Here is a 144,179-nt window from a genome sequence, read left to right on the forward strand (position 1 = left end):
ACTATTCCAATTGTTCTTAGTAACTATCACAACTCGTAATAATTTGGAAAAGTAACTAGCATATAACATAAGTACTAGTAACTTTAAAAAAATGACTAGTTCTTCCTGTGGATTAAATGTCAAAATGGCTCGCCATAGACATGTTAAGATAAAAGCTATTACAGGATCTTAGACAGGGAGAATATCATAACAGAAATTGTGTGGGTTTTTTTTATCAATATACATGTTGGGGCCCATATTAGGTGTGTTAGGTATTGGTAAAAAAATTATAGTTGTGATGGTTACCACCTTCCTCTTTTCCTTCTGCTGCTCCCGTGAGGGGTCGCCACAGCAGATCATCTGCCTCCAACCTGCCCCTCCAATACCTTCGAAACCTACCATCACAACTATAATATACTGTAATTAGGCATTAAAGGAAGGGATTCCCATTTTTCAACCCAGGCCTTAATTATTAAAATGTTGGTTCCCATACTGTAACTGTCCATAGCACAACCTCGCTGAGTGCTTTACTATTGAGAAACTTACCACTCTGCTGCAGCTTCTCACTGTGCTTAAAAATAAAATAGAATTCAAATAAAAACATGTTAAATCACATGGGAAGCTCACAATATGGCCAGACGGACAGGTCTTTATATGTTTTACATGCTTAAGACAAATTAATAATGGCTGGATTGAAAAAAGCAAACCTATCCTTTAATATAGTACAAGTCAAAGCCAATTATCCTTTTGTCTTAGCTAATTGCACTCCAATTAAAATGTAATTGAAATTAATCTGTGCACCTGGTTTGGTGTGTTTGGAAGCACAAAAGTTGGGAAGTTTGAATTTCCTTGAGCTTCGCTCAATGCAGCATTAACCAGGAGATTAAACATTTAGGGGAGAAAAGGAATTCAAACAATCATTTCGACAACAGTTCATTCAAACGACGTGCAAACTTTGCTGTGCCTAGTTGAGACGTCAGTATGTTCCTTTTTTTTTTTTATTCTTAGTCTATTCGTTCACATCCTTACAATTTCAAACAAAGAATTTTGTGCCTTTTTCCCTTGACACATGTACACACTTTCCCCCCGTTTGAGTGTCATGTGCACAGCGACACGCACACACGTGCACGCACGCACACGCACGCTCTTACACATGGGAGCACATATAGGGCATCGGTTGAAAGAAATGTACAGATACGATTTACATAATAGAGGTCGTGCCAGGGCCTTTCATTCCTCAAGAGCCCTGAGGAAGAAAGCGCTTGTTCCAGAGTCCAGGATTTTCCTCGTCCATCCCAAGGAAAGCATACTGTAGTGTCCCATATACCTTTGGGCGGGGGAGAAGAGGTTTTATTGTGGTGTGAGAAAGCCAATGCCTTCTTTCTCTATCCATCTAAGTCCATCCATCCTGAAAGACACCATTTTTATTGACTTTTCCCAATGTTTTTGTATAGGTGCTTTTTTTTTTTCTTCAGTTTTCTAGTTTGACAGCCTCAGACAGGTCCTATAGGCATCATCTGCTGAATCGTTTCCTATACGTTTGATTTCTCCCTCCACCAAAAACAAACCAAAACAGCACAAACTTCTCTGTATTTTTCGATTCTACTCGTGAGATAGTTAAACCCTGTGAAAATATTTAAGATTCTCGTTTTTTTTTTCAAAGGCACAATAATTTAGCCATGAGGAGAGGACGCACTGCTACTATTGTGTCTTGTCAAAGTCTATAACTAGACCTTTTTTAATGTTATTCAGTTTTGTTAAGCCCTGTTAACACACGCACGTTGATCTTTAATAGTGATCTACTTGGCCTGCACTGTTACTATGGTCAAATAATTTTTCTGGAACATTGTGGACAGTCTAGACACGTTACAAATTCTAGAATCCCACTTACTGCTCGTGATGTAGGTACTACTAGCTTGTGTGGCCATTTTTGTAGCAGAAAGACAGTTATACTGATTGAAATTTCTGTTTAGAGCTGACCCATGGAAGGATTGAAGGTGTCAATGGGGTTTTTCTGTGACCGCTATCCCTTCTATTTATTACACATTTTGTGTGACACAAACGGATGGGCAGCATCGTAGAGCAATTTGTGGGTGAATTTGGCCATCCGCAGTTAAACGGGGGCAAAGGATTTTGCCTTCTCCAAATCCATGATAAATGGATGATAAACACAGTGATGATAAATAGTTGTGGCAATGATCGAGGAATTAAAAAATAAAAGTTTTACACATAGTTTAGACAAAATACATAGATCCTAAAACCCCAAGACCCACTCCCAGTCGGTATAATTGGTTGGTATAAATATTAATTGATGGAGGTTTTTATTACCCGGTGTATGTATGTGACAAATAATCTCTTGAACTTGAACTTGAACTTGAAGAACTATAACTGTAATGCAATGATAAGAGAGCTAAGAAATTCAAGATGTGAACGGAAAATCGTACATTATTGGCCGGATGTAGCTAGCTAGCTAGGTCAGCTAGCAAATTGGCTGCTCATTATCTCGGATGAAAGCTAATAATCAATTCAACACATATACACTTAGTTAGCAGAAATAAGAAATGGTTAATGAGTAGCTATATACAATTCAAATGTATAATGTCAGCAGCAAATTTCAGTGTATGCAGGGTGGAAGGAATTGTAAGAACAAACAAATCACTAACCGGTTAACATCATTTTAACATTATGTTTTCATGTTTTCAGCTGTTTGATAAGCTACAGTGATTACCTTTTGGAATATTTCCGACTGTGCTGGGAGCTCTTTCTGTTTTGTGAAAGGACATTTATCACAGTTTTTATCTACAGATCCCCGAAAATATTGCCTGTCGGACCCTATTCCGTGGAGAAAAAAAACATTATTTGAATGGAGTATTTGTTTCCAAAAACCAAACCTGTCCTTTAAATTGTCATAAAGAGCTGACATTATACATTGATGCAATATGTACCTAAATATACTGCATATACGGTCAAATGTTCAATACTTCTACAGTGGGCCCTACCTCTGCCAGCCCAGTCCCATGAGATAGTTGTCGAAACATGACGCCTATGCAAAAAATATCATTCGTCCAGATGTTGACTTATTCATTGATTAATTTATTATTATTTTGTCTATATAATGACGGTTGCAATTGAGGAAATCCATGGCGATGTCACAGACAATCATCAAAAGTCGACGTCCCGGGAAGTAACAGATTTGCTCCAGATGGAAGCAATATTTCTCAATATATCAATATCTCATATTTTCTCAATATGTGGACGAAAATACATGATATGTTTCGACTGTTTAAATCCATTTATATAGAAATGTAATACAATGTTTGTTGGTCTCATCAAAATGTGACATTGATTATGGGACTGTGTCGACTTTGCACTCATAAATTGACAATTCGCCATTGGCAATTAGTTCGTAATAGTTGATTTCCAAAAGTGAGCAAAGTGTTAAATGCTATGCTCTTAAATACTGTGGATTGTCGTGAAGAGTCAAAGTTTATGACAGCGTGCAGCCAGAGTGCTTGCTTTCTGTCACATTCAGTTAAGGGACATGACAGCTAAATGATGGCTGAATGCACAATGTGTATAGCGTGGGATTTCCTGCGTGTACACATCAGTGTACATCAGGAAGGAATCTGTCTGGAGTAGGAATGCTCCAGACAGATGCATTCTTAGTGCAGAGTCCCAGTTTTAAAGCTGAAAGTATGGCACAACACCAAGTACTGACTGGATCTATAACAAATCTTGGGACACTTAGTTTGCCGTTATTTAAAAAAAAAAAAAAAAAAAAGGTTGACATGAAACTGTATATTTTTCCTCCTTTAGTGTAATTTAACATGCTTCCATTCCTGAATCCCAAATCACCCCCTTTTGCCCTAGCCCTCATTTTGGAGTGATACTGAGTGGAAGTGAAATACCAGCAAGGACCACTAGGTGGTCCATCTTTCTGAAATAGCATACTAGCATCCTATTTATTATGCCAAATTAGTGTGTTTAGTATGTCCAAACCCAAAGTATTCTCAGATGTAAGAGAAAAGTACCAGGATGACATACTCGTAAATATCGTAGTATGCACAATAAATTGTGAGGGTAAGATAACGGTGAAGGTTTTTACGCAGTGTTGTCATCGACCTGCGGCAGGCTCAAAGTGAGGGAAAAACCATCATTCTTACAGACCAAGTATGCTTGATGATAGTACGAACAGGTCGTATGTTGTATGCCATTTCGGATGCATTGTTGTTTTAACTTTTGTTTTAGAGACAACATTAAAATACCTAATTGATAAAAATACTAGGACTTTTACAAACCCAACTCCATCGACATCTCAAGTTTGTTCCAAATGTGCACGTTAAATTAGACATTTATTTTCCCAAATTATCAACGTAATATATGCAACAAAAATATACCACAAAATAGAGCTCATTCACATCTGTGATAAGTGAATTTATAGAGATACGTACATAGATAGATAAATTGATAGATAATAGATTGAAGGGGCTAAGGAAACCTAATTATAGATAGAATCAAATAAGAGATTATAGCTAGATAGCTATAATCTTTATAGCTACATAATAGATACAAGTTTCGTAAATGTCATCTGCCCCTTTTTTCTACTATGCATCAGTTCACAATGTTAGCTGGGTTAATCCTCGATTTTAAGTCTGCAATATGAATTTCAATTGGATTGCTGAACAAACGCTCACCCTCGCTGCATTTGGCTTACTGCTTACGTCATCTGGCACGACCAACCAGAAAGTTTGACAGAACGTTTATTCACAGATTGAAGAAAGTAAAACTCTAAAGCAAACTTTGTCAATTCAAGAGCAACATTTTGACACATACATTCGTCCTTCTTAAATTGATGTTATGACCGGTGAGGAGAGAGACAATTTTACTCTTGTAACACACTTCAATTCCACTCCAACTTAACCAATTGTCAACCAAGGGTCAGATTAGCAGTACGCAGGAAAAACCAAGTCATTTTTTCTTTGATATCCTAACATGTTTCATATGCTCCTGGTATCAGATTTGTTATGTATTGGGGACATTCTCCCATACAAATCAAATACCCTGCTTTAGGCCGATATTGGATCATTATCTATATGGGTGCCTTTGCACTGCAAATATGAAATATATTCTTGCCATGTTCTTTTGTCTCTTTCTCTTTGGCCTCCTAGCACTGGTGTATTTAACACAGCTTGTTTCGCAACTGGGCCAGTGCCCAAAAACAAAAAATGACTTTTCCTTTGTCTTCTAAAAGCAGAGTGAGATGGTAGAAGGTACATTCATACTTGTGTTAATTATTGCTCTTTCACACCATGAAAATTACAGCAGGGATGTGGCTATAGTTGTCCTCACTACTTATCTAATTTTGTCCTGATCCAATAATGAACTCCCTCTGACGCAGCTGTTTTAACCATCTTAGAATTGGCTGAAATTATAGCCTGGCCCCTTGCAATGGACCGATTTGGCTCTCAAAGTCAGATGGCAATTAGCGCGTTAACAATTTGTTTTTTTCTCACACAATGTGCTAATACGTGTGTACAGTAGGTGCACACAAAATGCTGAATTGGGTTGTGCCAGCCTGATTTTAGTTACTCAATGTTGCTTAAGAATATTCCTAGATTTCGCTGATCACATGGGCCAACCGTTCAAGGATTTATATGCGAGCAAAGTATACATTGTTGGGCTAACTTATAATGTTTGTTTACAGTACGTGCAAATGCAAAGTTGAAATGCAGAACACATCCAAATATTCATTCATGACTCATCCAAGCTATTGCAGTGTAGTCATTTAAATAACAGAGCATAAAATACATTTTTGTAGTTTTCTTATTAGAGAGGTTCCTTTACATTAAGTATCTTCAGTGGGTCAGTTGTGTTTACCCCTCTAGCAGGGCCATGGGTAGGCTATTGATCTCGGTGCAAACTCTATGAGCTAAAACCAGAGCTGGCCCGTGCTTTTGTGGGGCTATGGCGTGGGAGTGGTGTGGTTTAAGCAGCCACACCTGTCTTGGTTCTAGGTAATTGGGCCTGGGATCAGGGGGCTATACACCTGTTGCTTATTAGAGCAGTCAATGGTTTGTGTGTGAAGTCTCAAAAAAAATCATTTTTCAAAAAGTTTTTAAATTTGTCAAAGTCCCGAGTTTGGCTGATTTATTCTAAGTTCTAAGTTCTATTCTAATTTACAGAATAAAAATGGACCCTGATCATCATGGCGTTGAGCTTGCCAAACTGGTTTCACAAATATATTCAACCTTTGTAGTGATGTCTTGAAGAAATCTTTAAAATCTGTTGGATACGTTTTCAGATTCCTGCTACATCAAAATCTTTGGGATAATGTAGATTGATAATTATATCTAATCTTGATTATAAACTAATTTTTCAGTCAAATAAGAAACCTCCACCATACCTCAAGTGCAGAGGTTTTTCAGCATTGGTAGAGCCAATGGGAATGTAACGGTTTACCCAGTGAGAACTAGATGGTAAATGAGGTCCAGTTTTTGTTCAGTGTAATATTGAATTTAATATTTCAATTATTGAAAAAGATGGTTGTTATGCCCTTCCAAGGCTTGACGTCTACTAATATTTGAATTTTTTTTAGTTTTAGCCGTTTCAACGTTTCAGCGTGCTGGCTACCATGTAGGATAAACATTTGCTTAAACCACATTTAGTGTTGAACTTCAATAGTTTTTTCAACTTCAGTTATATTGCGTGCTGGCTACCATGTAGGATAAACATTTGCTTAAACCACATTTAGTGTTGAACTTCAATAGTTTTTTCAACTTCAGTTATATTAGTTAGTAATGTCCGGACGAGTGAAGACGGATGAGAAGGTGAGCAGTAATTTTAAAAATATTTATGCATCTTTTTTGCGTTTTTATTGTATAATTGGTTCGGTTTTTCATTTCACATAGCCTAAATGATGTAAACTATAAGTATAGAGTGAGCAGCTGAAAATAGATTCCTGTTCTTAACTAGTCATTTTTAAATCTCCAATTTATTAAAACTCGCTTGTAAAAGACTGACCATCTCAAAAAACGGTGTGAAGAATTACATGAAAAAACAATTTAGTGTGTAGCACTTATTTTGGCTTTTGTCTAACTAACTGAATTATCTGCCCACTACCATAGGAAATCCAACCAAACATCACCATTACCTTGTCACAGGAGGATGTCCCCTGCAGTGGAAACCTTGCTTCCCTTGAATCATAGGATCCGATTTTGGCTTGAGGTTAAAACAGGGCTTTTTGTTCTTGTAGGTTTTCTTTTAAGCCTGATTGGCAAAGAAAAGCTGTGTACAGTGTGCATGCAAACAGTGTGATGAATCAAGTTGAAGAAAATCTAACAAATCTAATAAATCAAACAGCATCGCCTGTTATGGTGGAGACACCAAACTGTTTTTCTTTTTTTTTGGTATTAAAAGTCCTAGACTCAAAATCTCTAGTCTACACCTTGATTGTATCTTAAATTCCATAGTCTTTTTCCTCTAGCTCTATATCGTATGTTAGGGATGAATACAGCAAAAAAGTGAGAAATTGTATTAAATTATACTCCTCTCTCTCTCACACACACACACACACACACACACACACACACACACACACACACACACACACATATTTAAATATATATATATATATATATATATATATATATATATATATATATATATATATTACATTTTATTTACATTGAAAAGACATCTGGGCACCTACTTTTAGTAATTTAGAATTATACAAACGGGGCTGGACAGGATGCCCCCTTTAACCAATCCCCATTTTACTCTTACTGTACAAGCTAGCTGCACAAAGTGCCAGCAGTGGTTATCTTCTTTTTTGCCTCTCAGCTGTACTGTTTTCCACCCCCCTACTGGACGTAGTAGAGCCAGTAGACCAGGTTGAAGAAGGTGAATGTGATCGGGAAGATGACACGGGACCACTTATCGATGGCATTGACATCCGTGAGGTCGGGGATCTTGACCTTGAGCTGTGAGGCTCTCTTCCTCAGGCGGCTCTTCTTGTGGGCCACGGGACGGTCGAGGGCCGGCCGGCCGTACATGTCCCGGCTGGTCATGGGCTTGCGGTACTGTATGCTGGCGCTGTCATAGGAGAACATGGTGACACGTGGGTCACTGAGAGCCCCCATCATGTCCGCACCTCCCATCTCGTTGGTCAGGTTGGTAAGCAGGATGTTGCCATGGGCGTCCACCTAAACAGAAGACACAATTTTTCGATAAGTGTAACGTCAACGTGAATCTCCCAAGTCATTACCTCCTCCACAACCCAACTGGACGCGTCCTCGATTGTTGTACCACATTGCGTGCTAAGTGGCATACTAACATACTATTTTGTGCTGACTATGCTCATATTGTATGCGAAAAGTAGGATGAAAACCAGGATGACGTACTACAGCAGGGGAAATATTATAGTATGCAAACACTGCACACAAAGCAACCAAGCGTATCATAATGCATGGTGGGGGGAATTTTATTTGCAGTATCCTCATCTATCCGCCAAGTCCCCTGAAGGACTAATGACAAACCATACACTTGTGTTTCATGGTCTTACAGAAAGTTCTGTTTGAAGAATTGCCTTTTCTGTTCCCATGCTAGCACACAATACTGCTGCATCTCTGCATTTTATATTGGTATCTTTTATTTTACACCTCGCTCTGCCTCTGGTCTATATAGCAAACTTATTTCTGTGATAATGAAATTGTTTCAGTTGGCACATGACCCTTCAATAATTCACTGAGGCAGAACTTGCTCATAAGGTAGTTGAAAACTGAAGCATTGTCACATAATTCATTACCAACAACTGTCTGTGTATCTATGTGTATATGTATGGGCTTTTGACTTATATGTTGCCCTTCCCTCCAGTATCACCACATAAAAACCCGAACTACTGTATTAATAGAATCATTTGGGCACACAAAAAAAAAGAACCCACCTGCACTTTGTTGCTCTCTAATCTGCTCTTGTTCTCATTGTTGGTCTTGGCAGCCTTTTCTGCCACCTTTTTTTGTAAGTGAGGACCCCGTCCGAAGAAGATGTAGTTGACAAAGGCGTACTCCAGCAAGGCCAGGAATACAAAGACAAAGCACCCCATGAGGTAAATGTCGATGGCTTTGACGTAAGGGATCTTGGGTAGAGTCTCCCTCAGGTGGGTGTTGATGGTTGTCATTGTCAGCACCGTGGTTATACCTGAAAGCGTGAGATTATCCAGGAAATGCAAATTAAAGTAATAAATACCCTGTAGTATGGTATAATTATGGAATGGAATAATTTAGTTGTGTTCATCTGGAGGTCAGGAAGAATACAGCAAAAGAAGAAATAACAAATTCCCCAACACAAGCATTTTAAACACAAGTCTTTTAAAGGCACAATTAGAAACATTGGACAATTTGCGACCAATAGCAACCACTAAAGGAATCAGCAAAGAAAACTACACCAATAATGCGAAACATGAGTGATCATCCTCTACAAGGCTTCTGTAGCAGAGGGGTCTTGCAACACTAGTTGCTTGGTAGCTGGATGTTCGTCCATGCTTGTGCACACAAACTAAATCATTTTAGGGGTGCAAGTGAGGTAGTTTATGGGGTGGGGATCAAGCAGAGTCACAGGTCTAGGGGTGATCGGCATTTCCTCCTAAACAGAGTGTTCAGTGTGGACTGGCCATTTTTAGAGCTTGAAATCTTAGCAGCCATTGAGATAACATTGGACAGAGTCACACTGATCAAAATTTGCGAATACCTGCCACTATATCCAATGCCTCCATTACTGCAGATATTGCTAGCGATACCCAGAAGGATTCCTTTTTGATCTTGACAGCCTCCCTGACTGCTGGTGTCCACCAGCAGGTAGTTAGATTGCCACCATAACAGGCACAAACCACCTTCTGGCTAGTGCTATTTGCAGCTCCTTCCACGATGGTGGGGTTGAACAGGGTACATTCAAACTCCATGTCCACAGCCTCCAGGATGTGACAGAAGCTCTTCCAGAGGTGGGAGTTTAAATCACTTGGGACAAGGTCCTCTACCAATTGTTCCCAGAAAACTGTCACTGTCTGTTTGGGCATCGCAGGTCTGTCTGTAAGTCTGTCTCACCATTTAATCAAGCTCACCAGCAAGTGGTGATCGGTGGACAGCTCCGCTCCCTATGTGGCCTCCGGTTCCGATGAATCAACTACAAAGACGACCATCGACCTTGCTAAATATGCTCTGGTACCAATTACATTTTGTGTTTCTTGTATTTGAAGATGGTGTTTGTTATTGACAGTATAAAGTTGGCACAGAAGTCCAGCAACAATGCAATATTATTAATTTATTTTGATTCTATTTTTACAAATAAGTCAATAACAACTAGCCATCATTTCTTGAGTAAAGTTTCAGGAAACTAAAAAGTTAAATAATCATAACAGGGCTGATGTGTATGAGTAACAGCCACGTAATGAAGACAAATCAGTTATTAGTCACTGTGGCAGACGAGGGGGCGTGGTTAAGCCACGGTCTGCAGGTTACAGCACGGGCTTCTTCCCGCGCCGGCGCAGCTGTTCCGACTCAGCCTGATCAGCCGCTGGCGCTGATTGGTCCGAGTCGGCTGGGAGGGTTTTCTTATGTGTTGTTTGTCTTGCAGTGGGGAGCGCGTGGTGCAGGAGCTGAGAGCCTGCGGACCAGATTGTGGAATGGGCACTGATCAGTCTGATTTCTGTTTTATGTTTGTTTGGCTAGTGAGCCTTTCGGTTGTTTACAGTCACAATCATATTTAGTGTTTTGCCTGGAAAGAGAAAATGTCCTAAGCACATTTACCTGAAACCAAATGTATAAAAAAAACTATGGTCAATCCATACATTTTTTTACCAGAATTTTTTACTTGATCCAATTTTTGATGGCACCCATATGATTTAGAAACACAACTTTAAAAACAACAGCTTACCCAAGGCCACTCTGGCAGCCGAAGCATCGTAGTTGATCCAGAAGGAGACCCAGGATAGGATGGTGATCAGGGTGGAGGGCATGTAGGTCTGCAGGATGAAGTATCCAATGTTCCTCTTCAGCTTGAAGCTCAGTGACAAGCGTGGATAGGAACCTGTGTGAGATAGGGATAAGAGAAAGGGCTTGTATCCACCAAGTGCCTTTGTTCCACGTGCCTGTTTCTTTTTTTCATTTGTTACCAATGAGCCAAGGGCATATGCAGTTGAGGCATATGCAGCCTTGTTATGTGAGACTATCTTCCCATTAAGATTGTTAGAAAAGTTGATATGTTTATATTTCAATACTGTGTAAAGTACTTATATATGATTGTATGTATATGTATCTGATAAATAAACATCTTGAATCTTAAGCGCAAACAAATCTCAACTTCAACTTACTGCGACTAACTTATCTTATTCTTCTTGGCAAGATCTTATCTTGTATCTTAGAGCCTTATTTTGCAGCAAACAAGTTGAATGTCACTGATGAGAAAACCAAGGCAGTATCCTCATGGTATGGCAGGCATGCACTTATGTTTGCCACTGAAACCCAGGGAATTAAATAAATGGAATTAGTGGAAGTGTTGAAGAATGTTAAAAAATGAATTAAATCACCAAGAGATACAAGTAAAATACCTAGAACCAACAAAAGAGTCCATTAATAAGTACATGGCCAGCTTGAGAAGATTCACGTCCACATGAAAGATTTTGGATGACGCGTTACAAGACAGATTCATACTGTATGTGAAGTGAAATGTGCTCAGAGGTAGATTGTTAACAGTAGTGCACATGAAGGAAATTGACATTGCTCTTTTATGACATGGGACTAGTGCATTAAGTAACAAAACAGAAAGCTCAGCAATCAGACAAACCAAAATCATTGAAAGCTGTCATTGCCATTGTAAATTTGAGTATCATTCTGTTTAGTTTACTTATTTTATCAGGCCTGGGAGGTTTCTTTTGCGTTACATATTTATTTTAGGGGTGTGATCAACCAATAAAGTATGCAAGATTTATTTTTCTTTGTTGACATTTTTTACTTTGAACCGTGGAGGAAAATCCACAAAAGGAAGCCGGATGAATTTTGGTTTTGGGAACTACCAGCTGGGTCAGAGGGAGAGAGAGACGTCATTGAGGTTGAAGTGGCTAATTTGGTACCAGACACCAGGGATCAAGAGCCAACCCTCTTTTCAAATATCCTTCATTCCCGAAAACGGCAGCAGGATGCCCGGGAGACAATGTGAAGACCCTACAACAGCTTTCTGCAGCTAGAGGTGCAAGTGTCTTGCACATCTCCAGTCTCTGACCCATCCTCAGCAGAATCAGGTCCCGTGGAAGACTGCTTTGAAGACCCTAATTTTTACCCCTCCCATCTTCAGGCCCAATATGAGAAACCCAGTATTAATAAAGGTGAACCAGGACAGTATTTGTTCTACCAAGAACCTAGGTTGGAAACATTTAAGTAAATCAATCATTAAGTGTGATGAATCAGTTTAAGAAGGATTGGAGGAGTTATTGTCTGTTTACTCTGTATTCTACAGAGTAAACAGACAAGAACTCCTCCAATCTTCTCCTCCAATTGATTGGGTACTGACTGGACCACTTAATGAATATCAACAGACAAACGTTTTTATTTATTTAGTTTAGCATTCTAATCAACTTGAATAAATGAAATAATACAAATAAATGGTAAAGAAAATAAATGATCAAGAAAATGAACAATGAATGCAGGATTTCAAAAAGGTGACACTAACCCATAGACAATAGTGAGGTGGGAAGTTATGTGACTCTTTCATTAAAATAATAAACCAAGATATGCACTACAGAGAGTTAACTTCTCTAAGCGGAAACTCATTAAATTAGACGCATCAGCCAGTCATCATAAGCAGATTCAGAAGTCTTCAAAGCCTTATGTATAGCCGAGTCATATTTAGGGGTTTCACGGCCCTCCAGACCTGTTGGGCCGAGTGGAGTTCATAGGTAGTCGCTGCCACTCGTCTTGTCTGCCGGTGATTTTTATCCGCACTGGTGTGGGGATTTTCGGAGGTGTACTCCTGATGGGGACAGCGACGACTTTTGTGTGTTTCTCTCTACATGATTTAGTGTCAACTTGAATTAATCTGAATACACTAACTGAATAAGGTAGGCTTGGATCATTTGTGGATCGGTTGAAAGACAAACAAAAAAAGAAAAATAAGGTCATGTTGCAAAACCACAAGATTAAGTGATAAAGTAACAATATAAGAAAACACAATTCTTCGGCTGGGTGGCTCAAGCAGGTTTGCTTAGTAAATTCCGCGCAAACTTTACACGTAAGTACGTAACAGTGGTACATTATCTGTATGGGGGCAGTCAGACAGTAATAAGGTGTGCAGTAGGCGTAATGAAGGCATTCAAAGTGGAGGTGGGATTGCATCAAGGATCAGCTCTGACCCCTTTCTTGTTTGCAATGGTGATGGATAGGTTAACAGATGAAATCAGGCAGGAGTCTCCGTGGACTATGATGTTCGCAGATGACATTGTGAACTGTAGCGAGAGTAGGGAGCAGGTTGAGGAGATCCTGGAGAAGTGGAGGCATGCATTAGAGAGAAGAGGAATGAAAGTCAGCAGGAGTAAGACAGAATACATGTGCCTGAATGTGAGGGAGAGCGGCGAAAAGCTGAGAATGCAAGGAGTGGAGGGATAAGGCGGATGAGTTCAAGTACTTGCGGTCGACCATTCAAAGCAGTGGAGAGTCCTGGGGAAAGGTGAAGAAGAGAGTACAGGCAGGGCGGAGTGGGTGGAGAAGAGTGTCCGGAGTAATCTGTGACAGAAGGGTTCCAGCAAGAGTGTAGGGGAAGGTCTACAGGACGGTAGTGAGACCAGCTATGTTGTACGGTTTAGAGGCTGTGGCACTGACAAAAAGGCAGGTGACTGAACTGGAGGTATCAGAGAGGATGTTGAGATTTACATTGGGAGGATGGACAGGATTGACAATGAGTACATTAGAGGGACAGATCAGGTTGGACAGTTTGGGTGAAAAAGTGAGAGAGGCGAGATTGAGATAGTTTGGACATGTGCGGGAGAGATGAGAGTTACATTGGGAGAAGGATGCTGAGGATGGAGCTGCCAGGCAAGAGGAAAAGAGAGAGGTCAAAGAGAAGCTTTATGGATGTGGTGAGGGAGGACACGCAGGCGGTTGGTGTAAGGGAGGAAGATGCGCAGAACAGAATGTAATGTAAGAGAAAGAAGAAGAAAAGAAGAATTCTTCGGCTGGGTGGCTAGAGCAGACTTGCTTTGTAAATTGCGCGCAAACTTAGGCAAAACAAAGACTTAAAGAAAATAAATCTTAAAATAAAATAAACTTCTTAAACTCCAGTGATGACCCGCGTTTTCGAAAACTGGTCGAATGGCTGCTTATAAACACTGGGCTGAGGAGGAGGAGTTTGGGTCTCTCCTTTCCTCAAAACGGCGGAGGAGGTGGAGTTTTTGGGTCACCTACATTTTTACTGGCTGTTGATAATTCCCAGGCTAGTGAAGGTAAATCAACTTTAAACGCAAGAGTCACATATCCTCACACAACACTAAGTTAAAACCAATTTATGATATCACAACATAAACTCCTGTGATAATGTTTACATACAAACAAATAATAAAATGAATATAAATTATTTAAATATCAGTCATCTTTAAAAAACATTCTATCAGTAACATGACATTACTGACTAATTCACTTTTGAGACGATTTCTCATTACTAACTATTAAAACACAATTTCAGCACTCGTAAAATTATCATCTTCAATCTGATTATATCAACCACAATGGGATATACTGATGGTTTGTCGTGGTTTCTCCCGTCGGCCACTAGATGGCAACCTGGCAACATGAGAAATTAATACATTTCAAATGAGGTTGTGTAACTTTGCCAATTGACATTGTACAGTGATGGGATATAATTCATTTTCCATAGAAACATCAGCAGAAATGATGTAACTTCAATTACTGACGGATTTGACATTGGTTCACATCAAGTCAGACTTCTTAACAGAAGAGGGACTCATGTCCTCTCCTTCCAGATGTGTCTTGGAGACAGGCGTGGGCATGGGTCGTCTGCCTTGATCAAAGGGGGACAAAAGGGGTTATAGGAAAAAGCCAGGAAAAGAGAGGGAAAGGGGGAGCCGTTTGTTGACACAACCTTAGCCGCGATAACAAAACTCAGTTTTGAGTCATTCTCAGTCAAAAATGGTCATTCTTATTGTTTGGGAATGTAGAAAAGTGGTACAGATCCTATGATCTCAGATCTATGATCCAACCCACTTCTTTGAGTCTCTAGGAAAGAAAGTTCAGGGAAGGCAGTCCTGCTGTGTTCCACAACATTGTGATACCCGTGATTATGACATGGTTAAGTCTGCAATTTTAAATAAATATTATATTAAACCTGAGAACTACAGGCAGAGAATCCGCTCCATAGAAATGGATCCAGAAGAAAATCCCAGAGGGGTGTAAGCAAAGCTTAACCGAGCATGTCGCTGGCGACATGGTGGTGCTGCTTTCAGTGTATGTCTGTTCAAGCGGGATTTTATACAGAAATCGTTTGAAATATAAAAAATTGTTCCTTTAAAACTAGAGAAGCAAAGCTTTTCAATTATATGTAATGCTTCCGTGTGTTATTTACTTCCGGGTGAAATCATGCGTGCAATCCACAATAGTTTCGAGCATCTTCCGAACTCTGTCATGAATGTTGTAACAATAGGCCAGTTTTTTTTTTTTTGCAGTGTTGATTGGCGGGCTGAAGTCACAAGTCAGGTTGAGATCAAGTGCCAAAACCCTTATATGTTGTGCGTCTGACAAAATGTTTTTTCGAGAAGAATGGTCAGAGAAATATATTTTCATCTTACCGTCACTCCCCAATGCCAGGCCAATGTGTCTTGTCTGTAACAAAGCCATTACCGTGTGTAAGGAATACAATCTCCTCCGTCATTTCCCAGGCACGGTGATATGAATTCTTCCTTCCCACCCGGCACCAAAACAAGAAGGGTAATAGTCCAAGGATTGTCGACTGGCTATATTCTTCTTGCCCCAAGCTAATAAATGAGTGACAATGGCATCTCTCAAAGCCACCTGGGTTTGACAAAAAAAGCATACCTTTCACTGATGCAGAAATGGTAAAAGAGTGCACGCTAGGTATTTTGGAAGAGCTAGGACAGCATGATAGCATGATAGCATGAACAGTGTGATGGCTGCAGTAAAACAGATGCCCCTGTCCGGGAGGGTAGTGCAGAGGTTGCTGTGCTGGATGAACACGGTCGGTTACAGAACTTTTCCCTGGCTATTGACGAGAGCATTGACAGGACCGATTTAGCACAATTATGTGTCTATGTCCATAATTTTGACGGAAAGTAAATTAAAGAATAGCTGCTTGCACTGATCCCACCTGAAGGCTCAACTACCAACTCAACTACGACGTCATATTCTCAGAACTGGAGAAATAGTTTACTCGACAAGGACTGTCATTTGAAAAACTCAACTAACTACCAGGTCTTCTGCCATCATAGGCAAATATAAACGACTGATCAGCAGGTTGAAAGAAACTGCTCCTCGCATCAGTGGGTTGCATTGTCTTATCCAGCAGAGTGTGCTTTGCGCAAGAGTAAATGGTGAATTGAATGTCATGGACAAAGTTATGTGTGTGATTAACTTTGTCAGGGGGCCATCAAGCAATTAACACTGTTTTCCAGAAAGTGCTCGCGCGTCTTCTTCGCTTAGCCAGCACACATCATTATGCTCTGGCTAAGTAAAGGAGAGGACAGACTTTGATTGTTATCCAACCTCTTGGATTGGTGACGATTGAATGTTTGGGGAAGGCAAAGTACTGTGCAAAGGGTACTGGGGATTTCCCCTAACAAAGCAATCCAGGGAATTTGTAGCCTTCCACAACAACGTGGGGGTTGTTTCTCTACAACACTCCAGAGACTTATGGATACAATACTGTGTGTACTGCATGACTTTCCTCAGCATAACTTGATGACATTGTCCTTTACAACACTACCCGGGAACAACTCCAGGATGCACCTGAGGGTACACCACAGATTCACATGGTCCATACTATAGGGTCCTGTCCTCTTCGAAAAACCAGGACTCAGCAGAGGTCATTTATGGGGATGGCAAGATTTTACCTTTGCTTCATACCCTACTATGAAGCGACTACGGCTTCTCCCCTGAGAGACATTAGCAGTCCAAGATGTCCACACCAGCTTCAGTGTACAGAAGAGGCAGTTGCAGCATTTTGTGACATCCAGCAGTCTCTGAGTAAGACCTTGGTGCTTTACGATCCAGATTTTACTCAAGAATTTTTGTGAACGCTGATGCTTCTGAGAGAGGTATTGGTGCAGTGCAGTGCCTGTGGTGGTAAGCTCCACACTAACCTTCTCTTACTCATTTAAATTTTTTGAATTTGAGTTACTTCATGAACATTTACAAACATGATACACACACATATATACCATCAAGCAGCAACATTAATAAAGGATATGACATGCTGTTAGGGGAGCATGCTGTGAGGGGAGACGGGAGCATGCTGCGATCTCGCGAGAAGACGGAAGCGGAAGTGAGTAGTGAGTGGAGACTCAACATGGCGGCGCCCTGCTACACTGACTAACACACCGGCAGCTCCATCTCAGACAAGATAACATAGCGAATTGCAAATAATATTAATATATATAAATATAAAAAAGCGAACACTGCGCGAAACCAAAGTGGAGGACCTAGAGAATTATATCGTTTTTTTTATAACGAATACGTGATGGAAGACGACCAGGACCGCAATAATCAAGCGAAAAGGAAGAAGACCGACTCAGCCATGGACACAGACAGTCTCATACCGGGTGCTGTAGAGGTGAGTGTCTTGGGTGAGATTAACAAGAAGCTGGACATGCTTGGTCCACTTCTCCGAGACAATACCGAGATCAAAGCCAGGCTTGATTTCCTGCACCGCACGATCGGCGAGATGCAAAAAGACAACACAGATCTAACAACCTCTGTGAAGCGTCTCACAGCGGAGATGGAAGTTGTAAAAAAATGTAATAAAATAATGAAAGAGACTATCTTGGATATACAATCCAGAAGTATGCGGGACAAACCTCATCTTTTCTGGGATCCCAGAGAACAGCACCGAGTCCTCAGAAAAGATGGTGAAAGACTTTCTCCGCACCGCCCTGAAACTCCCGACAGACACCCTGAAGCAGATCCCCTTCCACAGGTTTCATCGACTGGGCTACCGTGTGGGGAACCGTCCTCACTCCATCATTGCCAAGTCTGAACACCTCAAGCACAAGGAGCTGGTTAAAAGCAAAGGACGGGAGCTGAAAGAAACCACACTGGGTATGAACGATCAATTTCCCCGGGAGATCAACGACCGATGGAAGGTGCTGTATCCCACCCTGAAGGAGAACCGGCAGAACGGTAAACACATATCGATGGTTGTTGATAAACTATATATACTATATATTGTTGATAAACGGTCTGTTATACCGAGACTCCTCCACCACACCCTAGTTATTTTGATCATTATGTATGTATTCTTATAATTCTGGTTATTATATACTGCAAGATGTAGAATTAGGCATGCTATCTATGTCAGGATTTAAAATACCGCTCACTCTCATCTCACCCTCCTAATTCCACTCCCTACTTCTCTCATCATCTCACCTCCCTAATCCCCCTCTCCTAACGTCTCCTATCACTCTCACTCTATTATGTCTCTCACTTTATGTATGTCTAATCCGGCAATGTTCTATGTTTATCTTTGTCTACTTGTCATTTGTTTGTGTAGTCATGTATCCCTACAAACTTCCTGCAATACTATGACAGTGAAAAGGAATGTAAAGGAGGAAATCCCAGACTTATCTATGGGAAAGCATTGGAACGGTAGTATAGCTATTGCCTTGGATGCACTGTGCCATCACCCCCTAACTAACTTCAATGACACCCATTAAGTTTGTTAGTTGGAATGTGAGAGGCTTGGGCTCACCTGCAAAACATAGCAAAATCCTAACTCACCTCACCAGGATGAACCCTAGCTTTTGCCCACGGCAGCAAACCCACCTCACTGCATCTGAGCACCTCAAACTCGAAGCTAAATGGGTTAATCAGATGTATTCTGCTTCATACAACTAAAAAAAAAAGCGGTGTCTCTATATTGATCAATAAAAGTACCACAGTGGCGCAGTGCAGTGCATTGCACTGCTGCCTCACAGCAAGAAGGTCCTGGGTTCGATTCCCGCCTGGGGCACTGTTGGCACCGTGCTCCGGCGGGTTATCTCCCAAATAGGAGCCTTTCTGTGTGGAGTTCAGTGATGTGGAGTGCATGTGAAAAACATCCATCATTGTCTGACCAGCAATGGACATTTATCACCTGGTCCCCAGGCGTGTCCACATATGCTGCCCACTGCTCCTGGCTGTGCCCCCGGAGGAAGAACAAGCCAGGATGGGTCAAAAGCAGAGGATCCATTTCACCGGCCACCATCAAAGTGCATGTGTTGCGTGACGAATAAACACTGTTTCTTCTTCTTTCTTTCCATATCAAAATTAAACCACAATATCAGGCCCAGAAGGGCGTTACATAATGATTAATGGGATTTTAGGTAACATAAAATTAACCATAGCTAATATTTATCATCCCCCAATGAGGATGACCCAAATTTCTTTCACAATATATTTTCAAAACTTTTAGAATTCTCTGAATCGGGGATGAGAATTCAACACAGTACTGTATCCAAATTTAGGCTGTTCTCCAGCCAGAAATATTCCAAAATCCTGAGGTTCGTCGGACACTATAAAACAATATATGAGTGATCTTGCTCTTTAGGATTGTTGGCGATCAAATAACCCACATTCTAGAGAATACACATATTATTCAGCACCCCACCAAAGTTTCTCTACAATCTACCTTTTCTTGACAAGTAACACCGCACTGTCCAAAATCACTAATCCTGAAATCCACCCTATTGTGATTTCCGATCACGGGACGATTAGTTTCAACCTGATAAATGAAACAAACCGGAACCCTCCCGGCAGGTGGCAGGTTAACGCCTCACTTTTAAAAGATAAAGAATTTAACTATTTCTTTTCCAGAGAAGGGACTTCCTTCATTGAACTGAATCACTCCACAGAAATATCACCATCCTTACTCTGAGAAACAGCTAAGGCAGTTCTAAGAGGTAGTATTATTTCATTCTCCACTCACAAGAAAAGGAAAGGACAAGAAGGCCAAAATAAACTCGAACAGCGACTAAAGGAGTTGCACTCCCAACAAGCCCACTCATCCACTGTGCAAATCCAAAATGAGATCCGGACAATTACATCTCAACTTGATAATTTCATCCAACAAAAAAAACACAATTCCTCATGCAATGAACAAGCGCAAATAATTTTGAATTCAATGACAAATCAGGTACATTTTTTGCCAATCAATTGAAACACGATAGAGAAAAAACACTTATTACAGCCATCAAAGATCCACAGGGTAGGATAACATACAAAATATCAATAACATATTTAGAGACTTTTATAATAACCTCGGAATATCACTCGGATAATTAATCTACTATATCAAATATTCACTCATTCCTTGACGGTATTGACCTTTCTAAACTTTCGACGGAACAGGTTACCACCTGAGATCAACCACTTACTCTAGAAGAACTCAGGAACCCTGGATCAGATGGCTACCCAGTGAAATTTTATAAAAACTTCTGGCCACTTATGTATATCCCCATTATTCATTGGAATGGATACAAAGGTCAAGTCCACCTCCACCATGCCTCCGCACATGAATATCGCTATCATTTCAGTTTTGCCAACCCAATAAGGACCTCACCTCCAGTTGTAGACCAATAAGCCTTATTAATTGCGACTTTAGGATTATAAGTAAAACACTAACCCACTAACCCAAGTAATTTTATTTATAATTCACCCAGCCCAAACAGGCTTTGTCAAAGGCAGACACTCATCCAGCAATATGCGTAGTTTATTCAGTCTGATCAGCATATCTCAAAGGAACAACTTTAATACTATTATTGCCTCTTTAGATGCTGAAAAAGAATTTGACAGAGTTAATTGGACATATCTATTTTCAATCCTCAACAAATTTGGCTTTGGAGAGTCACTCATTCAATGGATCAGAATCCTGTACAACTCTCCATATGCTTTCTGTCATCACCAATGGTTACACTTCACAGCGTTTCACTCTACAACGCAGCACAAGACAAGGATGTCCGCTCTCCCCTTTACTATTCGCCATCTTTATTGAGCCCCTTGTGGGGTCCATCCGTCAAAACCGCAGTATCGTAGGCATACAAACAGGAACCTCTGTTCACAAAATCAGTTTGTATGCAGACGATATCTTGTTGTACATACAGAACCCAATATCATCCCTACTGGAGGTGTTCAATCTTATATCTAAATTCTCAGCTATCTCAGACTATTCAATAAATTGGACTAAAACCAGAGTCTTACTTCTCAGTGGGGGGACTGCAATGCTGCAACCCAGAAACTTCCCTTAACCATCACAACGGGCAATAGTAGATACCTTGGTATTGATATCTCCACCAGTCTGCCAGATTTGTTTACCCTTAACTTCACTCCATTGATCAAATCCATTGAAGAAGACCTCATTCAATGGAACAACCTACCCATCTCACTAATTGGTAGGATAGCAGCAGTGAAAATGAATATACTTCCAAAAATAAACAATGTATTTTCAATGACCCCAGTGCAACCAACAGTACATTGGTCAATAAATGTTATTGTAAATACAAGAAACCGAGAATTAAACTAGCAACACTACAGAAAAACAAAGACTGTGGAGGTCTAGCAGCCCCAAACCTTAGATACTACTATCTAGCAAACCATCTTCAATTCATAATTAAATGGTTACAACAAAAGCAACAATTGGGCCATGGATGGCGAGACATTGAACAAACAGAATATCAGGAGTTATCATTATTTGATCTCTCATTCCTTACTGAATCAATAAGGAAACATAATTGCTTTAAAAACCCATTAATCGCAACAACTCTGTCTGGTGGAAATTCCCCAAACTCAGTGGTCACACTCAATCGCCAAACAAATTCACGCCAATCTGGCACAACACAGATTTTGTGGTTAAAAACAGACCAATAATCTTTAGGTCTTGGAAAAGACAAGGAATAACTCATCGGGAACACATTTTTGAAAACAATTTTCTTATATCCTTCCCAACCTTAACCCAAAGGTATAATATCAGTGGCCACGGCTTCCTTCAATTCCTTCAATTACAGCAGTCTCTAAAAGTTCAAATCAAATTGACGAACAACATCCTACAACCACCTGAAATGATTGAACATCTCACTCATATCGGTCATTTGAAAAATCCCTTTTCCAGAATATACAAACTTTTATTAAAAACAGACGACACCTTATCTTTATATCTTTATTTGCAACAACCTTTTTTATGACCCACAACTCCAAAATGCAACTCATCCAATATTAGATCTTGCACAGAGCTCATATCACGGAACAAAAATGTTCAAAATGGGTTTTGTGGATGAAGACATTTGCTCTCACTGTTCCCTTGATACCAGAGATGACTACTTTCATGCTTTCTGGCTCTGCCCACCTATCCTAGCATTCTGGACCAACATCACCAAGAAGCTACCAAGCCTTCTGGGCTGCAGCTTTCCAGTCTCCCCATCTAAATGTCTTCTTGTGACCTCTCCTCAGTCGACCCACCACTTAAACGGGGCATCGTTGTGGGTTCTGGGGCTTGGGTTGGTGTGGGTTGCTTGTTCGGTTCTTGGCCCCGTGGTTGGCAGGTCGGCGTGCCGCTGGGGTCACTCGCCCCCCGTGGGCGGGATGGCTGGGCTTGTGTGTCCTTCTGTGTCCCGTGGGGGGGGTGGCCCGTCGTGCTGGGGCTGGTTAGGCATTCCGTCTGGTCCTGTTAACCAGGCTCCTGCACCTGGCTGGCTGTGCTAGGCTTGAGGCTCACCATGTGGCCTCCTTCGTTGGGGGGCGGTCTCCTGTCATCACACTGGGCTGCCAGGGTACCTGTCCTCTGGCGCTCTCGGCATGGAGGGCACTCGTCGCTGAGTTGTCGGGCTGTGGGTGGGTGTGCCGTCTGCCGCCCTGTGTTCTGGGGTCGCATGTTTGGCGGCTGGGGGCTGACCAGGGGCCTGATGGGGGCGCGGAGCTGGCCCACATGGCGAAGCGCATGGTGGACCGCTCTGAGCCTGTGGCTGATCGCTGTAACTTCGATCAGCCTACCTTCCGTCCCTGGCTTCAACCAGGGACGGGAGGTGGGCGTGCTAGGGCATGGTCGGGTCCGGGGGGGAGGAGGTCTGCATGGTTGCTTCCTGGCCTGCTGTGCCCCTGGATCGATCCGGTTGCAATTCGCCTATCTCTCCCAGTGCCAAAACTCATACTCAGCACATACACCACACATAGGCTGAGGGCTTGCGGGATGAGCGGGGTGCAAGCTATGTGGGTGGGGTGCAGCGGGCAGCTACCATCTTGCCTGTCACGCTCCTGCCTAAGTGTGCTTCTCGTCCATCCCAAAATTTCAATCCTATCATATTAGCTGCCAGCTGGGCTGGAGTCTGGTGGATTAAAATTTGCTGCAACCTGGCGGGGCTGCGGAGAACACCACCGGGTGCCTTCCGGGGCCCCTGGGGAGTCTGCTTGCCATTGTGGGTGTGGGTTGGGGTGTGGGGGGCGACTGTTGGCCTTTTGCTTCTGCTGCATGGCCTCTCTGCGACGGGTGCACAGGGTGCTGCGGGTGGTGGAAGGCCTGTATATCTGGCGGCCTGCTGGCATCGGTGGGGGTGGGTTAACGTTGAGGTGCCCCGCGCTGAGCATACGCTGTGTATGGGCACTTGGCGCTCACGCCGGGTGGGGCGTCTGGTCGGCTGCGGTGGGGCAGGCCTCCCCCTTGCGCCGGGCGTGGGTGGGCATGGGGGTTCTGCTGGCTTGGCTCAGGCGGTCTGTTGTCGTGGGGCTGGGATCCAGGCCTGTGATCCATGCCTTGTGCCTGCGATCCATGCCCTGCGCCTGTGGCCCGGGTTCTGTGCCTGCGGCTGCGTCTTGTGCCTGCACCTGGGGGTTGGTTGCATATGTTCGCCCCTGGGGTGCAGGGTCTCCCTGGGACTGGGTAATGCTCCTCGGGGCTGGGCGTGGGTGTTGCTCCACGGCCTTCTGGCTTCACTGGGGGCCTAGGGGTCTTCTGGGGCCGCAGGGCAGGGTACTCGGGGCTCTCCTGCAGCCGTAGGGTTTCTACAAGGCTGAAGAGTTTGGGGGGCTTTGGGGCCCTTTCCACTGCTTGATGGCGCCGCGACGTCATGTACACTCACCAGTGGACATCTTACACACAAACACATACAGGCCGTCCCATCACACACGCACACACCGGGCTTCCATTACACCTGAGCAGTGCCACAGGCTGATCGCCTCCATGCCACGCGCATTGATTGCAGTAATTGTGAGAAAAAAAAAATATATATATATACATATACTATAACTATAACATACTACATATAACTATACTACTATAACTATAACTTTAACATTACAGATTGAACTAATCCTCGATAGAAAAACTATATGTGTGTATACTACAGTATACATTACATGAACGTATTTATATACATTACTATCATTCATATTGTGGGTAATTATGAAATACAGTTTCACTGATCAGTCAGAGCCAAAATTAAACATCTATAAAGACACTGGGGGTACCTACGCAACCAGTTAGAAACCGGCACTGAAACGGTTAATCTGGCGCGCGCACACACAGCGGGGAGTCTGAAACTAGATACTCGGGGGAATGGGAAATTTCAAAGGAGGGACCGCCCTGCAAAGGGGGGTGTGTCGTTTGTAACAAAGGGATGAGCGGGGAAAAGTTTCAGTGGACTCCTGGGTGAAATGTCTGCTAGATGAGACACGCAGCTTAGGACTCACTACATAGACGTATAAAGTTGTTGTTTTTTGGTAGATTCTCAAACCGTCCAATAAACTCTCCGTAGCTCAAAGTTCCAGTTTCATCACATCATTCCGGATTTGGAAATTTGGAACACGACAAATTGGTGACCTCGACGTGATCTCATTACAAGACTGCAGAGTAGTTCCGAAAGCCTGAACGGTTGCGATACTTCCATGGGTACCCGCTAAAAGGTGAGCAGAGCCATTTCATGAAGTCTGCATAGATTAGATAGGAATATTTTAGGTGGAAGTGTTGTACTGTTTAAGGCTGGACGAACAACTTTGTGGTTTTAGGGGATGTATTGTTGAATGATGCATGAATAATAATTGTAAACTATTGTGGAGACGAGAAATTGGATTGTTTGATGAGAATGGTAGTAAAGGAAGTTAAGGGAACGGGTCAGGAATGCCCCCTTCGAAGCGGCTGTGTGTTAACTTGCGTAGTAATTCCACGTACCGTTTGTTAAGAATACATCCAGTATGCCTAAACTGAGCGACGTCTGGTGATGAACAGTGTTTAACTCGCAAAGTAATTCCGAATCCCATTTAGGCCCGGTTGTTGAAAGACCTCCAATGTGCCTAAACTGAGTGATGTCTGGCGATGAAAAATGTTAAATTCAGGCTTCAAAAGGGTAGTAGATAGTCGGTAATTTCATTTAAGGGTGAGAGGCCAGGATTTATTTTTTTAGTAAAGGAAACCAAGTATTTAAGGTTGAGAGGCCTGAATTTATTTTTTTTTTAATAAAGAAAACCAAGCATTTAAGGGTGTAAGGCCCAGTTCTTAGAGAAACCAAATATTAAAGGGTAAAAGGCCCAAAAATATTTGACTTTGTGAAATGAATCTATATAATATATAGGTTTCACTTTCTGAAATGAGTGACAAAAAAATATTGAACTTTTTCATGATATTTTATGAGATGTACCTGTAAACTTGAAGTATTACTCTATTTAATTGACCTGTTTTATTAGGCCTAGCATGTTTCTTTTGTGTTAGATATTCATGTTACACTTTGGATTTTTCCTACTATTGTTTACTAAATTTTAGTTTGCCTCCTTGTCATTTTTTATCAATCTTTTATTGAGTCTCCTGAGTTTCATTTATTTGCTGGTTTTACAGCCTCACAGTAAAAAATAGAAACAGCCTGAACAGCATTGTTAAAATCTGTTCTCAGATCACCAAATTGAAACAAAGACATCTGAATTATTTTTGCAACCAACAAATCCTCCAGAAAGCAACAAGTATTTTGGACTTCTTATGTTCTTTTCAAGTGAATTTTCTGTGGTGTGGTGTTTTGTTTACCATTGTCATTGTTGGTGAATTGTATTCCTATAGCTGTGTCTGATCTTTTTATTATGTTTATTTTGTTTGTATGTTACTGTGTGTAAAGCTACTCAAAACAAATATTGCCCCTATTGGGATTAATAAAGTTGTTTGATTTTGTGGATGCCTGGTGGTATTTGTAATTTTCTGTCTGTTAATGGGACTGCACCTGCCTGCCCCTCTGTGAAGTTGACCACAAGCCGCTACTGAGAGTTAGCTTAGATAGCGCTAAGCCCTATCTCAACTGTTCTCAAACTATGCTCCTCCATGTACCACTAGAGGGAGCTCCAAAATATTTATTTAAAACATACTATTAAAATCCTACAAAATTGAGGGAAAATATTTTTGTTCATGAACGAAGCATGTGCACGCTACGTACGTCTCTCGTGGAATCCATGATTACCGGTAGTTACTGTACGAGGTCAAACTGTGATGAAAAAAACCGGAGGTAAAAATGAATCGTTTAAAAACACTGCAATCGTGGCTCCGAACAGGAACTATTCGGAAGAGAAGTGTGGATAAGGAGCACAATATTCCAAGCAGCCCTGTTGAAACTAAAGTGGACAGTGAACTGAGCGCAAGCGCCAGTGAAGTCTCTGGGGCACTTGCTAGCAGCAAACAGCGCAAAATAGTAAAGAGATATGACTCAAGCTACCTAGAATTTGGATTCAGTTGGAGCGAGACAGGAAGAGCCCATACGTAGTCACTCTTATTCTATCCAGCTAGATGAGACTACTGATGTTTCAGATTTGGTCAATTTGCTTGTTTACTTCAAATAGGAATGTGGTGGTGCAGCTTAGGAGGACTTTCTGTTCTGTAAATCATAGGAGACCAGACCTACAGCTGAGCACATATTCCAGCTACCGGACGTGTTTATCCAAGAGAATGGACTCGATTGGGGAAAAAGTGTGGAGTCTGTACGGATGGCGCCAGGGCTATGACGGGGCGCCACAGCGGAGTAGCAGTCCAGATTCGCGAGGTGGCACCCAAAATGCGATGGACACACTGCAGCATCCATCGCGAGGCCCTGGCAGTGAAGAAGATGCCCGAAGAATTGAAGTCTGCTGGACTCGGCTGTAAAAACTGTGAACTTCATTAAGGCTCAACCGATGAATTCTGATCTGTTTCATGTGCTCTGTGATGAGCTGGGCAGCGAGCATGTCCAACTCTTGCTTCATATGGAAGGGAGTAAGATGGTTATTAAAGAGGAAAGTGCTTTCCAGGCTCTTCAAATTGCATAGAGAGGTCCAGGTATTCTTACAGGACAAACAGTTCCCCTTATCAGATGTTTTCGAAGATACTGTGTGGCTCAGTCAACTGGCAGACTTGTGAGACATATTCTCTCGTTTGTACGAACTGAATGTCAAACTACAGGGACTCTCCATCAATGTTTTTGACATGCAGGACAAAATCAACGGCATGCTGAAAAAGATGGAGTTGTTTGAAATCAAAGTCAAGGTGGGTTATTTCTCAGCTTTCCCCACTTTGGAGAGTTTTCTATTTGACAACGACCTCATCATTGATAATGGGTTCAGGGACAACATTGTTGCGCACCTTGTCTCGCTCAGACAACAGTTCCACGAATATTTCCCAGTGATGACAGAACAACTGGATGAGAAACCCATTCAGCATCAAAACCTCTGAAATGCCCAAGGATTTGTGTCGAAACATTAAAGGCTGCATTCAGAAGATAGTGGTTGTTGGACTTTTGGATACAGCAACACAGCGAATACCCTGCGCTTTCGAACAAGGCTATGCGCTGTCTCCTTCCCTTTGGGACCACATATCTGCGCGAGAAAGGCTTCTCTTCACTTGCCGTCATCAAAACGAAATACAGAAGCAGGATGGATGCTGAGCTCGACCTGAGACTGAAGCTAACCTCGATTGACCCAGACATCACAGGACTGTGTTCGCAGAGGCAGGCGTGCCCTTCTCAGTAGGCTTAGGTAAGTAATCAATACCCACTGAGAAGCTGGCCAACTTTTAACATTATTTGTCTTCATTATTAACCTAAATATGTTCAAACGTGTGTGTGTGCCATATGGAATAGCCAGTGTGCCTGCATTGTTTAAGAAAGTCATGGACAAAGTTTTACATAGATTAGACCGTGCCATTTGCTACCTTGATGACATCATTACATTACGTCATTTAGCAGAAGCTTTTATCGCACCATAAAATTGATTGCCCCAGAAAACCTCTGCAATCAATCTCGATGGGCATACACCTTGCATTCCAGCCCTGCTTACGGCAGTCGACCACCAGCTCTTTGTATTTGGCCCGCTTCAGCTTGTGAGCTTCCTCCAGACGGTCCACCCATGGCACTGTCAGCTCCAAAAAAATGATGTTATTGGTTGCCTGGCCTAAGGGTAGTCATGACAATGTGCCGTGGGAACTTCAAGTGCTCCTCCAGGTCCACAGAGAGCTGCCAGTCCTTTGTAGTTGCCAGGAAGAGAGCCGGATCTGGATGTTGCACTGGCCCAGCTCTTGTTGCCCACCAGGGTCGCTGAAGTTGTTCTTGATCTGATGTCTTGTCGTGGTCTCATGTTCTTGATGTGCAGGTCAAATCTCCTCCTTCAAGCAAGCCAAGCTTCATAACAGAACTGAGGTAATTTCTGTCATTGTTGAGCTACTATGGAAATTGTATCTATAATCTGTCTACTTTCATGGCACCATTGACAGATTTGCCCTAAAAAAAATGTAGATCAAAGTAGAAATGCTCAGACACGTGCCAGAGGGCATTTAAGGAAGTTACAGTCCGTAGGCATTATAGTTCCAACTGACCTCTCATATTGACTTGTGATGCTTCACCAGTTGGTGGTGGACTAGGTGCAATGATATCTCACACACTGGCAGATGGTAATGAGAAACCAAAAGTGTTTCCGTCCAGAATGCTGACTAAAACATAATGAAACTATTGACAGTACAACAAGAGACACTTGCACTAGTTTTTGGAGTCAATTCAATTGCACAAATAACTGTTTATTTATATATTTTAGTAACGGATCAGAGATAATTTGTTACATACATATACATACGGTCATACATATATGCAGCAACTGCTTTTAAAGATTCTAGGCCTAAGACAAGAATGTCTACTTTGGCTGATGCCAGAAGAGAGCTGAGAGAGTCCACACAGAGCTGCCAGTCCTGTACAGTTGCCAAGATTCCAGATGGCTTTCTGGTTTCTGTACGTGGCTGTTCTCCAGCCTTCATGAAGGTGATCGTCGGGAGGGTTGGGCGTGCTCATCTGCAGCTGTTGATCCCCATACTGAGAGCTTCTGCAAGGGATTTCAGCACCTGATCATGGCACCAAGTGTACCGGCCCTGTCCCACAGATTTCATCTGAGCGTTGTGGGCAGTCCAAAGAAACTTTGCCCAAGCTGCAGAAGTTCGAAGGCCTGGCTTGCTCCCACCTCGTCTAGGCCCTCCACTGCCGCATGCCGACTGCTCCGCTGGACCTCTCCTCCACCGTAGATCTCACCTCCTCCTGAACCAACCTGCTCCTCTCCTTCCTCTTGGCCTTGTCCTACTAGAGAGTTGAGAGCATTCCCAGTCCAGATTCTCCCTGGGTCACTGCTCCCACCAGGACACTGTGGTTTAGCAGAGATGCCTGAAGTACAGCCTCCTGGGCTTGTCACTTTTTCATAGTCATAACCACCACCCCTGCCTTGGCCATCTCTGGGTCGCTTGAGTCTTTGTACATCAATACCTCTCTGGTCCGGGTCACCTGGAGCTCTTCAAGGGCGGTTGGAGCTTGGTGTTGTTACCTTAGAGGTGATGCTGCTGGCAATCCCAGCCACCTCCTAAGAAAGCTCCTGGTAAATCAATGCTTAGAACTTGCCAGGAAGCCCTGACCGGTCAACCACTCTCAGCCAGCTGTCCAGCTTTTGGCCAGTAGCCTGAACTGAAGTTGTGTCCTTCCGGTTTCTGTTCAACACCTTGCCAAGGCTCATCACTGGCTTTTCGGAGACAGTTGATATTTGTGCCCCTTCGATGATGAAGCGGACTCTGACAACAACTTTGCCATTCTTCAGCACCAGCAACCTTGATTTTATTGGCATGAACCTCATCCTTGCCCACCTGATCAACTTCTCCAGCCCTTGCAGGATCCATCTGCTTCCTAGCACTGATTTGGTGGTAACAGTCAAGTCGCCCATGAAGTCCATGGTGTGGTTGGTGGATCCTTGAATTGGTCCGAGGACCGTGGCACTCTGGTTCAGCAGACTTGACAATCAGGTTTATCGCCAAGGTGAAGAAGATCACAGATGATATAGTCTGTGATAGTCCCAACCTCCATCCTGTGCTATTTGGAGGTTTCTGACCATGCTGAGACTCTCATGCTAAAATGGTTGTATTAGTCCAGGATGAGATCTGCCACTTGGCCTGGCACATGATGTTTCACCGTGGTTGTCTGGACTAGCTTGTGGAGGATGGAGCTGTAGGCATTGGCCAGGTAAAGCAAGAGCACTGTTCTCCAGTGCTTCTCTGATGAGCCGGTTCACCACTTCAGTGTGCTCTAGACACCCCGGCACTCCCGGGATGCCTCAATTTTGCACAGAGGTGTCTATGTATGTAGCCATCGTTGGAGAGGAAGTCAATGCTGAAGAAAAAATTCCCTTCAACACTTAGCAAGGAGATGATCCTTAACTGGCCAATTCTCTTTGAATCTTCCTTCTTTGGGGCCTATTCGGCAAATCTCCACTGCTGCACCAGCAGCAGTGGCTTCCTGGCGTCAAACTCCTTCACACCAGGTAATGGATGGTGGTAGGTCTATCAGGCAGTTGCACTGGCCCAGCTCTTGCTGCCTGCCAGGGTCACCCTAGGTGTTCTGGATGTGCAGGTCGATCTCCTCCTTCAAGCAAGCCAAGCTACACAACAAAACTGAAGTCATTTATGTCATGTAGACCAAAGTAGAAATGCTAAGACACATGTCAATAGTTTTTGAAGTCACTTCAATTGCACGAATAACTGTTTATTTATATATTTGAGTAACAGATCAGAAACTGCTTTTAAAGATTCAAGGCTGAAGACAAGAATGCCTACTTTGGCTGAAGCCTGAATGCAGAGATGGTCACCTTTTTGCCCTACAAGTTATCGGCGCATCATGGAAATGCTGATATCTTGTCAACACTAACCACTCAGCGACAAGGATAGTCTAAAACCAAATCCAGTGTTTAGAGTCTCTTATATAGATGATCTGCCAAAAACAGCAAAATACAGATTAGGTTGGTTAGGAGGCAAAGATGCTATTTTAACATACGTAATGTCCGGTTGGCCAACATACATACAAGATGAGCCATTAAAACCTTTAATGAGATATCATTTGAACAGTGGAACATGACTGTCTCGTGTGGGGTTACAGAGGGATATTTCTTGAGTCTTTACATGAGAGCAACAGCAGACAGCAGAAACAGCAGAAAAAACAGACTTCGAACAGACTTTATATACAGTATAGATAATGGACCACAATTAACTTCAGACAAGTTTGTTTCAAAACTTCCTAAAACAGAGAATACAACAGAACAAACATGCTTGCTAAATTGGTACTTACACACGTGCGCATCTTGATCTAAATTAGGGCTGAACGATTTGGGAAAATAATGTAATTGCGATTTTTTTAGATCAATATTGTGATTGCGATTTAGTGTGCGATTGAAGTTCCTTATCTTCTGTATTATTCACTAAACACAAGCAATAAATCATTCTATAGTATGAGCAACTCAAAAATGGATAAAGTCAACTGCTCTTTCATGTAGGCAAGGCCCACGTGTTATGATGAAATGAGATGAATTGAGCCATGAATTGATATGAATAACATATCTCAATTTAGCTATTGAATTGCAAAAAGAAAAGCCTTTAATCACAGTAGAATATTCACTCGTTGATTAAACTTCAAGCCTTGTAAATGTTAGAATGTGAAAATTAACATTCTAAAAATATGCAGTGTTTCAGCAGAAATGTTTTGTTTGTTATAAAAATGTTGTCCGCCTAAACCAACATACACAGAGTGGCGCTCAGTGTGATCAGGGACAGCTTAAAGTTCATTAAAAACAAACAAAAAAAGACAAAGAGAAACACACGCATTATTCTCGAAGAGGGTCTGTCTGGACTCTACGGGTGTTCTGAGCTCTGCCAGCAGCACACGCCGTGCAAAGCGCACCCTGGCCCGGGCCGGAGCACCGGGTCTCATCGGGGGGAAGCGCGGAGGGTTAAAACAATTGCTGCATAGAGAAAGTGTCCCCATCAAGCACGCTTTTGTTCCATACTCACTTGTTTCATTACATAAGGAGACGCAAAATAAAAACAAAAACACTCTGTTTGGGCAGGCTGATCGTGGGCACCCCATCACTGGTATGAGTGTTGCTGGCACGCGCATCATCAATACTGTAGGAGAGTGAGACAGGTATCCAAATGTGTCCCAATCGCTCCCTCTCCGCCCCTCATTCCCCCGTGATGGCGTGCTAGGCATCACGGGGCCCCGGACAGCCCTATTGGTTAGATTGTGGTACATAACAAAAAAATAACTATCTTTTAGTTGCAGGCTTTGAGAAAATTGCGTTCTTTTAAATTGCGATGTCGGTTTGAATTTGATTTCACACCAAATAGTGTTTGCCATGTTTTGTCCTGTTGAGAGACAACGGGTTATCTAAATAAGTGTTTGCCAGGTTATGTCATAGATACGAAACCCAATGTGCATGTTATTTTGTACATGTTTTTGTCCTCACCGCACAAGCGTTTGATCTCTACTTCAAACCTCAGTGGACACAAACCTTAAAAGCAGCAAAAGCTTTGAAAACACCACTGGGGCATGATTGAAGATTTGAAAACGAAAAATGATTCCCAAAATTTTAAAAATTGAATTGAGTGACATAGAACCAAGAGAAATAAAACCAAAATTAAATACATTGTTGCTTGACCTTTCAGGGCAGTTAATTTAAGTGGAATTAACTCAAAGTTAAGGTCCCTCCTGGCTGAAATAATGCGTGACACTACAATTTTATTTAAGTATCCCAGTATCGAGAGTTAATTTGAAGCAATACCATATAAGGCACAGTTACCTGTAGCAAACACAGCTTTCTTGGAGAGGGTTTGATAGTCGATGATGGAGAACTGGGGTAGTTCAATGTTCTCCACCCCAGTGACGGAGCTCCCGCCCTGCCAGTAGAACTCGATGTCATCGGTGGTATAGCCGTCTGGAGGAGGTGGAGAAAGGTTCATCTGCTATATTCCTCCTACCATGCCCATTACTGGGTGAACTTACAAAAAGCTTAGAATGAGGCTCAGAATGAGCACGGTACAAAACTACACGTATACTCATATTCTAATTTATTTAATACCTGCAGTGAAACTGGCTACCTGCCAACAGTGGAAGAGTTTATGGTTTAGCCTCAAAAATATATCTGTAACTGTACTTGACTGGCTATTTCACACCTTGGCTGATATCACACAATTTCTCAGTTTTCATGTCAATGGCAAGTTACAATAAATAGGCCAGTGGACAAAAAAGATGTGGCAGAGAGGCATAGTCAGAGAGAGAGGGATGAAGACTGACAAAAAAGAATATGGAACTTCCTTCTCAACTGCAGAGCATAGCACTTCTGCCATAATGGGACGGGCAATAAAGAACTCAAATAAAACATGTTTTTTCTTCCTGGGATCATGTCAGGGCTTTGTCTCCAATTCGATCCTGAATTAAACTGTCCTTTGCTGCTCTCTGAATATTTAGACCAACTTAATTGAACTAGCCAGTCTTTCTCCCTTCTGAAGGAAATTGTGTGATTTTAGGGACTTAGCTCCTTCTCGTACAGGGCCAGGCCCAGTCTGTTTTCTCAGTATTTCCATTTCTATTTATTTTAAATCTTGAAATGTCCCAGATATATGACAATATAAAATCTGTCAACTGACGAAGGGCGAGAATTTGAGATTATAATTGTGAAATACAGGTGAATGGAAGAGCTGGCCAGATTAATACATTTATAATTGATTTACTATTACTCATAATAAAAGATGGACTGCTTCTTAAATGATGAGTTATTGAAATGTTGGTTCCCATAATTTATGGGGCATTTAAAGTGTTCATCACTGAACGCTTTACTGTTGAGAAGCTTACCACTCTCCCACTGCTTCCCATTGTGGTAAATACAATCCAATGGGGCAAACATGAAACATGTTGATGCTTCTTTTCAAAAACGAATGAAAAACAATTATTAAGTAACACTCAACAATTTAACTTCATTAGAATATGTCTACTGGACGCTGGGGACTAATATATTCATACTATGACGTCATAATAGGGTGAGATTTTTTTTTCTTATCTCACCGCAGATATGATTTCTTAAAATAAGACAAGATTCCAGAATTCTAGACCAGTCAATACCCCTAAACAAATATATAACTTCTTGGATTGTTAAGACTAATATTTCTTTTCAGTGTAGCTTAAAGCCTTAATTTGGAGGGTTTCCTGTTCCACATTATAAAAACAGATTAACAATTGTGTCTATAATCCAAACTGTTCTTCCGAGCATGTATGGTACTTGATGATGAGCTCTCTGATGTCTTATTATTTCCCCAATAAAATCGAACTATTACCATTCCACCATACTGTGGCACCTGTGAACAGAGTGCTAAATTTGGCCACAATGAGAGGGAGTACCACTGGCTACTTGGTAGACCCTTGCTTGGCCCTGGGTGGAGAGTCCTTGTAAGACCCCGACAGGGCGGATTTAAGGTATGGACGCAGGTGGTGTTTTATTCAGCAAGAAGCACTCCGGCCACACCTGACTGGACAAGAAATGGCAGCTTGCATTAGCTGGTGTAAAAAGTGCTGCATGACCTCAGTTCATGGTCTTCAGCCATTCCGAGACTTTGAGGAAAGTGGATTATTTGGTAAAATACCAGAAACAATGAGGGGAGGTGGGTTAGTGTTGTAAAATGTATAGTGAAGTGTTAAGTATGAAGAAAAAGTGTGTTAGAGAGCTGTGTTGTATTTAGTTGGGCATTACGAAATGTTGCAATATAAATTATTGATTTTTGAGTATGGGATAATATACAGCCAGGATAATACAAGACCTCTCCTTTTTGGGTCAAGGGACCTGATCACTGTGTCAGCGGTCACATTGCTATAACATGGTTACTTCAAATAAATCAAATCAACAGATTAACACAGAATGTTAATTTTAAAGGATTTAGTTACTAGTAACACTAGTTTATATATTAAAAATAGCAGCAATGTAGCTAACAGTGCAACGACATGGCAGACTATTTTCCCAATATGTTTACTGTTGTAACTATTGTTAAATTGGACATTTCCATTAATCGTGAAATGAGACTGAATGCTGAATGGGATTTGGTGTTTTGATATCAATATCCACATTCATCTCTTCCATTGTAGTTTTTATGCATTATCACAAGGTGTTGCCACTAGTCTGCAAGTAAGCATTTAGCAAGAGCAACTGTAGGTGGAATGATATGAAGAATGTGAAATCAGGCGGAGAAGTGATTGAATGTGGCAATGGTCATTATATTAAATTATGATAGTACTTTATTAATCCCACGCGGGGAAAATAAGCAGTCATTGTTCAGACATATGTACCTGACCATTACTTGCTGTTAGTGGTCAGCTATTGACCTTTGATTGATTTTTTTCAGATGAATTCACTGGCATAGATAAATTTGTGTAGCGTATATGTAATTATATAATTAGCATTTTTAATAATTTTTCTCAAGTTATTTTTCATATATACTGTATATGTGCAGTACACACACACACACACACACACACACACACACACACACACACACACACACACACACACACACACACACACTTACAGCTCTCTATCTCCAAGGTGCAGTTCTGCTCATCCAGTGGGTACCTCCGCAGGTCCATCATGCAGGCCGCTGTAGTCGTGATCCTTAGAGAGATGCAAAAGGTCATTTAAAAAAAAAATAATAATTATATATATATATATATATATATAAGTATATATATATAGATAGCAAAATTTATTCTTAAATTTCACATTTAAAGGTTGGATCATCAAACCCACAGACAGCAACTGTCCTCAAAATGTTTTGCACCCAATCAGGATGAACTATTTGTTGTTGTTTCCAGAATGAAAATAAACAATTTCCTGTACTTATACCACAAACAAAACATAGCTTAACCTCATGGATGGCAAAAAGCACACATCTTGTCATTGCTCACTTACTCCCAAAGCACACTCTGTATATTCTCACTTCTGAATCACTGGAATGCCTTCATGACCAAACAGGAAATTGGATATGCACTGCATAGAGACTTAACTGTGCCCCCCTGCCCCTGGTTTACCCTCCCTCATAAAGGCTGCATTCCTTTAATTACAATTATGATTCATTAAGAAATTAACACCAAGATCAGGATACCTGAGCCACTGGAAATTGGCTCAAACAAAATTGTGTACAAGAGTGTGCTTCTATTTGATTTTTTTGGGCTAGTCAACATGCAAAAACAAATGCAAATGATACTGAAGAGTGGGTAAAAAAAAAAAAAAAGAAAAACACACTTGAGCAAAACTATTCGCTGGTGAGGAGAGATAGTGTTGGCCAAAAGCAAAGATAAAGGAAAAGTAACTTATAGTCTCGCAACTAGTGTCTTAGTGCAGGCTAAAGTATAGCTACTTCATTTTCAGTCGGCATTGCATGTGCCCAATTCTAAATCCCCTCTGATGTGCATCATTCGGTAGTGTCCTGCAGTGGAATTGTTTGGGGTGGGCTTTACGAACAGCCCCCAGTCTAAAATAGCCCCGCAGGGCGGGCTCTGCGGCCCGAATGTTCCCTCTCTGATGGTACCGACTGTGCCCACAGTGCGCAAAACAGTTTTTATTTGAGATGTAGGTTATTAATACATAATGCATAATGGGGACACTGGCGGCATTTAGCGTCTTCTAAACTTTGCTTTAATTTGAATAAAAGTGATGCTTCTGGGCTTGTCAATGGGAACGAAGGGGCAGAAGTTTTTCCACTGAAGGAGGAAAAGGACCGACTGCTCTGGGTTATGTGGCCACGGTTGCAGACGGCAGCATGGCTCCCTTCCCTGCGGCCGCCCAGCTGCCTCGAGTCGACCGAATCATAGTTAGGAAACTTTGAACATTTATATAAAAAAAAACGAAACCATTCAAATTTTCATTTATAATCAAATGTATTATTTCACAGATGTCTATTATATTAATTAACAACAAAAAAGTACTGATTAGTAACATTTTGTCCCTAAATCCTATATCCTCTGGTGCATGCTGTGAAAAGAGACTACATTTTTATTTCTGAATTATCTTAATTTTGCATTTTTCTAGCATCACCATTGGAGGTTTTTGTCATCCTTTGGGGTTATGACAATTAACAAAAAAACACTCACTCATCAACATTTTCCTCAAAGTGCTTGTAATCCCTATTAAATTTAAGTACAATACGTAAAGGTATGGAATGGGGGAGTTTCTGAAACATAGAGAAACACCATTTACAGTATGGAAACAGATTTTATTGTTTTCTCGATAAAAAACCTTCATGTCACATCAGAAGACAAATTTGAGGTAGAAAATTTACATTTACACAAAAAATACATAAATTGGGCACTATTATGGCTTGGTAATTTAGGGCCAACCTCAGACCTAGACATAAGAGGAACGCAGTAAATCTTGGAAAAGAATGTCTCTTGAGCTACTATGGTTTTGCTCATTCAAGACACAGATTGTGAAGTGGGGGTGGGGGTAAAGAAAGTTTCCACAAGCACAAATTTCAAATTGTGCCTTCTTGAGAGCCAGAATGAACAGAAGATATCCTGTCTGTGTTGCTCATGGCAACCCACTCTCTTCCCGTTCTGGCAACAGATTTTGAAGGCTGTTTGAGTATATTGGTAATATCTTAGCCACTCTGCCTCCTGCTGCTTAGCCCTCTGTTCCAGATCTGATCTCTATCCAAGCACTAACCATCCATTTGGAGGTTAGTGTAGGGATTCACACTCAACTGGAAATGTAACTGAAATATCGGAAAAAGGGCCACCAGCAAAAGATATCCAGAGGTGGGAGTTGACGTGTATGTCATCATCCCCGGCCAGTTGAATTACAATTATTTTTTACGATAAAACAACACTATGACGCACAATCTGTGGAAGATCGAGATGATCACAGTGTCTTGCTGAATGTTAGCTAAACTTACCAGTCTGCTGCAGCTTCTCACTGTGACTTAAAAAAACCTCATATTAGCAGTTTTGGTTACATCCGAGCTAACGTAGATACTAGAAATTGGAAGTTTTGTCCCTGCCCTCCGCCAACTTTTCTGTTTCACAACAGCAAGGGTCAGCAAAAAGTTCAGTTAATAGTGATCTGAACAATATTTTAATTGGGTTGAAAAATTGCAAACCTATCTATCTAATATTTGAGTATGTTACTACCATCACTGCAAGAGCAATGAATTCAGGCTTCAAGAAAAAAAAAGGCTTACTAGAGTTTCTTTGCCATGTATTAATGTTCTCTAACTTAATTGTGTGTTAATAACTAGTTCCTTTTGTCCAGCGGCAGTTTTCCTGGCTCACATAAAGCATAATTTGATGCCAGGAAGTAGCAGAGAAGTTTTGAGAGACAGAAGTTCACTGGAAAAATTAAAATTTAAAATGTTACGTTATCATTTCAATATAACTATCAGGATTGTATATTTGACATAAACACATGTAAAAACCCCCCTTAAACTTAAACACTCCTTATTCTCTACTCTCTTTCCTCTCATGAAGGTCAGTGTCCAGCTCCTCCCAGAACTGTCTGTATTCAGCCAGCACCTCTCGCCATGAATATTGATACATTTCTTTTCTAAAACATCCCTGAATATTCCAGGGCATATATATTGTCAGCCCATGTCTCCAACACAACAAACACATTAGAAAGCACCAGATGAATTATAAAGCAGGTGCAGGGAGCGTGGATGGACAGTTAGGTGGTAAAAATAGAGCGTGTCAGGCCTGTAACCTGTCGCAATTTCCTCTATCCATCTCATAATGCACAAGTCAGCATTTCTGGATGGACGCACGTTAAGAAAGCCTGGAAATCCAAGCCAAGAAAAGTCAACATTGCAGCCTAAGTGAATTTAAGACAGTGGCCTTATAGAATAAACGTATTGACATAAATGTAATATATAATACAGTATAATACAGAGAGCATGGTAGTACAGTTGAGTGTTATCTTGTATATACATTTTATGTCAAACACAGTGTGTTGTATGTATTTTGCAATATATGTCATATTATATTTCTCAACATTATACAACATAATCTTTTAATGTAAATATATTTGAAATTACTACATGAGATACAATTGTGGAAAATATTGTGATATCATGATATAACATGATGAATTATTATTATATTATTATTAGAAGGAGCTGGAAAAATCCCCCCATCCACACATTCATTCTGAGAATCAACCGTTCCACCGCATCCCCAAGGTGCTCTGTTGGATTGTGATCTGGTGCATGTGGAGGCCATTGGAGTAGACTGAACTCATTGTCAAGTTCATAGAACCAGTTTGATATGAGGTGTGCTTCGTGGCATGGTGTGTTGGCAGGAAGTAGCCATTAGGAGATGGGTAGACTGGCTAAAAAGGGATGCAAGACCTGATGGTCAGCAACAATACTCAGACACTGTGGTATTTAAACATCAACTGCTACCAGATGATTTATATTAGATATTTAAAATGGGCAGGTTTACAAGTGTACCTAACAAAGTGGCCACTGAGTGTAGTTTCTGATACATCTCAGTGTTTCATCGACCAAAATCATGAAAAACAAACTGTTATTTTTATTCTTTTTTATTCCATGTTTTTATTTTATGCATGCTTTTTTCACAATTTGAGCTAAACTGTTGATCTGAGCTCTTGATTCTTGTGACATATGGAAGAAACTAGCTAGGTATGTATAGTTGGAGTACTGAAAGGCCTTTGCATTTCAGCTGCAGTTTCACAGATTTAGCATCAATAGTCATCAGTTACACACCAGATATTTACCAGTGGTAAATAATTTGGCTCAGTCACAAGAATCAGCAATGGTGATGCCGCGGCGGTCGCTAAGAAGCACATATCGATTTTTGCCTGAATGCAGAAAATTATCGAGAGTACCTTCACAGCACTCAATGCAAATTCAAAACGCTATAATGGTATTGTTTCCTGTCTGAGAGGGCCTTGTTACATGGCAACATGAGCTCCCTCTGAGCTTCCTTCACTGTGGGCTTCTGGGTAATCTGATTACATTACATTTTACATTTTGTCATTTAGCCGACGCTTTTATCCAAAACGACTTACAATTATTCAAACAGCGACGGACGCAGCCATCAGGAGCAATGAGGGGTTAAGTGTCTTGCTCAAGGACACTACAGCATGTTAGCAGGAGGAGCCTGGGATCCAACCAGCAACCTTTACATGACTAGACCACCAGCTCTACCTCCTGAGCTACCGTCCCCGGTTTGGCCCTGATGATGGCGTGATGTCCGTTACTATCTCCCTTAACAGACAGAAAGGTTCAGTCAATGCTGTTTAAGTTCACCAGGTTAAGGTGAGGGTCACTCTATCATCAGCATGATATCATCTTCCTGTTTTCATACATGAACACGGAAAGAAAGGCAATTTCTGTAAATCAACCTTTTTTTTGTCGAGTAAACTCTAACTCCCATCATAATACAATATAACTATGATGATTCATTGGCATACGTCATATTTTATGACAACATTCTTAATACTTCATAAGGCTTGTACATAACCACATAACATTATGTGTCCTAAGACGTTTTAATAAAATATTGTTGCGTATCATTTAAAGACTATGGACACATGAGAAACTTATCTCTTCTACAATGCATTATAATCTTAATAATAGGATTACATCCCACTACAAGTGAGCCAATCAAAAACCATCAGAGGGGGTTTAACTACAAAGGGGATATTGGATTGATGTATTTTGTTTTATAAGAAAAAAAACAGCTAAATTAATTATCTAGAAATTTTGACGGGTCAATAAAAAACAATTTCAAATTGATTAGATCCGTTAATCCGTATTAAATGTCTTGATTTCTGATTTCTATGAAATGTTAAGGACATGCATTTCCACCCAAGTACACACAATTGGTCACTTTCACCCAAAAAGGCTGTGGTTAATAAATAAATAAATAAACAATAAACAAATATACCGCTACTGTCCTACTTTTACTGTGTTAGCACATGAAGATATGATTTATAATGAGAGTGGATGAACGAAATGGGGAAATGAATTGAATTATTATTTCAAATGATTTATTTGAAATGATCAGCTTCAACTTATTATGTTTTCCGTAACTTTTGTATTACATAGCGTAGTTTTATCCTGCTTGGGGAGGAGCTAATACTCCTTATCCTTATCCGATACAAACCTTTAAATATTTCCAAATTTCAAGCTTTACATGCTTTCAATATTAAAACACTTTCTTGAAGTGTTTTCTTGAAGTACAGTTAGTACTGTAAGAACACTGTTAGATTACAGAATATGTCATCAGATAAGTGCAACAAAAATCTAAAAAAGTTATATATATATTTTTTTTAAATGTGCGGAAACTCAACAAAATGTCATCGCTGCAATGATTCGATGTAATTAGAGTGGACCTTTGTACATATTAATCACGATGGTTTTAAATAGAGGTCTGACGGGCACAGAAATGACGGCACACCACTTACAACTTAGCAGCCCAAAGTGAATGACATAATATTTTTTAATATAATTTAATATGCCAATTGAATCCATGTGTCATTCATCCATATGATAAAGATAAGTTTTACATATGAGATGTAAAACTCTGTTTTTGGCTCTCGTATTATGAAAATGTCTTAATTTACTCACATTACTGAAATACAATTAAATAGCAATATTGAATTATTGCCTACTGCCATTATTTCTGAATGGCAAAAACTCTTAAATGGGAATCACTTTGATTATTTTGAGTTCTGATACTGAGTTAAGCACCAAATTTTCCGAAAGTTCAAGCCAAAAAGAAGATATAAAAGGCACATATGATCATCCAAGATGGCGCGCTGAGTAAAATAGCAGCATTTCTTTGTGACTGAGCGACAGCAGCGTTGTGGTGACAAGTCTATTGAGAAAGTCAATGAGAGCAAAATATCTAAAGAGGAAATTCCTCAAATGCATCCTATTGAACAGCAGAGACTTAGATCTGTCTCATTTGTTTTTGTTTGTTAGGCAAGGCAAGGCAAGTCAAGTTTATTTCTATAGCACATTTCATGCAAAAGGGAAATTCTAAGTGCTTTACCTAAGGCATAGATGACATTGTACAGCATGAAAGATGAATAAAAGCATGGCAATAAAAGGCTAAAAACTAAACTAAACTAAACTAAACTAACTAAACTAAAAAAAATACATCATAAAATCACTAGGCTAGGCCAATACATGGGGGTGCAAATAGAAAATAGTGGGAAATAAATAGAAAATTAGGTATTTCCTACGGAAGACCTTGTTTTTGAAGAAGAAAAGCATGGATATTAATGTACAATGGTGTACGCCTCCATGTTGCCTTGACATCAGGTCTTGCTAAACAAGGGCCTGAGCAATGAGCCCTAAAATTCCAATTTAAAAACGGTCGTTCCTTTGAACTTTTCCAAGGAGGTTGAATTTTTCCATTTTTCAATGGAACACGGCATTAGCTCATTTTGAGCATGGATTTAAAAGTAGTGAGTGTTGGGGGTGAACCTGAGATCTTCTGACATTGTTTCAACAATGTGTAAACTAAACACACTACAAGATAATGAAGCCGATTTTGGGCCTGATTCCCCCCTTCCGACAATCATGAGCAAAGTCCAGATATATGGATGGTTCTAAAGATTATCATGCCAGATTATCTTGTGGCCTGAGGTTTATCACAAATATTAAACATGTTCAATATTTACTATCCGATATTCTGTAGCATAGGAGGAACCCTGAGGACGCAGGCTGTGGAATGTCACATGGGAAAGACAGATAGTCAATTGGGAGCCAAGCTGACAGAAACGGAACAAGCCATAAACACGACAGCAGCCATGGCAGCAAATGCTAATGCTGCGAACCATAAAGCATAAAGCTGCAAAAAGAGTTTAAAAACATTTGATCGTGTGAGATTTTTGCTTTTGAGAGTCCGATCATTGATAATCTCGCATACCCTCACCTCCGTGTCAAATCTTGTGTGGCTACCCGAAATTGGGATTCTGATTATTGTTGAATGGAATCTGTTAGTGTGTGGTGTGCTGTTTGGGCAAATTGTTGCTCTGCACACACTATAAGAACAAAGCTGTTCATTTTTTCATGATATGTTGTTAGGTGTGGGCCAGGCATAATTGCTGCTTCTCCTTTTGTTTTTTCTCTCTAGGTACAGTTAGTAGACAGGTCCAAGATGACCCAGGAGGTAGGAATGGTTCATATTCAAGGAGAAAATCAGCTACAGGAAGTAAAGGTGAGTAAAGGTGAGTAGAGGTAACCTTCAGCCTTTCCTCTATGGCGCCAAAGACACCTATGTCAGTTTTATAAACTATATTTTATAATATAGTTGGAGGAAATTATGAGACATCCAATCATTGATTCGTTCAACGCTGACATCAAGCTGATCATTCAGGCAATAATCATTTGGTTAGAAAGCTATGTAGATTCGAGTGTCATCATAACTTTGGTAAGCCAGTTTGTTATTTTGCCTAATTGTGGTCAATGCGAACATGTATAGGTTAGTCAAAAAACGGTAAAATAAACAATATAATGATTGAGGTATAGTTTGTTACTTTTTTATCATTTGAGACATCCAAGATGCTTCTATGTGTCAGAAAGGATACAGATAATAAGTTACATTTGCTTTATAACTTATCTTTGTGGCCTGGTATCAACACACAAATCACCATAGAGCAATTAACATGAAACATATATTATTTTTACAAATATTCAAGGTTGGCATCAGCACTGTGTGTGTGTGTGTGTGTGTGTGTGTGTGTGTGTGTGTGTGTGTGTGTGTGTGTGTGTGTGTGTGTGTGTTTGAGAGAGAATGTGAGACCAAAATATCGTTCAGCCATAAGAGTGAGGGAGAGAAGCAGGGCTGTTTGGCATGTCTGTCCGTGCGTGCTTTTTTGGACAAAATCTAGGCCACACTCAATGGCCTTTTTCAAAATGTTCTCTTACGTTTGCTGCCTGATGAGTGCATGCCCATCCCTGTCTCCTTGCATGTGCACACCACCCAGGCAGAGTTCAGAGTTCTGGTGAGGCCTGACAGTTAGATGCCACTGCACCGAGATGACTCACCTGATCCCCACAAAGCTTTCCAAAAATGCACTGACCCTGTATTCAAGGATGATCTCAATGTTTCAAACCAGGCTTTATTAAAAGTCGGTTGCATACATCATTCTTTGATATTCGTTGCTTTTGTTCGTGTTATTTTTAATGTTTTCTGTTATCTGAACAATCACCATTACGTTAAGTGTATATTGGCAGATTTATTAATTTATTAAATTTTATTATTACTGTTAGGTTTACTGTATATTTTCCAAATTTTCTATATATTGCCATTTTCTTTATTCATATTTTTTTGTATTGCTTTATTATCATTTTGCCTAATGTGTTGATGGGAGCTTCTGGGACATTGCAATTTCCCTTCAGGGATGAATAAAGTACCTACTCTATCTGTCTGTCTGTCTGTCTGTCTGTCTGTCTAAAGTCACATGTTTATTGGTGTATTTTTTGAAAGTGTGTTGAATAATAGTAATATCAAATTTTATTTGGAATTACATTTTGCAAGTAGTATGGCCAAAGCCTAAAATTGCCAGTAGAAAGGGAACAGAAATTCCTGTTTCTAGTCTCTTGTTTCCAGTGAAAAACCTGATACTAAAATGCACCACCATTTACAACCATTTCTTTTTCTAGGGCAAAATTGTATGTTTCTAAATTCCCAAAGTTACCTTAGTACACATGATTATTTTTTCAAGAGAAGTCAGTGGGATACTTAGTTCTGAAAGAGATGCTGCAATAACCCCCCTTCTGTATTGCATCTGCACGAGCTATCAGAAGCTTGCTGCTCCAACACCTGCCACAAATTGGCCCAAATCCTTTTCATTCAAGGCCGACTAATTGGCAAGGGAGCCAAAACGCATTTGTTAGTGTCCACCAAAAAGGAACATTACCCAGGAATACTGAACATCCAGACACACATTGTACAATGTTAGTACTTAATTTATGGTTATATTGTTGCAGTAACTCATGACTGGGTGTTGGGGTGTTGAGATTGCACTGTGAATTTTAAGTTGATCCTATGAGAGGTGTGTCAGTGAGCATACCGGAGTACTTTTTTGAAATGTTTAATCACATCAGGCAGTTATTTTCGTGGAAAGTGCTGTTCTAGCTGTTAACTTAAGGTCGTTAACAGACCGAAAACCAGCATTAACCTTAAAAGATAGGTGCTATATTTTTTCACCCAGGCCTAGGGGCCGACCGATTAGTAGGCTGATAATATATTAGATATTTGCGAAGAACTATCCGTATCGGTTGAAATTTAATCGAAAAAGTGCTGTTGCCACTACCAATGGTTGTACCATGCATGAACAGATTTAGAATCCACGAGTCAAAGTCAGTACACAAAGTTAGTGTCGGTTATTAGTGTTTTAGTGTTAGTGCTAATGCCAGTGTTGATAGTAAACTGGTGGAGACTGCGGAGAAACAGACATCTGGGATAGGCCTACTGTAATATTATATTCATCCCTGCTGGGGTTATTACCCTAAAAAATTTATTTTGACATTCCTTACTCAGCCTGAGTCAGTAACATTTTTTTTGAAATTTATGTAAGGGCGCACATGCGTGGGTGAACAGCTACAAGTGATGCTGGCCAGCTAGCCCTCAAAATGTCAGCTCACGCCAAAAAAATAAAAATTGATACCAAATGCAGTGTTTTCAACAAGACATGGACTGCTAAATCTGGAGCTTCAGCTGAAGAACAGAGCGGTCAACTTTGACTATTTTTCCCTGGCTTTGGATGAGAGCTGCGATGTATGTGACACTGCCCAGCTACTCATCTTCTTACGTGGGATAACTACAGACTTTAAAATCATGGACGAGCTGGCAGCCATGCAGTCAATGAAAGGGACAACAACTGGGAGTGATTTGTTCACAGAGGTAAATGCATGTTTGGACAAGTTGGGACTGAAATGGTACAAGCTGGCAGGTGTGACAACGGATGGTTGTCCAAATCTGACAGGGGAAAATGTTGGACTTTTGAAGAGAATGTAGGATAAAGTCACAGAAATGAACCCTGAGCAGATATTGACATTTTTCCATTGTATTATACATCAGGAAGTGTTGTGTAATAGTGTTAGTGTCAGTGTTAAAAATGAACCATGTTGTTGGTGTTGTAACTAAAATAGTTAACTTCATCAGGGCAAGAGCATTGAATCACAGACAGTTTGTTGCACTTTTGGAGGAAAATGAGTCTGAACATCGTGGTATAAGCCTCCAAATAGCTATCAGGTGGCTCAGCCTGGGCAAACTGCTGAAAGTGTCTGGGACCTGAGAGAAGTGCATGAACTGTACAGCGCAGTGAAGGCTTTCATGAGAAAGTTGTAGCTTCTCTCAAGCCAAATGGAGGACAACAATCTCACCCACTTGCCAACACTGAAGGAAGCCACACCATCAGCTGATCACCTCCACAGGTACTCATCCATGTTAGAAGCACTGCACGGTGAGTTTTCAAGGCGATTTCAAGACTTTTAAACAGTTGAGAGTGAAATGCACATGGTTTCTTCTCCCTTTACTTGCAGTGTGGATAATGCACCCAGTGATGTTCAGATGGAACTCATTGACTTGCAGTCTGACGCATTTCTGGCAGAGCACTTTAGATCAGTCTCACTGCTTGATTTTTACTCTTCCCTCAAAGAGGAGAACTTTCCACACATGAGGAGGCATGCTCAGAAGATTCTAGTCCTCTTTAGATCTACCTACGTATGTGAACAGACATTCTCAGTTATGAAGTTCAACAAATCCAGATACAGATCCTCTATCACTGATGATCACCTCTCAACTGTCCTTCGCATATCCACCTCAGATATTCAGACTGATTTCAATGCATTTGTTCAAGCCCATGACAGACTGGATTTTTCCCACTGAACAAGTAAAATGTACTGAAAAACATTTAAATCACTTCTTGTTTTTTGTATCAAGTTGACCAATTGCTTATCTTTAACATGCTGCAAAGCACTATTTCAGTATTTGTGAAGATTAACATGTTAAAAATAAAATTAAACACTGCTGTAATGATTGTTTTTGTTTTTACTGTTTATTACTTTTATAGGAGTATTTTCCTATTTGACCTACACCACAATTTCATATATATATATAAATATTTACAGAATATCCTTATTCTTCTGGTTACCAGTAGCAGCTAATCAAAATATATAATTTACTGCTTTTTACAATGGGAGAAAATTAATATTGAGCAGAATTATGTTCAAGTTATTGTTGGTTCGGCCCTCCAACACAGCTCGGGCTTCTTATGTAAAAATGAATTGCCCACGCCTGGTATAAAGTAATAAAGTAGTAACAAGTGTATCGGCTCTCATCAGCGATCTCTCCGTTATCCTCCTCTAGCCATACACCAACGGAGCTCCTAAATTACCCACAATGCAATCTCTTAAAGTGACAGGCGGCTCTGTCACTATCCGATCTGTCCTGCAACATATAAAAATACAACAGTAACAAATGAAGATGAGGGATTTAATTTAATTTTAATTTTTTTAGAAAATACCATTTTCAATTTATATTTGTTAAATAAACATGAACGTACTATACCATAAAGGACACTGGACAGAGTATCAGTGCTTTTTATGATAATAATAATTTGAGTTACTGTTATTTGAGTTAATTATTTTTTTTATTATGTCATTATATTGTTTTGGTATTGTAATGTAACAGCTCAAAATGATTTTATTTGAGGCAATTTATTATTGAAAATATTTATTTTGTTATCATATTTTCAATGATTCTTACACATTCGTGTTCATTTTGTTCAATGAAGCAATATTGTTGGTAAAAAATAATAATATACAGAGAACAATACTCAGAGAAAAAGCTCAGAATATCTGAGGTTCAAGTCGCACATTTATGAGAATTTTTTTTATATTCTCTGAGATTATTAAGTCACAAATTTACGAGAAAAAAAAATCTGAAAAGTGGTGAAAAAAAATCTGAAAATCTGAAAATCCCTTAACCTCACTTTGCAAGATTGGATTAACCTCATCACACCACAGATGCAGTTGCTTGCATGTATCATGAATGTATTATGAGTGTATCATTCAATGATTTCATACACAATTTAAAATCCAAAATCAGAAAACCAATAACGGGCTATTTTTCGTCGGTTTTGATTTTGACCTGAAGTCAAAAAATAGAACATGAGAAAATGCAAAAAAAGCCTTGAAAATTTGTTTTTGTCATTTAACATTTCCAATTTGTTGTGACCACCCAGCTCCACCTCCCTGACAGACTGCTTGAGCGGGCCGGTGCTCCGCTCAAGTCCTGAGGGACTGGTGTTTGCCAGCCTTCACTTTAATTGTGCCGCAGGGTTTCGTGAGACCCAGGGACGTTGCTAGGATGCTAAGACATCAGGGGCTTTAGCCCAAGCAGGCTCAAGAGCTGCTTTAGGCAAACTGTCACTGTTTTGGCGCACCGATCAGAGGCGCTCCATCGCTGGTGCGCTGTGGGCACAGTCGTTACCATCTGAGAGTGCGCAATCGGGAGGCAGAGCTGGCCCTGCGGGACTATTTTAGATCAGGGGCTATCCATAAAACATTCAGGGCTGAAGCCCCCGGACGCCCACCCTTAACGACGCCACTGATGACGCCACTGCTCGTGTACACTTGGTGCAAAGGGTCAGCAGCAATATCAGCAACCCACCTGACCCGTCTTGAAATACTTACCAAGGAGCACGGGCAAGTCGGAGAGTCTGAATGGCCCTAATACGCCATCGTAATTTTATGCCAAAAGCTGAGAAAATATTTTTTAAATATCGGCAGATAATATCGGTTATTGCAATTGGTTGCGACTAAAAAGCGGTATCGGTATCGGTGACAAACTATATCGGCTGGGCCCTACCCAAGTCTTGGGTTCAAATGTGGCTTCAATCATTTATATCTGGTAATAGCAGAACCCCTCTGTACTTTACCACCTAACTGTAGAGAAATGTATAAAATTCCAATATGGCATTCCACATGTTTTTTCAAGGCTTAAACGTTCGTCCCATTTGACTGCATTTAAGCACAGCGAGCAGATGCAGCAGAGCGATACGTTTTTCCGTAGTAAAGTGTTTAGCAAGTGTGTCTCTGCTGTGTTATAAACGAACATTTTAACATTTTAAGGGTTAGGTTGAAAAATAGCAAACCTATCCTCTAACCACATCTGTCTGTCTAATCACTTATTCCAATGTATAAATACAAAAATAAATAAATAAAGGAAAAATCGTACAAGGCTTAATGGTGTTTACTAGAAACAGGGCATCTTACAATTAAAAAAAAACACTAAATGCAAATTGAGGACAGCCCTTGCTGCATTGGTATGTGAGCACCCTATTAAAATGTTCAGCTGCGTCAAAGCCAGAGCACAGTGCTTAGTGGAAAAGTGTCAAGTCATCATTCCTCTCTCATCAAAGAACAGCATCGCTTTGAACCCGGAGGGGGGGGGGGGGGGTTTGACAGTGACTGACCCTCCCTCTCTGCATTTATAAGTTTAACCGTACACTGTGAAGTGCGGTGAAGGGGTGAAGCAGTTTTATTTTGTTGTTTAAATAGCAGATGGGCAATTTGGTCAATTTGGTAGATCTTGCAGTAGGAACGTTGATAATCACACAAAGTACACAGATAGCTGTTTGGAAGTGCAAGTGCAGTTTCACATGCAAAACAAGGTCAGTGGTTAAATTGGAAAAGTGTAGAGGGGAGGAAGATTGGCTGGCGAGATTTGTGGAGCATGGTGACCAGTCAAATTAAGTTTCTCCCTGAAGCAACTTACAATGTGTCTCAGACTCCTTGCAAAACCTAAATCGGTGGGTAGGTGAAGATGCAAGTTGTCAGTTGTGTGCACACAGGGCTACACTTAAGTACATTTTGTTTAGTCCTGGCATCATAACAAAGCAGTTAAAGCCAGTTTTCAACTCACACCTTGTTAAAATGCTGGTTCCCATAATTTATAACTTTGCTGAGCACACACTCACCAAACACAAATTACTTTTGAGAAACTTACCACTCTGCTCCTGGGGGGATGGAGCAGAACCCTCTCTTAGTTATGTTGATGTTTTTCGCTTTGTACAAGTGGGAAATTCGGAAATAAATCAAAATCTAAAATAAAAAACACACTCTGAGCGTCTCTCGGCATCTCTTCTATTTCTTTTTATTTTCACTGTAGCACTGGCTCTGTCCTATCTCACCCCCGTTACATCACGTTCAAGTTTGTGGGCAATGTCAGATTTTTAGTTGGCCGTGGCTAATTGCATGACAAAAAAAAATGAGCCCAGCTTTAATTCTAAGGGAAAAAAAAGAATATAATTCTTAAATTGAATTGCTACATTATTTCCACACAGATAAATTCATTGGATATGCTAACCTGAAAGTTGCCCTTTATGTTTTCCATGAACAGAAACAGAAATTCAGGGTCTTGGTGAGGATCCTCAAGTCTTTCTACTCTGGAGCAGTGGAGAGCATCCTGACAGGCAACATCGTTGCCTGGTTTGGGAACTGTACTGCTCAGGACAGGCGGGCCCTGCAGAGGGTGGTGCTTTCAGTTGAACGTACTACTAGAACTACCCTCCCCTCCCTGCAGGACTTATACACCAGGAGGTGTAGTAGCAGAGCCCGCAAGATCGTGAAGGATCCTCACCACCCCAACAACACTCTCTTCCAGCTGCTGTGGTCAGGCAAGCGCCTCTGCAGTCACACAGCGAGGACAGAGATTCTGAGAAAAAGTTTTTTCCCGCAAGCCATAAGGACTGTCAATGCTGAACTCACCAGGGGACCTCACTGAGACACACATAGGCCCCACTGCCTTACTGTACTGTATGTTGCTTACTGTACTACATACTGTATCACTGCACTGGGTTACTGCATACTGTGCTGTATTGGTGTTCTGTGTTACTATATTGCTGTGTCGTACTGTTATATACTGTACTGTATATCTCCACACACACTACCTTACATTATTCACATGCCACTTTACTGCAAATATCTGTACATACAAATAGCCTATCCCATATACAAGTCTACTCCCTTTATTTCTATTTTGAACCCCCCACTCAGTATTACCTTTTTGAACCTTATTTTCTTAATTTTTTTTCTATTTACTAACTGCATTACGTTTTAGGAATCAGTTAGTTCAGTCCGTTACTTGAGTAGTAATTAGGTAACTTGTTGAGTTCAGTTGAGAACTTATTTTGCATAATCTCCGGGTGCGTTGCAATGTCATTTCACTGCATATATGTATGAACGTATGTGACAAATAAAGCTGTTGAATCTTGAATCGACATTTTAATAGGGTCTGGGTTGAAAAATAGCGAAGACTTGGACTTATTTTGGACTTTATATTGGACTTAGAGCTGCGTTACTTTACCCACACAGAGGAAATGCCAGATCTATGCATCGACACCCCACTCACAAACCCACAAACCTGTCCCAGCCCTCGGCCACTCACCCACCTGAGACCGTATAGCACGGTTCCATCCGGATGCAGCCTGATCATGCGGTTCTTCACCGTCACCCCATGGACGAAGGACTTCTTGTCGTTTATGAAGTAGGTGTCCGGGACCCACAGCTGGTCCGCCACCCTGTTGTCCAGGGTCAGATTGAGCGGAATACCTGTGTAGGAGAGGCGTTTGTCCCTCCACGACTGCTGGAAGTACATGGTGATGGTGTAGTCCTGTGGGGAAAGGCAGTGCAGAGGGTGAAGGAGAGGTTAGCTTAGCCTATTTGTTGTTGTTGTTGTTGACTCATGTCTCATCTATTATGATTGAATTGTGTGTGTGTGAGATATTATCACAAGATGTGTATACCCTCGGAAAACAAATATCAGAAAAAAAATATTATATAATATTTAAAAAACAGTATATATCTTGGGTTTCCTAAAAATAAACATTGAAATGAAGTTATTTTTATATTATTCCTTGACACATACTACTATTATTATTATTAATATTATTAGGGGTCCAGCGCTGAATTCGGGGCGAGAGCCCTATTGCTATTGGTAATGAAAAACGGAGATCAGCAGTCTATGGATCTCATGGATCCGCCACACTCACAGACAATATGAATAAAATGTGTATTCGAGGCAGTCCCGACATGCTGACGTTCAAGTTTGATCCAGATCGGTCCATTATTGTGGAATAATTTAGTAAAAAACTGTATTTTGTTATCATCAAACTCTTAACCATACAAAGTTACAGGTATTTTTTTACCAGAAGACAATTGGATTAAACAAGAGCTACACTTAAATATACGCTTCTGAGGACAACTGACATGTACCAGAGTAAATTGTATAAAAATAAAAAATAACAAAACAAAATAAAACATCACTGTCGGAATTCATAGACATTCTGGAGATATCAGTGTATACAAACTTCCTGAATTATAATTACTGATAGCTATAAATCGTTTCTTCACATTACGTAATGATGGTCTCATTTGTGTTACACACCAAGTCTTACAAGTCGCATCCCATTTAAACACATTGTTATATTTTGGCCTTCACTTGTTCTGTCAAACTACTGCTCAATAATAGATTTTTCTTGCACTAATTGTCATGCTTTTTCCTCCATTTGGACTTCTCTCCTACCCTTTCAACATGAATCCTACTACACATTTAGTACTCAGTAAAGTACAAATTCTGACAGTGATGTGGCTTTCTATTTTGTAGAACTTACTCTGGTGCATACCATTTGTTCTCAAAAGTGAAAATATTTATGATGTTTCATATGTTGTGATGATTATAAGTTACAAACTCTTAACCATACAAAATTAAAAAGTAAGAGGTATTTTACGACTATTAACCTTTATCACATTTGAAAAAAAACAAGTTAAAGTATTACCAGAAGACAATTGGATTAAAAAAGCACAACATATTAAACATTATAAATATATACACTTCTGAGGACAACTGCCATGTACAAGAGTAGTTCTACAAAATAAAAACCCAATAACACCACTGTCAGAATTTATAGACATTCCAGAGATCTGAATTCTCATTACTCGTAATAAAAACCATAAGCAATTACATAGTAGAAGGAACATGTTTTTATTGTTTCCGTGTTTTCAATCGATTTAATTATATATCCTTTACAATTGAAGTCAGTTACCGGCATGCTTTATCAAAAAGCATGTACCATACTTTTGTCTTCAAAGAATTAAAGATGATATACTTGTAATCTTTTTCTTGCCATATTGTCTTCCTTTAATTGAGTGAAGGTCATTTGAATTTCTTCAGTTTGAAAAGTTAGAATTCTTATTTGGGTCTGTCCATTAGTTCTGTGGCTTTGTTAACTCCCTCCAAATTGGTTTTGTTCACTGACTATGATTGTGTTAAGTGAAATGGAAAAGGGCCTCATATTGGTCTCTGCCTGGGGCCTCCAAATCACTAAACCCCCAATCTAGCCCTGCTTACCGTGTAATTTCCCAGTATTCACGGTGTAACTTCCTTGGGGATTTAATGAGTAACTTCCTGTCATGCACCGTGTAACTTCCCGGAAGTTACGGTTTAACTTCCTTGTATGAATCCTATATGTATATGGGTGAAGTGCAGTAAAAACAAATGTTTTTCCCCTCTTATGGCAGTTGTGACAAAAATGCATGTGAGTTTCGGCAGGCAAGGTTTACCCACACTCCAGGGGTACAGTATGTACACTGCATGTGAAATTGTTATGCCTGAATTTGTGGTGCCACCATGCTTGCTTTCAAGCTGTTATTCAGTACTACAAACGACGTAATATCAGAATAACTTGTCACTGTTGTTTTTAATTGTTGGTAGCACTCTATGTAGAGTGGCAGAGTGGAGGATAACATCTTCAATTAGGTTGCTGTATAGTATTGTTCATGAAGATTGGAATTAAGTGAAGACTTGTAAAAGCTGGAAGTTTCATTTCTTGCTCCTACTGAGTTAATGCGACCAATGAGGCATGCATGCTTATCTGTACGTTCCATCATGCTTGTAGCTTATTGGATATGCTAATGGGCTAGCTAATGGCTAATATGCTAGTGGAGTTCACGTCATAGCAACGTGATAGCTATGTTTCAGTAAATGTTTAGCAAGCTAATTATCCGTAGGTTTAACAGCTTATAGCCTTCAAGGTTAATGGAATATGCAAGCTATATATTGTTTTTGTGAGATATCTGTTCTATTGGTTATTCTTTATGAGAAATGCTCTGTATTGCACTGGACTCATTTTATGATTTTCTGTCTTTTGTTCTATCTAGTTCTTACGTGTTTAAGTGCATGAATGTGCAAAATAAATGTCCATGACCAAAAGAAGGCCTTGTGTTTTGGATTCTAACCGGAGGGGAGCTACACTCCCAATGAAGTGGTGATTTAGAACTTAAGAACGAAGTTCCTGAAAATTGTTGTTGTTTTATTTGTTGGTTTGAACTTATTTAAAATTAGTTTCCTGTTTTGTTCTTTTTTATTGTTGTTAATTATTTTATAACAACGTTTTGGTTTTGATTGCATATATAAACACAGACCCTTGTGTTCTTAGTTAAGATGATGAGTTAAGAGTCAAGATATTTTTTTGTTTACATTTTATACAATATATAAAGTGTATTTATATTGTATAATAGTAGTGTTTATATAGTAAAGATGTTATAAAAAATAATATATTTAATCAAGTTCAATAACGTTTTTTCATTGTTCAAAATGTAGTTCTGGTCTGCTGTTAATGATGTGTTGCATAGTGTAAGTTCGTGACATGAAAGGTAAATGAACCAAGCAGCTATTTTTTGGGTCCCTCATTGTAAAATCAGATGGGCACCAGTCCTGTAATGTTTGACAGTGTTTATTGTGATAATTATACAGTCAGAACAGCACATACCTTGTTGGTTCTGAGTATTTACAGGGTAGTACTCTGTACCTTCAGAGTAACAACGGGATAACAGTGGAAACTTCATAATCCGACCCGCCCCTGTTGTTATTCTGAATTTACAGAGTAAGTACTCTGATATAAATATGTTTATTATTACATTACTTTATTGTTAGTTTTTTGTCGTCGGATGACAATTAAGCCTTCCAGAGAGGTAAGTTATGGTTTCTACTCCAGTCTGCCCATTAGTTGGGTAGCTGTAGTGCTGGACGAACTTGCTAGGAGCTAATTTTCAGATTTATAGCTAATTTCTAAATTATAGATCCATTTCACGACTTGTTCTCATTCAAAATCATACAATAAATTAGAAGACATAAGCATAAATCCCTGGAGTGTGGGTAAAGCTTGCATGGCGAACTCACATGCATAAAAAATGATTGTCACAATTGTAAGCAAAGGGCAAAAGGCAAAAGCATTTGTTTTCATTGCACTTCATCCATATACATTTATGATTCATACCAGGAATTTACACTGTACGTTTTGGGAAATTACAAGGTACATGTCGCAAACTTACACCATAAATCCCCAAGGAAGTTAGTCTGTAAGTTCCAGGAAATTACACGCTAAGTGATGTGAAGTTAGACTTTAAAATGAGGGCCGTGTTATAAAGCGTTACCTAAGATTTGTATTTGGGGCAGTCCACACATGCTGTGGTCCAAGTTTAATCCATATCGGACCACATTTGAAGGAGTTCATAAAAAACAGTGTTTTTCTCATCTTCATCGGCAATATCAAAAGGTCACGTGAGTACTGATTGAGTACTGATTGGTCACGGAGAATCGTAACTGCGTTATTGTGTCAGTGCATCATCACTGCGCGACATGGGACATCTCAGATGGCGGTGGGCGTGGACGCAGTGGCTCAGTGCTCAACTTAAACAGAAGCAGCATTTTTGTTATTTTGTGTGTGTTAAGTTTACTAGTTCAAGCACTCGGTGCACTTATACACGACAAACAAGTCAAAGTTCTTAATATTGGAAATCGGTGTCACCTCCGAAAGCCTGAACCCTATTCGACTGTAGACCCTGCGTCCTAAGGAGCCCAGCAGAATCGTCATCATCCCACCTAAGAGATTTCAGAGGCGGCGCAAGGAAGAAAGCAAAAGCGTGATAGAGCTCTGACCTACAAGCAAGGCTACGGCTAACCCACACAGACCAGCCCTGCCGAGTCTCTTCCTTAACAACTCCCTGTCACTCATCAAGAAGGTGGATGAAATAAGACTGAGGATTACTTTGCACAACATGGATAGCATTGTGACAATAATTGCAGAGACTTGGCTGGACAGCAACATTTCGTGGCTATTGGGCTAGTGGACTGCTCTGTTTACCGAGCAGACAGTACTGCAGACTCTGTAAGAGTAAAGGTGGATGAGTGTGTATGTATGTTAATAATGACTGGCGTACAGCTATGGACCTAATTGGGACACACTGTTCCCCAGACAAAGAATACCTAGCTTTGAAATGCAGACCATTCTTTATGCTGGGAGAGTTTACTGCCATCTTAATCACAGCTTTTTACATACCATCACATGCTAACGCTAAGATAGCCCTGGAGCAACTGCATAGCACTATCAATAACCAACTCCAGAGGGAATTGTGATTGTGGCAGGAGACTTTAATCACACAGATCCAAAGATCTCTTGAATTGTAGTTAGTTAAAATATTAACGTTAATAAATAAGCCAGTATTGGGAATAGAGCTTGTACATTGTTTCGTCACACCGGTTATGCCGCCACACACGTCACACCGATTAACCTGGACGCATTGTTGCCTGCAGCTATATTTATTTTTATTATTGTTATTATTATTATTATTGTTATTATTATTTGTATTATTATTATTATTATTATTATTATTATTATTATTACTATTATTTGTGGGATTTACATGTAATACACATGGATTTTGCATGTGCACACATTAGTTTCACGTGGTTTGATATCTCATTCAATGTTCCCTAAACACATATTTTCATATGCATTTCACATGTGGTGGCATTTGGTTGAATGTGAAATATGAAAACACATGTGAAACACATATAAAAGCTGTGTATCTTTGCAGGGGAGAGAGGGAGAAAGTGTGAAAGAGAAAATGAGTGAATGTGTGTGTGTGTGTGTGTGTGTGTGTGTGTGTGTGTGTGTGTGTGTGTGTGTGTGTGTGTGTGTGTGTGTGTGTGTGTGTGTGTGTGTGTGTGTGTGTGTGTGTGTGTGTGTGTGTGTGTGTGTGCGTCCTTATTTTCCGTGGCTGTGTACAACCAGTGCCTGGACAATAAATTGACAGCCGTTACAAACAGGTGAGATCAATTCGAAACACTAATCTGAAATGAATAACACTTTTTCAGAACCGATTTTATACATTTTTAACTGCAAATATGTGCAAATGTGCAACATGTGCCACTGTAATGTAGATTGCGTATTGTGTTATTGTCTATTATATTGCCTATGTGTGCTAGAAGTGTGCAAAAACATGAAATTTGAATAAAAAAAAATCTAAATTGTCAAAAAGTTAAAAAATGTGGTACTGCTGTATTCTCATTTGTCTCGAAAGCAAATCCCATTTTTGGGTATGACCATGTGGACAACTGCGTTGGAAAATAGTGAACCTACCTAGATACCTATACTTTAAAAATTTAGTTCAGGTAGTTGGGTTTTCTTTTTCACTGTTGAGTAAAAATGTTGCCAGAAATCAATTTTCGTACTTTTCGTGCTTAGATCACAGAGCCAGTATATTTATTTGAAATAACTTATCTATATAATTGCATATGTGGTATATATATATTAGGCAGCAAGTGAACAGTCTTTGAAGTTGATATGTTGGAAGCAGGAAAAATGGGCAGGCGTAAGGGTCTGAGCGACTTTGACAAGGGCCTAACACTTCAGAGGTCTTGTGGAGTCTATGCCTTGACGGGTCAGAGCTGTTTTGGTGGCACGAGGGGGATCTACACAATATTAGTGGTTATTAGTGGTGGTTTTAATGTAGCTGATTGTTATGTATATTTCAGTTGGCGTGTGTGTGTGAGAGTGTGTGTGTGTGTGTGTGTTTGTAGGTGTGCTCACTGGAGTGCATTCCAAAACAGGATCTAGACCAGGTTAATTAATCAGTCAATAGATTCAAAGCATCAACCATTTGGAATGTACACCTGAGCTAATCTTGTTTGCATGTTGAATAGTTTTCGATAGCATGTTATAACAACTGCATAGTGGATCCTGAACGTGAAGTGGAGGCTTGCCAAGCCACTAAGCAGCACGGGGAAATTTGGTTTTGGCACGTATAGAATAGTGTGGCGAGCTTGGGTCCACAACAGGATTCAACCTCCTTCATGAGGGGAAAATTCAGGAAGGTCTCTGCTCTGACTAGGCGTCTCAGCAGTGGTACGACAACAAAAGGTAACTAATCTACACAATAGAACTAGAATATAGTACAACTACAAAATAAGGCAATCCAATATAAATGAATAGCTGGAAAAATAAACAAGAGTTTCCTAGTTTCCGCAGCATCACTTCCTGCTGTCTCTCGATCCAATACTCGGAACTTGGATGGCTTTGTAATCCACGGGGGGGGGGGGCGGGTCGGAGCATTTGATGGTGTCATTGCCCCCGTCATTGCCCCCGAACAGCCCCTGTTAAAATGTATGTGGTGTAATTCTTTCTATTCAGCATTTACTGTAATTAGCAATATGATCCATATTTGGGCCAGAGTGAAAAATGGAAGAACCTTTTCATCATCTGCGTGATGCCAGCACAATAACAATGTACTTTACTAGTATAAAGCAAGCACAATATGACAAGATTGATTTTGACTTGATGAAGAGATGATTATACATAAATGTGCAATGGGTCAAACATGCACCAAGTAAGAGACCTTTTCAAAATACAAGCAAATACATCATTTCTAAGGCTTAAACCTTTGTCCCATTGGATTGCATTCAAGCACAGCTAAAAGAGCAGAGCAGTACTTTTCTCAAAAGTAAAACTATCAGCGAAGTTGTGCTATAAACAGGCGGGATAAATGGCGGGAACCAAGCAATAAGGCCCGGGTGGAAAAATAGGAAATCCTATCCTTTTAAGAACGTCTCACTTGACCCCTGCTAACCTATTCTTGATAGGCTGATAGGTTGCCAGGAGATGCAGCTTTTTGCAATGCTACATCAGGCAGATCTGCGTTACAAAAGCTGAAATTTAAGATTCCACTCACAGTACTCAGGCATTCCAGCATTGGCTGCAGTTTTGCAAAGATGCCTATGCAGGCACTTTCAAAACATGCTGATGGGGGGTGGGGGGGAGTAAACTTTCAGAAAAAAAAGGTATGCTGTATTTTTAGATACATTTTGTTGTCCTCTGCTTGCCACAGTTCACAGTGTGTGTGTGTGTGTGTGTGTGTGTGTGTGTTGTGGGGGTGGGGGGGGGGGTGGGGGTGGGGGGGGGGGGTGGGGGTGAGGGGGCGGATAGGGTTCAGAGAAATAAGGCACAACTTTACAGCAATTATAATGTGACATCACAATCATAAATTATCTGGCCAATGCATATTGTGTGTTAAATTTATTAAGCTCTTGGCCACACGTCTCACTAATCCTTGGTGTGATATACACCACCACATCCATCTCCAGCCATGATTAATATCCTTTATAAACATTATAGTAGCATCTCTTTCACCCACCAAGGTCACGCAGCAATGACAACCAGTCGGTGGAGACAGCAATGTTCTGCTCGAAATTTCTGCTGATTTATTTTTTTTAATATTACAGATAAAACTTTCACCGTAACTCACTGTGGCCTGCGTGCGTAAGAGTCCTTCCAGGTGCATTCATGGGGAGTCATGAAGTTTCGATATACTTTTGAAAATGAGTAATTGACAATACTATTTCTGTCATGAATAAATCCTCCCTGATCTCCCAGTATTTATGTGTGTGGCAGACGAGGGGGGCGTGGTTTGGCCACGTCTGCAGGGGATCGGGCTGGCTTGGCCGTTCAGCTTTTCTGGGTCTGCCCAATCAGCCCCTTCAGCACTGATTGGTTGGGCCTGGCTGGGAGAGTCTTTGCATATGTTGTTCTGTCTTGCAGTGGAGCAGGCGGAGGACGCAAAAACGCCAGCAGTCCGGAGCACGTCCACGCAAAGCAAACTCTGTTAATGTCTTTTAGTTTATCTTTTTGTTACGGGCATGAATAAAGTCCTCACCATGTCGGCACTCCATAGCCCGAATGACTCTGTCTCCATCCCTAAACCCGTACATGTGGGTAGAGACTCAACAGACCCAAGTGTTGTAAATCATATCGCGGACCTTAATCTAACCAGTGCAAGAGATCCAAGTCAATGTAAGCAGCGCTTACTGGACCGCGATGATAGTCAGTTCTCCGACAGCGATACTGAAACTGATACCGCCGTTATCCCAGACATGGAGAACATTTCAAACAGCGGATTTCCACCTGAATGTGACGACGAAACTGAATATTTTCAAGAACCACCGCAAAAGACCGACGATATGCCCGTTGTTGTTAGAACGGAAGAAGTTGATGACGTGATTAAGTCCGTTGAGGTTGGTGATGCAGATTATGAACAAGTAGCAATGCACAAGATTCTTAAGTTTACCTGCAAATTCAGCCAGGGGTGAAAATAAAATGAAAAGAGGCCCCAAACAGGCTCTCAAAGTTTAGCTGGGGTAGGGTGGGGTTAGCCTACATAATAATGCCAACAACTTTGAAGATATATTATATATTAAATGACACACCAAGGCTGATATCCAGACTGATATTATAGATACTCTCATGTTGTTGTGTTGTCCACACTTTTAAAAACTCCTAAGTAATTCCACTTTTATAAAACATGTATATTCTTGTGAGATAAAAGCCTTTTTAAAAACAAAAGATTCTGTGTGTTGATGACGCTGTTCAACATTCCCTCAAAACACAAGAACAATGCAGAGATTGACCCATTCAGCTAGGTGTCAAGTCCCCATTCAGCAGGGTGTCAAGTGGTCATGCGGCTGTGTTGGTCCTCCAACCATTTGCATTCTGGGGTCTGGCTGAATAAAGCCAAGTGTGGGGGAAAACTTTGCAATTGATTATCTCAGAATCACAGTTTACCATGTGACAATATTTCGAAATCCATATAATCACATAAGCATATATGCACACACATAATGAAGTACCTTTATTTCAGCACACAGGCTTAATTCTTTCACATTGTTAGGCCCACGGCCTACCAGCACCACTAGAGGCCGCCCTTGCCCCATCTGCAGCTCACTACTCAAGCCCCATTGTACACACCTGGGATCAATTACCTGCACAGTATTTAGTCCCAGCTTCCCACTCATTATTTGCCAGACCGTCAACTATCTTACCCAAGTTGTATAGCTAATGGCTCCCTTCCAAGTTCCTAGTGCATATTTCTAGTTCCTAGTTTATGTCTCGTTGTCTCCTCTTCCCCTTACCTGCTTGTCTCCTCTCGTCGACCCAGTCCGCCTCTCCAAATCCAGCCAGCCCGGTTTACCTGCCTGTCTCCGCTCGTCGACCAAGGCTGCTTGTCCATCTCCATCCAGCCTGGTTCCCCGTCTCTCCAACCGGATCCTGGACCCCTTCTCCTGGTCGTCATCGTCCCTGCCCAGCCCTGCTCCATCCCAACCTGACCGGGTGCCCCCGGCCAGCTCCACCGTCCAGGCTAATAAACATCCTTTGCCTGCCTTCCGTCTCCCTGTGTTGTGCATTTGGGTCTCTCCCAGTTCTGGTAGTGACAGTACGGTCTGGCCAGGAAAACATGGACCCAGCCGACACTGAAGGGCTCCGCCGCGCACTCCGGGACCAAGGAGTGTTGCTTGGGCAACATGACCAGGCCCTCCGGACCATCTCGGCGGCCGTCAGCAGCCTGCAGGGTCCTCCGGCCCCCGTGGCCCCCCCTGCTCCTCCGACCCGCCCTTCTTACCCCACCAGGGCTCCCAGCGCCTCTCTCGTCCCCCCTGAGCCCCACATTCCGGCTCCAGTGCCTTACGACGGCGATTTCGGCACCTGCCGTGCCTTCCTCGTGCAGTGCGCGGTGGTTTTTCAACAGCGGCTGTCGTCGTATGCCTCCGATAGTGCCCGCATCACGTTTCTCATCTCCTGCCTGAGAGGGGCGGCTCTCGGCTGGAGTTCCATGGTTTGGAGTCAGGGGGGCCCCGTGAGTCTCTCCTACGATGTGTTCACCCGCGAAATGAGGAGAGTCTTCGACCACCCAGTTTGCCGCAAGGAGGCCGCCAGAAGACTCCTCTCCCTCCGCCAGGGTTCCCGTAGCGTCGTCTCCTTCGTTGTCGAGTTCCGGACTCTAGCCGCAGAAAGCGGCTGGAATGACGGAGCCCTGCAGGACGTGTTTCAGCGCTCCCTGAACGGCGAGTTGCGGGACGAGTTGGCGCGGCGGGACGAGCCCATGGACCTGGACCAACTAGTGGAGACCGCCATCTGCCTGGATAACCAGCTACGGGAGCGCCAGCGCAAGAGGGAGGGGGTGAGACTCCAGCCCGTGCCTCCCGCCTGGGTGGCCACGCCCCGGTCTCCAGCGCCCGCTACTCTTGGGCGCCTCAGAAGTCCCCCGACTGTCTCCGATGCCGAGCCAATGCAACTTGGTCGCTCCCGTATCTCCCCCGAGGAGCGAGCACGCCGCATACAGACCAGCGCCTGTCTGTATTGCGGCCGGCTGGGACACCTCCAAGCCACCTGCCCGGTCCGGCCACGAGAGGGCGACTCCTCGGTAGGGTTATGTTCCGGTCGCTCCAGTGCCAACCCTCTCTCCCGTCCGCTGCTCCCAGTTACCCTCTCGTGGGGAGATATAACACTCTCTTCCTCCGCTCTCATAGATTCCGGGGCGGATGCGAGTTTTCTCGACCAGGGACTAGCACGCCAGCTAGGGCTGACACCCGTCCCTCTCCCCGCACCGCTCGAGGTCAAGGGGCTGAACGGGTCACATCTGACCCGGATTACCCACCAGACAGCTCCCCTCAAGCGGCTACTCTCCGGCAACCACCGTGAGTCCTTAAGGTTCTTCCTCATTGATTCCCCACTGAACCCCGCAGTTTTGGGGTACCCCTGGCTCCAGACCCACAACCCTCAGATGGACTGGCGCTAGGGCAGCGTGAGCTCCTGGAGCACACACTGTCATGCCCACTGCCTCCGCTCGGCCTCAACCCCGCCACCGGGCGCACCGCTGGGGGTCCCCAAGAGCCCTGACCTGCCCTCGGTTCCGTCGCAATATCTGGACCTGGCCCCGGTCTTCAGCAAGCAGGGTGCGCTATCATTACCACCTCATCGCCCCTACGACTGCACAATCAACCTCCTGCCAGGCGCCCCCCTCCCCTGCAGTCGCCTGCATAACGTCTCCCAGCGCGAACAGGAGGCCATGGAAACTTACATCCGTGACTCTCTCGCTGCCGGGATTATTCGCCCCTTATCTTCTCCGCTAGGTGCAGGGTTCTTCTTTGTGGCTAAGAAGGACAAGACCCTCCGTCCTTGCATTGACTTCAGGGGACTTAACGACATCACTATCAAAGATAAGTACCCCTTGCCCCTGATGGATTCAGTCTTCGTCCCCATCCAGGGGGCCACCCACTTTTCCAAGCTTGACCTCCGCAACGCTTACAACCTGGACCGCATCCGCGAAGGGGACGAGTGGAAGACCGCGTTCAACACCCCGCTCGGACACTTTGAGTATCTTGTTATGCCCTTTGGTCTGTCAAATGCCCCAGCGGTCTTCCAGGCCCTAATTAACGATGTCCTCTGGGACATGCTCAACTCATTTGTCTTTGTGTACCTCGACGACATCTTGATTTTCTCCAAATCCCTCTCCGACCACGTAAAACATGTACGCCTGGTGCTGCAGCGCCTCCTCGAGAACCGTCTGTTCGTTAAGGCCGAGAAGTGTGTCTTCCATGTTCCATCCATTTCCTTCCTAGAATTCATCATTGGCCGAGGGAGGCTGGAGATGGACCCCAAGAAGGTGGCCGCCGTGTTGGAGCGGCCAACCCCAGCCAATAGGAAGCAGCTCCAACGGTTCCTCGGGTTTGCAAACTTCTACCAGCGCTTCATCCGTAACTTCAGCCACATCGCTGCTCCCCTCTCAGCCCTTACCTCCACCGCAGTGGGAACTACTGGCTGTCAAACTAGCCCTGGAGGAGTGGCGCCACTGGCTTGAGGGAGCAATCCACCCCTTCGTCGTCTGGACCGATCATAAGAACTTGGCCTATATCCGAACGGCGAAGTGGCAGGCCAGGCGGGCGTTGGTTTTTGGCGGGTTTAACTTTTCTCTATCCTACCGCCCAGGAACTAAGAACACCAAACCTGACGCCCTGTCCCGTGTGTTCGCGCCAGAGGAGAAGACAGGGGATCCAGAACCCATCCTTCCATCCCTGCGCCTTGCCGCCACACACACCTGGGAGATGGAGTCCCTCGTCACCCAAGCGCGGGAACACCAGCCCGACCCAGGTACCGGACCCCCTAACCGCCTGTTCGTCCCTGATTCTGCACGCTCCCAGGTTCTGCAGTGGGCCCATGCCTCCCGCCTCAACTGCCATCCCGGGATCACCCGCACCCTGGCCGTCGTCCACCAGCACTTCTGGTGGCCGACCCTGCTCCCTGACACCCGGTCCTTCATCTCGGCCTGTCCCACCTGCGCCCGGTCCAAGACCTCCACCCGACCCCGCTCCGGCCTCCTCCGCCCATTACCCATCCCGACTCGTCCTTGGTCCCACATCACCCTGGACTTCGTCACCGGTCTTCCATCATCCCGGGGCAACTCTACCATCCTCACGGTGGTGGACCGCTTTTCTAAGGCGGCCCACTTCCTCGCCCTGCCCAAACTACCATCGGCGAGGGAGACCGCAGACCTGCTGGTGGCCGAGGTGTTCCGCCGCCATGGCATCCTGGCAGACGTGGCGTCGGACAGAGGACCCCAGTTTACCTCCCAGGTCTGGCCGCCTTCTGCTCGGCCCTAGGGGCACAGGTCAGTCTCTCCGGCCTGTCACCCTTCCAATGTTGAGATCGCCGTACCCTCCGTCCAGGCCCACATTGGTCGCTGCCGGAGGACGTGGAGGAGGGCCCGCTCTGCCCTACTCCGGGCCTCTGCCAGCGGCAGGCGAACTGGCACCGTGCGCTTGCACCCACATACGTCCCCGGACAGATGGTATGGCTCTCCACAAAGGACTTGCCCCTCAAGGTGGACTCCCGAAAACTCGCTCCCCAGTATGTTGGCCTCTTCCCCCTTGAGTCAATCATCAACCCCTGTGCCATATGCCTCCTTCTCCCTCCCTCCCTCCGTGTCCACCCTACCTTCCATGTATCCCTGCTTAAGCCGGTGGTTTCCAGCCCTCTCCCCCTCCCCGCCAAGGCCCCACCACCCCCCCGCACCATTGACGGCCACCCGGCCTACACAGTGCGGCGCCTGCTGGATGTGCGGCGCCGGTGGAGGGGCTTCCAGTACCTCGTGGACTGGGAGGGATACGGTCCGGAGGAACACTCCTGGGTCCCCCGGAGACAGATCCTGGATGCCTCCCTTATCCACGATTTCAATCGAAATCGCCCTTCCGGTTCCAGGTGTCCGCCAAGGGGTGTCCGTAGAGGGGGGGGTACTGTGCATATTTCTAGTTCCTAGTTTATGTATCGTTGTCTCGTATTCCCCTTACCTGCTTGTCTCCTCTCGTCGACCCAGTCTGTCTCTCCAAATTCAGCCAGCCCGGTTTACCTGCCTGTCTCCGCTCGTAGACCAAGGCTGCTTGTCCATCTCCATCCAGCCAAGTTCCCCGTCTCTCCACCAAGATCCTGGACCCCTTCTCCTGGTCGTCATCGTCCCTGCCCAGCCCTGCTCCATCCCAACCTGACCGGGTGCCCCCGGGCCAGCTCCACCGTCCAGGCCAATAAACATCCTTTGCCTGCCTTCCGTCTCCCAAGTGTCGTGCGTTTGGGTCTCTCCCAGTTCTGGTCGTGACACACATACCTTTAAGATTGTGTTCTCCCTTGGGTTCCTACCAAAAAGCTTGCTGAACACGCCTATGAGACACACCAAAGGGACAAAGACCGAAAACAAGATCAAAAGAAACAACGTGAGTCCCAGACCCAGATGACCATGCTTGCTCAGGCCATCACTCAAGGCCAGCGAGGTCCCTCACAGCCTCAGCAAAACACCTCAGGTCAGACCCAATGAGGCAGAGGATTCCGTGGAAGCCGTCTCAGTCGCCGAGGCCGAGGAGGTTCCAACCTAGGCCGCAACACCTGCTATCACTGCGGCCAGGAAGGACACTGGGCCCGCAACTGTTCCATGCTGCCACAGAGACAACCACAGGGCAACTGGGGTCAAACAGGGATATCTGGACAATATCAGAGTTGACGCCGGGAGGAGGGGACTCCAGGGAACGACCCAAGCCATGGCTCTGCACACCCTGATCAGGTGACACGTACACATACATACACACAAATGTGAATATTGTGAATCGCACCCACACTTACACCCGATGATAAAAGTAATGACAAAATACACACGTCCATGTATTTGAATTCCGTTGTTGAGTTCCCAACCCTTGATTTACATATTTGAAGCCACAAATTAACCTTTCTCGTCGATTCGGGAGCCTCACGCTCACTAATATCCTCCACTGAAACACCCATTAAACCTCCTTTGTCTGATTAAACATGTACCGTCATCGGCTGTAGCAATATTAGAAAATAATGACACTACACTACACTACTCATCTTTGGTGCAAAGGCTGAGAGTCAGAAAATTGCATCTTATCTCAGTTCTCTGTCTCTGGAGAGCAAGAATGAAGCCATAAATCTGGGTGTTAAAATAGAAGGCGATCCAAAGTTTAAGAGCCATATCATCACATTACAAAATCAGCTTTCTATAATCTAAAAAAAACAAAAAAAAAAAACATTTTAAAATTCCTTCCTGACAAAAGCAGACTCTGGAAAATGTATCCATGGATTTATAACGAGTAGATTGGACTACTAAAATGGTCTATTCACTGCCCCCCCCGAAATCAGCTGTGCAGAGGCTACAGTTAATCCAAAATGCGGCTGCACGCATTCTCACTAGAACAAAAACAAAAAAAAAAATGTGTGAACACTTCACACCTGTTCTTAGAGCTCTACATTGCTCCCTGTCAAAACTAGGATTGATTTCAAGATTCTGCTACTTGTATATAAAGCTATAGGCCTTGCACCTCAGTAAATAAAATAAATGCTAATTATACACAAAACAGCAAGAACTCTCAGGTCCACAGTCCACAATCTTTCAACTATGCCTCGTACCAACTCTAAAGCAGGGGAGGCTGCCTTCTGTATCTATGCTCAAAGTAAATGGAACATCCTGCCGAGGGACCTGAGAGAGGCCCCCACATTCAACACTTTTAAAAGCAGGTTTAAAACCTTGCTGTTCACTACAGTCTGTGACTGACTTCTATATGTGTGTTCTGTATTGCATTTCCTTGTAAAGCGCATTGTGTTGCCCTGGTATGAAATGCGCTTTACAAATAAAGTATGACTTGACTTGACATATTGTTGTTTCACATACCATATTTGCATCTCTATTTTGTCATAATTAATAGTATTCCATAAGTTTGTGTATTTCATTGATTTCTTTATCTTACATGTTTACTTGTTGCTCCGGAGCCATCTCGCACGCACTGATCGAGGCCTGCAATCTTCTGATCCGAAGTCATACATGCCCTTCCGGCTCTCCACCTAATAATGGGTCTTAATGACTAAGAGAGTTGGAGTAAGTACATACTAGCTTCTCCAGTAACTTGATCCAAGCACTATTTAATGGTGGATACCAATAGCACATGCAGGGCCATTGTTGTGGTTGTAGTTTTGAAAATTGCGGTGTTCTGTTGGGCTGTGTGTTAGAATGTGTGTGTTAAGTGTTGTATGATTCATTGTTTTGTTTTGTGTGTAAACAGAATCTCTGAGGGTATGAGGGTTTGTTGTACGGTCTAAACCACAGACCATTGTCTGCCCCACAACTCGACCAGTCAACAGGGCTCATAGGAACTAAGGTGCGCAGAGCCATACTTTGGTAGTTGTAGAATGGGTGTTTCCTTCTTGTGTGTTGCAGCATTATTGCTGAAATTAATGTTGTTTGAGTGCTATTGGGATAAAGATGACGGAAATATTATTGTATTGTGAGGGAAATAGAACGACAAGGAAAAGTGGATGAGAAATGGACTGTTGAAAGCCAGAACGGTGATGGGAGGAAGTGAGCGTCTAGAGGATTGGAGCGTACTGAGAGAAGTTTCTGGAAGAGATTCCAACTGCATACGCTTTGCTGATGACGAGTGAATATGTGTGCGTGCGTGACTAACCCCGCCCACTTTAATAACACTGATAACACATTTCCACCCACTCCAAGCTACACACATTTAGCATAGACAATAGTGCTGATTATTAACTAAAACCTATATATAACCAGGACTGAACCCAACTGGGCCCAATGGAACCAACGGAACCAATTGAACCACCAGAACTGTCTCCCCCGCTCACTGACATCCCTGCCAACCTGTGGACAAAACAACATCAACGCCATCAGCACTGCATCCACCGAGGAAGCCAACACCACTGCCAAAAGCTAAGTACTCGCACCCAGTGATTACACCCAGCAAAAACCGTGAGCCGGCAAAGCACATGGCACACATTTAACCAATTAAAATGACTCTGCGGAGTCAGAGGGACCCTAGTATTCATACTAATCACAACATTATTAATAGTACTCCCGATACTGTGGCATCATGCTCAACCGCTAAAAGATAATGGGGTCCTCAAACCTACAACCCCACAACCAATGGAGTACACATGGCCACATCGCCATACGTCTGGGACTGCATGATACACTGCACCCATGTCAACTGAAAAATAACACAATCTGTAAACGCCCCCGGTGTCTATATAGATGCCTTCGGAGTTTCAAGGGGGGTCCCCTCACAAATTTAAGGCACAAAATCAAATTTCAGGTGGATATACTTTGTCCCTTAGGAACAATTGACAAAAATGTTGTAAAAATGTAACGCTTTGCCAGTTACACATTTAAATTGTTTGAGGCCTTAGGTGAGCAGCTAGACGCAACTTCCCGAGTGGCCTGGCAAAATCGTTTGGCCCTAGACATGATCCTAGCCGAACAGCAAGGTGGATGTGCTATGTTTGGTGTGAAATGTTATACAGTATGTGCTCCCTAACAACACGGCCCCAGGTAGAAAATTTACCATTGCATTGGCCAAACTTCAAAACCTCAGGAAAGAGTTAATGGAAACAGAAACAGAAAAAACAGAAAGTCTTTATTTGTCATGCAACACACCACACTACAACACATGCTTGCACACACACATGCACATGTTTTGATGGTGGCCGGTGAAATGGTTCCTCTGCATTTGACCCATCCTGGCTTGTCCTTCCTCTGGGGGCACAGCCAGGAGCAGTGGGCAGCATACGTGGACGCACCCGGGGACCAGGTGATAAGTATCCATCGCTGGTCAGACGATGATGGGTGCATGTTTTTGAGGGGGGTCCTTCCTGACGTGAGGTGGAGGAAACCCCATGTGAGCACGGGGAGAACATGCAAACTCCACACAGAAAGGCTCCTATTTGGGAGATAACCCGCCGGAGCACGGTGCCAACAGCGCCCCAGGCGGGAATCGAACCCAATACCGGGCAGTGGAATACTGCCTGGCTGGACAAAATGTTCAGCAAATGGGGAGTCCTACTATCTAAAGGCGGTGTTATATTGACCATTATGTGTTTCATTCTGATGTTCATCGGATCTTGTGTGGTTTTGGGATCTGTTTTCATTTTGTTATGCATTTCTACATTTCATTGTTATTCGTTTTTTATCCTGCATTTCCTTGAAAGCCTCTTTTATTCAGTTCCTTATGTGGAGATGTTCAATCTCCAAGGCGATTGTGATGGTGAGTCTCAGAATGGTTGAAGAAAGAACTAGTTCACAAAGCTTGTTAGGAGCTTGTTAGGAGCTTCGAACATCAAAGATAAGGTCTTATCATAAGGGGCCCCTCTTGCTCTGCACATGTACCTGCACTGCAGAATATATGACCAGCTTGCTCCGATCATCCGTGCTATGATTTTGAGGGTTGTGGGGGTGTAGCAAATGGTATTTTTGGCGCAACCTGAATTTTCCTCTTTGATTCCCTCCTTAGATACGCCCTCACCCCTGGCCGAGCTGGAAATGGAAATCTGTCTGTGGGCTGCAGTCCATGGTCTCTCTACGAGACAGGTCCACTATAAGCATGGAGCTCCTCAGAGTTAGATGTGGAGGTGGTGAAGAACTCAACATCCCAGTCCGATCCCCTTCTAGCCTGGCCTGACCTTGTTATATGGTCATCTGTTTCCTTCGCCCCTCCATCAAAAGAGCTTCCTGGGTTTCCCATTGGATTTTACCAGGAGTTAAGGGCTAGGTTTTTTCTGATTACCATATACAACATGTTATATTTAGGCATACCGTTTATTTCTTGTGTAAGGATCATTTATTTTATTGCATTTGTTCCTGCTTTTTCTTAGTATACATTTACATGTACCTATTGTTGTTGGTTTGGTTTGAGGTTTCTTTCTGTCTTGTTTTTGTTTTGTTTTTTAGTTTTGGTTTCATGTTTTGAGGTTGGTTGTTGGTTTGTTTTCTGCTGTGATGTGCTTTACGTATATATTTTGTTCCCTGTGTGTGTGTTTCCTTTTCAACATTCTATTTTGATGGTTACATTTTCCATAGTTCTTTAATCATCCTTATGTTTGTATGATTAAAAGGGTGGAATGTATCAATATATCTAAATCCATGTAATCACATAAACATATATGCACACACATTATGAAGAACACAACCTCATATAGCCTCACATACAGTACCTTTATTTTAGCACACAGGGTTAATTATTTCACATACCATTTAGATTGTGTTCTCCCTTGGGTTCCTGCCAAAAAGCTTGCCCCATCCTCACAGCTTGCCTTATCTTGACCTGACCAATTATTTTTCTGTACCTGGCAGGTCGAGCTGACTGTATATTGCCTGTATCTGTGACGTCAAACTGACCATATATTCTCACTCCCTGAAAAAAACTGTTTGACTCAGAGAGCTGCACGAGAGCACATCTCTGACCCGGCCCTTGTAAAGGTAAAAACCAGCGTCTGTCTGCCTCTTTATTTAAAACCACCGATGGACAAACTGCAGATAAAAGGGACACTTTAATTTCTGCAACAGCCACACACCACACTTGTCATTAACAAATCATAGCTCCCCCCTCTTTGGAGAACTATTTATCATGATTGGGTCTATAAACAACTGATCACTACTCTAAGAGGGGGAGAATCACCAAGGGTGAGACAAATAAACATAGATGCAAAAAAACATTTACACAAAAACATAAACATTGGACGACAACATGTATTAGAAACAGTTAATTAGGTCCAGGAAAACTGGACCTACAACTGGTCACGTGGCCTCTTGCTGTCATAGTTATGGTAGAAAATGAGGGAGGAAAGGAGAGGAATGCAACCAGGAGGGTGCTGGTGCACTCAAAGCGGGTGTGGTGGTGTGTGCGTGTGTGTGACCTCCATGCCCAGCCCCGAGGAACATAACCTAGTCCCAGGGAGCAGGAGGAGAGCCTGCACCCCAGGGGCGCACACATACAACCCACCCCCGAGTGCAGCAACCTACCCTCAAGATTCAGCCGCAGGCACAGATGCTAGCAGGCTGCCAGATATATGGGCCCTCCACAACCCCCTGCACCCGGGGCGCCCGCCGCAGAGAGGCCGCGCAGCAGGAGAAAACGCACACCCACAAAAACAAGCAGCCCCCCCCCAGGGGGCCAGAAGGCACCCGGCGGCACCTTCCGAAGCCCCGCCATGTAGCAGCACACCTTAAGCAACCAGACGCAAGCCGCCAGGACTCCAGCCCAGCCGGTAGGGGGGCCCACCTGGCCACCCCTGGGCCAACCATGCCCCCACACCGACCCACTGGTGACTCGCCACCCCAGAAAACCCAAGTGTTCAATGTGTGCTGTTGGGTATTGCAGTTAAAATCGCGGGGTTGGGAGTGCGAGTCCTTCAGGCAAGTCGAACCTGAATCACTCGCACCCCTCGTGCCCTGCAGACCCTGGTCTGTTGGAGTGTTGTTCGGAGTAGGATTGGTGTGCAAGTGTATGTGTTCTATATGAGCAAATTATATGAGTGGGATTAAAATTTCGGAAGGGACAAGATGCACACTGGGGCACGAGCCTGACAGGCAAGATGGCAGCTAACCGCCGCATCCCCATCCACATAGCTTGCACCCCACCCATCCCGCAAGCCCTAGGCCTATTGTGTGGTGTATGTGATGAGTATGAGTTTTGGCACTGGGAGAGCTAGGCGAATCTCGACCAGACCGATGCAGGGGCGCAGCAGGCTGGGGAGCAAACACACATATCCCATCCCCCCCGACCCGACCGTGCCCTAGAACGCCCACCTCCCCTACCTGGTGGCAGGCCCCCTGCCACCAGGTAGAACACAGAGCAGAGGAAGGCAGACTACACCCCCACCCACAGCCCGACCCCCCAGCGACGAGCGTCCCGGGCACAGAGAGCGCCAGAGGACAGGTACCCCGGCAGCCCAGTGTGACGACAGGAGACCACCCCCCACCGAAGTAGGCCACATGGTGAGCCCTGCGCTGGGTACACGCAGCCAAGTTCAGGACCCGGTTGACAGGACCGGACGGAACACCTAACCAGCCCTGGCACAATGGGCCACCCCGCCCCAGGGGACGCAGACCCGCCAACCACGTGGCCGAGACCCGAACAAACCACCCCCGCATGCAACCTAAGCCCCAAACCTGCAACCACGCCCAAAACCAACACACGGACTCCAGCTGCAAGTACTCCCCAGGAGCAACCCCCCCGTTAAATGAATCAAAATTGTTTTGGATATTGCCCATAGTTTTTCCATTGAGATGTCTTCTGTTAATAACTATTCCCATTGGGATGTGGTGAGATTATATTGTAATATTGTTTTCTCGGCAATTGTTAAGGCGATCAAAAATGGGTTGGTGGTGTTTAAGTGGTGGGTCGACTGAAGAGAGGTCACCGAGAAGACATATAGATGGGGAGACTGGAATGCTGCGACCCAGAAGGGTTGATAGATTCTTGGTGATGTTGGTCTAGAATGCTAGGATAGGTGGGCAGAGCCAGAAGGCATGAAAGTAGTCATCTCTTTTAATAAAACTTTGTATATTCTGGAAAAGGGATTTTTTTAATAGACCGATATGAGTGAGATGTTCAATCATTGGAGGTGGTTGGAGGATGTTGTTCGTCAATTTGATTTTAACTTTAAGGGACTGCTGTAGTTGAAGGAATTGAAGGAAGCCGTGGCCACCGATATTATATCTTTCGGATAAGGTTGGGAAGAATATGAGCAAATTATTTTCAAAAATGTGTTCCAGATGAGTAATTCCTTGTCTTTTCCAAGACCTAAAGATTATTGGTCTGTTTTTAACCACAAAATCTGGATTGTGCCAGATTGGCGTGAATTTGTTTGGAGATAGAGTGTGAACACTGAGTTTGAGGAATTTCCAGGCTGAGTTGTTGAGATAAATGGGATTTTAAAGCAATTATGTTTCCTTACTGATTCAGTAAGCAATGGTATATCAGATAATGATAACTACTGACATTCTGTTTGTTCAATGTCTCGCCACACACAGCCCAATTGTTGCTCTGGTTGTAACCATTTAATTATAAATTGAAGATGGTTCGGGAGATAGTAGTATGTAAAGTTTGAGGCTACTAGGCCTCCACAGTCTTTGTTTTTCTGTAGTGTTGCTCGTTTAACTCTCAGTTTCTTGTATTTCCAATAAAATGTATTGACCATTGAGTCTAGAGTATTAAACCAATGTACTGTTGGTTGCACTTTGATCATTGAAAATATAAAGTTTAATTTTGGAAGTACAGTCATTTTCACTGCTGCTATGCTACCAATTTGTGAAATGGGTAGATTGTTCCATCGAAATCGGTCTTTTTCAATGGATTTGAGCAATAGAGTGAAGTTGGGGATAAACAAATCTGACAGATTGGTGGAGATATCAATACCAAGGTATCTAATATTGTCTGTTGTGATGGTTAAGGGAAGTTTCTGGGTTGCAGCTTTAGAGTCCCCAACCCCTGAGTCGTAAGACTGTCGTTTTAGTCCAATTTTTTGAATAGTCTGAGATAGCTGAGAATTTCGATATAAGATGGAACACCTCCGGGTGGGATGATATTGGGTTCCGTATGTACAGCAAGATATTATCTGCATACAAACTGATTTTGTGAACAGAGTTTCCTGTTTGTATGCGTACGATATAACTGCCCTGACGGATGGCCGCCAAGAGGCATTCAATAAAGATTGCAAATAGTAAAGGGGAGAGCCGACATCCTTTTCTTGTGCCGCGTTGTAGAGTAAAACACTGTGAAGTGTAACCATTGGTGATGACAGAAGCAGATGGGGAGTTGTTAGAGCATTCTGATCCATTGAATGAGTGACTCTCCAAAGCCAAATTTGTTGAGGATTGAAAAGAGATATGTCCAATTAACTCTGCCAAATCCCTTTTCAGCCTCTAAAGAGGCAGTAACATTATTTAAGTTGTTCCCTTGAGATATGCTGATCAGACTGAATAAACGACAAATTTTGCTAGATGAATGTCTGCCTTTGACGAAGCCTCTCTGGTCTGGGTGAATTATAAATGGAATTACTTTTTTCATTTCTATTGGCTAGTGTTTTACTAATTATCTAAGGTCGCACTTAATAAGGCTCATGGGTCTATAACTGGAGGTGAGGGTTGGGTCCTTATTGGGTTTGAGAAAACCTAAATGAGAGCGGTAAATATGTGCGGAGGCATGGTGGAGGTTGACTTTATCTCTGTAACTATTCTGATGAATAATGTGGATATAAGTGGCCAGAAGTGGTTATAGAATTCCACTGGGTAGTCATCTGATCCAAGTGATTTATTGTTGGGCATAGAGAAGAGCGCTTTGCTCAGTTCTTCTAGAGTAAGTGGTTGATCTAAGGTGGTTGCCTGGTCTGTCAAAAGTTAAGGAAGGCAATATCATCAAGGAATAAGTGAATGTTTGATATATTAGATTCATTATCCGAGTAGATAAAGCTCATTATAAAAGTCTCTAAATATGTAATTCATGTCTTGCGTGGAGTATGTTATCCTACCCTGTGGATCTTTGATGGCTGTAATAAGTGTTTTTTCTCTATCACGTTTCATTTGATTGGCAAGAAATATACCTGATTTGTCATTGAATTCAAAATAATTTGCTCTTGTTTGTTGCATGAGGAATTGTGTCTTTTGATGTATGAAATTATCAACGTGAGATGTAATCGTCCGCATCTCATTTCAGATTTGTTCAGTGGATGAGTGGGCTTGTTGGGAGTGCAACTCCTTTTGTTGTTGTTCGAGTTTATTTTGGCAGTCTTGTCCTTTCTTTTCATGTGAGTGGAGAATGAAATAATTCTACCTCTTAGAACTGCCTGAGCTGTTTCCCAGAGTAAGGATGGTGATATTTCTGGGGAGTAAATGGTTAAATTCTTTATCTGTCAAAAGTGAGGCGTTTAACCGCTACCTTACCTACCTAACCGCTATATTTATGAGGTTGAAACGAATTGGCCTGTGATCGGAAATAACAATAGGGTGGATTTCAGGATTAGTGATTTTTGGAAATTCTGGAGTTACTTGTCAAGAAAAGGTCGATTCTAGAGAAACTTTGGTGGGGTGGTGAATACTATGTGTATTCTCTAGAATGTGGGTTATTTGATTGCCAACAATCCCCAAGAGCAACATCACTCGTATATTGTTTTACAGTGTCTGACGAACGCCAGGATTTGTGAATATTTCTGGTTTGAGAAAGGTCTAAACTTGGATCCAGTACTGTGATGAAGTCTCCTCCACTTATGATAATTGATTCAGAGAATTCTAAGAGTTATGAAAATATATTGGGAAATAAATTTGGGTCATCCTTATGCGGGCCATAAATATTCGGTATGGTTAATTTGATGTTACCTAAAATTCCATTAATCATTATGTAACACCCTTCTCGGTCTAATATTGTGGTTTTATTTTGATATGGGATACTTTTATTGATCAATATAGAAACGCCTCTTTCTATATTGATATAAAACATCTGATTAACTCATTTAGCTTTGAGTTTGAGGTGCTCAGATGCAGTGAGGTGAGTTTCTTGCAGTAGACAGAAGCTGTGGTTCATCCTGTTGAGGTGACTTAGGATTTTGCTACGTTTAGCAGGTGACCCCAAGCCTCTCGAATTCCAAGTGACAAACTTAATGGGTGTCATTGAAGTTAGTTGGGGGGTGATGGCACAGTGCATCCAAGGCAATAGCTGTACTACCGTTCTCATGCTTTCCCATAGATAAGTCTGGGATTTCCTCCTTTACATTCCTTTTTACTGTCCTAGTATTGCAGGATGTTTGTAGGGATACATATCGACACAAACAAATGAAAAGTAGACAAAGATGAACGGAGAACATTGCAGGATTAGATATACATATAGTGAGAGACAGAAAAGAGGGAGAGTGATGGGAGAAGTGGGGAGAGAAAGATAAGGGAGGTCAGATAATGAGAGAAAGGTGAGATGATGAGAGTGAGGGATATTTTAAACCCTGACATAGATAGCATGCTAATATCTACATCTTGCAGTAAATAATTACCAGAATTACAAGAATACATACATAATGATCAAAATAACCAGGGTGTTGTGGAGGAATCTTGGAATAACAGACCGTCTATGTATAGTTTATCAACAACCATCGATACACGTTTACCCTTCTGCAGGTTCTCCTTCAGGATGGGGTACAGCACCTTCCGTCGACGCTGGGCATGAAAGACCAATTCTCCCGGGAGAATTGGTCGTTCATGCCCAGCGTGGTCCCTTTCAGCTCCCATCTTTGCTTTTATTAAGCTCCTTGTGCTTGAAATGTTCAAACTTGGCAATGATGGAGCGGGTACGGTTTCCCATGCGGTGTCCCAGTCAGTGAACTCAGTGGAAGGTATTCTACTTCACGGTGTCCGTGGAGAGTTTCAGGGCGGTGTGGGGGATGTCTTTCACCATGTTTTCTGGGGACTCTGTGTTGTATTCTGGGATCCCAGAAAAGATGAGGTTGTCCCGCATACTTCTGGATTGTATATTGAGGATAGTCTCTTTCATTATTTTTTTAAATTTGTTTACAACTTCCATTTCCGTTATGAGATGCTCCGCTTTTTAGATCTGCGTTGTCTTTTTGCATCTCACCGACCATGCAGTGCAGGAAATCAAGGCTGGCCTTGATCTCTGTAATGTCTTAGAGAAATGGACCAAGCAGGTCAAGCTTCTTGTTAATCTCATCCAAGACACTAACCTCTACAGCACCCGGGATTAGATTGTCGAGATTGTAGAGAGTCTGTCTTCTTCCTTTTCGCAGGAATATTGCGGTCCTGGTTGTCTTCCATCACGTACTTGCTATAAAAAAAATCAATATAACCCTCGAGGTCCTCCACTTTGGTTTTCGCGCAGTGTTTCTTTTTTAAAATTTATATATAAATGTTTTTTGCAATTCGCTTTGTTATCTGTCTGAGTTGGAGCGGATTGTTGGTGTGTAAGTCAGTGTAGCAGGGCGCCGCCATGTTGGATCGCTACTCACTTCCGTCTTCTCGCGACATCACAGCATGCTCCCATCTCCCGTCCCTCTCTCTTTCCTTGTCTCTCTCTCTCTCTCTCTCTCTCTCTCTCTCTCTCTCTCTCTCTCTCTCTCTCTCTCTCTCTCTCTCTCTGTGTCACGGTCTGGTTGTTCTGTCTTTCAGTGGATGTGGAAACGCCGGCTGTCTGGAGCATGTCCACGCAAAACTAACTCGGTTAATGTCTTTTGTTAATGTCTTGTGTATTTTAGTTTATCTTTCTGTTACCAGCATGAATAAAGTCCTTACCATGTCGGCGCTCCACAACCCGAATGACTCTGTCTCCTTCCCTAAGCCTGTACATGTGGGAAGAGACTCTCACAATGTTTTTTCAGGTTTTATTTTCATCTGGTCATTTCCTCATGCCATGGCACTAACCTACATGTAATTTCAGATCCGCCCACTCCTTTTTGCTTTGAAGTTGGTCAGTGAGTTTTCCCTTCACCTAGTTTCCCCCGCCTGCAGCAAATTCCCTCAGTATAAATGCCAGTCCACTTCCCTTTGTTCTCTGCCAGATTGTCTCTTGCATTACGCTGAGCTTCTGCCTGTTTCCTGTACCTTCTGCCCAAACCACCGCCTGATTCCCTGGACCCAGATTTTCTGCCTGTTCTTGACGGATAAGTTTGCCTTCTCTGACTGATCTCCTGGTTTTGACCCCTGCCTTGTATTTGGAATAAACGTTGTGGATTTTAACTTTTTTCCTGATTGTTTTGTTGTTATGGGTTCACATCCGTGTTACACACAGTCAGTGAGTGTAACAATTAAGCTGCTTTCACACATGAACTCTGGACAATGTCAATGATAATCAGGTCCGGACATTGTCCGGAGTGCCCTTTCACACAACTGAGGATTGTCCGTGATGCGTGCGTTTACACTACCTGGAATTATGCCGTTTGGTTTAGGTCAGGGGCGGAGCCTGGGAAGAGTGTGCAGGAGGCGGGACATGACTCTCCAGAGTTTTAGCACACCCAAGATGGCGGGCAAGGCTTCCGACTTTGCATTGATACTCCATTATTGAGTATTTTGACTTTTGCACACTATAAATGAAAGGGTGGAAAGGAATATAAAAGAAAGGAGTGCAAAGCAGCTACACGTGCACAAAGATCTGCATGAGGTAAATGAGTGGCACATGATCGAGACATCCACACGCAACACGCCCACTCACTCGCTGTGAATTCTCCAAACAATTACCTGCTCTGTTCACACATACAGCTCAATCAGACATTACGCAGACTTTGTACTACAGTGTTGGCTAGGTAATGTCCGGTCCGACTGATCCGGACATTTGCGTTCACACGTACAGCTCCTCCAGGTAATGTCTGGGTAATGATAATTTCAGGGTTGCAGTGCATGTGTGAAAGCAGCTTTGACGTTGCTAGTGGACGGGAAAACACCCGTTTCGGTTGACCAGTAAGTTCAGACTAGAAATTCTTATTAATGGAGTGCGACTGCACCAATTACGTTTACAGTCGTAAAATAAAAGGCTATTAAAGACTGACAACCACCAAGCTAATGTGCTTACATTTGCAGTTTGAAGATGGATACCAGAGTCGTTCCTACTTTAGCTGCACAGAATTAAAAAATTGACAAGGGGGATTAGCCATTTAGCCAACAAACTGTTAGTCGCCAATATTAAATGGGAAATGACATGACTTGGGAATGTTAAACTGGCTGGACTTGCAAGACTGCGAACCGAGGATGGATTCTGTGTGTGTGCGTGCGCAGCTTCAGTGGTGATGAATGCTTTCTTTGGGAGGCTATTATTAGAAACAGCTGTTCCCCTATCGACACCCACTCTGTCATCACCAGCCGCTCTGGAACCTCGGCCCCCAGACGTGAGGCGAATACTATTCTGCATATGAACTGCGCTAAAACGCAAGAAGTAAGTGGCTTGGAGGGAAATAAAAAAGAGGGAGTGAGTTTTGGAGACGGGGACACTACCACTGCACCAAAACGCACCGCAACCCACAAGTGGACAGGAGAAAAACAGGAGGCTGTGACAATGCCCTTGACATGCTTTATCTTTCCTTTTCTATTTTTTTTCGTTAACTCTCTTCTCCACTTATCCCACAGCAGACCCACACTTTACCTCCCTGTTTTTATTACAGCAACAGAGAGAGAGAGGGAGGGTAGGGAGACAGAGAGAGATGAGGTGGAGAGAGGGAGGAAGAGAGAGGGGTAGGGAGACTGAGATGTAGAGTAGGTAGGTAGAGAGAGAGAGACAGAGTGGGAGAGAAAGGGTGGTAGGAAGAAGGAGATGAGGTGGAGAGAGGGCGGTAGAGAGATGCTATGGAGAGAGGGAAGTAGAGAGAGGGGGGTAGGGAGACAGGGAGGGAGGTAGGTAGGTAGAGACAGTGGGAGAGAGGGTGGTAGGGAGAGAGTGAGAGATGAGGTGGAGAGAGGGAGGTAGAGAGAGCGCAATGGAGGTCCAGATATGGATGTAGGTAGGAAGAGAGACAGAACGTGGGCACCTACGCGAGGTGGCCGCCATGCTGGCCCTTTGCTGCAGTGTGCTGCTGCCTGACCTAATTCTTCCCACGATAGCCTAACAGGTGCAGCAGTACCCTAGAAGAGATCAGAAGGGTACTAGTGCAGTCCTCCTTTGGATGGTCTAGTTAATAAATTCTGCAGCAGTCCAGGTTTTTTAACAGTTGACTGCCGTGCCGTGTTTTGTCTGGATAGTCTAGCTATGTACAATTCCTAACATTTTAACCATATATATCCTATGCATAGCATCACATTTTGTATAATTGTACATCTACATCATTATTAATTTCACTGTCACTTTTTTTATTTTATTTATTTATTTTTATACTCAATTTTTTTTAGACCATTAAGCTTTTCTATTTTTTTTATTCTATTGGTATACAGTGTAATGGACCAAACGTCACCAGAATAAATTCCTTGTATATTTAAATGTATCGGCGGAATAGACTGATTCTGATTGTGATATCCCAGACTCATTTGTGTGTGTGAATTAGTTGTTGTTGCAGCAGCAGCAGCATTTGTATATTTTTTAAACCAATGCCATTTTGCCAAGAACCAAGTAGTCACTCTTGGCACTAATCACTAATCACACCAGTCACTCTTGGTCAAAATAGTATTAAAAATTTAATTAAAAAAAATACAAATTTTGGTGAGATCACTTATTTGGTATGTTTATTGATTTTCTGAAATTAATTTAGTAAACTTTTTGATCATTTACATCTGATCATTTGAACTGAATGGCTCTCCAGAAATATCACCATCCTTACACTGGGAAACGGCAAAAGCAGTTCTAGAGGTAGTATTATTTCCTTCTCCATTCCACTACAAAAAGAAAGGACAAGAATGCCACAATAAACTAGAACAATGATTTACAGACTTGCACTCCCAACAAGCCCACTCACCCACTGAGCAAATCTGAAAAAATAATTCAGTTATATCCTTCCCAACCTTAACCCAAAGGTATAATAACAGTGGCAACAGTTTCTTGCAATTCCTTGCAAATTTGATTCAAATCAAATTGATGAACAACATCCTACAACCACCTCAAATGATTGAACATCTCACTCATATCGGTCACTTGAAAAATCCCTTTTCAGAATATACAAACTTTTATGAAAAACGGATGACACTTTATCTTTACCTACAACGGAATGGGAAAGAGTACTTAATGTTCCCACCGATATCAACCTGTGGAAGCTTATTTGGAACAACACCTTTTCTATGGCCCGTAATTCCAAAATGTATCGCATCCAATATAAAAGGAAGAAGCAGCAACGTAGCTACGTGCTTTATAGCCATGTCAGCAGACAGCATCATTTCCACGGTGAAAGTTCGGATAACTCTGAACCAGAAACCGTGGGCCGATAAATCCATTCGCGGGGCTCTGAATGCTCCCACGGCCGCTTACAACGATGGTCTTGTATCCAGAAATATGGACAATTACAAAGTGGCATCGTACAATCTGTCGAGGGCGGTGAAGGAAGCTAAATGGATGTATAGGGACAAAGTGGAGCGACATATGGAGCAACGGGACACCAGACGCTTGTGGCGGAGGCTGAGGACTATTACAAACTACAAGAGCAGCCCATCCCCAGCCACGAGTGTGGACGCCCAGATGGCATCAGAATCAGAATCAGAATAGTCTTTATTGCCAAGTAAGTTTACATGAACAAGGAATTTGTCTTGGTATTCGGTGCATACATGAAACAAATGTAAAACAATAAGTAAAATATAAGTAAAATATATAAGAATATGTAAAAAAACAATAATAATTTATAAAGCTGTACAGTTCTGGGCGAGTACTAAAGACCTGTGCTAACCAGCTAGCACCAGTGCTCACTGAAACATGCCTCCCTGGCCGAGTCGGTGGTCCTGTCCTGCTTCAAGAGGTCCAACGTCATTCCTGTCCACCCCGGAAGGGGGCCTTTGTGAGATTGCTGTTCATCAACTATCATACCTAATACCTATGGTATTGAATAGTAGCTTTCAATACCATAGTCCCCACAGACTGGCTGCAAAGCTGCGGGAGCTAGGACTGTACACTCCGCTGTGTGCCTGGATCCTGGACTTCCTCTCAGCCTGACCCCAGGTGGTTAGGGTGGGGAGGAACATGTCCAGATCCCTCACCCTGAACACAGGATCCCCCCCAGGGCTGCGTCCTCAGCCCCCTACTGTACTCCCTGTTCACACATGATAGGCCAGGTCCAGCTCCAACACCATCATCAAGTTTGCTGACGACACCGGCCTACCGTGAGGAGGTGGCGGACCTGTCACTCTTGCGCCAGGACAACAGCCTCCTCCTGAACGTCAGCGAAACTAAGATTGTGAACTTTAGGAGGGGATTACAACGAAGAACGCACACGCCGTTGGTGATTAATGAGAGTTCTGTCGACAGGGTGAGTAGCTTCAAGTACCTGGGAGTCCACATTATGGAGGATTTACTTGGTACAACACACACAGACACTGGTGAGAAAGGCAAGGCAGTGTCTTGTCACCTCAGGCAGCTGAAGAAATTCAGGGTCTCGGTGAGGATCCTCAAGTCCTTCTACTCTGGAGCAGTGGAGAGCATCCTGACAGGCAACATCACTACCCGGTTTGGGAACTGTACTGCTCAGGACAGGTGGGCCCTGCAGAGGGTGGTGCGTTTAGCCGAAAGTACCAATGGAATTACCCTTCCCTCCCTGCAGGACTTATACACCAGGAGGTGTAGTAGCAGAGCCCGCAGGATCATGGAGGATCCTCACTACCCCAACAACGGACTGTTCCAGCTGCTGCGGTTGGGCAAACTCCTCTGCAGTCACACAGTGAGAAGAGAGAGACTGAGACAGAGTTTCTTTCCGCAAGCCATAAGGACTGTCAATGCTGAACTCACCAGGGGTCCTAACAAAAATCACTGAGACACTCACACAGGCCCCACTGCCTTACTGTACTGTATATAGCATACTGTACTGTATACTGTATCACTGTTCTGGGTTATTGCATACTGTGCTGTATTACTGTTCTGTTCGGTGTTACTGTATTTCTGTGTCGTACTGTTGTATACTGTACTGTATATCTCCATAGTCACTTTATTCACATGCACTTTACTGCACAGACTATGATTCTGCACAGAGCTCATATCACCCAACACAAAATGTTCAAAATGGGTTTTGTGGATAAAGATGTTTGTTGTTACTGTTCCCTTAATACCAGAGATGACTACTCTCATGCCATCTGTCTCTGCCCACCTACCCAAACGTTCTGGACCGGGCGCCCCAGTGACTCACGAGTCCACACCGCAGCGGCCCGGGTTTGATTCCGGCAAATCCGACACATTCATGTCAACCTCTCTCTGTCCCCTGCCTTCCCTTTCTCCCCACACTGTCACTATCAAATAAAGCATGAAAATGCCAAAAACATAAAAAAAAACAAAAACATTCTGGACCATCACCAATAAGCTATCAACCCTTCTGTGTCACAGCATTCCAGTCTCCTTGTCTGTATGTCTCCTCAGTTGACCCACTACTTAAACACCACCAAATTTGATCCCCTTAACAATTGCCAAGAAAATAATAAACATGGATAAACTCATCACATCCCAATGGTTACATTACGTCCCGTTGGCGGGTGGGGGGCGTTATGTTATTCCATGTACATGTTTGTTTGTCTCACCCGTGTTGTTTCTCCCCCTCTTGGAGTAGGGATTAGTTGTTTATAGACTCAAAAATGGTAAAATAGTTCTCCAAAGAGGGGGATTGGTGGCCGTTTTGTGTAACAAAAAACTGTGCTTGTGTCATCCTACAGGTCGTCTACAGGACAGAGTTATAGCAGCAGTTCTTGATGATTAAAGAATTAATAGAGTTGCATTGCAGGTTAAGAACATGAACTCCATTTGCAGACTAACTCTGTCCTAGATGCAATGGCATCCAAATGCTCTGTGTTGTATGCCCAGCATGCTGACAGCACAGGTTAAAAATAAATAAATAAATAAATAAATAAATAAATAAACAAATAAATAAATAAATAAAGATAAAAAATCAAAAAAAACACTACAATCAAGTATACAACATAACTTCTATGAAACGCATTGGTGCAGAATCCCCTGCTCACCATCATGCAAAATAATTTTTGCAACTCATATATGTCTTTCCAAAATAATACCAATAAACTACATTCAACTGAACTAATACACACTCATGGAGTTCATGAGTCCTGTAATTCCCTGCTACTAATTGAGGGAGACTGAACATCATCTAGGCTTAACATTAGTTTTCACACTTGTGCCCAAACACAGGTCAAACAAGCGCTGCTTGTTTGTATCTATCTATCTATCTATCTATCTATCTATCTATCTATCTATGTATCTGTGTGTGTAGGCATCCATCTGTTTAATAAATGTTTATTTTGATTTCAAAAATCCTTTATTCGTTGAATACAGTACCACAAATTGTATTTAATAATAAACTAGAAAAGCAGACTATTATTTTAATAATGTTGGCAGCCTCATGGCATGTCTAAAATGACGTCAATCCTAATCAGATTTATCCTATATTGCCCCTTTGTGGAGTCAGGTGTATTACCTCCACGATGTATGCCTAATGCCTTAAGTAAACCATGCCATGCCATGCCATACCATGCCATGCCCGCACAGAGAGTGGATTTTCACCGACTACACAGCTATGTGGGGAAGCGTCCTGGACAGGTCAATGTTGACATAGAGAGACGGAGCATTGGAAAACAACAGCAATTTAGATCTTTTTTTCACAAACAGTTTGATAATAAGTTGTCTGAAATACTACTAGTGATTTTATTAGTTATTGTGTGAAAAATATAAAACAACCTTTGTGATTTTGGCTCATTACTTGTATAAAAATTACATTAAAACATGTTGATCTTGTTTAGACTGTCTCACAATATGTCCTATGATCTCTGCATACACTTTAAGTTAAACAAAGTCTTACAGTTATCCAGCTAAAACGTATAAAAAAACTGTTAGTAGTCTAACATAAATAGCTTAATATAACTGAAATGTGGGCCACAACTATAATTGTTTAAATTGATCAGTGGTTTGTTTGGAGGTTTGTTCTGTATTGCATTACTTCTACGTATTACAAATATTTTTATTCTTTGTATTTAAAACGGGTCTTGATCAATAAGAAAATTCGAGAGCAGCTCTAGGTCTCTGGTACAATGTAGACTCATAAAACACTTTTAAATTGATTGCACTCATAACAAAAACATTTCTATGTAGCTTTATCTCATGTCTCCAAGGAGAAGGCTTGTGTAGTTGTAGTCGTGCAGTTGAAAAAGAAGTAGACCTCTCACAAAAAAATAGAGAAATTCTGCGCGGCAACCCGCAGGCCCCTCGCAGCTGACGTGGCCAGTGTAGTGACATGAACAGTGGATTAACAAGGATTAATTAGAAAGGCATTCACTTACAGAACACCACGCTGCACCTGTATGCTGTGCCAACGCACCTGGTGTACTTCTACCATTAAGTGTAAAGCACATAAAACTTCTACCGTTACATTATGTGATTTTCAAGGATGATTTGGCAACGATTTGAGATTGGGCAGAGTTGGGGTAGTCGCGCTGTAGAATCGTAGCTGTCAACGATACTGACTGAGAGACTCAAATCTATCTCTATACGATCCCAATCGACCAGGTCACGATTCAATCAAACATGTTTAATTTCGCGACGTCTTTCCAAAAGCCTCAAATTGTAACGGCAATTTTCAACAGCCAATGGGATCGTGTGCCAGCACAATGGCGACGCCAAAGAAAGCAGCAAGTGGGCAAGTGTGGACTTGAAAAATGGAGGAGTGACTTGTGGAAATGTGGCAGACTCATGAGTGTTTGATAAGTGTCTGCCAGTGCTGCAAGTTCGCTACACAAACAACCAGTAGCGAGCTGTATGGCAACCATGTTTGTTTTGGTGTAAGAAATATTGCAAGATATTATGCATCTCGTGGGAAGATATTCTTGCGAGTGCTGGAGTACCACAAACATCAGTTTGTCTGTTCTCCGCCTTTGGATTTGTAATACTCAAAGACAGCAGTTATGTCAGAAGAGGCGGAAAATCAGCAAATTTCACTTTTCATTTCACTTTTCATTGTCGTTCACGATTGAAAAAATCACTTTATGTAGATGACCTCAGCTTAATATGATATGAAAAGGAGATTTCGCATTTGCAGTGTGTGGGCCGGGTGTTTGCATAATTACGTAGGGTATGTTTCGGCCCTTAGCGTCAACCCCTGGTCTGTATTAGACTGAATTTGTTCCATGTAATATTGGTGGAATGCACGTCAGATGTTATACTGAAAGGTTGTTTGGAATTTTCATTAAGTATAAAATATAAATATGTCGATATAGAATTGTTTCTTACCCCATCTCATCAATATCGAATTTAATCAATATTTAATCGAATTCTGACCCTTTGAGTCAAAATCAAATGCTGGTATTCTGGGTATTGGGCACACAAAAAAGTTAGCAAGTTGGGTTCAGGTGCCTTCAGACTACACAAGTATCAAAATCCTCATGTAGCTGTGGTGTTCACGCAACACGATAATATTTCTTAATTATTTTTGTCTTACAGACGTCTTGAATACTACACGATGTATCCCATACAGGGTGTTCACACTATATCATCCAACACCCAGTGAGCAGCGAGAGCCTTGTGAGACAGTAGGTGTCCCACAAACCCATGAAAGACTTGACGAAACTTGTGTAATGAGGAGCGGTTTGTAGAACAATAATAGAAGAATGGCCTCTCAGGCGTAGAATGCCTGAATTCAACTGGGCCGCGATAGTCTGCGTAAGCATGCTGCTGCACTAATGGTTACATTAATTTAACACGGGTCGTCCACCCAGGGGCCTTAACCAAGACTGGTTCAGGCCCCCTCAAATAATAGACAACTTCACTCGCTTATACTTTTTGTGGGGGTTACGCAACACTCCATGCGCAGCATGGGGAGCCTTGCCCTGAGTAGCAAGGGAGCAGAAACTGCAACAGAGCCTTGAGGTAGACTTAACTGTATGCATATCATATTGATGTATAATTGGAATAAATAGATTGCTTAAACTATGACAAAGTGTTCTCGACTGAAATGCAGCTCATAGTGTCAATTCCGGCGGGGCACGGATTCATGCATGTCACCTCATGACAGTCAGCAGACTGTAGGATGAGTCAGATGTCTGATGGCATGTGCCAAACTCTTTCACTCAATAAGACAGTACTATTTATATCCTCTAACGTCCTACAACCTTGTATATATATATGGCGGTGACTAGGACTGGGTATCAATTAATTAAATAATTTTATAGTATGGACTAAATTGAGAGTCGGGTATCGAAAAACTCTTCAGAGCCAATTTCAATCCCTACATACTCCGGGAGCCAAGTGTAATTTAGTTATGCAGTGATGTTTATTCACAGTATATAATATTTACAATTATTATATTATTAACAATACCAAGCTATGAACAGTGCCATAGGGAAAAAAATATAAAAGATTTTATTGCACATAAAAAAGCTCAGACTTCAGTCTGGACCCGCCTGACCACCACACTGGCGTCCTGTTCTGGTTGTTTCCCTCACAACCTCTGCATGCACTTGCGTACAGTACAGGCAGGAAAGACAAATTTGAAGGGAGCCATGGTTCTAGCATACGGAGAACAAAGAGGGAATCTCTTCTTAAATAATGCCTTCACGGAGCCACTTCAGATGTACAGTCGCCTTAAACATTCAAAAGTCATATTCAGAGGTGTGTAGGAACCAACTACGAAATCCACTGAGAAATGATCAGTAGACTTTCAGAAACAATGCTTTTTTTCTATTTTTGTTTGGGGTATATTTTTTAAAAGGAGGTAATGAACTTTTTTTTTAACTCAAGATACATTTCAGAAGTCCCTTCATTCCAGTCCGTCTCCTTTGAACAAATCTGAATCATTAACCACAGAGCTGGATAGCATCCTTTAAGCCCCCATAACCTATCCAATCCCCCTTCCCCACTCTACCTAATGGCCCTGGATATCGAGATTATCTGTCTGACTATGCCAACAACCTGAAATCCAATTTGGTAAAATGCCTTCAACTCCACCAAAGAAAATTTGAAAAAAAGAGTATACTGTATATATATACACACACACGTACGCACGCACGCTCGCACGCACGCATGCACGCACACTATTTAAATTGATTAGTGACTAGAATTGTCTATATAAGGTTATTTGCTCAACTATCTTTCTTAGACACCTGAAATTCACTTTTTTTCTTTTGCTGCTCTTCCCAAAAAAATGTATTTTGCTCGAGCAAAATACCCATAAGAAATGTTTAAATGTCAAATTAAAACAGAGGTAAGCATCTAATGCACTACGAAAAATGAGGGAATTTGCTGGGATGATTTTTTTTTACAACATACAATATTTTGTAGCTTCTCCACGCTCTCCACACTCCAGAAAACATGGAGCAGTTCATCATGCATCACTGTAGTACAGCTTAATGCTGGAAGGAAAGTACATACCAGAAAAGGCCAAAACCCGAAGTGACAAGACTTGAGAAAAAAGGCAATTTTCTTTCATTTACAAACATTATTTGAGGAATCATTTCAGTGTTTACGCGTAACCATATGAAAGCTAAACACTTGAAATGTGCACATATTTCAAGGTTGATCAAATATTCACCTAGTGCTCTACACTTTACCTCACCTTGAATCCATATAGAGGAATATTTACAAGATAAGTGGGTTAGCATTGTTAGCATTAGCATGTAGGCGCCACGATGAGAGGGACATGCATCCAGGTGGAGAAGTGGTTGCCTGTGACAATGGTCATTATCAACAGACGTTGACCAATTGACCAATCAGAGTGGAGTATTCCACAGAACCGCGTAACAAAGTTGATTAAAATGCAACAAATGTATTTTTAATAAAAACAAAAACCTTTTTATAATATTTTTTTTAAACTTAAATGCTAAATAAATATATTATAAATATATTAATAAACCCCTTATCATTTGTAGAATACATGCTGGTCACAGCAACTCTTGTTGCTTAGTGATCAAATCGGGGCCCTTTCCCCTGCTTGGAGGCGCCACGACATAATACCGACCTTCTACACCAGATCCAACTGGGATAAGTCATGTTTACCCCCATTGTAGTTCCAGTTTTCCTGGACCTAAATGACTGTTTTTCAATACATGGTGTCGTCCAATGTTTATGTTTTTGTGTAAATGTTGTTTGGTTCTATGTTTATTTGTCTCACCCGTGGTGATTCTCCCCCTCTTGGAGTCGTGATCAGTTGTTTATAGACCCAAACATGATAAATAGTTCTCCAAAGAGGGGGGTTGATGGTGGCTCTCCATAACCAAAAACTGTGCACTTGTCATTCTATAGGTCGTCCACAGGGCAGAGTTATTGCAGCAGTTCTGATGATTTAAGAATTAATAAAGAGTTGCATTACAGCCGTTTATATCCCACCGCAAGTGGACACCGACGCAGCTCTGTCGGATCTGTACGATGTGTTGTGCGGATTTCAGAACAGACATCCCGACGCGGCTGTGGTGGTGACTGGGGACTTTAACAGGACCAACCTTAAAAAACTTCTTCCGAATTTCCACCAACACATCACGTGGGCCACCAGGGGAGACAGAACTCTGGACCATTGTTACACTCCTTACAAGAACGGATACAAGCCCGTGTCGCTTCCTGCTTTCGGGAAATCAGATCACGCCGCGATCTCGCTGCTTCCTGTTTACAGGCCTCTGATCGCGCGGGATCTGGTGATGACGAGGGAAGTGAAGCGGTGGACGGACCAATCAGAGCCTGCGCTTCAGGACGCTCTGACTGACGTAGACTGGGACATGTTCCAAGCAAGTTCAAGTGACGTCAGCGAGTTTACGGAGGTTGTAGTGAGTTTTGGTCCAGGTCCACCGTTGTTCCTGTCCCGAAGATCGCCTCTCCAACCTGCCTGAATGACTACCGTCCGGTGGCACTCACCTCGGTGGTCATGAAGTGTTTCGAGAGGCTGATTAAGGATTACATCTGCGCCTCCCTCCCCCGCACCTTGGACCCGTTGCAGTTCGCGTACCGGCAGAACAGATCCACGGATGACGCGGTCTCCCAGGTACTGCACACCACGCTCACGCATCTGGATGGCCAGAAGGGGGCCTATGTGAGAATGCTGTTCATTGATTATAGTTCAGCTTTCAACACCATAGTTCCCACCAGACTGGCTGTCAAGTTGTTGGAGCTAGGATTGAATGCTCCGCTGTGCACCTGGATCCTGGACTTCCTCACAGGCCGCCCCCAGGTGGTCAAGGTGGGGAAGTACATGTCAAGCTCCCTCACCCTGAATACAGGATCCCCCCAGGGTTGCGTCCTCAGCCCCCTACTGTACTCCCTGTACACACATGACTGTGTGGCCAGGTCCAGCTCCAACACCATCATCAAGTTTGCTGACGACACCGTGGTCGTGGGCCTGATCACCGACTGCGATGAGAAGGCCTACCGCGAGGAGGTGGCTGACCTGTCACTCTGGTGCCAGGACAACAGCCTACACCTGAACGTCAGCAAAACCAAGGAGCTGATTGTGGACTTTAGGCGTGGATCACAATCGAGGACGCACGCGCCCTTGTGGATTAATGGGACTTCTGTCGATAGGGTGAGCAGCTTCAGATATCTGGGAATCCACATCACAGAGGACTTAACATGGACTGTTCACACAGACACTCTGGTGAGAAAGGCGAGGCAGCGTCTTTACCACCTCAGGCAGCTGAGGAAATTCCGGGTCTCGGTGAGGATCCTCAAGTCCTTCTACTCTGGAGCAGTGGAGAGCATCCTGACAGGCAACATCACTGCCTGGTTTGGGAACTGTACTGCCCAGGACAGGCGGGCCCTGCAGAGGGTGGTGCGTTCAGCTGAACATACCACTGGAACTACCCTCCCCCCCTTGCAGGAGTTATACACCAGGAGGTGTAGTAGCAGAGCCCGTAGGATCATGAAGGATCCTCATCACCCCAACAACGGACTGTTTCAGCTGCTGCGGTCAGGCAAGCGCCTCCGCAGTCACGCAGCGAGAACAGAGAGACTGAGACGGAGTTTCTTCCCTCAAGCCATCAGAACTGTCAACGCTGACCTCACCAGGGGTCCTAACTGAGCCATGCACTAGGCTCCACTACCTACTGTACTGTATGTAGCATACTGTACCGCATACTGTGTCACTGTTCAGGGTTGTTCGTGATGCCGTATTGCTGCGCCGTACTGTTGTATACTGTGCTGTATTATCCCAAACACTACCTCACACTATTCACATTCACATGCCACTTTAATTCACATGCCACTTTAAATGCACATATCTGTATATACATAGGCATATTCCTTCAACCTATTCCATTTTATTTCAATTTATTTTTTATTGTATTTTATTCTATATATTTTTTATCTTATTCTATAAGTATTCCACTTACTGTATTACGTTTTAGGAGTCAGTTAGTCGGTCTATTAGAAAGGAATTTTCTACTTTTTATTTTATTTTATTTTTGTACTTTTTCCTAGGACTTATTGTGTGCTCTCACCGGGTGCGTTGCATTACATTTCACTGCATATATGTATGGAAGTATGTATATGTATGTGACAAATAAAAATCTTGAATCTTGAATCTTGAATCATTGGAGGTTGAGAACTTGAACTCCACTTGCAGACTAACGCTGCCCTAGACGCAATGGCATAGAAATACTCAAATACTCATGCCCAGCATGCTGACAGCACAGGTAATAAAAATGAAATACTATAAAAAAAGCAATATTATTTATCACAGACCACAGACAGTCTTGATTTTGGCAAACCATAAAATCTCTCTCTGCCAACTCTTGCTCTTCAGAGCTGCCTCCCAATACTGTTGTGACTGCATACTTGTGTCAAATAAATCTGAGATGCTTAATTGTTTCAACAAACATTTTATAGCCTCCAGTTCTTTGTTTGGAACATTATCTGATGGCAAATCACCCACTCCCCCCCTCCCGACTAAAGGAGGATAGTAAGGCCTTAAAGGACCTAGACCCTAAAAAACCGACAGGCCCTGACAATCTCCCTCCTTACATCTTACGCCTGGCTACAGATACTATAGCTGAACCAGTGTCTGTGAGAGAAAAATGCATATAATCAACTATTTGAATGAGGACAATAGCTTTTTCCTGTTGAGTGGGGTTTAAAACATTGCCTCTGTGTCTCCAGGAGCATCCCCCCCCCCCCCCCAGAGTTTATGTAGAGAGACTGTTCTTTCTCTACATTGTCAATTCTAACCTTGAGGAACAAGATCATATCTCTTACTGTATGAAGATGAAGAAAGCATTATAAGGGATTGTAATCTGCGTCTGCCACCAAAAGTTTGCAAGTACCTGTGAATTCACTGTTTGATGGTAACACCCGGAGGACAATTGAGGGGCACAGTCTTGTAAATGACTTCTAAACAATCGCCACACCCTCTGTTTTGTATAAAGCCCTCTTCGTCAGAAATATCAGCAGAATGGTCAGAACACTGCTTTGGAGCAGTACTTAATCTTTCTCTTTATTCTGCAGAATAAATATCTTTAAAATATCTTTAATAAATATCTTTTCTCAGTTTTTGTTTTCTTGTAGCGGCAGATTAACCTCACCAATCATGCAGGAGAATTTCTTTGACATGTCATGTTTTTTCTCTCTCTAATACAAAACAATGCCATTATTGATGTGGAATCTGCCTATGTTCTCTCCTTATTGAAAGGCGGTGATCCCATGACATTGAATATCTACAGACCAATTTCCAAGCTCTCAATTTTAGCAAAGGACCTTGAAAGGCTGGTGAATGACCAGATCAAGGAATAAATGTGCTTGAAAAATGTTTTATCTCCTCACCAGTCTGGTTTAAGGAAGCAACACAGTATAGTAACTGCTTCCATAAAATTAGTACATTATATTGTGGAAGCCTTGGATGCCAAGAACTATTGTACTGCCCTTTTTATTGATATGTCCAAGGCATTTGATACTGTTTGATCATGGAATCTTATGCCACAGACTATCAGATATAGGCCTGTTAGACCAAGTTGTTGGTTGGTTCTTAAATTACCTCTCCAACCATAAGCAATTTGTGCAAAGTGGTCTTTCCTCCTGCTTTCTTAATGTCACCCAAGGTGTGCCACAAGGTTTGGTTTTAGGACCCACCCTATCCACTATTTATGTAAATGATGTGGGTCAAAATATGAATGCATCTGAACATCTTCATGGTGATAATACTATTCTATATATTTGCGCAAGCACTGTTGCCCTGGCATTTGAATGTCTGCAGTCTGCATTTGACACTAGTCAGTCGCACCTGTTCCACCCCAGACTGGTGTTAAATGCAGATACAACCAAGGCCATATTCTTTTCTAACAAAAAGATGGTGCCAGCTGTTCTTCCCTGCATCATATCTGTACAAGGTATCCCTATTGAGACTGTGACTACCTCCAAATATTTGGGCAACAAAATTGATGAAAACCATCTTTTAAATTTCATATTGGTCATCTTAAAAAATGGGCTTCTTTATTAGAAACAAATCTTGTTTTTCCTTGAATGCTAGGAAAAGGCTCGTTGCTGCCACTTTTTTACGCGTCTGCTGTCTATCACAGATATCTGAGATTATCAACTGATTGTAAAACCCCTCACACACCATTATACTTTGTATTCTTAAGTCAACTGCTCTTATAACTTTTTTTATAAATCCATCCTTGGACTGCTGCCCACCTATTTATCCACTTACATGTCACGTAAACAGTGCTGCTATAGCCTACCCTCCTAGGGCTCACTCTCTCCATCCCCTAAGTCCGAACAGAATTTGGTAAAAGGCCCTCTCCTGCTCTGCCCCCACAGTAAGAAGAATCCAGACTGCGATTGTTGAAATTTACATCGTTATCTGTTTCACCTTTGGGTTCCTTATTGTTATGAGTTCGAGTATCGTTTGGTGAGGCAGCGTTGTGCTTTTTTCAGATTCAAGGACACTACAGCATGCTAGCAGGAGGAGCCTGGGATCGAACCAGCAACCTTTGGATCACTAGTCCACCAGCTCTACCGCCTGAGCTACCATCCCCATTAACCAACCTGGTGCGCACCAGGCCAGCACTGCCACAATGCACAACGGCCTACACACGTGCACAAAAAAACCTGTGGGTGCTTAGGACCGTGATCAATGGCTACATCATCCAGTTGGCCCATCATTCGCCCACTTTCAGGGGAAAAGTTGAGTCCGTAATCCTGGACTATCAGGCAGAGATTCTTGCAAGGGAGAACCAGGCCAAGGGAGGCTACCATTTGAGCTCCAGTACACCGCAAACATCAAGACTGTATCTTTGTCTTTATTGCTGGTGCTCACCTTGGCGAAACGAGTGGGTGAGCTGCAGGCACTGTCAGTCCACCCATCCTGCATCTAGGTCATGAGTGGAGGAGATGGAGTGGTCATGCGCCCTAATGTAACCTTGACACCGATGTTCGTTATCCCCCCATTTCGGAGTCAGGTCACTGAGTTTAGCTGCCTTCTCCCCAACGCCTTTTGAGTTGACGGAGCATGAGAGGCTTAACACTTTTTGTTTGGGCTCTGCAGTGTTATGTGGACCGCACTAAGGACTTAAGGCCAGTTGTTTGTGTGCTTCGGCGCCCAGGCAAATGGTAGCCCCCTATCCAATGATGACTGATAGGAGGACAGACCTGGCTTACAGAAACATGTCATTGAAGGACCCACAGGACCTGTGCACACACTACACAAGGGGAGTGCCCTCCTCTTGGGCACTATTTGGAGGGTTGTTGGAAGAGGAAAAAGTATGTTGGGCAGCTTCTCGGAGCTACCCACACAAATTTGTGCAGTTTTACATGTTGGACGTTACGAGGTTAGCGCTGCCACATGCCCTGTTTGGTGCACAGATTTGAGTATACAGGTGCTACAGAAAGTATCCCACAAGCATTTTCCTCACAAGTCTGCTGGCCTGTCTCAGACAGACACTCCAGTGGGGGGTACGTTATTAACTGGACCTCCCTCGGGTGATCTTCACACTGTCATGTGATGGTCTATGGTCCCATGAGTAATAGATTGCAGTCCCTGCGATAGGGAACGTCTGGGTTCCCTGAGAAGGGACCAGATCTATTACAGCGCTGTGGTACGGTGCCCCTCCGAGGCGCTCAGGAAAGGAAGAGAGGAAGTGAGGCTGAGGTTTATATACCCCCACACAGAGGCCGGATGGAAGCAGCGTTGTCACTTCCTCTGCAATTAGGGATGAATGCAGATTCTTAGATTCTATTACATGATCGGAAGATCAGTCCCATAAATAATACATCTGGTCCCTTCTCAGGGAACCATGGTTGCCATTGCAACCTAGATGTTTTTCTAAGGGAATTTGCACATACATTGTTTTTCTGTTGATATGATTGCAAAAGTATTCTCTCATATCACAGTCAATAAAGGTAATTGGACTGGTTATATATAATCTTGTGGCTGCCAACTTTGTGGTCCATTGGGATGGAGCTGTGTCCTGGTTTAGGAATTGGAGAAATCTGGTCACCCTATAATCAAGTAAGTGAAATGTAAACATTAATTTGTGCTCAACCACACCCATGGTGTTCCACCTATCACCAGATAAATATATTATGTATTACTTACTAGTAGGACGACAGGCGCAGTAGAACTACAACTGCTGCTTCTCCATCAGCTCCTGATGACTAGACAGACAACGATGTACACCCAAACACAAGTTCATGCACTAGCCATTTCATCCAGCATTATTCAAGCACAAATTTTGCTCCAGCCCATTGCTCGGTGCAGCATGCTACGAAACTGAGCGCGGCAGATTCCGGTCAGACTTAGTGACGAGCCCCTCTCCTACTGTAGCTCACGTTACAGCATTTCCCGCCTTTAAAGGCCACTTCCCATTGTGACAGGACAGCATGTCTGATGGACTCAGGGCAGTGTTTACTGGATTTTTTTTTTAGGCTCAAGACATCAGCGGGTGCAATATAGAGGTTGATGCAGCACCATCAGAGCCATAACTACTGGTTCAACACAAGAGCTCAGTGCATAGAGTTATTCTTACCCTATGCAGACAGCTGCCGTAAGAACAGCTGCCTTTAAACCACCTATGTTCAAAATTCAAATGACAGGCTTGTTGATACTCAACTCTTAGGACGCAATTCAACCCTCGGAAAACCAGTTTCACAATGTCACTCAGTATGTGAATTATTTAAGATCAAAATACCGAGTAAACAGATGTTCATAGACTTGTGAGTGGGAATTCTACTGACAAGTACAACATCAACATCTTACCACAGGAGCCAAAGCCAACAAAGACTTCAGCAGAACAAATACCATGGGCACCATCTTTGTGAAAAAAATGTACCGTATTTTCGCGACTATAAGGCGCATATAAACGTCTTTTTTTTTCCTCAAAATGTGCGGCGCGCCCTATAGTGCGGTGCGCCCTATGTGTGTTGTTACTGCGGACGTTGTTGAGACCACCATGAGAACGTTAAAGGGGGAAGTGTGGGCGTGGATTGTGTATAAAAGAACAGGTATGTGCTTTATGCAGAACATTGTTGTCTTAACAACCCTTAAAATGGCAAAGAGACACGCCTATGAAGCACAGTTTAAACTGAAGGCTATCAGCTACGCAGAGGAACATGGAAATCGAGCAGCCGCGAGAGAATTCAAGATTAATGAATCGATGGTTCGCAAGTGGAGGAAGATGGAAAACGAACTCCGACAGGTGAAGAAGACGCAGCTGAGTTTCCGCGGACATAAGGCGAGGTGGCCCGAGTTGGAGGAAAGACTCGAGCGGTGGATCATCGAGCAAAGAACGAGTGGGGCGAGCGTTTCGACGGTCACTGTTCGACTAAAAGCAGTAACGCTAGCGGAAGAAATGAAAATTGAACATTTTCAAGGAGGTCCGTCGTGGTGCTTTCGTTTTATGAAACGGTGCCATTTTTCCATCCGGACCAGGACTACAGTAGCGCAGCAACGTCCGGCGGATTATAATGAAAAGCTGGCGAGCTTCCACTCCTACTGCAGCAAACACATCGCCGACAAACGCATCCAGCCAAGCCACATCACCAACATGGACGAGGTGCCGCTCACTTTCGACATCCCGGTGAATCACACGGTGGAGAAGAAGGGGACCAGCACGGTAGCGATACGCACAACGGGGTATGAAAAGGCGTCGTTTACTGTTGTGCTTGGCTGCCAAGCAAATGGACAGAAACTGCCGCCTATGGTGATTTTTAAGAGAAAGACTTTGCCTAAAGAGACTTTTCCAGCTGGAGTCGTTATTAAGGCAAATGAAAAGGGCTGGATGGATGAGGAGATGATGAAAGAGTGGCTGAGGGAGGTGTATGTAAGGAGACCAGGTGGTTTTTTTCCACGCATCACCATCGCTGTTAATCTGTGACTCCATGCGTGCCCATCTCACAGCCGATGTGAAAAACAAGGTGAAACAAATGAACGCTGTGCTTGCTGTTATTCCGGGAGGTCTGACAAAGGAACTACAACCGCTCGACATCGGTGTGAACCGGCCGTTCAAAGTAAGGCTGCGAGCGGCGTGGGAGCGATGGATGACCGACGGAGACCACAGTTTCACGAAAAGTGGAAGGCAGCGCCGGGCAAGTTACGCCACAGTTTGCGGATGGATTGTAGATGCTTGGGCTAACGTGTCTGCTGGCACTGTTGTTCGAGCTTTCGCAAAAGCCGGCATCATTTCCGAGGAGCCGCACGGCACGGAAAGTGACTCTGACAGCGAAGAAGGGGAAACTGGCATGTCTGATTTAGCGCAGCTGTTTAATTCAGAAACAGAGGATGATGACTTCGATGGGTTTGATTAATACTTTGTAATAAATACATGAATAAAGCACAAACATACTCAGTTTTGCTCCCGCTCTATTTTTAAATACGCAGTAGAGGTATTTAAACGTAGTAGAGGATATGTACCGGTATATAAAACCCGCGCCCTATAATCCGGTGCGCCTTATGTGTGTGTTAAATACAGTAATGGCACACATAACTGAGACTGCGCCTTTTAGTACGGTGCGCCTTATGGTCGTGAAAATACGGTACCTTTGAAGTCAACAGTCAAAACATCGAATGCATGCTTAATGTTAGTCAGGGCTATTTCTCCTTAACAAACTCAAGGACAGATCGTTCATCAGTCAGTCCTTAACACATTTCGCCCATGCCTCACTGAGCAGGCACTGACATTCAGTTTAACAGCGTGGTATGGGTCTCTCAACAAATATAGACAATTAAGTTAGAGATGATATCGCGGAGCTGTAAAAATGATATCAAGTAGCTTTATGAGAAGCTCACAATAAAGAAAGGACAATGCAAAATGGATCTTCCAACACATCCCTTAAATCACTGCTTTTAGACTTCCTGTCATTTTTAAATGTAAATAATAATAAAAAAAACATGAGGGACAAAAACTGGCAGCTGAATTTAAAGAGTACAACCTTGTTTACTGCTTTACTATTGTGAAATGTTCTACTATGCTGAAGCTTCTCACTGTGTTTAAATGCAGTCCAATGGGGCAAATGTTTAAGCCAAAAAAAAAAGAGAAAAAAACATCAAATAGCTTGCAGAGCTAGTTCTGTCAGAGAGCTTGACAGCGCCACACGCTTCCACACCCTTATGGGCCGGCCTATTTAAGCCAATCCCTTTTGCCCTACCTGCCTTGCTGACTGCTTTGCTTGCTGTTTTTCTGTACTCCATCCACCTCCCCTGTATCCACCTGTTGGGCTCCACTCTTCTATCCAGGGAGGGCATTTAAGCTCATCCCTCCAATATTTCTAGCTCATTTAGTATGCCTAGGTTTCCTGTAATCCTCGCCGGGGGTGATCAGCAGTAGAGAGTAGAGGGGAGTGATGAGCAGTAGAGATAACCTTTTGGAAAACGGGAAGATCACAATGGACAGTCTTTATATGTCAGAGAGTCTGTAAACATTATACCAAAGAAAAACGTGGGAAAACCATGCATTTTATCAGGTATTTCGGGATTTTATTGAATCTTTTGTATTTCTACAAATCCAATGCTCTTTTGGCTATATCCGTGCTAATGTAAGAGACTAGGAATGGGAAATTGCACTTCCTTCTGGAAAACTACTGTAGCCTACATTCAAGCTAATGTGTACTGCAGCAATTGCAAAATGTGCTTTTAAATAAATTGTGTTGTTACTAATATTGAAAAAATTAAGACTGATGATGACTATAATGTGGCTGTAACAAGCTTAGACATCTTCTGAAACAGAGTGTTGAGTTTCTCAACAGTAAAAAAAATTTAACTAGGTTGTGCTATAAAGAGTCAGAGACATTATGAGACCATCATTTTACAAATTGAAAAATGTACTATCACATCTCTTGCCAGACAAAGTAAATAAGCAACTTCCATACCATTCAAAACCATGATTGAACCATGATAGAATTTTGGATAAGAATGGCAGAAAAAAAATCTACTGGAATAAGTAGGAGAAGATCCTAGGGTGCTAGAGGAATGGGTGAAGCTGATGGACAATGAAAGTTTATCAAACTTGACCCGATAAGGGCTTGTGTCCACTAAGCACCTTTTTTGGTGTCTTTTTTTAAAATTCATTACTGATGGGGACAGAGTACATGTGCCCACCAAGGGAAGAAGTGCATCTTTTGCCGGAGTGCTTCCAGTAGAAAATTCTTTACATTTTTAAAAACATTCACATCTATTAATGATTTTAAGGGGTATCATAAAGAATGCAGTGAGGGAGGAGTCATTGTTTTTCTTGAGAGGCCATGGTGCTTGAATAGCTGTCATTCTGTTTTATTGTTCATTTGTATATCATGGACCTGTTTTATATAGTTGATTTTATGTATGTATTAAGTATGTCTGCTACCTTGGCCAGGTCTCCCTTGTAAAAGAGATTTTTGACTTCCTGGTTAAATAAAGGTAAAATAAATAAAATAAATAAAAAAGCCGTCTCTTGTCATTATCACTTTTATTTCCAACTAACCAAACACATATACAGCAGCACAGTTCTGACTAGAAAAAAGTTGAAATGTACAGATATTTTGAAAAAGGGACTCTATAAAGCAATCTAGATCGGAAGTTTTCAGCTGGTCTAGCCTTAGCATCCAGATTTGTCATCAGTAATTACATCACAACCCAAACATAATTTAAGATGCTCATTGCAGCGTTGTAATTTTTTTCCCAAAATGAATGGTCCAGTAATGCACCAAGTGTACAACGCTTTGGCACACCGCTGAAAACAGTCAGCTTTGATGTGGAAAGGATGAGCTTAGGAGGTGACAATCTGATTCACAATTTAGTTTGATCTGGCTAACAACTGATGACAACTGATGAAAATTACATAACCAGGAAAAAGTCAAGGTGCAATGATGTACACAAAGCCAGCCAACTAACTAGGAACTACTTTATCATCGAGGTTCTTGAAAAATACCTCCTTTATAGTTAAACAAAGGGCAACTGTAGAAGCTATCTGTAAAAATGACTGAATAAGTAAATATATACGTAAAACTTCACTTTAACTCTATGTGCCACTTTTTACAAGACCTCCCAAAGTATACTGCTCGTCCTCGGCTATTTCACAATAGTCTGTAATGCCTGAATGTCTATTGCATGGCCCTCCCCATCCTTTCACAAGACCACCAGCCACTGTCAACACAGTGCAATCAGATTGCCCCCTGAAGTCTGACCATTTACAAGCAACGCTAATTAAATATCTATGACCTCGGCTCACGTTGAAAGTATGAAAGTATTGACTCCACAAATGGCTTTATATTCATATGGCCAAATAAATTCAGTATCTTGTGTGAGAATGTCTTTTGCATGAATTCTTTGAATGTCAACAATATAGAGCCCTTTGTCTCCAAAAGAAACCTTAAAATAAAGTAATTTGCAGCCAAGGAAAAAACTCAATTTCATCCAAATATGAAACCCTGCCACGGTCCAAAACCTTGCAACTTTTTTCTTCTTCTCCGAGAACATTGTGTCAACAGTTTTGCTGTTGATGCCCACAAAAGTTGCCTAAACATATTGGAAATGAAGATGGTTAATTCAATAAGCCATGCTTCTGAAAACGGCCGGGTATTGCCTGAGAAATTATTTTTGGATTTTAATACAATTTTTGCTGAAACTGTGCGTTTCTCCAAACAAAACAAAAAAAAAAGTGTTTTTATTGTCGATGTATTTGTTTTAATTATTAAATTTATCTAATGAGTTACCTGATCTAATCAGGCAGGAGTCTCAGTGGACTATGACATTCGCGGATGACATTGTGATCTGTAGCCAGAGTTGGGAGCAGGTTGAGGAGAGCCTGAAGAAGTGGAGGCATGCATTAGAGAGAAGAGGAATGAAAGTCAACAGCAGTAAGACAGAATACATGTGCCTGAATGGGAGGGAGGGAGGGCGGCGAAATGCTGAGAATGCAAGGAGTGGAGGTGGAGAAGGTGGATGATTTAAAGTACTTGGGGTCGACCATCCAAAGCAGCGGAGAGTGCGGGAGAGAGGTGAAGAAGAGAGTACAGGCAGGGTGGAGTGGGTGGAGTAGAGTGTCCGGAGGGATCTGTGACCGAAGGGTTCCAGCAAGAGTGAAGGGGAAGGTCTACAGGACGGTAGTGAGACCAGCTATGTTGTAGGGTTAGGAGGCGGTGGCACTGACAAAAAGGCAGGAGGCTGAACTGGAGATGGCCGATTTAAGGATGTTGAGAATTTCATTGGGAGTGACAAGCATGGACAGGATTAATAATGAGTACATTAGAGGGACAGGACAGGTTGGACAGTTTGGTGAAAAAGTGAGAGAGGCAAGATTGAGATGGTTTGGACACGTGTGTAGGAGAGATGAGAGTTACATTGGGAGAAGGATTCTGAGGATGGAGCTGCCAGGCAAGAGGAAAAGAGGAAGGCCAAAGAGAAGGTTTATGGATGTGGTGAGGGAGGACATGCAGGCGGTTGGTGTAAGGGAGGAGGATGCGCAGAACAGAATGTATTGGAGGCAGATGATCCGCTGTGGCGACCCCTAACGGGAGCAGCCAAAAAGGGAAGAAGATCTAATGGATAAAGATCACTGCAAGCAAATAAGCAACTGGATAGCTTATTTTCTCATCTCCAATTTGGTCAGAAACATATTTTGGTGGACTGAGAATGTGAAATAAGGGAAAGTTACAGAATAAACAGAGCGAAACCCGGAAACCATGCTCAAACACCATTGACTCACAGAACCCGGGAACTTTTACTCAAACCCCATTGGCTCACATAACTCGTGGCCTCCGGATGGTGGCTCCACCCACTGAAACAGCCCATTTTCAGACAGTGTGGATTGGATGCATGTTAGAATGGCTCGAATACACAATCTGAGTGGTATTTAAAAAAAACCACATCAAAAACAGGTTTTGGGGACCTCACAGACCGATATTAACTTGTGTAAAAGGGAGCATAATAGGTCCACTCATCATAATGAAGGTTAGTTTAAGATTTTTCAAATAATTTGGTTTGAAAACTCTTATCAGTCTGGTACTCTTGTGATGAATATCAGCTTGGTTTTATATTACCTCAAGTCTCGGCTCTATAGGGTGTGCTAAAATCACAAAATGTGTGATCCCCTGTGATCACCCGTCCTTGCTGAATCCTGCAGTTTGTGCACTACTTGGATGGAGAAAAAATGTCTTTGAATGCACGATGCTGTCTTTTGAAAGTCTATTGAAAGTTGTTTGGTCTATTACTCCATTAGTTGGGTTTATTTGATTCAACTATTAACTAAAAATGTTTCTTTGTCGGTATTTCTCATGACTTGACAAGGCACATTCACAATTAAATCACTTTCATGTTTTTTCTTCCCTCATAAATTATTGTACTATTCAAACTATTTATGTTTTACTTACCGTGTTTGTGTATTAATACTGTTATATTTGCGTGTATTTTTCAAATAAATTACCTTGTAGCCTGTGGTATTGTATGGTGTATTTAATTTGTAATAAATTGGTACAAGTGTTGTGTAGCAATTCAATAAAGCATTGTGCTGGTCGTGGTTTCTCATGAGTCTTGTCGATTCCAACAAATTTAGTTTTGGAACCGATTCAGAATTGGCACTGGTTTTGAAACAGAGCCCTAACTCAAGAACAAAAGACGTACATGAGGAAGACACATGGGACATGGGAGAAAAACCCCATTGACATGTTGAAAGAGTACACACAATATTTTTCCTATAGCACAGTTGGGACAGCCCTATGGACTCTCTCATTCCAGTTAACTTCATCGAAATTGTAAATTACTGACAAATTGTAACCCAGGTGTACTTTGTAAAGATGATGTTGTGGTATGGGGGGGGGCTGTAAAAAACACCAGAACCAAATATATCTATGTTTGTTTGAATTGATATGTTTGTTTGACTGAAACAATAAATTCAAATGAAATACACATAAATACACAAAGAAGCGGTATTAGTTAAACTCAGGCAGAAACAACCAAAAAAATTCAAATTATATGAATATCCTGAGTTATTTACTCACGGTACGATCCATAAACATGAAGTCAAAACATTAAAATTTTGAACAAACATCACATCATCCTGTAATACTAGAGCATGTAACTGTAACTGTAACTGTCGCCTTCTAACCGGGTCGGGGGTCGTATTTCGCACAAAAGAGGGATAAAAAGCTAGATTGTTAGCCATTAAACTTGTGATTGCGTGAGTTCGAGCCACATTGAGTTAGAGGCCGGATATGTACGCACTATAAAAAGGATAGCAGCTTGAAAATCTGTCAATCTTGTGTCTACTTTACATGCCATCTATTCCCCTTTAAGACTTTCCTTCGCTTACTCTTTCACACATTGCAGTCATAAGCCAACAGTGTGAAACAAAACATCAAGTTAGAGACTTATGGGGTTGTGACCAATTAGCATCAAAGCATAAAAACTGTCCATATCATGTTTCATATTAAGATATATCTCCCGTCACTGATTTCCCTTAAAATTGTGACAGTCAGTGTACGGTATCATATAATCCGTATAAAACACTAGAACTGATGCTTCCCCATCCAGACAAACAGTAAGCCAGCATACTCACCAAGTCGTTTAACAAAAAAATAAAATAAATAAAATAAATAAAATAAATAAAATAAATAAATAATAATAATAATAATAATAATAACAATAATAATAATAATAATAATAATAATAATAATAAACAAACAAACAAACAAACAAATAAATAAATAAATAAATAAATAAATAACTTGATGTGGGTCTTTTTCAGGGGGCTTCTTCAGTTGAGTCAAAGACAAACATTATGTAACTGCTGCATTGAGGCCAAAAAACAGCTGAACAAAGAACAGAAAGCTGCCCGGTTGTCCGAGCTCTACTGTATACCTTTCCTTAACCCGTTTCTCTATTATCCCAGTACCAGTACATTCAGCACACCCAATTTACCCGGTACTACCCTGAGACACATGCAGCCTGCCTGCTGCACCATTCAGAGACACTGACCGCATGAACAGAATATCTAACTAGTGGTTAAATAAATCCATGCACGCACACACACACGCGCACATACGCACGCACGCACGCACACACACACACACACACACACAAATACACACACACACACACACACACACACACACACACACACACACACTTTACACACAGCACACACACAAACGACTGCTTGTGGTAGTGGGTGTCCAATGTTTTGTTTCCACACATTGCGTAAATGCGCATCTCTCTGGAAGGAGGTTGCTGCCTCTTTACAGTTCCTTCCAGAAACCACACTGCACCAAGTGTGATGCACTGACCAGACCAGACTCAATCTGTCCTAGTGCTGGGATGAGGGACGCTGTACCGACTACACACATAATAAATATACTGTACATATATATATATATATACTGTATATACTGCATATACTCTATGTATACTCTATGTATACTGTATATTTATACAAACCTGCACAGCACAAAGTGAATGAAAGGAAACTCACCATGTTAACTTCTGACACCATATCAATACTGGCGATGTCAATACTCATGCCAACGTCCACCGGGGCACCTTAGGATGGGGGGGGGATAGTCCAATTCAAGATCACACTCATTTACTGTTATACACACTACTGCAGTGGTTCTCAACGTGGGTTCCGGGGGTCCCGAGTAAAAATGATTAACAGTTAAACTTCACCATTATTTAATTTAAAAGACGTTGGTACCATGAGATCACTATTGACTGTTTTGATAAAAGTTTCAGTGTTATATCCCTATCTATAGTATAGACAGGTATGGAAGTCATGTCTAACAATCAAAAATGTTCTCAGATTGGTCGATCAAATAGGGTAGGCCTGCGTGGCTTAGTGTGTATCAATTTGGGGGTCCTTGCTGTGAAACCGGTTGAGAATCACTGCTATAACGCACCCCCACCCCCCACCCCCACCCCACCGAAATGCGTCTTTACCTCCAAAGTCGGGCCTCAGACGGATGTCGTAGCCCTTGAGCAGCTTGTCCACGGTGGCTTTCACGTAGGACATGTTGCTCGGCTCGTTAGCGCTGATGGAAGGGAAATTGGAAAAAGCTAAATATCGGTTCAGAATGAAAAATGAGAGAATGACACGGTCCGCAGCACGGTTGGGATGGTCTCACCTTTGCGCCCCGCAGACCACGGCCACCATGAGGGAAAGACCCCCGATCCCCCAGAGCCTGCGCTCCAGACCGGTCCACATCACGAAGTCCTGTCCAGGATGGATGACTTCGGAGACGGATCTTAATGGATCTTTAACTCGGTCACTGCCGACCGTCCCGAAATGTCCCGAGACCGACGCGTGCAAACGGGCTCCCGCACCGACATCGACGCGTGCACTCTATCCGTCGTAAGAAATACAATTTGGAGAATTTTCTTTGGCAACAATAATAGAAAAAAAAAAAGCGCAGGGTGCTCGCTTTCCCCGCGCAAGCCTCGACGTTGGCGCAGTAACGACAAAAAAAAGTCGCGGAGATTTTCAAGCGGTCGCCCCGAACCGTATCGATGGGCAAAGGAGAGACTCCGCACGCACACCCCTCCGAGGTATTTCCAGCGTTTCGGAAAATCTGCAAGCAGCACGGTCAGACATCCAGCTCGTTCTTTCCGCGGTGGGTTAAGATCCCCGCAAAGATCCCCTCCCCCCACCCACCCAACCGTCAAGCTCCGACTGTATGGGGGGCTGGCGGGGGCGGGAGTGGAGATCGCGCACTGCAACACAAGCACGTCCGATTCAATACAGCCACTCGTCACGGGCCGCAGACGAATTAACGATGCCCCCCCCCCCCCCCCCCCGCAAAAAAAAAAAGGAGAAGAGCCAGACAATGCGTTAAAACGGATTGATGAAAATTAATGACGATTATAAGGTTTTTAAGACGTATAGACTGCATTGGTCCATAGACTTTGAATATAGGGCCGTATTATACAAACTTTCAACGACTTTCTATACCACCACCCATCATTTTACAGTTTGCTTCGGGTCATTGCCTTGCTGGAATACCTTATCTCTCTTAAGTTTTAACTTGTCTTGAGTGACGCTTGAACATAATCTTCTAGAATGGAATCTGTTCTCACTTCGATCCACAGCTGTGGCCACAGCTAGTGTACCACACAACCCAAAAACATAATGGATCCAGGCTGCATTCTGGCAAATCTATGGATGAATTTGTTGGCTAAAGCGTAGGTAACGGCCATATATATATATATATATATATATATATATATATATATATATATATATATATATGGCCGTTACCTACCTTTTTTACCCAGGAACTTAAAACACCTAAATTTGTCCTGCATTTCTGCCTGTAAAAAATATTTTTACTGTTTTTAAACGATCTTTTCCATAAGCCTACAATTGTAAATGCACAAAAAAAGATACTCTGGTAGTTGCTCTATCATCAAGCAGGAATCTTGCTCTCAAGATTAGAAAGAGTAAGATTCCTGAAACTGTCCATGGTCCTGAAACAATGCTTAGGCAGTTTCATGGAACAGTCCACGGTTCGGAAATGAAGCGTCAGACCTGGAAGGTAAGGGATAGAGCTGGTAGGTGAGCTTTATTTCAGAAGAAGGTTGTCACTGCTCCTCATTCTATCTCTTATTGGTCCCAATTGTTTGATGATATTAATTGGAAAATATATGTGGAATTTACCTCATAAATATCCAATAATTAATAAAATGTGTCCTATAAGATTATTCTTAGACAATAACCTGTCAACAGTGTTCCACTCCCCCCCCCCCCCCCCCCCCCGTTTGTGCTATGATCGTAGCATTGCGTATCGTAGCATTGCGATGGTAGTATGACATCAGGAAATAGGCATACAAGATCGCCAGACACACGCAGTCAATCTGATCAAGTCTAAGACTCGGACTAACATCTCTTTCCATCATCCTCGTCATTGCCCTTGAGAAAGCACAATCTGTGAGTAAATTCATGTTATGCATGTATGCATACAGTGTACGATCTATGACAACGTATTAACAAGTTATTTACATCTGCATAGCAACTGATTGTTAATCTGCATATTTCTGTAGTGTTCCACAGTTTTACACCACTTCTATTAAAGATACCAAAAGTGATCTCCTGTCTCCAGGTACTTATTGAGAGAGTATTCAGCTTGCTGCATGGTCCCTTACGTCTGCACGTGGTGAGGGCAGAAGAGTGAGAAGATGAACTTCACTCCAAGGCATCTCCTGGCCTGCAACCACTGAGTCAATGCTGAGAGCGAGGATGACAAAACTTCCAGGCCCCTCGGAACTCCAAAACCTCTTGGAACTCCCAGGCCCCTCGGAACTCCGAGGTTCCATGGGACTCCTGGGCCCAAGCGGACAGCCTGGCTTGAAGGACGAGGCAGAAGGCCTGGACATCAGTGGCAGTACAATGTTAACTGTGGAAAGCGGGCTTAGCAAGTCATCTAGCAAGTCCTTTTATTTGGCCAACAAGTCCATAAAGTCAGCCAACAAGTCCTTTAACAACAACTTTAACAAGTCCTCCAACGTCAGTGGGATTGCAGCATCCCGCGCAAGAGCCGCAGATGCATGTACGGAAGCCGTGTACGCAAAGCGTCAAATAGATATAGAATTAAAAAAGGCAGGCGCCCAAATGGAGAGATCCATAGAGAAAGAATGCTTTAACATGGAGAAGGCACGCATCGACGAGAGCACGTTTTGAGGCTGCAGGCAGAGAGAACACGCCTTGATGTGGAGAGGTCCGTGAAGAGAGTACGATTTGAGGCTGCAGAGAAGGCTTTGAAGCCAATGCATGACATGCATTGAGGCCACCCTAAGGGCCCTTAAGAAGGGAGCAAAAGCAGAGGCTGCGATAGCAGAAGCAGAAGCTCCCCGAGCCCTTATAGAGAAAAGGGAGGTGGAGGCCTCATCCAGGACGCTCGGGCGCCTCCTCACATGCTTGTAGTGCTGATTCGCCCCCTCCTCTGAGCCCGATCACCTACCACCCCCTACTCGCTCCCATAGCTCGGCAGTATAAAGGCCCTCATGACACAGGTCTCCTTTTGCCATCTCCCGGAGCCTGGCAGCATGGAGGACTCCAGGATGTGGACTTGGTCACAACACCGCCCGTACCACTGCCAGAAGTCAGAAGTATGGAGGCCCCCAGGACGTGGGCCTCCTCATGCCACCTCCTGGAGCTCAACAGTACAGAGGCCCCCAGGACAAGCAAGACTAGTGTCCTTCAGAATGGACAGCCCAGCAACCTCTGACCGTGTGAGAATAGCATCTACTTGAAAGAGAAGTTCCCAGGGGGACTACTCAAACCTGCGAAGATGTAGGAGTGGGGAACATATTTTCAACTTCTCAGTCAACGACGACAAACTTGTATCCTCAGCCGAAAACAGGGACCAGGCCCTCAACCGCTTTTTGTCACTCCCCCGGACTCTGACGAGGAAGCCAGAGATGAAGGACCACTTTGTGGACTTAAAGAACATCTTTCGCAGTGGACACAGCGAACCGGCGTCCATGCTGAAAGATGGCAGGGATCACTGGTATCCACCAAGCTTTGGAGTCTACCATGTTTACCTTGGGGTCCTGGTTTGCTTTTGGACTGAGCCAGTTGCGATCATGGCTGACATTTCTGCAGATGTTGCATAGCTTTCTGGTCAGGGGGGATCACTGTGACAACCTTCGCTTCCTGTGATTTCGTGACCACCCCTCTCCATCTATGGACTGCAGAAGACTGCCATAGGAGCGAATGAGTAAGTGACCAAAGCACGCCAGTACGTGGTATGGCACTTCTACGACGACGACGGGTTTAAATCATTCAGCAAGTGCTTACAAGACCATGACTTTGATCAGATCCCCCCCCTCTCCATGCAGCTGTCCACCGACACCTTTTGACCATTTGTGCAGCAGCCAACGAAAGACCTTCACATGACGTGGTGTGCCTTGGACTGTCAACAGCCTATTCAAACCTCTAGGGATTGCCGCACCTGTCAGCATTCAAGGTGGCGCAATACCTGAGAGAACTTACTACCGCTGGCGACGATTGGGTTGCCATTTGTCCCATCTCTAGAGCTCAGAGGAAAGAGGAAAGCGTAGCTTCTGCGGTGTGTACACGAAGGCAATGTGCACTAATGGACTAAACGCACTATGCTACTATGCCACTAAATGCACTAAACGGAAGGTCAGAGCGAACCTGACCTTACCATCCCCAGACTCCAGCTCAGTGTAGCGGTACCTGAGCTTACCATCCCCAGACTCTGAGAACCCAACTCGACCACCTGACGAAGGCTTTGACCTTATTAACCCCAGAACCGATGGGGAGCTCCACCCAGAGGTTGCTCTCTAGCTTGGCAGTGCGCAGTTCTAGAGTTTCTACAGCTAGAAATCTCTCTCAAGAGCCATGGCTCTCACTCACTCCTTCACCAGAACATCTGAGAACAGCTCTTGCCGTGGCTGGGATGTCTGCAGCAAGCCTCTATCCAAAGAGCGGCTCTACCCTCGACCCAGGGTATTCGACCCGGTAGGGTCCGAAACCAAAGGAGGACAAGCGAACAGCAAGTGGTGGACAGTCATCTTCATATGCATGAGCTCACGTGCAGTGCACATCGAAGTGGTGGAGTTATTGGACTCCTCCAGTTTCATTAACACCCTCAGACGCTTCTTTGCTATCAGAGGCCCTGTGAACCAGTTCAGGTCAGACTGCAGGACCAGCTTGTGGGCGCCTGCAAGGAACTCCAGATAGAATCCATCAGCCCTATTAACCAGCTATTTGAGAACTACCTGACAGAGTGTGGATGCACATGGCAGTTCAATCCCCCACACTCTTCACACATGGGCAGCAGCTGGGAGCTGATGATTGGAGGTAAAGGTGAGGAAGATTGAGATAAAGATACACAAGGATGGTGCAGTGAAGCTGTTCTTTAGGCCCGTCTCAGAGGTTGTCCTTCTTCTACCCAGCGACTCCAACGTCTCCCCACCTGGCACAGATGCCAGGAGGGGAGTGTGTACCCCCCCAGTTTGTGCTGTGAGATCATAGCATTGTGATGGTAGTATGACATCTGTACACATGCATACAAGATAGCCAGATAGAAACACACCCAGTCAATCTTATCATGTCTCAGACTCTGACTTACATCTCTTTCCATCAGCCTCATCATTGCCCTTGAGAAAGCACAATCTGTGAGTTCATTCATGTTATTTGTGTATGCATACAATGTAGGAGCTATGACAGTGTATTAACAGATTATTTACATCTGCGTAGGGACTAATCGCTAATCTACATATTCCTGTCCTCTTCCCCTGTTTTACTTTTACTTAACTTTAACTCACTGTATAGCTATGTAATGTAAGTCTGCACATGATGAGGGCATAAGAAATAGCTTCGACGTAAAATTTTAATGTGAATTGCTGCTTTTGAAACAGTAACCCTGAATCACTGCTTCATTATTAAAATGACATAATTAATCTATTATTTTAGCCAAATTCTACATTCATAGATCTACATTTTCCAATTCAAAACCCTTATTTCTGGTGTTTGGAAATTACTCTAAACAATACCTGAACACCGTGGCTCGGTGAATGAAGAAGAAAGCGTGAAAGACTCTTGATATTTGCACTTTGTTTAAAACTTTTTTTTGAATGTAATCTGTCCCCTGGCACATATAATATGTGGGAGCGAAATATGTAAGGCTCCTAGCCAGTTACAGAACAAATTATATATTTATATATATATATAATGAATCTCATATTTTTTTATATTAAATTAACAGAGTTAAATGTCATAAATCAGCTAATTTATTAAATATCCATTTTCGATTTAATTGACTAATGAGACTTACAGCTTTTCACTGGTTCATTTCAATGGGGGACGTTTATCAGGTTATAATGTATTGTTGATGGTATTTTAACTAGTTAAAGTTCCATCTCCCACCGAAAGGAATGGGGAAAATGTTGTAAGGCACTGCAAAAAATGTTTGCTGTAATGAAATGTTTTCCAAGCATGGGAAAGTTCAGTTTAAAAAAATAAACAACTTAACAGAGAGGATAACATTACAATATAATCTTTTTAACACAAGTAGCTGTGGCCAGTTAAAAAAAACAGCATTGCAAACCAATCAGAATGACGCAATTACTATGAGAAGTATCAAATATACATATATTAGAACCTCATCAATTATATTTTTAAACATCATTTTTATATATCAAATTGTTCATATACAATTACAATCCAGTCTATAAAACAACTACATCTTTACATCTGTTTATTATTTTCATACTTTTTATTTTGTGCAGTGTGACGTTTTTACAATCGTGAAAGGAGATTCGCTGTTTTCTTTCTGCTGCGCTCTTCCATCTCATCTCCTGGTATAACAGGTATCCTACAGTTAAATATGTTTAGTGTATCACCAGTCATTCCCCAGCAGAGGAGAGTGCAGAGTCCGAATAACCGTGCTCCAATCCCTGTGTACACGTTTATTGCCATTTTGGGTTAGTGTTCTGTGCATATCTGTGAAGGCTATTCTGAGGCCTGCAGCCAGCTTCTGATAAAATCACACACACACACACACACACACACACACACACACACACACACACACACACACACACACACACACACACACACACACACACACACACAGATAGGCATAAACATGTCAATGTGTTTATGCAAGAAGCTGACACGTCTCTGATAGTTCTTCTCATCTCAGCCTGTTGACCGTTGCCATGACAACAATACAGATGCCAGTCTGCATATCCCGAGATGACACACTGGAGAGATAATGGCATGTCTGTGTGCACATGTGTTTGCGCTAACTTTCACAATGATGAATTGCTGGAATTCAAACTCAACCTTTTGACGTCCTATAGGAGTAATGACTGAAATGCAGTCAACATTCGATGGTAAGGTTGTATTAACAGATGTGATAGTTATTGCGTGAGTTACTGTCGTGACACACTTAAAGGGCCTGAGGTTATTTCCAAAAAACAACAAACAAACAATAACACTTGTTATAAACATTGTAATTAACTTATCTAGCTATCTTATTTGACAGCTATTATTTCATAGTGAAGGTAAGGTATTCAAAACACTAAGTTTCCTGAAACTGTCCACGGTCCTGAAACAATGCTCATTTAGTTTCCTGGGACTGTCCACGGTCCTTAAACCAGGCTTATTGGTTTCCTGAAATTACACCAGAAAGGAAAGGGATGGAACCGGGTGCCCTACAGAATCAGAATTCTGAGATTAAAGTCGCATTTCTGAGATTAAAGTCATGTTTCTGGAATCAATGTTAGAATTCTGACATTGAAGGCAGAATCTAAAAATGATCTCAGAACACACACAAATGTACATTTGTCTGTATAATATTGAGAGTATGTTAATATATTAAATATATATATACATATATATATATATATATATATATATATATATATATATATATATATATATATATATTAAAAGTTTCTCTACAATCTACCTTTTCTTGACAAGTAACTCCGCACTGTCCAAAATCACTAATCCAGAAATCCACCCTATTGTAATTTCCGATCATGGGCCGATTAGTTTCAACCTGATAAATGAAACAAACCGGAACCCTCCTGGCAGGTGGTGGTTTAAGACCTCACTTTTGACAGATAAAGAATTTAACCATTTATTTTCAAGAGAATGGACTTCCTTCATTGAACTGAATGACTCCACAGAAATATCACCATGCCTACTTTGGGTGGTATTATTTCATTCTCCACTCAAAAAAAAGAAAGGACAAGAATGCCAAAATAAACTCACACAGCGACTAAAGGAGTTGAACCCCCAACAATCCCACTTCTGAGCAAATCCGAAACGAGATCAGGACAATTACATCTCAACTTGATACTATCATTCATCGAAAGACACTATTCCTTATGCAACAAACAAGAGCAAATTATTTTGAATTTAATGACAAATCCGGTAAATTTCTTGCCAATCAATTGAAACGTGATAGAGAAAAATCCATCAAAGATTCACAGGGCAGAAGTTTATCAAACACAGGATAAGATGTAAATTCCTTGTGCAAGCACATACCTAAGAGTGTCGTGATGAATGGTAGAACGTCTTAATGTCATCTTGTCGTCTTGGTGATGAATGGTGGTGAATGGTGGGAGCTGGATACGCATCATCAGTAGTGTATCCTTGGATCTTGGGATGTTTCGGCCTCTACACTATACACCCTCCCCAAGGTGGCCAGCTACAGGCTGATCGGACCTGAGCTTGCGTGAGTCCAGACTCGTCACGAGAAAGAAAGCCATATTGATGGCAGACTTCTCGAGGGACTATGCATGGCAGGGGCGTCCTACTCCCTGAGTCAAGCCAAAGCTGACCGCATACCTACTGGTTTGCTACTTTGGGGCCCAACAGGGGTCTTTCCTCCTCATAAAAAGCCACTGGCTGCTCCTTTCGGCTGCCTCTGATGCAGCTTTGATGGCTGAGCGCTGGTTCTGGCCTCTAACTCCCAGGTCAGTGAACAGTCTGGTGGTAGATCTTGCCACAAACCCTCTGCATCCGACCTCCACTGGGCGGACCTCAGCGTTCCAGCCACGGTGTTGTGCTTCAGCAGCGAGCTCGGCGTAGCGTAGATGTTTTCGCTCATAAGCCTCATCCACTGCGTCCTCCCAGGGTACTGTGAGTTCGATAATGTACACCTTCTTCAGAGAAGGAGACCACAGCATCAGGTCAGGTCTCAGGGTAGTTGTAGCAATCTCTGGAGGAAAAACCAGCTGTCGGCCAATGTCAGCCAGCATCTTCCAGTCACGGGCTAAGCGTAGCTGGCCTCGCTCAGATGGTGTAGAGCAGCTTCTAGTTACCTTAGCCCCCTCACGGACAAAGATAGTTGCCCGTTGTTTGTTGGATGCTGGTGGTGGTAGGGAGTTGGTGGCAGTTTGTTTGTCCTCCAGAGTGGATGCAAGGACTTTCGGGACTTGGTTGTGACGCCACGTATAACGTCCTTGGGTGAGACTGGTTTTACACCCTGTCAGAATGTGTCTGAGGGTGGCTGGCATAGAACATAGGGCACACCCCGGATCTTCACCAAACCACTGGTGAAGGTTGACTGGTGTTGGAAGGACGTCGTATGTAGCTCTGATGGAGAAGCTCAACTGTCTCGCTTCCATGGCCCACATGTCTTTCCAGCTGATCTTCCTCCTCTCCACACTGTCCCATCTTGTCCACTGTCCTTGTTTGCCAAGAGGGACTGCCTTGGCCCATCGTGCAGCATCCTCCTGGTGACGTACTTCCTCCACCACCATCTTCCTCCGTTCTCGTGCTGTGGCCTTACTCCACGCTGGGGGGGTAGCTGTTAGCCCAAAGCCTCCTCTTCCTTGCTGAACATGGCCCACAATGTCAGCGTGTTTGAGGGCTGCTGTTGCCTCCTCCACTGCTTTGGCTGGTCTCCATTTGCGGCCAGTGGTTATGGTTGGTGCATTGTTGCTCACCACTAGATTGGATTCATTCAGTGTCATCTGGAGTCTTGTTTTTGCACACTTGAACTCCTCTGTGAGACTGGTGAGGGGCAGCTTGAGGATGCTGTCTCCGTAGAGGCCTATGGTGGTAAGGCATCGTGGAACTCCAAGCCACTTCTTGATGTATCCTGTGACTGTTCTTTCCAACTTCTCTACAGTTGAGATTGGTACCTCATAAACTGCGAGGGGCCACAACATCCGGGGTAGGAGCCCAAACTGCAAGCACCAGGCCTTTAGCTTCCCAGGCAGTTGGGTGCTGTCAATGGACTGTAGGCCACTGCTGATGTCCTTTCGCAGTTGTTGCACCTGGTCTTTGTCCTTCAGGCTTGCATCATACCACCTCCCAAGGCTTTTTACAGGCTGCTCAGACACTGTTGGGATTGGGTCTTCTCCGATGAAGAATTTCAGGTCAGAGAGCACTCCCTTTACAATTGAGATGCTTCGTGACTTGGATGGTTTGATCTTCATATGGGCCCAACTGATGTTCTCTTCCAGTTTCCTGAGCAGCCTCCTGGTGCATGGCACCTGTTGCGGCTGCATCTGTGGCAACTGCTGTGGCACTCTCTTGCGCTGTGCTCCTGTTACTCATAGTCGTTTCCGGTCCAGGGTCTGCTACCATAATGTCAGCCGATGAGTCGTCTTCCGCCCCCGCTCTCGCAGACTCTAGGGGTGTTCTCTTTTGTCGTCTTTTCGTAGCTATAGCGGGTGATTCCTCGTGCCAATGGCTTGGGAAACTACAAGCATGGGAAGCTAGCCCATGTCTGTCCCAGTGGGGTCTATTTCCTCCTGTCAGCTGTCTCTCCATGCCGCCACAAGGACTTTCCCCTGTCGTCAGCTGATCTTTCTCAGCAGTCACTGGACTCAGTGTCCAGGTACTCAGTTTATCAAACACAGGATAAGATGTAAATTCCTTGTGCAAGCACATACCTAAGAGTGTCGTGATGAATGGTAGAACGTCTTAATGTCATCTTGTCGTCTTGGTGATGAATGGTGGTGAATGGTGGGAGCTGGATACGCATCATCAGTAGTGTATCCAATAATATAACATATTCTCCGCAAGACATCAATAACATACTTTTATAATTACCTATATCACTTGGATAATGAATCTAATATATCAAACATTCACTCATTCCTTGATCATATTGACCTTCCTAAACTTTCAATGGAGCAGGCTACCACCTTAGATCAACCACTTACTCTTGAAGAACTCAGGAAAGTGCTCTTCTCTATGCCCAACAATAAATCACCTGGATCAGATGGCTACCCAGTGGATTTTATAAACACTTCTGGCCACTTATCTCCCCATTATCCATCAGAATGGTTACAGCGGTCAAGTCAACCTCCACCATGCCTCCGCACATGAATCTCATTCATGTGCGGAGGCATTCATTCATCTCTCTCATTTCGGTTTTGCTCAAACCCAATAAGGACCCAACCCTCACCTCCAGTTACAGACCCATAAGCCTTATTAATTGCAACCTTAAGATTATAAGTAAAACACTAACGAACAGAATTGAAAAAGTAATTCTATTGATAATTCACCCAGATCAAACAGGCTTTGTCAAGCTCATCCAGCAATATTTGTTGTTTATTCAGTCTGATCAGCATATCTCAGAGGAACAACTTTAATACTATTATTGCCTTCTTGGATGCCAAAAAAGCATTTGATAGAGTTAATGGACATATCTCTTTTCAATCCTCAACAAATTTGGCTTTGGAGAGTCCCTCATTCAATGGATCAGAATCCTCTACAACTCTCCATCTGCTTCTGTCATCACCAATGTTTACACTTCACAGTGTTTCACTCTACAACGCGGCACAAGACAAGGATGTCAGCTCTCCCCTTTACTATTCGCCATCTTTATTGAGACCCTTGCGGCAGCTATCCGTCAAAACAGTAATATTGGAGGCATACAAACAGGAAACTCTGTTCACAAAATCAGTTTGTATGCAGATGATATCCTGTTGTAGGTGGAGGTGTTCAATCTTATATCTAAATTCTCAGCTATCTGAGACTATTTAATAAATTGGACTAAAACCACAGTCTAACCACTCAGTGGGGGGGACTGTAATGCTGCAACCCAGAAACTTCACTTAACCATCACAACGGAAAATATTAGATACCTTGGTATTGATATCTCCTCCATTCTATCAGATTTGTTTACCCTTAACTTCACTCCATTACTCAAATCCATTGAAGAAGACCTCATTCGATGGAACAACCTACCCATCTCACTAATTGGTAGGATAGCAGCAGTGAAAATGAATATACTTCCAGAAATAAACTGTATATTTTCAATGAACCCAGTGCAACCAACAGTACATTGGTTTAATACTCTCGACTCAATAGTCAATACAATTTATTGGAAATACAAGAAACCGAGAATTAAATTAGCAACCCTACAGAAAAACAAAGACTGTGGAGGCCTAGCAGCCCCAAACTTAAGATACTACTATCTAGCAAACCATCTTCAATTTATAATTAAATGGTTACAACCAGAGCAACACTTGGCCCATGGATGGCGAGACATTGAACAATCTGAATGTCAGGAGTTATCATTTTCCAATCTCCCATTCCTTACTGAATCTATAAGGAAACATAATTGCTTTAAAAACCCATTTATCGCAACAACTCTGTCAGCCTGGTGGAAATTCCTCAAACTCAGTGGTCACACTCTTTCTCCAAACAAATCTGCCAATCTGGCACAACCCAGATTTCTTGGTTAAAAACAGACCAATAATCTTTAGGCCTTGGAAAAGACAAGGAATTATTCATCTGGAACACATTTTTGAAAACAATTCGCTTATATCGTTCACAACCTTAACCCAAAGGTATAATATCGGTGGCCACGGCTTCCTTCAATTCCTTCAATTACAGCAGTCTCTAAAAGTTCAAATCAAATTGACAAACAACATCCTACAACCACCTGAAATTATTGAACATCTCGCTCATATTGGTCACTTGAAAAATCAATTTTCCAGATTATCCAAACTTTTATTAAAAACAGACGACATCTTATCTTGTTCCCACCGATATCAACCTGTGGAAGATAATTTGCAACACCTTTTTTATGACCAGCAACTCCAAAATGCAAGTCATCCAATATAAGATTTGGCACAGGGCCCACATCACAAAATGTTTTGACATTTTGACATTTTTGAACATTTTGAAAACATTTGCTCTCATTGTTCCCTTGATACCAGAATTGACAACTTTCATGCCTTCTGGCTCTGCCCACCTATCCTAGCATTCTGGACCAACATCACCAAGAATCTATCAACCCTTCTGGGCGCAGCATTCCAGTCTCCCCGTCTATATGTCTTCTCGGTGACTCAGTAAACCCACCACGACCCCATTTTTATTGCCTGAACAATTGCCAAGAAAACAATCCTAATCAATTGGAAAAGGAGAGATAATCTCACCACATCCCAATGGTTGCAATTATTAATAGATTACATCTCAATGGGAAAACTATTGGCAATATCCCAAAACAATGTTGATTCATTTAATAAAATTTGTGCTACATTTATCACTGACATAACTCCATCATTTAATACTTGAGTCTTCCTAAGTTGGTGCAATGTCGTTGTGCTTTGGGGCATGTGGGGGTCCTCCTGGTCTGCTGGGGCTCAGCGATTGGGTGGATGCCTGAGCGGCTCTGGGGATGTCCGTGGTGCGTGGGCCTGTGTTCTTGGGGGATCGCTGGTTCAGGTCTCGGCCCCGAGGTCGGTGGGTCGGCGTGCCGCTGGGTTGGCCCGCCCCGTGGCCGGGGCGGCTGGGCCTGTGTGTCCTTCTGCATCCCATGGGCGGGGTGGCCCGTTGTGCCGGGGCTGGTTCGGCGTTCCTTCTGGTCCTGTCAACCTGAGTCCTGAACCTGGCTGGCTGTGCTAGGCGCGGGGCTCCCCATGCGGTCTCCTGTCATCACACCGGGCTACCAGGGTGCCTGCCCTCTGACGCTCTCGGTCGCTGGAGGGTCGGGCTGTGAGTGGGGGTGCCGTCTGCCGCCCTCTGTTCTGTAGTCCGCATGCTCAGCGGCTGTGCGCTGACCAGGGGACTGATGGGGGTGCGGAGCGTCTCCGACTGGGCGGAGGCGCATGGCGGACGCTCCAGGCCCTTGGCAGATTGCTGTAGGTTGGCTGCCACCAGGTACGGGAGGTGGGCGCACTGGGGTGCAGTTGGGTCCGGGGGGAGGGGGTCTGCGTGTTTGCTTCCCGGCCTGCTCCGCCCCTGGATTGATCCGGTCATGACTCGGATATATCTCCCAGTGACAAAACTCATACTCAGCACATACACCACACAATAGACCGAGGGCTTGCGGGATGGGCAGGGTGCGGGCTAGGTTCGTGGGGATGCGGCTGGCAGCTGCCATCTTGCTTGTCACGTTCCTGCCCAAGCGAGCTTGTTGTCCGTCCCAAAATTTTAATCCCACTCACATTAGCTTAGAATAGACACTCGCACACCAATCCTATTCCGAACAACACTCCATCGGACCAGGGTGTGCGGGACAGGAGGCCTTCAGGCAAGTCAAACCTGAATCACTCGCACCCCCAACCCCGCAATTTTAACTGCAATTACCAACAGCACATATTGAGCACTGGGTTTATTTTCAGGGTGGCCGGTCGCTGGTGGGGCGGTGCGGGGTCGTGGTTGGCAGGGGGGCGTCAGGTGGGACTCCACTCCTGGCCTGGCTGGAGTCCTGACGGCTTGCACCTGGTGGCTTGGTATGTGCTGTGACCTGGCGGGGCTGCGGAGAGCGCCGCCAGTGCCTTCTGGGGCCCCTGCTTGCCGTTGTGGGGGGCGGCTGTTGGCCTTTTGCTTCTGCAGCACGGCTTCTCTACGGCGGGCGCCCCGGGTGCTGGGGGTGGCGGAGGGCTTGTATACCTGCATTGCTGGGGGGGGGTGTAACATCGAGGCCCCGGCGGGCCTCCTCCTTGTGCGTGACGTGGGTTGGCAGCTCGGGTGGGGTGTCGGTCGGTCACCGTGGAGCCGGGATCCGGGGCCGCGGTCCATGCCTTATGCCCATGGCCTGGGTTCTGCGCCCACGGCTGCATCTTTTGCCTGCACCCGGGGGTTGGTTGTTTGTGTGCGCCCCTGGGGTGCGGGTTCTCCTCGTGCTCCCTGGGACTGGGTCGTGCTCCTCGGGCTCCAGAGGGCCGTGGAGCAACCCCCACGGCCCTCTGGTTTCTCTGGGGGCCCGGGGGTCATCTGTGGCCTTAGTGCAGGGTATTCAGGGCTTTCCTGCAGCCATAGGGTGTCCACGGGCCTGCGGCGTTCGAGGGGGCTTTGGGGCCCCTTCGGCTGCTTGGAGGCGCCGCGACATATTACAGACCTTCTACACCAATGCCAATGGGGATAAATCATGTACACTCACCGGTGGACATCTTACACACACACACACACACACACACACACACACACACACACACACACACACACACACACACACACACACACACACACACACACACACACACACACACACACACACACACACACTTCAAGTGCACCCCAGCACACTCCTGGTTGCACTGCTCTCCTTTCCTCCCTCCTTTGCTGCCATAATTATGACAGGAAGAGGCCACGTGACCAGTTGTAGTTCCAGTTATCCTGGACCTAATTCATTGTTTTTCAATACATGTTGTCATCCAATGTTCATGTTTTTGTGTAAATGTTGTTTGTTTCTATGTTTATTTGTTGCGACCGCATCTTGGAGGGACCCAAACGCACGACACAGATAGACGGGAGGCAGAGGAAGGATGTTTATTAGACCACATGGTGGCCGGGGGGACCCAGTCAGGTAGGGATGAAGCAGGGCAGGGCAGGGATGATGATGACCGGGAAGGAGGGGTCCAGGATCCAGGTGGAGAGACTGGGAACCGGCCTGGATGGAGAGGGACGGACAGACTTGGTCGACGAGAGGGGACAAGCAGGTTAACCTGGCTCGATGGAGAGGGACGGACAGACTTGTCGACGAGAGGAGACAAGCAGGTTAGGGGAAAAAGAAACAAGGAGACATTAACTAGGAACTTGGAACAAGCGCTTGGACTAGGAACTTGGAGCTAGGAACTGGCATCTGGAATCGGAAGGGCAAGTGCAGTTGAAATCCCGGATGAGGGAGGCATCCAGGATCTGTTTCCAGGGGACCCAGGAGTGTTCCTTCGGACCATACCCCTCCCAGTCCATGAGGTACTGAAGGCCCCTCCCCCGGCGCTGCACGTCCAGCAGGCGCCGCACTGTGTAGGCCGGGTGATCGTCGATGGTGCGGGGAGCTGGTGTGGGCCTGGACAGAGGGTACGGCGATCTCAGCCTCCTGGGCAGGGAACAGCAGTTGGTATCCCAGAGAGCAGTGGAAGGGCGACAGGCCAGAGGAGGCGTTGACCAAGGTGTTGTGGGGGTATTCGGCCCACGGCAGCTGGTCGCTCCAGAAGGAGGGGTTGGTGGTTGTTAGGCAGCGGAGCAGGGCCTCCACCTCCTGGTTTGCCCGCTCCGTCTGGCCGTTGGTCTGGGGGTGGAAACCGGATGAGAGACTGACCTGTGCCCCCAGGGCTGAGCAGAAGGCGTGGGGGGGGTGTAACATCGAGGTGCCCGGCGCTGGGCACACACTGCTACGTGTATGGGCACTTGGCACTCACGCCGGGTGGGGCATCTCGTCGGCTGCGGTGGGGCGGGCCTCCCCCTTGTGCGTTGCGTGGGTTGGCTACTCGGGTGGGGTGTCGGTCTGTCACCGTGGATCCGGGAAGGAGGGGTCCAGGATCCAGGTGGAGAGATTGGGAACCGGCCTGGATGGAGAGGGACGGACAGACTTGGTCGACGAGAGGAGACAAGCAGGTTAACTTGGCTGGGTGGAGAGGGACGGACAGACTTGGTCAACGAGAGGAGACAAGCAGGTTAACCGGGCTGGAGGGAGAGGGACGGACAGACTTGGTCGACGAGAGGAGACAAGCAGGTTTACCAGGTTGGATGAAGAGGGACGGACAGACTTGGTCGACGAGAAGAGACAAGCAGGTTAGGGGAAGACGAAACAAGGAGACATAAACTAGGCACTAGGAGCTAGGAGCTAGGAGCTAGGAGCTAGGAGCTATCAACTAGGAACTAGGAACTAGGAACTAGGCCAGTAGCAGTACAACTTCGGTAAGCTAGTTGACAGTCTGGCAATGAGTGACTGGGGAGCTGGAGAATAAATACTATGTGGGTGATGAAGGTAATTGATCCCAGGTGTGTATTGTTGGCCTATGGAAGGAGCCGCAGATGGGTCAAGAGTGGCCTCTAGTGTGCTGGGAGGCCGTAGGCCTAACATTATTTGTCTCACCATGGTGATTCTCCCCCTCTTGGAATAGTGATCAGTTGTTTATAGACCCAAACATGATAAATAGTTCTCCAAAGAGGAGGGTTGGTGGTGGCTCTCCATAACCAAAAACTGTGCTCTTGTCATTCTACAGGTCATCCACAGGACAGAGTTAATGCGGCAGTTCTTGATGATTTAAGAATTAATAAAGAGTTGCATTGCAGGTTGAGAACTTGAACTCCACTTGCAGACTAGACTAGTAATGGCATACAAATACTCTGTGTTGTATGCCCAGCATGCTGACAGCACAGGTTAAAAAGAAAAAAAAAAAGAGAGTATGTAAAAAAAAAATCCTCAACAGGTCTTACTCACGCCACACAATTTGTGATCTTCCTGATGAGCAGGAAACAACCTTTACAGTCTTATGAGCACATCTCCCCATTGGTACTGGAGGGATTCTACTCTGGGATCTGTAATGTCTCCAAACGCATTGCTCCCCGTGCCCTTACAGCTGTACTTCTGGAGACCCATCTGTCACAAGCTCCCGGAGTTTGCAGTTGGACATACAGACGTAAGACGTAAGTATTTTAAAAATAATGAGCTATTTCTTTCACCCAATCCACTGCGCGTTTCTCCAAATAAAACCAATAAAACTGTGTTTTTGTTGTAATTGTACGTATTTCTTTTATTTGATTTTCAGACGTTTCCAAAAAACGAAACAAAACAAAAAAAAAAAGCCCTGTGTGGTGTCCCCCACGAGCTTGAAGCACAGACAAGAAAGCAGTGGCAACCAGCGGTGGAGTTGTGCCCTTACCTTACGAAAGTCAGAACAAACTTTTCAGTTAGACCCTTTAGATCTGATGGTGAAGATTCAGCAACTTATTTCTTGCCTCAAATTTGTTCAGAAATTATTTTGATGGACTGCTCATGTGAAATAAGTGAAAATTTACGTACTTAATACAACAAAATCCTACTACTCATGCTCAAGGCCCATTGGCTCACAGAACTGGGACCTCAGGAGGAAGGTTACACACACTGAAACAGACCATCAGAAAAGGGAGGTGTTTTGAGGCATGTTAGATTGGCTAGAATGCATAATCTGAGGGGCATTATCTGCAAAAAACATCAAAACATATTTTGGGGACCTCAGAGGCCTATTTTCACTGGTTGAAAAGGACTATCCCCTTTAACGTTTTGACGCATTCTAATTGATTTCACAAAAGGAATAGGAGTAACCTACAATACTTTTGTGCATGTTACAAACAGAAAACAAAACATCAGAAAAAGAAAAAGTGCACTGATTGATGAAGTGGATGTACTGTATATGCCTTGCAGTCCACTCAAAATGGACCTGTGACCCAATTTTTGAACGGGAGCCACCATTTGAAAACCATTTCTCTAGGATGTTTATATTTTAGTATGATAACGATTTGCATTTGAGTCGTGGATGCCACCTCCACAAATGGCTGAGTCTAGCCCAGCAGCTCTGGGAGCATACAGAAAAAGCCCTTTCCCTGCAGCAGCTAACTACATTGGCACAAATGCGTCAGAAAGCAAAAAACCCTCCATTCAACACCAGTATGGCCGACTGCAGATGTGTCCAGGGCAGGAAACAATATTAACAAAATGAAGAGAAAACTGGTGTTAACCATGCTGGTGTTAATCACCAGCATGCTAAACGAGTATATAGTTTGTATAGTAGTAGTAGTAGTAGTAGTATATAGTAGTATACTACTACTATACTAGTTTGTATAGTAGTATATATATATATATATATATATATATATATATATATATATATATATATATATATATATATATATATATATATAAAACACTTATAATATATATAAAAAATGAAAACTTGGTGGTTGTTGAATGAAAACTTTTTTCCACTCTGACACATTGGGAAGGGGGAGCCATGGCGCCCCCTATTGACCGGTTGCCACTGCGTACCGCTCTGCTGCAGCTTCTCACTGCCCTTAAATACAGTCCAAGCCTTTTAAGCCTTTAAACGACAAGTTAAATCTCCATTTGTAAAACAGAAGGGTCACGATATAGTCGCACTCTTAGTGTAGGTTTTGGACATGTTTTAAATAACAGTGACGTTACAACTACGTTACTACAATTGCTGCACTACAGTACATGCAAAGTGTTGCATTAGTAGATTGGCTTCACTATCTCATAACATAAAAATACACGATTACCAACCAGTAAATTATAACCGGAAAAAAAACCCCTGCATTGTTAGGATCGTTGTTAGGATTTCATTTTGGCTTTTTTCTTCTCCGCAATGTCACAAAGGCTGCAAGAAAAGCCATAAGGCAATATACTCACACAGACCCAATGGGTGACATGGCCACAATTGGCGTTAATATATATTTGGCTCGGGCCCATGTGTGTTATTGATCAATTGATCTGTCTCCCCCTGACCCCTGACGTGTCACTTTTGATTCATGTGAATGGCGAACTTTAAGCCGTGTGAGTGTCGCCCTGCCACAAGTACCCCTCCTGACAAATCCTTGGAGATATAATATAAAAATATAATATAATACAACAACATCAACAACAACGGCACTTACATTTTTGGAAAAGCATGGAAATTAAGATGTTAACATGTAAAGATCTTGGAAAAGAAAATAATACAACCATGGCATGTGGCGTCGGTGGTGTCAAAGGATAGGTTCAATACATTTCAACCCAGGCTTTATTCAAATGTTGGTTCCAATCGTTTATCACGGTTCATAGCACAATCTCACTGAAAGATTAAGTATTGTGAAACCTACCACTCTGCAGGCCCATGCAGAGATGTTTAAGAAGGGCAGGTGCTCAAAAATTAGAAAGAAAAGGAAACCGAGCGGCACGGGGACGCAGAGCGGAGCGCAGATCACGGGCATCCCGATGCGCGCCATCGTGGGTGTCCCGATCACGGGGACCCCGTTCGTGGGCCCACCAAGGATACGTTCCTCATGAATATGCATATCTTGCCCAGAAAATCTGTTACCTTGATGCCCATTCACGCTTAAAAAAGAAAAAGATAAAAGCACCTGATAAAAAGGATACTGTGGACATCAAGGGGCAAAGGGGCAAGTGCTCTATCCCCCCATGCACATGCCTGTGCTCTACAACAGCTTCAGATTATTGGGCCACCTCGTTGCGGCAGAGAGGTAAGTTTTCCGATAGTAAAGCGTTCAATGAGGTTCTGTTATGAACAGTTATAAATGATTGGAACCAACATTTTAATAAGGCCTGGGTTGCAAAATGACAAACCTATCCTTTAACGGAGGCTCTAACATATGCTAGCTCAGTCACAATGTCCAATTATCATCAAACAAGTACTCATCAATGTTTCATAGGAATTGGTCTCTCACCTGTCGGTGAGGTGTCACACATGCTATTTAAACTCTATTACCCCCAAGCTTCCAAGCTATTAAAACCAGTGCATCTTCTTCATTGCCCCCAGTAGAACCATCAGTCAATAGATAGGGGGTTACTCCCCCAGGAAAACTGTCCAAACAGTCTATTGGATTGATAGAAAATAAGACAAGGCAAAGAAAATCTTGAAAATATGTAAATATAATACATTTCTTCTTTTCTTTTGAGATAAATTGACTGACCTAGAATTGTGTGTATGCGATTATTCAGCTAGATTTCTGCCGTAGACAGAATAAATATGATAATTCTTTGTGTAAATAAAGTACATTTTAACATCGATGCAATGCTCTCCACTCTGAATGAAGACATCTTGCTTTAAGAATACAATGTTTTGTGGATTGAAGACTAAGAATTATTTTCAAGTTTTAATACATTTCTCAGCTCACTGAAAGATCATTTTGCTTAATTCTAGAATCATTTTATGTGTTTGTTTGTGGACATTTTCGCCAGGCTCCAGTTGGAAAACAAGTCTGGAGCCTCTAGACATGTTTTAAGATGGTACTGAAGAGTGGTCAAAACTCACTATTTAAAAGAAGATTCAATAATGTTTTTTTTGTGACTTAAACATCTGCTCAATTGGATTTCATTTTAGCACAGTGAGAAGCTACAGCAGAGTGGTAAGTTTCTCTATCAGACAAGCATTCAGTAAAGTTGTCCTATGAACACTTATGCATGATGGGAAACAATATGTTACTCAGGCCTGAGTTGAAAAATGGCTATCTTATCCTTTAAACAATAACACAATCTGCATTTCTTAAAGTACAGCCAAGTAACAACGACATCACATTGTTTTAATGAAACAAAGTAGTCATAGAAATGTATTAAATATAAGATGCAGCACATAGGGTAAATACAAATGAAACGTAAGAAAGATTTATTTTCCCCAGAGGATCCACTATACCAGGATTTATCAATTTAAATCAAGACAGAAAATCAGTCGAGCAGCAGTTGAGCAAAAATGTTAAATCAGTAGTTGAGAAAATATCCTGATGGCTATTCATTTAGATGGACACAATGTAAAGCACGTAGCAGCTATAAAGCAAGACCATCATCTACAAGATTCAATATTCAAGGTTTATTTGTCACATACATATACATACGTTCATACATATATGCAGTGAAATGTCTTTGCAACGCACCCGGAGATTATGCATAATAGTTACTAAACCAAACATAATAGCTTAGCTAATTCCTACCTAGCTAACTAATTGATTCCTAAAACATAATGCAGCTGGTGAATAGAATAATATAAATTTGATAAAATGAAAATAAAATAAGACTCAAAAAGATAATACAAGGTGGGGGTTAGAAGTGAAGGTAATAGAGTTATGTATATGGGATAGGCTATTTGTATATACAGATATGTGCAGTAAAGTGCATGTGAATAAAATGAGAATGGAGATACAGTACAGTATACAACAGTACGACAAAGCAATACAGTAACATCGAACAGAACAGCAATACAGCGCAGTATGCAGTAACCCAGAACAGTGATACAGTAACTTGCAGTACAGTATGCTATATACAGTACAGGAAGGAAGTCCAGGGTCCGGGCACACAGCAGAGTGTTCAGTCCTAGCTCCCGCAGCTTGACAGCTTGTCTGGTGGGCACTATGGTATGGAAAGCTGAACTATAGTCGATGAACAGCAATCTCACATAGAAAGGTCTGTTCTGCAGGCCCCATCAACCTACACAAGACACCAACTGTACATGCAGATACATTCATTCACATTAAAGAGAGTACCTCAGGCAGTGACATCATACAGTACATCTCCATAAACCCAGCTCAAAATGGTTACGTTGAGAAACAAACTGCAACAACCACCAAAGATAGTACCAGAGTGTACAATGCCAGATTGAGTATTCACTTGAGGTTATCAAGTGGGCACCTTCTTTCACTGATCATGATGTTTTGTTGAATTCAGCCCACTACACCTTGAGAAGGCTCAACAGTGAGTACTGGCATTGCGGAACTGCCCCCTCTCCTTCGTTCAATATACAGTTTCAATTCAGTCACAAATGACTTCTTTAGTCATTCTTTGAATTTAAACCACAGTTTTTTTCAACTACTTTTCTGTCTGACCTGGTGCACACAAAATTAAGTAATTCGCCATCTCAATTATCGATATTTGGATAAATAATACCCCGTTCAATATTACTATTTTAAAACTCAACCTTCCAAAAGTTCACTAGTCATGGTATCAGCAATAACAAAATGACGTACCAAGGCACAATAATACACTATATCCATAATAGGAGTATTTAGTCCATTTCCTTAAACCAGTGATGGTTATGACTCAGTCCTTCCACAGGCACGGAGAATGCACCCAGTCTTTTAAGTCAAGTAAAAAAAAGATGAAGTAAGTCAGAGACTGGAATTTGGGGTTGTGCACATGGTGCTGGGGGTTAATTATTATATATTTATAGAACCTAGAATCGCGTTTGTGGCGCCGCCCCTTGTGGCCGCGTGCGCGAGCACCTTGTGTCGATTACGCACATTTTAGTATTTTTAGTATTTTTAGAATTTATAGAGCTTATTGTGTGTAATCACCGGGTGTCATGCATTTCACTGCATATATGTATGACCGTGTGTATGTGACATATAATCTCTTGAACTTGAACTTGAACATGAAGTGGTGCTGGCCTTGTGCAGTTTGTGATGGTTACCCTACCACTGTGGCAGGTAAGGGATAATGTTGGCAGTTCTTGGCTCTGGGTTCTTCAATCCAGGGATCATGCATCCAGGGCTCTAGAGGTCTCGTTTGGGTCACTCGTCATCAACTTCGAATCAACTCAAATCTGACTAATTCGGGAGTTCCTCTGTGTCTCTTGGCAGGTTTCAGTGAGCAATGCCTCTCACACATACATCTATGAGCTAACAGCCGACCAGACGCCCCACCCGGCGTGATCGCCGAGTGCCCATCCACGTAGCCCAGCCCCCCCTCCAGGCTCCCTTGCTTGTGTCTGTCTAAGATACCATGAACCCACTGAGCATTTCATTATATTCCAGAAGAACTGGGTGTTGCCTTTTAATCTCAATCAAAGTTTTTATCATCAGTGACACACAACCAACATCATGATCATAACCTTTACTACTTGATGTCTCCGTTGTCAAGAGCCTGCTCTTGACAACGTCTGTCGGTCTCTAGCTCCTTCTGATCCTTTCTAGCTCCCTCTGTCTGTCTCTAGGTCCCTCTGTCCCTCTCTGGCTCTCTCAAGATTCAAGATTCAAGATTCAAGAGGTTTATTCGTCACATACATATACATACTTTCATACATATATGCAGTGAAATGTAAAGCAACGCACCCGGTGATAACACACAATATGTCCTAGGAAAAAATTATTTCTAATAGATCAACTAACTGACTCCTAAAACGTAATACAGTAAGTCGAATACTTATAGAATAAAGTAAATATATATACAATAAAATAAAATACAATAAAATAAAATGAGATAAAATGGAATAGATAGAAGGAATATGCTTATGTATATGGAATAGGCAATTATGTACATACATATATGTGCATTAAAGTGGAATGTGGATAAAGTGAGGTAGTGCTTGGGATAATACAGCACAGTATACAACAGTACGGCATCACGAACAACCCTGAACAGTGACACAGTATGCGGTACAGTATGCTACATATAGTAGAGTAGGTAGTGGAGCCTATGTGTGTGGCTCAATTAGGACCCCTGGTGAGGTCAGCATTGACAGTTCTAATGGCTTGCGGGAAAAAACTCCATCTCAGTCTCTCTGTTCTCGCTGTGTGACTGGGGAGGCGCTTGCCTGACGGCAGCAGCTGGAACAGTCCGTTGTTGGGGTGATGAGGCTCCTTCATGATCCTACGGGCTCTGCTACTACACCTTCTGGTGTATAACTCCTGCAAGAAGAGGAGGGTAGTTCCAGTGGTACGTTCAGCTGAACACACCACCCTCTGCAGGGCCCGCCTGTCCTGAGCAGTACAGCTTCCAAATCAGGCAGTGATGTTGCCTGTCAGGATGCTCTCCACTGCTCCAGAGTAGAAGGACTTGTGGATCCTCACCGAGACCCGGAATTTCCTCAGCTGCCTGAGATGGTAAAGACGCTGCCTCGCCTTCCTCACCAGAGTGTCTGTTTGTAAAGTCCATGTTAAGTCCTCTGTGATGTGGACTCCCAGGTATTTGAAGCTGCTCACTCTGTCAACAGAAATCCCGTTAATCACCAAGGGCACGTGCGTCCTCGATTGTGGTCCTCGCCTAAAGTCCACAATCAGCTCCTTAGTTTTGCTGACGTTCAGGTGGAGGCTGTTGTCCTGGAACCAGAGTGACAGGTCAGCCACCTCCTCCCCTGAGGCCTTTTCATCGCAGTTGGCGATCAGGCCCACGACAACGGTGTCGTCAGCAAACTTGATGATGGTGTTGGAGCTGGACCTGGCCACACAGTCATGTGTGTACAGGGAGTACAGTAGGGGGCTGAGGACGCAACCCTGGGCGGATCCTGTATTGAGGGTGAGGACGCTTGACGTGTGCTTCCCCACCCTGACCACCTGGGGGCGGACTGTGAGGAAGTCCAGGATCCAGGCGCACAGCGGAGCATTCAGTCCGAGCTCCTTCAGCTTGACAGCTAGTTTGGTGGGGACTATGGTGTTGAAGGCTGATGGGTAATCGATGAACAGCATTCTCACATAGTCCCCCTTCTGGCCATCCAGATGCGTGAACGTGGTGTGCAGTACCTGGGAAACCGCATCATCCGTGGATCTGCTCTGCCGGTACGCGAACTGCAATGGGTCCAAGGTGTGGGGGAGGGAGGCGCAGATGTAATCCTTAATCCAGTGATTTTCAACCAGTGTGCTGCGGCACACTAGTGTGCCGTGAGAGATCATCAGGTGTGCCGTGGGAAATTATCAATGAATGGTCTATTTTCCAACTTCATTCATATATAAACTATAAGGCGCATCTGTCCCTTTAAGAAATGGAACCATAGCACTCTCGCGTCACCTAAGAAGTGACGCGAGAGTGCAGCGAGTGACAGTGATGGAGAACTTTTTGAGAAGGGAAAATGCAAATGCCGAACAGGGCCCTGAACAAAATTATGACACAGATGAAGGCCCTAATATGAGTGGTGGACAAAAGGAAAAAGAAAAGACGGTGAGCTCGAGGCAATACAGCGAAAGCTATCTTTCATTTGGATTCACTTTCACCGGGGATGCAACGGCACCGACTCCGCTGTGCTTGGTGTGTGGTGAGAAGCTGTCCAATAGCGCCATGGTGCCAAGCAAGCTTAAACGCCATCTCCAAACGAAACACCCTTCTGTTCAAAACAAGCCGATGGACTATTTTGTACGCTTACGTACAAACAATGAGAAACAGGCAAAGTTTTTGAGAAAAACCACAAAGGTAAACGAGAGAGCCCTCAAAGCTAGCTACCTTGTCGCTGATCTCGTAGCTAAATCAAAAAAGTCCCACACTGTGGCAGAAACATTAATACTGCCAGCTTGTAAAGCCATTGTAAATGAGATGCTCGGCCCTGACGCGGCCAAAGAGATAGCTAAAGTGCCTCTCTCAGATAACACAATTGCCCGTCGTATTGATGACATGTCTGCGGATATCGAAACTGTTGTTTTAGAAAAGATGCGCATCAGAAAGAAATTTGCCTTGCAACTTGATGAGTCGACGGATATTGGTGGACATTGTCAGCTCTTGGCCAACGTGCGTTTTGTGGATGGAGAAGCCATTAGAGAAAACTTCCTATTTTGCAAGGCACTGCCAGAAAAATCAACAGGAGGGGAAGTATTTCGGGTCACGTCGGAATATCTTGACAAAAGCGGACTTACGTGGGAAAACTGCACAGGTGTCTGCACTGATGGAGCAGCAGCCATGGTCGGGCCGTCAAAGGCTTCGTAAGTAGGGTCAAAGAAAAAACCCCAGATGTTACTGTTACGCACTGTTTTTTGCACCGTGAGGCCCTCATGGCAAAGACCTTACCAGCAGATCCAGCTCCTGTGTTGGATGATGTTGTGCGCATAGTGAACTTTGTGAAGATGCAACCTTTGAAATGTCGCTTATTTGCGTCTTTGTGTGAGGAAATGGGAGCGGAACATAAAGTCTTATTGCTCCACACGGAGGTCCGGTGGCTGTCGCGCAGCAAAGTGCTGGCCCGAGTGTATGAGCTGCGAGAGGAACTTAAGGTTTTTCTGACAAACGAGAGGTCCGATTACTCAAAGCTGCTTGCAAGTGATGAGTGGTGTGCAAAGCTGGCATACCTGGCTGATATATTCCATCATCTGAATGAACTTAACACACGGATGCAAGGCCGAAATGAAAACCTGCTTACAAGCACTGATAAAATGAACGGATTTAGTTTAAAGTTGCAGCTCTGGCAACAACATGTGCAGCGTGGCAGCCTTGAGATGTTCCCACTCACCGTGAAGCTGCATGATGGCAACACTGCTGCAATGTGCCAGGTGATTGGCACACATTTGAAAACTCTTGAGGAGAAGTTGTCATTTTATTTCCATTCAGCCTTCACAGAATGCCTTGACTGGGTTAGGGACCCATACAGCTCAGCATCCGTTGCTGGAAAGGACATGACTTTAAAGGAGCAAGAGGAACTCATTGAACTGAAACAAGATCGTAGTTTAAAGCTAAAATTTGCTGATCTTCCTTTGGACAGTTTTTGGTTATCTGTTGCCAAGGAGTTCCCCATTCTGGCCAACAAAGCTATTTTGACATTGCTCCCGTTTTCAACCACATATCTGTGTGAGCTGAGCTTCTCAAGCTTGGCTGCGATAAAAACTAAAAACAGAGAGAGACTGAGAGCTGTTGAGCAAGAGCTTCGTGTGTGTCTTTCTACCATTTCTGCCCAGGTTTCACACTGAGTGTATAAATACATTAAAAAACATATTAACTATATGTATTACTGTGTTAGAGTGTCATTTTGTGTCATTTTGGTTGGTGGTGTGCCCCATGATTTTGTAAATGTAAAAAATGTGCCGCGGCTCAAAAAAGGTTGAAAATCACTGCCTTAATCAACCTCTCGAAACACTTCATGACCACTGAGGTGAGGGCCACCGGACGGTAGTCATTCAGGCAGGCTGGAGAGGCGATCTTCGGGACAGGAACGACGGTGGACCTCTTGAAGCGGGACCACTGATTCAGCCAGGCAGATGTTGAATATTGTGGTGAACACCGGGGCTAGCTGGTTAGCACAGGTCTTCAGAAGTCGCCCAGATATGCCGTCTGGGCCCGCAGCTTTCCTGGTGTTCACCCGCATCAGAGCCCTCATCCCCAGCGCTCATCCCCAGCGATGTAACTCCAATTAGCCGGCGAGCTAGCGGTGCTGTTGCCAGACTCGAACCGCACATAAAAGGAGTTCAGTTCGTTGGCAAGGGAGGCGTCCACACTCGAGGCTGGGGAGGAGACGCTCTTGTGGTTCATGATCGTCCGCCGCCCCTCCCACAAGCGACTCGTGTCCCCCCGCTCCATCTGTAGCTCCACGGTCTCTCTGTACGCCCATTTGGTGTCCCTCACCGCCCTCCGCAGATTGTACAACGCCGCTTTGTAATTGTCCATATTTCCAGATACAAGACCGTCGTTGTAAGCGGCCGTGCGAGCATTCAGAGCGCAGCGGATGGATTTATCAACCCACGGTTTCTGGTTTGGAAATATCCAAACTTTCACCGTGGGAATGATATTATCTGCTAGCGGAGTCACAAAACTCACTGCCACCTCCGTAAACTCGCTGACGCACTTGAACTTGTTTGGAACATGTCCCAGTCTACGTCAGTCAGAGAAGCGCAGCCTCTGATTGGTCCGTCCACCGCTTCACTTACCTCGTCACCACCAGTTCTCGCACGATCAGAGGCCTGTAAACGGCAACCAGCGAGATCGGGGCGTGGTCAGATTTCCCGAAAGCAGGTAGGTAGACGGTCTTGCATCCGTTCTTGTACGGTGTGTAGCAATGGTCCATTCTATCTCCCCTGGTGGCACACGTGATGTGTTGGTGGAAATTAGGCAGAACTTTTTTAAGGTTGGCCCTGTTAAAGTCCCCAGTCACCACCACAGCCGCATCGGGATGTTTGTTTTGAAATCCGCACAACACATCCTACAGGACCGACAGAGCTGCATCAGTGTCCGCTTGTGGTGGGATATAAACGGCTGTGATGATCACCGTGCTAAATTCCCGGGGGAGATAAAATGGACGGCATAGGATGGTCAGCTGTTCCAGGTTCGGCGAGCAGGAGTGGGAGAGAAACTTGGTGTTGTCGGGGTTACACCAGCGGTTGTTTACCATGAGGTAGACGCCTCCACCTTTGGATTTCCCCGACTCCCCCGTTCTGTAACCATGGAACACGGAGAAGGACTCGGCTGGACGGATGGCTTCATCCGGCACCTCGTTTACCTCGGTGCTTCCTCCGTGGGCCCGCTCATGGAACAGCGGCTCCATTTTTGTTGTTGAGAGTGTTCCCACGTAGGATTTCCGCCGGCCACTCTGCTTCCACGGATAAAAAGTCCCAAAGTTGTTCGTTTAGGGAAATTTTTATATTCATGAGTGCATCGCGGTCTTATGAGGTAACTACCGATGCTTTTTTGGCGTACATTATGATAAAAACAGAAAAAAATACTAAAATGTGCATAAGTCAACCGGAGCGCTGGCGCAGGCGACCGCAGGGGGCGGCGCCACAATCGCCAATCTGTCTGTCTCTAGGTCCCTCTGCCCCTATCTGGCTCCCTCTGTCTGTGTCTGGTGTCACATCACTTCCCTGTCACTGCACACGTGTCCCAAGTGAGTAATCTCACCGCCTGTCTCCACCTTCCTCGTCACTCCTTTTTGAATTTGCCCTGGTCCCCATTCACACTGTTGTGGTCAGGTCGCTGCACGTGTTCTTGCATGTGTTTAGCGTCTATGTTCCTGCATGTCTCCCTGGGTGTGTGTCCTGAACTCTCCAGATTCCAGATTCTCCGCCGGCTCCTCTGCTCCTGTTTCCTGAGGCCCTGCCGTCCCGTTATGAGTCCCTGCCTGTCCTGATCCCCCTTCTGTTGCCTGTTCCTGATTCCCTGTGTCTACACATTAAACCTGTATAAACTCCTAAAACCGTGTATGTCCTGCGTTTGGGTTCATCCTGACCACATACCTAACATCCGTAGCATTGCGTATCTCTGAGTTAACCTTTCCAACTGCCTTATGTTAAAATATCTTACCCGAACTCTTATCGCGCTATATTCGTGTTTGAATTATAGTGTTCCAAAGACGACAAATAAAACATCTCCAAGTATTTTGTATGTTCTGGTGTATTTGTGACTCCCAAGTAGAAGTCTGTTCATCTTACAGAACATGTAATTCTCTGATTAATTGTCACTATTAATCAACACAGCATTTTAGTAATAAAGTGATACCCAATTACATAATTTGTTCATGGTTTTTGATATATTCATTCAACTATTTTTCCCTCTATGGTGGTATTACACTCTTATGAAACAATATTCTCTATCCATGTTTATATGGCTAGGTTTCTGATTTAGTTTGTGTACATTTGAAAATTAAGTCATAGGGGGGTGGCATGCTGTGATCTTGCGAGAAGAAGGAAGTGAGTAGAGATCCACCATGGCGGCGCCCTGCTACACTGGCTAACACACTGGCAGCTCCATCTCAGACAAGATAACAAAGTGAATTGCAAATATTTATATATATACATTTTAAAAAAGGGAACACTGCGCACAACCAAAGAAGAATACCTTGAAGATAATATCGAGTGCGTGATGGAAGATGACCAGGACCACAATAATCCTGGAAAAAGGAAGAAGACAGACTCAGCAACGGACACAGATGATCTCATCCCGGGTGATGTAGAGGTAAGTGTCTTAGATGAGATCAATAAGAAGCTGGACATGCTTGGTCCACTTCTTCAAGACATTACCGAGATCAAAGCCAACCTTGATTTCCTGCACCGCACGGTCGGCAGGATGCAAAACAAACAGAAACAGAAACAGAAACAGTCTTTAATCATCACACGACACTCCACAACACATGCTTGCACACACACACACATGCACATGCTTGATGGTGGCCGGTGAAATGGCTCCTCTGCTTTTGACCCATCCTGGCTTGTCCTTCCTCCGGGGGCACAGCCAGGAGCAGTGGGCAGCATACGTGGACGCGCCCGGGGACCAGGTGATAAGTGTCCATCGCTGGTCAGACGATGATGGGTGCATGTTTTTGGTGGGGGTCCTTACTGACGTGAGGTGGAGGAAACCCCATGTGAACACGGGGAGAACATGCAAACTCCACACAGAAAGGCTCCTGTTTTTGGAAGATAACCCGCCGGAGCACGGTGCCAACAGCGCCCCAGGCGGGAATCGAACCCAGGACCTTCTTGCTGTGAGGCAGCAGTGCAATGCACTGCGCCACCGTGCCAAAACAACAACGCGGATCTAAAAACCTCCATGAAGCATCTCACAATGGAGATGGAGGTTGTAAATAAAGAAAAGAAAATAATGAAAGGGACTATCCTGGATATTCAATCCAGAAGTATGCGGGACAACCTCATATTTTCTGGGATCCCAGAGAACAGAAAAGTCCCCAGAAAACATGGTGAAAGACTTTCTCCGCACTGCCCTAAAACTCACGACGGACACGGTGAAGCAGATCACCTTCCATCGGGTTCACCGACTGGGACACTGCGTGGGGAACCGTCCCTGCTCCATCATTGCCAAGGTTGAACACTTCAAGCACAAGGAGCTGTTTAAAAGCAAAGGACGGGAGCTGAAAGGAACCATGCTGGGTATGAACGATCAATTCCCCTGGGAGATCAACGACCGATGGAAGGTGCTGCTCCTGAAGGAGAACCGGAAGAAGGGTAAACGCTTTCCATGTTTGTTGATAAACTATATATGGACGGTCTGTTATACCGAGACTCCTCCACCACACCCTGGTTATTTTGATCATGACGTATGTATTCTTGTAATTCTAGTTATTATATACAGCATGATGTAGAAATAAGCATGCTATCTATGTCAATATTTAAAATATCGCTCACTCTCATCATCTCACCCTCCTAATTCCCTCTCCCTAATTCTCTCATCATCTCACCTCCCTAATCCAAGCAAAATCCGAAATCACCTCACCAGGATGAAACCCAGCTTCTGTCTACTGCAAAAAACCCACCTCACTGCATCTGAGCACCTCAAACTCAAAGCTAAATGGGTCAATCAGATGTTTTCCGCATCATACAACTAAAAAAAAAGAGGTGTTTCTATATTGATCAATAAAAGTATCCTGTATCAAAATAAAACCACAATACCAGACCCACAAGTGCGTTACATAATGATTAACGTAATTTTAGGTAACATTTTAGGCAAATTAACCATAGCTAATAATTGTGGCCCCAATGAGGATGACCCAAATTTCTTTCACAATATATTTTCAAAACACTTGGAATTCTCTGAATCAATTATCATAGTTGGAGGACACTTCAACACAGTACTGGATCCAAGTTTAGACCGTTCTCAAGCCATATATAATCACAAATCCTGGCATTCGTCTGTAACTATAAAACAATATACAGTGGGGCAAAAAAGTATTTAGTCAGCCACCAATTGTGCAAGTTCTCCGACTTAAAAAGATGACAGAGGCCTGTAATTTTCATCATAGGTACACTTCGACTATGAGAGACAGAATGGGGGGAAAGAATCCAGGAAATCACATTGTAGGATTTTTAATGAATTAATTGGTAAATTCCTCGGTAAAATAAGTATTTGGTCACCTACAAACAAGCAAGATTTCTGGCTTTCACAGACCTGTAACTTTTTCTTTAAGAGGCTCCTCTGTCCTCCACTCGTTACCTGTATTAATGGCACCTGTTTGAAATCGTTATCAGTATAAAAGACAGCTGTCCACAACCTCAAACAGTCACACTCCAAACTCCACTATGGCCAAGACCAAAGAGCTGTCAAAGGACACCAGAAACAAAATTGTAGACCTGCACCAGGCTGGGAAGACTGAATCTGCAATAGGTAAGCAGCTTGTTGTGAAGAAATCAACTGTGGGAGCAATTTATAGAAAATGGAAGACATACAAGACCACTGATAATCTCCCTCGATCTGGGGCTCCACGCAAGATCTCACCCCGTGGGGTCAAAATGATCACAAGAACGGTGAGCAAACATCCCAGAACCACACGGGGGGACCTAGTGAATGACCTGCAGAGAGCTGGGACCAAAGTAACAAAGGCTACCATCAGTAACACACTACGCCGCCAGGGACTCAAACGTGACCCAGACGTGTCCCCCTGCTTAAGCCAGTACATGTCCAGGCCCGTCTGAAATTTGCTAGAGAGCATTTGGATGATCCAGAAGAGGATTGGGAGAATGTCATATGGTCAGATGAAACCAAAATAGAACTTTTTGGTAAAAACTCAACTTGTCGTGTTTGGAGGAGAAAGAAAGCTGAGTTGCATCCAAAGAACACCATACCTACTGTGAAGCATGGGGGTGGAAACATCATGCTTTGGGGCTGGTTTTCTGCAAAGGGACCAGGACAACTGATCCGTGTAAAGGAAAGAATGAATGGGTTCATGTATCTTCCATCAGCAAGGGGATTGAAGATGAAACGTGGCTGGGTCTTTCAGCATGACAATGATCCTAAACACACCGCCCGGGCAACGAAGGAGTAGCTTCGTAAGAAGCATTTCAAGGTCCTGGAGTGGCCTAGCCAGTCTCCAGATCTCAACCCCATAGAAAATCTTTGGAGGGAGTTGAAAGTCCGTGTTGCCCAGCGACAGCCCCAAAACATCACTGCTCTAGAGGAGATCTGCTTGGAGGAATGGGCCAAAATACCAGCAACAGTGTGTGAAAACCTTGTGAAGACTTACAGAAAATGTTTGACCTCTGTCATTGGAAACAAAGGGTATATAACAAAGTATTGAGATGAACTTTTGAGTGATCTTGCTCTTGGGGATTGTTGGCGATCAAATAACCCACATTCTATAGAATACACATATTATTCACCACCCCACCAAAGTTTCTCTAAAATCCAACTTTTCTTGACAAGTAACTCTGCATTGTCCAAAATCCACCCTATTGTAATTTCTGATTACAGGCCGAATAGTTTCAACCTGATAAATGAAACTAACTGGAAGTCTCCCGGCAGGTGGCGATTTAACACCTCACTTTTGGTAGATAAAGAATTTAACCATTTTCTTTCCAGAGAATGGATTTCCTTCATTGAACTGAATGGCTCCCCAGAATTATCACCATCCTTACTCTGGGAAACAGCTAAGGCAGTTCTAAGAGGTAATATAATTTCATTCTCCACTCACAAGAAAAATAAAGGACAAGAATGCCAAAATAAACTCGAACAACGACTAAAAGAGTTGCACTCCTAACAAGCCCACTCATCCACTGACCAAATCCAAAATGAGATCCGAACAATTACATCTCAACTTGATAATTTCATCCACCAAAAGACACAATTCCTCATGCAACAAAAAAGAGCAAATTATTTTGAATTCAATGACAAATCCGGGAAATTTCTTGCCAATAAATTGAAATAATAGAGAAATAGAGAAAAAAACACTTATTACAGCCATCAAATATTCACAGGGTAGGATAACATACAAGCAAGACATCAATAACATATTTAGAGACTTTTATAATATGCTAAATCACTCGGATAATGAATCTAATATCAAACATTCAGTCATTCTTTGATGATATTGACCTCCCTAAACTTTCGACAGAGCAGGCTACCACCTTAGATCAACTAATTACGGTAGAAGAACTCAGGAAAGCTCTCTTCTCTATGCCCAAAAATAAATGACCTGGATCAGATGGCTACCCAGTGGAATTCTATATACGTCTGGTCACTTATATCCCCATTATTCATCAGAATGGTTACAGAGATCAAGTCAACCTCCACCATGCCTCCGCACATGAATACCGCTGTTAGCTGTTTCTCACTGTAGGTTGGCTGCCACGACATATGGGAGGTGGGCATGCTAGGGCACAGTCGGGTACAGGGGGAGGGGATCGGCGCGTTTGCTCCCCGGCCTGCTGAACCCCTGGATCCATCTGATTGCGATTTTCCTATCTCTCCCAGTGTCAAAACTCATACTCAGTACATACACCACACAATAGACCGAGGGCTTGCGGGAGGGGTGGTGTGCTAGCTATGTGGGTGGGGATGCGGCGCGCAGCTGCCATCTTGCCTGTCCCGCTCCTGCCCCAGAGTGCTTCTCATCCCTCCCAAAATTTTAATCCCACTCAAATTAACAAGCTGACATCCAGGGGCCCCGCGCTGAGCACACTCTGCTAAGTGTGTTGGCACTTGGCTCTCACGCCAGGTGGGGAATCTGGTCGGCTGTGGTGGGGAGGGCCTCCCCCTTATGCGAGGCGTGGGTGTGCATGGGAGTCACTGGCTCGCCTGCGGGGCGGGTGGTTCGGGCTGGATATCGGTCTGTTGCCTTGGAGCCAGGATCCGGGCCCGTGGTCTGTCCCCTGTTCTGTGCCTGCGGCTGCGTCTTGTGCCTGCACCTTGAGGTTGGTTGTATGTGTGCGCCCCTCGGGTGCGGAGTCTCCTCGTGCTTCCTGGGACTGGGTAATGCTCCTCGGGGCTGGCCGTTCCTCCGGACCGTACCCCTCCCAGTCCATGAGGTACTGGAAGCCCCTCCCCCGGTGCCGCACATCCAGCAGGCGCCGCACTGTGTAGGCTGGATGACCGTCGACGGTGCAGGTGGGTGGTTGGGCCTCCGGGGAGGGATAGAGGGCTGGAAACCACCGGCTTAAGCAGGGATACATGGAAAGTGGGGTGGACACGGAGGGAGAGAGGGAGACGGAGGCGTACGGCACAGGGGTTGATGATTGACACAATGGGGAAGGGGCCAACATACCTTAAGTTTGAGCGAGTTTTCGGGAATCCACCTTGAGGGGCAAGTCCTTTGTGGAGAGCCATACCATCTGTCCGGGGACGTATGTGGGTGCGGGCGCACGGTGCCGGTTCGCCTGCCGCTGGGACCTGGCAGAGGCCTGGAGTAGGGCAGAGCGGGCCCACCTCTACGTCCTCCAGCAGCGACGAATGTGGGCCTGGACGGAGGGTACAGAGATCTCAACCTCCTGGGCAGGGAACAGCGGGGGTTGGTAGCCCAGAGAGCACTGAAAGGGCGACAGGCCGGAGGAGGCGTTGACCAGGGTGTTGTGGGCGTAATTGGCCCATGGCAGCTGGTCGCTCCAGGAGGTGGGGCTGGTGGTTGTCAGGCAGCGGAGCATGGCCTCCACCTCCTGGTTCGCCCGCTCCGTCTGGCCGTTGGTCTGGGGGTGGAAACCAGAGGAGAGATCCCGGGATGGCAGCTGAGGCGGGAGGCATGGGCCCACTGCAGAACCTGGGAGCGTGCGGAGTCAGGGACGAACAGGCAGTTAGGGGTTTCGGTACCTGGGTCGGGCTGGTGTTCCAGCGCTTCGGTGACGAGGGACTCGATCTCCCAGGTGTGTGTGGTGGCAAGGCACAGGGGTGGAAGGATGTGTTCTGGATCCCCTGTCTTCTCCTCTGGCGCGAAAACACGGGACAGGGCGTCAGGTTTGGTGTTCTTGGTTCCTGGGCGGTAGGATAGAGAGAAGTTAAACCGGCCGAAAAACAACGGCCACCTGGCCTGCCGGGAGTTGAGCCGCTTCGCTGTCCGGATATAGGTCAAGTTCTTATGATCGGTCCAGATGACGAAGGGGTGGATTGCTCCCTCAAGCCAGTGGCGCCACTCCTCCAGGGCTAGTTTGACGGCCAGGAGTTCCCGGTTACCCAAGTCATAGTTGCGCTCGGGTGGGGTGAGCCTGCGGGACAGAAATGCACAGGGGTGGAGCTTACCGTGGGTTGGAGAGCGCTGAGAAAGTACTGCTCCTACCCCCGTGTCTGAAGCGTCCACCTCTACCACGAACTGGAGGTTGGCGTCGGGCTGGGCCAAGACTGGGGCCGACGAAAAGCGGCTCCTGAGGTGGAGGAATGCAGCCTCGGCCGCGGGGGTCCACTTGAATGCCACTGCGGTGGACGTAAGGGCTGAGAGGGGAGTGGCGATGCGGCTGAAGTTTCGGATGAAGCGCCGGTAGAAGTTTGCAAACCCGAGAAACCGTTGGAGCTGCTTCCTATTGGCTGGGGTTGGCCACTCCAACCCGACGGCCACCTTCTTGGGGTCCATCTTCAGCCTCCCTTTGCCAATGATGAAACCTAGGAAGGAAATGGACAGAACATGGAAGACACACTTCTCGGCCTTAACAAACGCTGCAGCACCAGGCGTACCTGTTTTACGTGGTCGGAGAGGGATTTGGAGAAATCAAGATGTCGTCGAGGTACACAAAGACAAATGAGTTGAGCATGTCCCGGAGAACATCGTTAATTAGGGCCTGGAAGACCGCTGGGGCATTTGACAGACCAAAGGGCATTACTAGATACTCAAAGTGTCCGAGCGGGGTGTTGAATGCGGTCTTCCACTCGTCCCCTTCGCAGATGTGGACCAGGTGGTAAGCGTTGCAGAGGTCGAGCTTGGAAAAGTGGGTGGCACCCTGGATGGGGACGAAGACTGAATCCATCAGGGGATAGTGATGTCGTTAAGCTCCTGAAGTGAATGCAAGGACGGAGGGTCTTGTCCTTCTTAGCAACAAAGAAGAACCCTGCGCCTAGCGGAGATGACGAGGGGCGAATGATCCCGGCAGCGAGAGAGTCGCGGATGTAAGTTTCCATGGCCTCCTGTTCGGGCCGGGAGATGTTATACAGGCAGTCGTAGGGCTGATGAGGTGGTAATGATAGCGCACCCTGCTTGCTGAAGACCGGGGCCAGGTCCAGATATTGCGACGGAACTGTGGACAGGTCAGGGCTCTTGGGGTCCCCCGGCGGCACGTCCAGCGGTGGGGTTGAGGCCGAGCGGAGGCAGTGGGCATGACAGTGTGTGCTCCAGGAGCTCACACTGCCCGAGCGCCAGTCCATCTGAGGGTTGTGGGTCTGGAGCCAGGGGTACCCCAGAACCACAGGGTTCAGTGGGGAATCTATGAGGAAGAACCTCAAGGACTCACTGCGGTTGCCGGAGAGTAGCAGCTTGAGGGGGGCTGTCTGGTGGGTAATCCGGGTCAAATGTGACCTGTTCAGTCCTTTGACCTCGAGCGGTGTGGGGGTGGTGTCAGCCAGAGCTGGTGTGCTAGTCCCAGGTCGAGAAAACTTGCATCCGCCCCGGAATCTATGAGAGCGGAGGAAGGGAGTGTTATATCCCCCCAAGAGAGGGTAGCTGGGAGCAGAGAACGGGAGAGAGAGTTGGAGCTGGAGCAACCGGAATGTAACCCTAGCAAGGGGTCGCCCTCTCCCAGCTGGCCGCAATACAGACAGGCGCCGGTCTGTATGCAGGAGCACGCCGGGATCCGGAAGCGACCAAGTTGCCTGGGCTCGGCATCGGAGAGAGTCGGGGGACTTCAAAGGCGCCCAAGAGTAGCGGGTGCTGGAGACCGGGGCGTGGCCGCCCAGGCAAGAGGCACGGGCTGGGGTCTCGCCCCCTCCCTCTCTCGCTGGCACTCCTGTAGCCGGTTGTCCAGGTGGATGGCGGTTTCCACTAGTTGGTCCAGGTCCGTTGGCTCGTCCTGCCATGCCAACTTGTCCCGCAACTTGTCGTTCAGGGCGCGCTGAAACACGTCCTGCAGGGCTCCGTCATTCCAGACGCTTTCCGCGGCTAGAGTCCGGAACTCGACGACGAGGGAGGCGACACTACGGGAATCCTAGCGGAGGGAGAGGAGTTTTGTGGCGGTCTCCTTGCCGCAAACTGGGTGGTCGAAGACTCTCCTCATTTCGCGGGTGAACAGATCGTAGGAGAGACTCACAGGGCCCCCCTGACTCCAAACCGCGGAACCCCAGCCGAGGCAGGAGATGAGGAACGCGATGCGGGCGCCATCGGAGGCGTACGACGATGGCTGCTGCT

At 43.7% G+C, this 144,179-nt stretch overlaps 1 protein-coding gene across 1 annotated transcript; it reads right to left on the bottom strand.

The window, feature by feature from the left end:
* Positions 1 to 7,838: 7,838 nt before the first annotated feature.
* On the bottom strand, positions 7,839 to 106,284 carry gabrb1 (gamma-aminobutyric acid type A receptor subunit beta1; the record flags this gene model as incomplete). The annotated part of the gene is made up of 9 exons (XM_080011739.1): positions 7,839 to 8,180; positions 8,921 to 9,174; positions 10,906 to 11,058; positions 33,315 to 33,449; positions 36,088 to 36,170; positions 51,987 to 52,207; positions 105,556 to 105,623; positions 106,020 to 106,111; positions 106,205 to 106,284. The coding sequence occupies 9 exons, from the start codon at positions 106,282 to 106,284 to the stop codon at positions 7,839 to 7,841; spliced, it is 1,428 nt and encodes a 475-aa protein (XP_079867865.1).
* Positions 106,285 to 144,179: the final 37,895 nt, after the last annotated feature.

This window comes from Zeus faber (genome assembly GCF_960531495.2).
Source record: "Zeus faber genome assembly, chromosome: 13".
Lineage (NCBI taxonomy): Eukaryota > Metazoa > Chordata > Actinopteri > Zeiformes > Zeidae > Zeus > Zeus faber.